We start from the raw sequence: 144,179 nt of genomic DNA on the forward strand, positions 1-144,179 counted from the left end.
TTAAGTTCTCCATTTGCAGATGTGGGGACCTGGAAATGGCAACCCCAAGATATGTCTCTTTGGCATGATTATTTGAGGCTGGTTTCTTTGCAGACACGAAAGCAACTGAAAAGTAGAACTTGCTTGCCCTTTGTTAGGAGACATTTACATTGTAAAGGAACTCTCCATCTGTGAAGATATCTTCCTCTCTGTACCAGGAAGGGGAGATGACCTTCTCTCTAGAAACCGTTAATCAATGCCAAAGGCAAGGACTTAAATCTGCATTTTATTGTGCTTGTCTGGTAACCTCCTGTAACTGACTTCCCTCCCCCTCCCAAGCTTGGCATTTCTTTAAGGATTAAGCATCTTTCCTTAGGCTAGGAACTGATCGCTGTGCTCACTCACCTATGACCACCCAGCTCGAGACAATAGACTTGCCTCCTGCTACGCCCTCCAAGATAGCAGACCCACTACCTGCTGTGTCCATCAAGCACTGTGCTGACAGGGCAATCTTGTGACTATTGTGGGAGGGACATTTCAATCATATGTGAAATATCCTGTTTGGGGGTATATAACCACTCTGTGCACCCCACTTCTTAGGTGCCCTTTCTTCCTTCAGGGAGAAAGGCCACGGGCCATGGTCCTCATAAAGCTTTGCTTAATTTTCTCTTGCTATTCTGTCTCACGTGAATTTAAGTCGTTCTCCAGCCAGACAAACCCATATTAGATAGAGGAAAAGTCTTCCTCCCCTACACAGATGACAATGAGACATTGCTTTGTCTCAAGTCACAGAATTGTTTTGAGGATCCAAGGAGATAGTGTAAATAAACATGTTTTAGAAATTGTTAGGTAATAATAGGTCTAAAATATTTTATAACAAAACCATGTTATAAGGTGTCAGTGTCGCAATCCAATGTACACATCAGGATAGATGCAGAGACGGCTGATGGCCACTCTGAGTTTATTATAACCAGCGTTTCAATATATACATAGCTTACATCTGTTAAACATACACAGGTGTTCTGGATGAAGTAATTAGCGAATGCCAAGAATTCTTAGTGATTTCTCAAGGAGCCCTCCCTCAGCCTCTGTTTTGATATTATCATGTTATTGCTGTGCTCCTATATTTTTATCTCAGAGCAGGCAAGGCCTCCTAGGCAATGGCTCCTCCTGCTCCCGATATCGATATCGTGTCTCCATCTGTGCCCCCAGGTGACCGATGCCTGGCTTAGGTTGCCTCCCCCTGGAGGTCTTACCCATCATTGGCTAACCAGCCTTCTCACCTCCGGGTCACAGTTTGTTGGCAAGCCTTTTCCAGTGATTATTAACCCTTCCTGCTTCAGGGGCGGCTACATAAGGCATTGTTATACGGCATGCTTCCACAAAGTTAGTAAAGGTATATTGAGTAGTATTTGCATGGGAGCCTGTCTGGAAATATTGGTGCTATAGAGGTGTGTTGAACATTACTATATGTTAGACAAAAGCACAAGTTTGAAATCAATCCAGCCTGGGTTAAAACCCACAATCTGACCTTTGCTAGCAGAAATACTTTGGGGAAGGGACTAATCCTACTGATCTTATTTTTTTCTCATCTGTAAAATGGAATAATAATGCTTAGTTTATGGAGTTATGAGATATAGATAAAATGAGTATGCTAAGTGATTATCACACAGCATCCAAGACATAGTAAATCCCTGTTAATGATATCTTGTATAATGAATCAGTTACGTGGTACACAGACGACAAGCTGGACTAAGCATACAAACCAAAATTGGAGTTTTTGTACAACTGCTTTAGACTCCTCTTCACTGAATCATTTTTCTGAAATTTTGGGGTGCATAGCAGATGACTCAGTGGAAGATGATAAAATGATGCGCAGAAGCACTTGGGTCTCTGTTGAATTGACTTGCTCAGTGGTTCTCCAATTTTCATGTGCATAAAAATTACCTGAGACGCCTGTTATAAATTCTCAGATTTTAGTCCCAGAGACTTTGCTTTGGGGCTCTGTTACATGTCCTGGGGATTAGTGCCTAAAAGCCCCTTATGTGGTTCTGATGTGAGTGATGCTCCTTTGAGAACTATTGCTTTAGCATATGCCATGTTGAGGGCGATGATGCTAGTTACACATGATTGCAACTTGCCATTGTGTATGTGTTCCAGCATCATCTACAATTTCTACTTTTTCTCCTAAAAGGTTTTCCCTTTGTTATGCTGTTAAGACAAAAAGGAAAATATTTTAGATCCAAATGATATAACATAGTTAAAATAGCTGCATTACAAAAACAAATTCAAAATATCATAATATAATACATAAAATTAAGAAGACTTGGAGTTCAAAAAGACTTTTAAAGAAATAAGTTTAGGGAAATATATATTTGCTTTCATAAATATTTCTGTGCATTTTGAATTGCTCTATTTTGTGATGTTGATTTATTTTCCAATTGTATTTCTGACAGTTTTTAGAGGGTGGTCATGAAAACAGAAAAGAATTAGTTTTGCATGCTTTCCGTAGATAACATAAAATCCCTGAGGATATTTCTAGTATTTGTTTTATTTGCTCAATCTTCAAGTTGTTTGCATAATATATTCTGAGACTTTAGAGATTTGCCAACAATCCTACTAATTTCATTGATTCGTGTGTGGTTCATGTTGTCTCAGTTTGAATACTTGTCTTAATCAAATATTTTTTTCCATATAGTAATAGGCTTACCAAATAAAAAAGTAAGTTATTTATTTAAATATGTCTATACAAACACAACAACCTGACACTCAGACTTTGCTGGAAGACTTTAGAATTAAGCTAAAGAATTTGTTGAACAATTGAGATTAATACTGTTCATCATTGACTTTATTATTGCAATAATAATAATAAAAAGTGATAATTTTGATAGTTAACATTGGCTAAACACTTATTATGTGCCATTTAAATTTCCTGACAATTTGTGAAATGGATACTATTATCACTCTGTTTTATGGATGAGGAAACTGGCGTTCAGAGTGGCACACTGAAGGTCTCACAGCTTCTAAGTGGTAGCACTGGGGTTTGAAATAGTTTGTTTGATTCTAGCATTTGAAAATGTAAGTAATACACTAATAATTTGCTTCAAGAAACAAAAGTTCTAAATTTTTTTAAAAAGAATAGTTTCACAAAGTTTCAATGATAGAATAAGGCATTTTCCTTTCCGTTTGAAAGGAACTGGAAATAAAAACATGCACTTAGTTTCCTTTAAAAGTCTAAATTAATTTTCTTAGTAAGTACAAAAGTATATTCCAAATAACTTCATTTGCACATTGACTGTTACTAGGGCAGAAATTGACCGAAGTTATGAACAGACACAGGTAAAGAAGAGGAGATTCTTTAAAGCAACATCTGCAGGAAGACGGCTTCCACCGAGAGCAGAGAGAAAGGCCGCTCGCTGCACCGAAAAATGTGGCTTTCTTAGTCTATGTGTCTTCCTCAGAGGTCACACACCACAGAAGGATGCCTTTGTTTAGAGTGAAAATCCTTTCAGGTCATTAGAAGAACAAATCCCGGGTTTTCTTCTGGGATTTTTTCTCCTGTGAATACTTCTGACTATATGTGGAACATATATAGGCGGGGTCTGCTGGCTTGCCACAATTAGGGGCAAGTCTTAAAGGAACATAGGAATGCTTGTAAGGTAAGTGTACATTCACTCTGGGGATATACATATTCATGCCCATATACACATCCATCACAACTGTAAGCTTGGGAACAAGTAAGGGTCTGTCACAGCACATGCCTGTGTGAATACATTGAGTAGGACAGAATCAGTCTTCATCCCATACTAAGAAAAGCCACTTCTCAGGGCCTAACTGGAATCCTATTCCCATGCACCTAAAATTACCTAAACATTTAGCACGATGAATGTGAAATTCAGACAATGACCCGTTATTTAGAAATGATTTGAGTTTTCTTAAACTATGAACAAAATTAAGAAAATCACTTTTGTTAGTTTAAAGAGAAAATTTGAGGGGCTGGCCCAGTGCTGTAGTGGTTAAGTTTGAGCATTCTGCTTCCGGGGCCCAGGCTTCGCCGGTTCAGATCCTGGGCGTGGACTCACACGTTCCTTATCAAGCCATGCTGTGGCAGGCATCCCACATATAAAGTAGAGGAAGATGGGCACAGATGTTAGTTCAAGGCCAGTCTTCCTCAGCAAAAAGAGGAGGATTGGTGGAGGATGTTAGCTCAGGGCTAATCTTCCTCAAAAAAAAAAAAACTAAAAGAAAATTAGAGAACACACGAAAAACTCATTATTAAAATTAAAGTATATTGTTTTCCTGAGGAATCAGTGTTGTGTTTAAATTTGAGGGAAAGAGCTCAGGCAGAACAGAAAATCTAACTTTTTGTTTTCATATTGAGGCTAGCTTCATACATGTATTTTCTGAAAACATGAATGAAGGAAGAAAGGTATGTTGGCAGGAAGGAATGAGAAAGGAAAGAAGAAAGAGAGAGAGACAGAAAAGAAGGGAGCAAGGAAAGATAAGGATCAGAAGGTAGAGCCTGAATAGAAAAAAGGATAGTCAGAACAGAGTTTATATAAGAGTTGTGGAGCCAAAATAACCACTAACCATTCCGTAGAAAAGAGAGAGGAGGTGAATGTTACTTGAGCCAAACTGAGGATTATAACCTGGGAAGGCCTCTTCCAGAAAGGAAGAAAGCGTTCTGCAGAAGCATGGTTTTCAGTAGTCCTACACCTTTTTAGAACAAAGAAGATACATTAAACACACCCAGGATACATACTCATCAAAGTTTCAAAGAGATATTCAGATGTAAATTAGTAGGTCAAGGAGACTCTCTTGTTAGGAAAGGGAACTTATTTTAGGGGTACTAATATGGATAATATGGGCATTACTGGTAAGCTGTTACTGGCTTTGTAGGAGGGGACGTATGCATTCTTATTTTAATGGTTAAAGCTGATGTACAATGTATGTTTGATAGGCCGTAAATCAGGCTTTCCTTTTTTTTGGTGAGAAGGATTGTCGCTGAGCTAACAGCTGTGACAGTCTTCCTCTGTTTTGTATGTGGGATGCTGCCACAGCATAGCTTGATGAGTGGTGTGTAGGTCCACACCCAGGATCTGTGAACCCTGGGCCACTGAAGTGGAGGATGCAAACTTAACCACTATACCCCCAGGCCTGCCCAAGCAGGCATTTTTTAGTTTAAGCTGAATCAGTTTTGAATCACAATGGTTACCCCGTGTACCCCAATATGTGAAAATCTCTTGTCAGAGTAAATGACATGACTAAGATACTGGTCTTGATGACATAAAAATAACAGCATATTGTGCATAAGAAATGATTAGGAACTTGCTTCCATAAAGGTGATGTTGAAGTATAAGACATCAAAAACGAAACATTTTGGAGTAACAATTACATCCTAGGTATTCCCATGGAAGTATAGAGGTAAATGTTACTGTTTTTTTTAATAAAAAGAAATAGTATAAAATAATGAGTGAGTTGTCCCTTAACACTAAGATTTACCAAAAATGACAATGAAACTAAGATTAAGTAAGAAAACAGCCAAGGAGCCAAAGTTTGTCAGTCTACTAAAGAGACTAGGTGACCTCATTCTTCTTGTATTTAAAAAAAGTATTTATTGGGGAAAATGAGGGAATTATTGAAATAATTATATTAAACTTATTTTGAAAAAGCCAATCAATATTTTTTCTATTTTTAAATTGAAGTATAATTGACATACAACATAGTGATTCGATATTTTTATACATTATGAAACGATCATCACAATATGCCTAGTTACCATCTGTCACCACACAAAGACATTACAATATGATTGCCTATATTCCCTATGCTATACGTTACATTACCTTCCTGTGATTGGCTTATTTTATGATTGGAAGTTTGTACCTTTCAATCCCCTTCTCCTGTTTCACCCATCCTCCCATCCTCCTCCTCTCCAGTCAATCACTACTTTTTGAGCTGCATTTATATGCCACTGTATTAGTCTTTTAAAACTTGTTCAATTCAATTAAATCAGATTTTTACATAGCCTTAAGTCCCCTCCTCATTGATTCCTCCATTAAAATGTTTTCCCTGTGTAACAATAAAATATCATTTGTGAGAAAACTTGGACCATCAATTTTTCATTTCTATTCTTCAGTAACCTTGACCTTTTAAGTATCACCTACCCAACAGAGCCAAATATACAGTGTAAAAAGCTTGTGTTGCTTCTTGACACACTTCCTAATTTTCTGTTTTTTAATAGCATTAATGTCAGAGTAGGAAAACCTTTAATTTAAAATAAAATTTATGAAACATGTGAATAATGTCTTTCTCAGGTGAATATATTAAGTTGTCATCTTTCAACAAAAAGTTGACAAAGCACATTACTCATTATAATAAGTGCAATCTCTCTTTTTTTTCGATTGGTAAAATTGACATTACAGTTTTAAAATAAATGCCTCAAAATTAAAAATAAAAGTCACAGTTTTTATTTAATTTATATTAGAAAGTAAAAATTCTCAAAAAGCTCTCTGAAATTTTGTAGTCAAAATACATGTGATTACTATCTTTTAAGCTATTTTAAGAGAACTGATAATTCAAGTAGTATTCCTGATTGGTGGTACTATTATTTAATGAAGTAATATTATTAAAAATTATGCAAATATGAATATGTGAATGCCAGTTCCCATCCTTAAGTAATAGAAATTGGGGTAAAACGAGAAAACCTATTTGTTTGCTTTATATAGTGAAAGAATTTTTATTTTAAGGTGTAAATATGGAATTTCCATTGATATTTCAAAACAAAAGAAAACATATAAGATTGTGTAATGAGGGAAATCTAAGGATAATTTTTTGCTCATCTTTTTCTATATAGACACAGAATAATGAGTAAAAATGATGATTTCTGTCTTAGTATGAACTGAATAGGGAGAATTCACTATTAATACAAGGTAGTAAGAAGACAGAAGATCAGTTCATTCATTATTCATTCTCTCACGCAATAAATATTTACTGAGCGCCTATTATATGAAACTTTCAGGCTCTTTGGAATGAGAGAGACCCAGGAGAGAAGCAATTTTTATTTTCCACTGGCTTTCTGGTGAGAATTGGGATGTTTTCAATTGAGATTAAGCCAAATATAAAGATACAGCTAAGTAAAGAGGAAGAGCTTTAAAAAAAAACAACTTCGATATAGAAATGAAAAGATACATAGATATATTTAGTATGATACCAAAACACTAAAAAGTAAGATAAAATAGTCCTTGATAAGTAGATATATATATAAACACACATCTACAATACAACAGCAACTAGATATTACATTTACATAAATTATTGAATATCTATCTACACTGATCTAAACTAGAATAACCTTTTTTGGAAAATCAATTAGGTTTCGAGAAACATAAAAATTTGCCCTTTGCAACTCCAGCAAATGCAAATCGCTTAATTGCTTTGTACTTTATTCATTATGAATATGAATGTAAGTGGATAAACCAACTGAACTATTATAACACCAAAATAAAATTATAATAAAACTTTATTTATCAAAGTAGTTCCTAGATAATTTTCTAGGGATTTTTTGGGGAAGATATTTTAATCGGCCATGAAATTGAGCTATGTCCAAATTGCAATGGAATTTGAATATCTTAATGATATTTTTCTATCAAGATATAATTTTAAATATTATCATATCAGTTTTCAAGAATGTATTAAACATCTGGAAAAATTCAAATAGCAGTATCTTTGGATTTGAGTGATTAATAATGTAAATTTTTTGGAATGTGTTATGGCTATTTCTTTCCAGCCATAACTAACAAGCAAGGAAAATTGCTGATTATATTTTTGACCATGGTGATTGATATTGATCATGAACATAATTGAACGAATTAGCCTGTGAGGGTCAGAATTTCCAACAGCAAACAAATATGCTCTATGGCTTCTTGACATCTCCAATCTGTACAAGAAATCAAAACTAGAAGCCAAAGCTTATTGCTGAGGCAATTAAAGGAGGAGCGAAATTGTGTTCAGAAATGTGCTCAAAGCAGATTTTGATGATAAATGGCAACATTCCTATGAACAGAGGGCTCTCTGATTATCTGTGTTGACTTTGCCAGTCACAAGGATAACTGGAAAATTACAACCACGTTTGGAAGAAATAATAAGTGTCGAGAGGGGTCAGCCTGGTGGCATAGTGCCTAAGTTCATGCACTCCGCTTAGATGTCCTGGGGTTTGCAGGCCCGGAACCTGGGCACAGACCTAGCACTTCTCGTCAAGCTGTGCTGTGGTGGCATACCACATAAAATAGAGGAAGATTGGCAAGATGTCAGCTCAGGGCCAATCTTCCTCACACACACAAAAGTGTTAGGGAACACTCTTCTAGAACCTCAACATCTTAAATGACACCAATAGCAGCAATGAAAGTAACTGTAAGCCTGCATAAATAAGAAGCCCACTATTCCAATTGATGGATTGATTGATTGATTTTCTTCTTCTATTTTTTTAGTGACTGCAGGTGCAGAGGTTTGAATGACCCATATTACTCAGTTAATTGTAATTATCATCATCGATCCTTGCAAGATCCTTTTCTATTTGTTTATTTCTACTTATCCCCACACCCCAGTACAGTTTTCTCTTTATTTATTCCTACTCCTTCTAAGTAATCTGTTTTGTTTAATGTGTACCTTTTTGTTTGAATGTATCCTTTCCAAATGTGTATTGCTGTTTTGGGTGTGTGTATTGTAAATTTATGTCAGTAGCATTGGTTATATATTTTATTCCTTTTTCTTACCTTTTTTATGGTAAAGACTATGTTTATAAGATTCCTCCATTTTTCTGTATTTAATCTATGTGTTCCAGTAGCTGCATAATACTCTATAGTGCACAGATCCATTCCGTTTTACTACCCACCCTCCCATTGAATGACATCAAAATTCCTTCCAAATCTCACTTCACAAATAACACCAGGGAACATCCTTGTGTATATTTCCTTACGGAATTGTATATGTATTTCTCTTATAGTTGCTGGTTCATATGGTCTATATCTGCTTAATTTGCATAAATAATATCAGACAGTTTTCCAGAGTAGCCACATCAATCTATATTCTACCAGGGACTGTGAGCATAAAGGAATCATCATGAATCACTGATGGGATGAGATTGCTAGTGAACTGTAGGTTTTCAATTCTGTAAATTTGCTCCTCGTAAACTATGCCATCCTCTTGTTGATTTTTAGGAGTTCTTTGTATATTCTAAATATTTGTCCCTTGGTTGATGTTAGATACTGCAAATATCTTCTTTCATTCTAACATTTCAGTAGTAATTTTTTCCATGATATTCTTATTTGAAAAAATATCCCTAGTTTTTATATAATCAAATTGTATCAACTTTTAGATTTATGGCTTATCTTTTAAAGGATTTTTAAAAGAAATCCTTCCCTGCCTTAGATCACAAAGTTATTGTCCTCTATTTTTTTCCATTTAGCTTAAAATTTTATCTTTCATATTTAAATAATTTATCCAGTTTTACCTTTGTAGTTTTAAACAGGGCTAAAATTATGTTTCGTTATATAGAGTGAGTAACTTCTCCAAAGTTAATCCACTAGATAATCTGTCCTTTCCCCACTGATTTATGGGTCCAACTTTATCATATGGGAAGATACCATTTGGATACAGATAGTTCATTCAGTATGTCTCTTCTTGCACCAGAATAGCACTATTTTTATTTCTGTAGTTTTGCAATGTATCTTAATATCTGATAGGGAAAATTTCATATTTTTAATTACTCTTTATTAAGGTTGATCTAGCTATTTGTGGGCCTTTATTGTTCCATATTAATGTTAGAATAAGATTATTCACTTTATCGAAAGTTGGATATTTCAATATGGATTTCAATGACTCTGCAAATATAATTTTGATTTCTAATTGAACTGGCTGACACACACGATAGAGTCCTGCCTTCATAGATCAAAAATCAAATAAAATTCTAGAATTTTTATAATTGATATAAATAGCAAATTTCTAAAGCAAAATATAATAAGATAACGCAAGATGTTAACCCTAATGATAAACCTAAACATATAAGTAAATTCCACCATGTAAAAAAATCATTTTTTATTTTCATATCGGAAAAGAGTCAAAAGATTGACCATACTGAGGACAGTTGAATGTGTTTTGAAATGGATGGGCGCTCTCAGGTATGTTACTGGGATAATGAATTGAGTCAAAAATTTCAGGAGAATATTTTGTTAACATCAAAAACATTTAAAGTGTTCATAATATTTCATCTAGAATTTGTACTTGTGGGAATTTATAAAGATCAAAGAAATAGATATGCCAAATATATGTACTAGGATGCTCACCACAGAGAAGGCTGGCAGTAATCTAAAGGTCATCAATAAAGAATTGAGTAAATATAGTATCATACAGATCACATAATGATTACACAATTAATGTAACTCTGAATTTATCTGGGCATTAATTGCAATACTCTTTATTTTTGTCCTGATGAATATTTAATTGAGCTCTCTTAATATCATATACTATGCACTAGTTAACTAATGCCACAGATATGAATATTTTATATAAAATGGTGTCTGACTAAGTTACTGGTTCATAAAAAGCAGGTTATAAAAGACCATATGTAATATGATTGTTTCTGCAAATTTATATATTTACAAATAAGTAATATCTTGAGTTACTAATTATTAGAAAGTTAATAGAAGTTATATATGGAAAGAATTTTTCCTTTTACTCATTTTAGTTTTGAATTTTAGTTTAAGAATGCATATTTTTAGGGGCTGGCCCCGTGGTGGAGTGGTTAATTTCGCCCGCTCCGCTGCAGGTGGCCCAGTGTTTCGTTGGTTCAAGTCCTGGGTGCGGACATGGCACTGCTCGTCAAGGCACACTGAGGCAGTGCCCCACATGCCACGACTAGAAGGACCCACAACGAACAATATACAAAGAAGAATATACTACTGGGGGGCTTTGGGGAAAAAAGGGAAAAAAATAAAATCTTTAAAAAAAAAGGAATGCCTATTTTTAGAAGCACAGATGCAATAAAGCAATTTTATTCTGCAAACAGGACCTGGATTTATTCAAAAGAAAGATTTTTGAAGGAATTCACAGACTATTCTTTTAAAAAATTGTGCTCCCTCTATATTTACTGTATAAAAGAGAGTTCTCAAACAGTTTATGTTCTCAAGACTGTTTTGAATATAAGAAAATTTGTCTGGAAATCTGCAATATATATTATGTTTGCTCTGTAAGTCACATATGGTAAATTCCAAAGAATTGGAGATGTCTCATATTATTGAAGAACAAAATTAACGTGCTAAAAAAATTTAATGCATTGGAAGTTGGCAAGAGTGCCATCACAGATCCATGTAATTACTTATAGCAATTGGGCATTTAAATTTAATTCAGAGTTTCCTAGTGATTAGGACTGAAAAGATATCATTAAATATTTTCAGTCTCTGGAACCCTATCTTCTGTATTTATCACATGAATCTTATAAAATGGGTAATGGGTAACAAAATAAACTCTGTCTTCATAGATTTTACTTTTGATGAAACAAATATTCATCATATGAACTTTTCTCACAACAGTAAATTGAATTTAGTGAAGGTTTTGACTTACAAATGAGACAGCTTTTCTACAGGGAGCTAAGATAATATATTCCAGTTATACTACTTTCTGACGATCTACCTTAACGTGAGAATAAAGCATAGGGAATCCAAATAAATTGATAGTTAACATGTCCCTTAAATTATTTTCCTTAAATATCAGATATCTCAAGTGGGTTTTTGGTTAACATGGAATCAAAATCATTGAATTCTCTGACAAGTGTTTGAGGTGTCAGTGTTCTATAGTTTTGATTTTTACTCATTATAAGAGTTCTATGGAAATTATTTCTTTTAAAAGATCCTGTTATTTTTAGCGTAGTTGCTGGTAAGCTTTTCTCTCTTAGCTACAAGATTTAGAGAGATGGAATATTGAATAATGGGACGAATTGACTGTGGTATTAGAATGGATTACATCCCTGGCTCTGCCATTTACCAGCTAAAGGATCCTTAGTTTTCCCATCTATCATATAAGTATAAAGATACTCTTGCAAGTTTGCTATAAGGATTAGATGAGGTGATGGAAGTGACAGGGAAGGAGAAGTTGCACCACTTATGGGAACTGTTGCTATTATTATCATCCCTATTTTATGATGCTAAAATCATGTCATCATTGTATAGATTTGCATTCATTTTTATTTTCTTAGCAAAGAAATGTGATCACCACGATGAGGACCACTAGTTGCCTACCCAATATTCATTTGCTCCTTACTTATTAATAGAAAACTTTTATTGTGTTTGGAACACCAATGGACTCAAGCTTAAAACCAAATTTCCTAGCTTCTTTGCAGTTGGGGATAGTCTTGTGACTCCTGATTCTGGCTAATTTTAGGGATGTGGAAGATACTAGTTTAGACTTCTAGAAAAGTTTTTAGATAGATTGTAGATGAACATAATCTCTAATTGATACAAAATTTGGTTCACCATAGTGTAGTTTCATAACCATCAAAAACACTAATGTGCGGAATGCAATTGGGATAGGCCTGGGAGACAGGCTCTACCAACTGCAGAGGAGAAGCGTATTCTCTCCTAATATGCAGCAATAAGATATTTGGTCAAATTGTTCTGCTTGGAATGAAGACCATGGGATAACTAAGGTTATAAAGATAGGGAAAACAGAAGAGAAAATTCAGAATACTGGGTCTTTCTTGCTGTTTTCTGATTCTTGCAAGAAATAATAGAGCTGGAAATGGAAGGAAATAATTCTATCCTAAGAGTTACTCTCTACTTGTGACCTGCAATCAAAATTGACTGAGAGTTCCACAATTTGTAGTTTCCAGGGTTAAACAGACTATAAATTGTAATGGTCATTATGGTGATTTTGAAGCTGCAACCTTAGCAGGAAGTAATAATCAAGCAGACATGCTTTTCCCAAGTAATTCTCTTTAAGTGTTAGCCACTAAAGAAGAGCAGGAGCCCGCACAAAAGGTCTATTATTTCAAATTGCTTTAAGGCAGCAGTAAGCAAAGCCAAATTTCTTTAAGACCCTTAAGTTAAGGGCCAGGGGATGAACAGCATACAGAGGCCAATCAGCCTTAAAGATTATATCTAGACAAGATCTTTTTACTGTGGTTACATATAACTTACCAGAAACATACAGTTCTTTCTTGTAGAAGATTATACGTCCCCACTCTGGTGAACTCAGGCTTTTTCCAACGAAACATATGTGGGCAGAAGTGATATATGTCATTATAAGGCAGAGTCAGTATATGGTTCATAAAATCTCCATTGCCTCTACTTCAGGAGCTACAAGGCTCTAGAGAGAGCCTGTGGTTGTCAACCAATAGACTTGTGATTGCAAATATGTAAGTCTTTGTTATTATCAAATCCAAAATTTTGGTGTCCTTTATTAGCACAGCATATTCTAACCTGATTATACATACAGCCTTATTCTCCTGGGAAGCCAACAGAATATTCAGAAGACGGTAATTAACTTGTTGCCTCAATTATTATACATGAGTCTTCATTATGGAAACAAATTTGTACCATCCAAAAAGAAAGATACCATAAAAGGAGATATGAAAGTCTGGCAGTGGGGAAGAACTGATAAAACGCTCAAGAAGGTGGAATTATTCCCATAACTTTTGAAGAATGGTATAGCTACTGAGAAAATGAGCTAGATTCCACTAAGGAGTTGACAGTGTTTCTGAGGTTAATGTTATGTGTCAACTTCGCTAGGCTATAGTGCCAAACACCAGTCTAGATGCTGCTCTGAAGTTATTTTTCAGGTGATTACTATTTAACTCAGAGACTTTGAATAAAGTAGATTATCCTCCATAATGTGAGTGGGCCTCATCCAATCAGTTGAAAGCCTTAAGAGAAAAGATGTCCCTCTAAAAGGAGGGAGTTCTGCTTCCAGACTGCCTTTGGACTCAAGACCGTGCATCAAATCTTGTTGAATTTCCAGCCTGCCATCCTGACAGCTCTGTTTCTCTGGAGAACGCTGACAAAAAGCATTAAAAGAGCTCTTGACCCCCCATCTCTAGGTCTTAAAGTGTCAAGGCATATTTATTTTATATATCCTAGTCTAATGTAATTCAAGTCTAATTAGAGGAGTGTGATTTAGAATGGAATATATAAATACCCTTACTGTACCATAATATCTGGAATATAGTTACTGCCACAAACTAGACAGGATCCAGATTGTACAAACTAATGATCTTTGGTTACCACTACTATCACTGGAAATATATGGTAAATGGGAAAAGATCATTTTTAATGGGTTATAAGTGAGCATGATAATGTAATTTTTTAAAATAGACTTTAGCATTTTTTAGAGCAGTTTTAGGTTCCCAGCAAAAGTGAACAGAAGCTACAGAGATTTCCTGTATACCCCTGTCTCGGCATGTGAGTATCTTCCCCCATTATCAATATCTCTCACCAGAGTGCTACATATGTTACAATTAATGAAGCTACATAGACACATCATGATCATCCAAGAGTCCATAGTTTACCTTAGGTTCACTCTTGGTACTGTACATTCTATGGGTTTAAACAAATGTGTATTGACATGTATCTACCATTATAGTATCATACAGAGTAGTTTCACTGGCCTAAAAATTCTCTGTGCTCTGCCTATTTACTATCCCTCTTCCTTAACCCTTGGCAACAACTGATCTTTTTATTGTCTCCATAGTTTTGCCTTTTCCAGGTTGAGAAAGCTGTCAGACCACTATGAAGCGTGACCATGACTGAAGAAGAGAGGGAGAGAATGTTGGATGGAAGCATCATAGATGGCCTTGCAGTATATGGAAGGTTTGGCAAGACCAAGGTTGAGTCCTTATACTAAAGTCAGCCAACAAAGAGGCTCATGTTTCCCAGGAATGGTCTGTCATAGTGCCGTTGGCTGAAGTATGGCCTCAGCGCAAACACAGAGTTGAATTTGGAACAGCAGCAGCTGCAGTTATTGGTCAATCATCTTACCTATAGCAGGAGATCTGGGAGGAAAAATCAAAGTAGATGTAAGTCATAAAATATTCTACTTGGTGGGTTAAAATCAGATGAAGAGATTTATTTCATTCTTTTCTTTGAATGATTTTACTTTTTCTATTTTATTTCTTTTTACTAAACCGTGTACTAAGTCAACAATTGCCAACCCTTCAAAGCTCCACTTTTACCCTTTTTTATTTTTTTCTTTTCAAATTTTCTTTTCTTTCCTTTTCTGATTTTCCTCTTTCTTAAAGACAAGTTTTCCTGAGAATGGAATGGTAGACAGAGTTTTTCGATAGTAGTCACTTAGTCCTGGTCAGACAGCCCTTGAGCTCTCGGCAGAGGCAGGTGTTTGCTAGTCCCTGTGGGAAACAGACACTAACAGTGACATAAGCAACTGAATTCACCTCTGCACAAGTCAGTTGTTTCTTGACCATTTCACCGCACCAATGCATTCTCCTCCACCCCATCTTCACATAACAGTAAATCTTGAGCAGTAAACGTTAATCCTCACCACAAATATACAACTTGACCTTTTTTTATATACATTGGATTTTTCTTCTTTACTGGAAGGCTATGAATAATCTTAAGCCTACTTATATTTTTAACGTGAGATGATTTGAAGGTGTATCAATCACAAAATCTGTATAAAGAAACATTATTGATATGTTCTTTGTTTTTCTTCTCTCTGTTATCTGTAGACTTTTCCATTAAATTGGATTTTATAGGATACAATTCCCATGACCTCTAAGCTATAAAGTTTAAGTCTGATTAAAATTCAGTCAAAGAGGCTTGCTTTTACTATCTTGGACAATAAAAGATAAAATTCTATAGTTTAATAGACAAGCCATTTACTCCTGATAGAGGTATTAACAGTAGAAACCCTCATATATATTATGTGTAGGCTGGTTTATGTTAATAAAAAACATAACTTGAAGTCTGTTGAACCAGTTGTTTTGAAATTTGCTAGTGTTATGGACTGAATATTTGCGTCCCCCCAAAATCCATATGTTGAAACTCGAACCCCCAATATGATGATACTTGGAGTTAGAGCCTTTGAGAGGTAATTAGGATTAGATGAAATCATGAGGGTGAGGCCCTAATGATGGGATTAATGCCCTTATAAAAAGATGGGAGTCTATGTGCACGCACCAAGGAAAAAGCATGTGAGGACACAACCAAGAAGAGGGCCCTGACCAACAGCTTGACCATGCTAGCCTTCCAGCCTTCAGAACCATGAGAAATAAATGTTTGTAGTCGTACCCATCCAGTTTATGATCATTTGTTACAGCAGCCCAAACTGACTGAGATGACTAAATGTTAAATTCAAATCTATCACATCTTTAATACAACTTTAAAAGTAAACAAACAATATAGAATTTAATTTGATCTTTAACCATTCCTCCCCTGCCTGGCCATGTTTGCCCAGTAAAGCAAATTACAATTCTTCGAGGCAAATGATAATCATTTTATATCTTCTAGATCTAATCAGATCTTCTTGGGAAGCTTCTGGTCTCACTCAGGACACACTTTGAAGCAAAAGTCAGAATTTTATTGCATTCAACAGCTTTTGTGTGTATTTGAGAAGAAAAATTACTTTGCATACCATATCACATAACCTCACCCTCCATCGAAATATCGCAATCTTTTCCTAAATTCCATTTTTCTTCCAGATGCCTCACCTCCCTTGTCTTCCATTACCCGACCTCTTAATTCTTCTCAACTATCCCAAACAATTCATCCCTATACTTGCCACCAAGCTAAGCAAAATCTCTTCAGTGAAGCGAACCTACCCCTTAGATGAAGCAATTCAGGATCTGCTTATTAAAACTAACAAAAACTCCCAGAAGTAAGATTGCCAGATTTCCCAAATAAAAGCACAAGATGTTTAGCTAAACCTTAATTTCAGATAAATAGAAAATAATTGCAATATTGGGGACATACTTATGCTTACCTGAGCCTCCGTATTTTATCTGGCAACCCTACCCTGAGGTCCACACCTACATCCCAACACCAAATTGCTAAGGAAAGTTAAGTGTCTTGAATTGGAATCCTAACTCTTCTATGTGTAAACTGTATGATAAACTGAATCTCAATAGTCTCATCTGTAAAATGGGGATTAGGATAAGATTTACTCCTAAGATTGTTCTGAGTAGTAAATGAGATAATGCAAGTAAAATGCTTTGCGTGGTATTTGATATATGATAAAAACTCAATATGCTTTAGCTATTATTATAGAAGGTAAGGGTAACATTAGACAGTTTGCTCATTTAATCTCACATTTTGAAAGTGGCCCAAATGAGCTATTTTTTATTTTTATTTTTGTCAAAGTGTTCTCTTTTAAACTAGGTTTGAGGAATGTCATTATTTGCTCAAATGATTAAAGGAGTTACTAGGAGTCCACTGACATTTCTTTAGATTCTGTTAAGCATACTGATAATTTTTCTCACTGTGTGGTCTCTTGGGACCACAGCAGGGCCATAACTATGAAGTAGGGGGCAACAGTATTGGCTGGACAGGTCCCAATAGCAATAATATATTTATATAATGATGATAATGAATAATTAGCATGAAAGATGATAAATTAAACAATGTCCCGTGGAGTTATACGTTTATTTAAGTGATTTTTAAATATTAAGCCAATGGGTTAATGTCAAAACTAAAATACACAGGGTTTCAACATTTGAAAGAATTGTCTCCTGAGCATTTGCTTGATATTTTTCTCATAGAAACAGTTGTATAGAACCATTATATTAATGATAATTGTGGCTAAACTTTATGAAACACTTTTTATGTGCCAATTGACTTACATGGATTGTTTGTTTTATTTAGTCTTAACAATAGATCTATGAGGAAGGAAATTACGATTATCTTCCCCATTTACGAGATGAGGAAACTAAGACTCTGAGAGGTTAAGTAGCTCAAAGAAGAAAATCTAAATGGAAAACTATTGAGCCCAGCCATGAACCCATGCATTTCTAGCTTTTATCTCTTTCACCAAGTTTCCTCTATATTTATCTGGAGTAAGATTTTAGACCATCCCACAAAATCTTATTTAGCCTATAATAGATGTAGATTAAAATAATCCATAACCAATCTATAAATGAAAATTTGGGAGAGTTTATTCTGAGCTAAAATGTGAGGACCATGGCCTGGGAGAGTCCTTCCACAAAGGAATGGAGCACTCCAAAGAAGCGGGGGTATACAGAGTGGTTATATACCTTCAAAGAGGATGTTTCACATATGATTGAAACATCCCTCTTACAATAGTCACAAGATTGCCCTGTTGGCACAGCGTTTGACGGACACAGCAGGTAGTGGGTCTGCTATTTCTATCTTGGTAGGCACAGCAGGAAGCAAGTCTATTATCTTGAGCTGGGTGGTCACAGGTGAGCACAGCAATCAGTTCCTATCCTAAGGAAAGAGGTTTAATCCTTAAGGAAATGCCAACGTTGGGAGGGGGAGGGAAGTTGCACCTTTATCTAAGGGCCTTTGTTCTTGCCATAGGAAATGTCTAAAGCAGATATACAATGCATGCTCAACAGCCACAGTCAGGCCCTTTTGGAAAAACAAAGTCAGGCCAAATTAGGTTTACACCAAATGGCTTCCTCATATACTCCAATATATCCTATTGCTTGCCATTTCTATTTGTCATAGACAAAGGGGAACCTTAAATGACTTAACTTCATTCATCTTATTTTTTCAGAGAACTAACTTTTGAAGGGCTGGCAACTGTACCTTAATCTCTAGGGCCTTAGGCAATGGCTCATGTGGGAGGAGCAGATGGAATAGTTTCTAGCTCATTCTTTAATTTGCACAAGGGAAGAACTAGTGCTGTCATTGAATCACTTTCCAACAGTTCAGCATTGGGTACCGAAGTCAAGGTGCTGTTATATACCTGGCACTGGAGTGGGATTTGCCAACATAATTAAAATCATTGGAATATAGTCTTTGTTCAGAGTACCTTTGACATTCAGAGAAGTGAGGATTTCTCTTTGCTTGTTTTTTTGTGTGTTTTGCCTGTTTGTGTTTAGTAACAATAACTGACATCATACTGTTGAATGATGAATATTTATAAACATAAAAGAAGATATTTCTTTTCTACTGTAATGCCCAAGAATTATGAAAATGAATAGTCATTATTTAAAGTATCTTTGATTTATGAACTGTAGCACAGAACCTGTTTATTTTGTATTTAAGAAGAATAAGGAGGAAGAAAATGAATGTCTAGCCATTGGATTTCCGTTCACCTCATACATCTGGGTTGAGTAAACATCACCTGGTGTATTTTGGAGGGAGATGGCATGTCAGATGTATTAAATTTACAGTTTTCTCTGTGTTCAGCTGTAGTTGCCCTAAACCATTTTCCCCTGCAACAGAGAACACATGTCCTTTCCTTTTCTACATGGCAGAGCAAAAGCAGTGAGAATTTTGGGGGTTTTGAATGGACTGTTATTAACAGTATTACTATATATCTTTAGTTACACTATACTGTGAATAAATTTTCCATTCAGTCTACAAAGAGATATATTAAATTTAACCATTTATCAAGTAGATAAAGACCAAAATACAGCATTATTTTGATGCATATAAGCATATAAAATGAATTTCTATAAAATTAAACAATATCATTAAATTAAAAATCATGTATTTGTATAAAATACTTGTAAATATATCTTTTTACATAAGGAAATATTTGTATATAGATTTTCTCATGGCAAAAATATTTCTTGCTTATCTACAAAACAACATGCAAATTCCTTTCTCTTTTTTCAATCAGTCTAGCGAATAATGATCTTTCTTATGTCTTTATCATAGAACTATTTTAAAATTGTGAAAAATACTAAAAGCATGCTGCTCTACATGAAGAAAAATAAAACTATTAGTTAATATATAAATTAGAATTTGAGGCTATAAATCACTCCTTTCTCTTTGTCCGTTAAGTAAGATACCCTAAAGTCCTTTGAGGATCCTTTTCAATATAATTTAAAGTGGGAGTTATAGCTCTGAATCTTCTGAATGTCTCTTTCAGTATTTAAAATATATTCATTTCATTAAATTTAGTAGTAAGTACCAAATATTTTACTAATATAATTAGATATGTTGGTATTATGAGTTGAATTTTTGCGCTCCTTACCGCCACCAAAAAAATAAAATCTGTTAAGATCCTAACCCCGTGTCTCCCAGTATGCCCCCTTATCTGGAAGTAGAATGGTTGCAGACGTTGTTAGTTAAGATGAGGTCGTACTGGAGTAGGGTGGGTCCCAACTCCAGTATGACTGGTGTCCCTATAAGAAGCTACCTGAAGACAGAGACAAAGGAGCACACCGGGCTTCAAGGAAAGCAGAGAGTGGAGGTGAGCAGCTGCAAGCCAGGGAGCCGCAAAGACGTCGGCGCAGCCCCAGAAGCCGGGAAGAGGCAAAGGATTCATCTGCAGGTTTTACAGGGAGCTTGGCTCTGCCAGCATCTGGATTTTGGACTTCTGGCCTCCAGAATTGGGACACAATACATAAACTGTGTTACGTCACCCTGTTCTGGCACTTCGTTATGGCTAGATTCAAATATCAATTCTGGAGTTTAAATAAAAATAATTAGCTTCCCAGCCCTTAAAAATAACATTTAATAATTTGTAGGGAATAATTAATGACTAAATAGCTATCACATTGCCTATAATTTCCTTGAATAAAAGGAATAGGGCGTAATGGACAGAGTGCTCAGGTGAGAATCAGGAAACCAAGGCTATGGAATTAACTCTCTGCTACCTGTGGAAAGGCATTTTATTCTCTCTGGGTTTCAGTTTCTCCATCCTCCAAATAAGGACAATATCTCTCTGCATACCTTAAGTAAGTCGATTTGAGTATTAAATAGGCTGTATGTGCCAAATTGTTTGAACATTAAAAGCAGGTGCTAGCGTAAGGAAATATTTTCATATACGCTCCTATCCTGCACAAGCATTTCAGTTTTCAGGCATTGTGCTATTTGATTATTCTTGCTTCAGGGGCAGAATTTGTCAAACATCAGTCAAAACAAATTCAGCATTATTTCTGACCATCTGTACTCCTTTAATTGTGAGTCCTGATAATTATTTATATTTCTTTAACTTTCTACTGCTAAGATTTTCCTTTCTAAAAAATGTTAAAACATCTCAAATCTTGCTATATCCAGCTCAGAATTCGCCTCTTAATTCTGAGCCTCTAATTGTGCATGTCTCACAGATTTCTCAGCAAAACACATCCAAATTGGAATTTATAATTTTTTCTCTCAAGTTTACTCTATCCCTCTCATCTCATAGAATGCCTCAAATATCAGATTCTTAGAAACCTGGCTTTCAATCTTGAATTCTCTCTTTTCTTGTTAATTGCCTCTATTTGTTTCCCCAGCGGCTCACCCTATATATGTCCTTAATATTGCTCCAATCTATCTGCTTATCTTATTCCTACTGTCATAATTTTAATTTGCGCTCATCTTATCTTGGCAATTTTCTCCCACAACATTGGATAACATTTCTAATCCATCCTCCACATTGCCACCAGAGCTCTTTTAAAGAGACAATTTGATTAAGTTGATGCTTCTCATTCTTTTGGCTTTATGTCTGGCTTCAGGCGCAGTTACAATGGGCAGTTGTGTGCTCCCTCTACCTGCCCATTGGCGCTAACAGTGCCTCTCTACTTGTGTTCTCTGTAAGTTATTTATTTCCTGCTCTGAAGTTTTTCTAATGGCACTTTTGGGGATGCCTGCTAGGCACTTATATGTGTACAATCCCCAAAATTAAGAATATTAATGCAAGTTGGGACATCCCCAGTCAATGGGCGAGAAAGTGGATAAATGGCTGCTGATGAAGATGAATAAATTCACCTTTAAATATATGCACACACATGCACACACACAATAATCCCTCAACCCAGCCAAGAGGAGAAGTCCATTCAGTTTTCAAATGATGACTCATCTTGCATAAGGCTCCGTGGTGCTGGAGCCATGTTCCTCATGGTGACCCTTTGATGAGATATTCTCCATTGTTATTCTATCTACATACATCATTCAGTGCATGCTTTGTCTTTGGAGATGACCCAACATCTCCACTTTTCTCTCTCTTCCAAAGCCTGAGGTATGGCTGTGAATAGGGTGATTTTTTTTCTTTATATTAGAGGAAATACTTTCCATCAATCATTATTCTCCTATTTTCCTATTTTCATTGGATTTTCTTTTATCTCAAAAATCTGTTCTCCTCAATTGGTCTCAGTAAATTTTGTTTAGAAACCAAAGCCTGGAAGACCCATCACAGATCTTTCACAAGGCAAGCAGAGCAAAGCCTATAAGAAATTGAAATAGCAAAAATCTAGGAAGGAATTCTAAAAGAATACCTCAAAAATGATCTTGCCACAAAAATATTCCCTTAGAAAGGACACTTCTTTATCAAATTACTTACTATTTGAAAAATTCAACGTAGAAATGCAAAGTATGGTCTGGAAGGCAGATATCATTAGGAAGATGAATGACTATAATCTTTTCTCTCTCCACCTTAAATCATTGGAAAGCAAGAGCAATGCATCAGTTTAGAAGTATAAGCCAAAAATGACCTCTGAAATTTACTTCTTTGCATAGGAGAATTACATACAAAGGCAAGTTACTAAGTAAGTTTAGAATAATAAGGTAAACTTAGAATACCTTGAAGTGAATTTTAGCATTTGCTTTGGCATTTAACTTATTTCCTTAATTCAAATCCAACAACCTATTCAGCACATTAAACTAATTGGTTTCCCCCAATATACCTATATAATTCTTCTATATAGTTTCTCATTAACTTTTAAAATAGAAACTTGATTTGTAGGTTAAGTGAATTAAATTCTGATTTTAATATCATCATATGTTTATTTTATGGTACACACTGTCTAAAAATAGCATATCATTCTATATATCTAGAAACATTTTTCTCTCTAATCGAAAGTGCTTATAAGAGTGGCACTGGAGTATATAAAATCCTATGCAATGATTGTTCCATTCTTCATTGAAATAGAACCTTTCTCAATGCCAATCTTCTTTGGTCTTAAAGATATAACTTTTTAATGCTCTTTTCTTTTCAATCCATTATCTTTTAAAGATTGCTCACAATTCATGCAATAAAAGGCATCAGGCTTACTGCCTTCTTTAGGTTTAATATTTCAGATCCATTCAATTTTCCTCAAAAGACAATTACCCATATTTTAATGATATGTTTACTGTTTCATGTAAATCATTGTGAAAACTTCCACACATTTTAAGTTTTGAGTATATGCAAATTATACTAAAGGTTTACCCCCACTACTTTCTCATTTAACATTTATTGAATATCCTGTTATTTGTAAGGTACTAAGATATATTATGTTGGAGAAAGAAAGATAAATCAGACATTAAACCATTGAAATGGTGAGGATAAAATAATATAGATGTTTAGAGGTCTGCCGTGGGTGCATCAGAGAAGTCTAGTTTTGAATTCGATCATTTGGAGGGGAGAAAAAGAGAACCTTCTATAAGGAACCTATTGAGGCAAGGCCAAAAAGATGGAAAGCGGCATGTATGAAACAGCAAGTTTTGAACAAGCGGAGGCTTTGAAAAGAGGGGTAGTGGAATATGACATTTACAAAGAATATAAGGTTTAGATCATGAAATTACCCAAAGCCAGTTTGAGGATTTAGGGCTTTTATTTAGAAAGAAGAGGGGATTTATTGAAAGCTTTTGAGCAAAATGGTGACATAATCGGAATTAATAGGATTAATCTGTCAGTTACCCATAAGATGAATTGAGATCAGGAGACTCTGTGAAGCGAATAAACTAGCCATTCATCCAACATTCATTTCATATCAACTATTTACAAAGTATTGCTAAGCACTACAGAGTTAAGATAACAGAATAAAAATCCTTGCTTCAAAACTTGCAAACCACTAGACAGACAAGTTAACCGCTGAAAATAAAACCGTATGGGATAAATAAAAATTAGGAATATTAAACCTTTGCTTTGGTGCTCTAGTGATTAATGAAATCAGAAGTGTAGTTTTGTGATGAAGAGAGCATGGATCCAGGAGTCAGACAGTCTGGATGGGAAATTGGCCCCACTGTCTCCTAACTCTGTGACTTTATGCCACTTAATCTTTCTGTGACTAAGTATTTCATCTATTAAATGGGAAAATAGTAGTTAAAACCTATTTCATAGGTTAGATGTGAGAATTAATGAGATAAATATGTACAACATTTAGTAAACATCTGGCATATTTTAAACACTTGAGAAATGTTGGCAGAAATGAAATCAGAGTTAACTCTTATGGTAACACCTAGGGGCTGGGAATGCTGAGAAATGGCATTTAACAGAATTTTTTGAGGGTAGAATTTAGCTTTAGTTACACTTCATGAAGATATTTGATTTGTGACTAAGATGAATCAACTTAAGACACAGAGACAAAGGAGAGAATGAGCACACAGGCAAGGCTCTATCGAGGCCCACTTAATTCTGTAAGAAATAAGACTCTGTTGTGTTTGTTAAAAATATGGAACACCATGATATCGCTTAAATTTTAAAAGAAATCCTATGTGATGGATAATTTAGATAAATGATGGACAAGGAGCCAGTAAGTTCGATGAATCTGAAACTGAAATGGCAGGGATGATGGAAGGATGAAATAGGGCAGGTGAGGTCGGTTGGAAAATGGAGCTTAGACAGAAGAGATCTTCTAGAGCTAGAATCTTCCGAATATGATAAGCGATTAATTGTGGAAATTGAGACAAAGAAAGTGGAGTAAGGAATAACTCCAAAGTTTCCAGCCAATGGATATGGATGAGCAGAAAAGCAACAGATGGAGCGAGTACGTGAGGAAGAGTATATTGAGAAAGAAAGATGAGCATTTCAGGGGTGAACATAAATAGAACAAAGTTCTGCCAGAACATAAATGTGGATTGCCTAATGGAAGATGGGAATCAAATATATATACATTTTGTTAGTGACCCGCACAAAGCCAATAGCTTAGGCCAAGCTATTTGCTGATATTTTTAAGGTAAACCCCATAGATGAAAGGGAACTCCCATCCTCAAAATTAATGATTTAAATATTTCTGTTAAAAATGTGTTAAACTTTTTTTCTTGCTTTTGTTTTATAAGGCGTAACTTAATTTAGTTCATTGGAACTGCATTTCCTTTCATGTTTGAAGAGTTTAGAAGTATGATGTAGAAGAAATACACTGGAAGAAATACTATAAAAAGATAATTTATAGTTATCTAAAATTCAAACCTACACACTGTCTAATATTTTGGTTTATAGCCTTCCAGACTTTTTCCTTTACAAATAAACATAGTTTTAGAAAATACATTTTCGCATCCTTGGTATTTTCAATAATCTTCAAATCATCCTAGGGTGGATTCTTTGCCTCTAGTCACTGCTGAAATAAACTTTCCCATTCCCTATTTACCTTGGATTTACTTGTTTTAGAGACGATATTTTGAAACATCACTCGTATAAGGTATGATAATAAAGCTTGTTTCCCAGTTGGTTCTGGAAACCATCTTGTGATCTTAAGAGGAGGTAGTCCCTGGACAAAGATAGCTTGTGAAAAAAGGAAAAAAAGAACCAGGAAAATCATAGATGAAAAGAACAACAACCCTGAAGCTATGCTGTCTTTAGACTGCCCTACTTTTAGACTCCCTGTTAATAATTTCCTTATTGTTTATACCATTTTGAATTGGAGTCTCTATTACTTGCAGCCAAATAATCCTACATATGTATACAAATAGAAATCAGTAGGTTTAACATGTCTTTCCAGATATTCTACTACATTTGTCTATTTATGAAAAAGATTGCCTGACTCTTTATTAGCCTAATCTGGCCTATGTAAAGTGTTCTCTATAATTCCCATATTAGTATAACCCACAGTTTCTCAACCTCAGTACAATTGATATTTGGGGCTAAATAATTCTTTGTTCGGGGGAATTATAAGACATTTAGCAGCATATGTCAGTAGCACCCCGCTCGACACACACAGACTACTCTAGACTTGACAACAAGGAAAAATGACTCTATCTACTGTCAAATGTCCCCGGGGTGGAGGGAGGGCAAAATCACCCCAGTTGAAAAGCCATTGGCCTAACCATACTTTAGTTCTAATATTGAAAAAATTGTAAATTCAATTCAATATCATTTATTGAGCTCCTACTACGTGCAAACCTGAGTCTAGAGGCTAGTGTTACAGAGATATAAGTAAATAAGACATGGTCCTTCTCCTCAAGGATCTATCTATCTAGACATGCAATTATTCATTGTATCTTTATCATTATTGGCTTCAGGCTTCAACCAAATACATAGAAAGCTGGAAAGAGTGATGCTCCCACCCTAACAATAAGAAAAAAACTGAATAATGTACAAAATTATATTTTTTCTTGAATCCAATAGAGAGTTGACTCCAAAAGAATACTAGCCTTAAATATAAGGAAAGATGAGGCACAAACACTAGTTCACTTACAGCAAGGGGGATAGGCAAGGTCTACAGACAAGCAGGTAAGAAGAACTCCACTACAAGTTTAACATATTTCTAAAGTCTGAGTAGAGGATAGTGTACAAATATATAACACTGAGAGCAGCCTATACTTACAACCTCCCTGGGTATGCATGAGAAATACTGGGTTCAGAGTGGGAGAGCAGAGAAATCTTTCCTTAGTAGTTCAGGTTTGGAGAAGGGAAGCTGCCATAGGTGCAAGGAAAGCACAAAGATCCCCAGTCCATTCTTCTATAAAGGACAAAAGCCTGAAGCCACTAGGGGAAGGGCGCAGACAATCAGAAATCTCCTATCACTGGAGGAAAGCAGAATAACTGATAAACCCCACACCTGAGCACCAGGGACACAGATCCTTCCTGAAAATGAGGTTGAAGCAGGAAAAGAGATAACCCTCCCTGTCTCCCACCACCATGCCAGTGAAGGAAAGTAACATGAAATAAGCATCTACTGGGGAAGGGTAAAGATCTTTGAGAGAACTTCTCTGAGATGGAGGAGCACAGTGGAGGCCTAAAGCTGAGGGTAGAGCTGAAATTCTGAGGAAAACCCCCTGACAAACCAACCAAAAGCCTAAACATAAGATAATACCAGAGGGATTTGAAGCTGGTGCACTAAAAGTGTCTATAGCAAAAATGATACCCATTGTGCGTAATTCCTGACAATATTGACTCATCTTCCCCACTAAAGGCCTAGCAGAATAAAAAGCATGGCCATTTCCAGTCACAAATACTCTTTCCCTTAGTCTCTCTTGCTCTACACACTGTCTGACATGTAATTAAAAATTTTGAGACACAAAAAAGTAAGGAAATAAAAAACCAAACAAACAAGAAATAAGCATTCAACAGAAGATTCAGAGATGACTTAGATGTTGAAATGATAAGTTGAGGAATTAGAAAAGAAAAAATAGGGGCTGGACCAGTGGTGCACAGTGGTTAAGTTCACATGTTCCACTTCTGCAGCCCAGGGTTCTCTAGTTTGGATGCCAGTTGCAGACCTATGCACTGCATATCAAGCCATGCTGTGGCAGGTGTCCCACATATAAAGTAGAGGAAGATGGGCACAGGTGTTAGCTCAGGGCCAGTCTCCCTCAGCAGAAAGAGAAGGATTGGCAGCAGATGTTAGCTCAAGGCTAATCTTCCTCAAAACAAAAGAAAAAGTAATAATCCCTCTCTGATTATTATGTTACTAGGAAAGGTGGATAACTTTCATGAAGAGACAGGAGATTTCATCAGTGAGAAGAAAACAATAAGAATGAATCAAATGCTAGAGTTAAAGTAAAAACACAATAAGAGAGATGAAGTATGATGTGGATGAACTCACCGTTAGACTCAACACAGCCAAGAAAAGAACTAATGAAACTATCATAGGTCAATAATAGTTGTACATATTGAAACACAAAAAGAAGAGAAAAAAAAACCAAAGCAGAATGTCATGAGATACACACTAAGACGAAATGTGAATATATGCCTAATTAGAGTCGCAAAAGAATAGAGAAAAGAGGACAAAAGAAATATTTGAAAATATAATGGCTAAGGATTTCCAAAAACGTCAAAAGTTATTAAACAAAGGATTCAAACTCAGAGAACTTTAAACAGAATGAAAACCAAACCCAAACCCAAACAAACAGAAAACAACAATCAGAAAAACCCATACACGGACACACTATACTCAAACTGATAGGGTGGTGGTGAGATTTAACTGAATACATCTAGTCCAGTGCAGAGACGAAGAGAGAAATCTTGACCATTAGATGAAAAATAGACATATTTGCTACAGAGGAACAAAGAAATTATAACACATCTCTTGTCAAAAACTATGCAAGACATAGGGTTTTTCTTGTTTGTTTGTTTTAATGAAGTTAAACATACACTTACCACATGGCACAGGTAAGGTGACAGAATTTTGGCCCTATGACCTTTGTCCCCTGATGTTACATCTCTGAATGTTACCTTACATGGCATAAGGGACTTAGAGATGTAATCAGATGTAATTAAGGTTATATATCAACTAACTATAAAATAGGGAGATTATTTTGGATTATCCAGGTGGCACAATGTAATCATATGAGTTCGTAAAAGCAGAGCTTTCTCCTGGATGAGGGCAGAAGAGCTGAAGTTAGAGATATTCAAAGCATGAGAAGGACTCAATGTACCTTTGCTGGTTTGAAAATGGGGATGGGAGGGCACATGAAAAACATGAGAACAAACTGAATTCTCCCAACGTTCTGAATGCACTTGGAAGCACATTCTTTCAGAGTCTATATGCAATGCAGTTCTGCCGACACATTGATTTCAACCTTATGAGACCCTAGGTAGAGAAATCAGTGGAGAGACTCTGTGACTGGAATTCTACCTATGAAAACTCCGAGATAACAAATAAGTGTTGTCTAAAGCTACTAAATTCACGGTGGTTTGCTATAGCAGCAATAGAAAACCAATATACTAGACATTTACCCAAGAGAAATAAAAACATCCTCACATAAAAACTTGTAGACAAATGTTTATTCCAGCTTGATTTAAAACTAACAAAACCTGAAAATGACCTAAACGTCCTTCAGCTAATAAATGGATAAACAAGTGTTTCTCTTATGTACCAATGACACTTAAAATTTGATATCTATTTCAACATTAGAAATCTCTCAGTCTAATATGATTTGGTTTTGGCTTATAGAAGACAATGCCATGAGCTATAATAGAAAGTATTATTAAAATATAAGATTATCTCATCTTATCCACTATTTCTATATAGTCTCTCACCCTCTCACAGAAAAGAATGAATTTGTTGGGGTTTTATTTCCACTTAATAAATTCATGGAAATTTCTATCTCATAGCCTATATTCTGCTATATGATTGCAAATTGATTATCAGATGATTGATTTCAGTATCTTCTCTGGGTTTTAGTTGATTGGCCTATGGTTACCAATGCTATTTCTCTCCTCTTTTTTTTTTTTAAGTTACTTGAACTATATTATCTGAACCATACTTCAGAGAGTTATTTTTTTAAATGTTTTCAAAAGAACAATATTACTTCTCAAAAATAACATCTGCCAGAAAAACACTTGACAAAATCCAATATCCTTTCATGATAAAAATGTTCAAAAAATTAGGAATAGAGGTAAACTTCCTCAACACAATAAAGGACACTTACGAAAAGTCCACAGTTAACATCATACTCAATGGTGAAAGACTCAAAAATTCCCCTTAAAATCAAGAACAAGACAAAGATGCTGATTTCCCACCACTGCTACTCAACATTTTACTGAACGTTCTAGCCAGAGCAATTAGGCAAGAAAAAGAAATAAAAGTCATCCCCATTGGAAAGGAAAAAGTAAAATTATCTCTATTTGCAGATGACATCAGCCTATATATAGAAAATTCCAAAGAATGTACACACAAACTCTGGAGCAAATAAACAAATTCAGCAAAGGTGCAGGTTATAAGATCAACACACATCATACAAACACAAAAGGAAATTCCTTTTCAGAAATCTGAAAAAAAATTCCGTTTTTAATAGCGTGCAAAAGAGTAACACACTTAGGAATAAATTTAACCACAGATGTGAAAGAGTTTGTACACTGAAATTTATAACTTGTTGGCAAAAGAAATTAAAGAAGACATAAATAAATGGAAATATATCCTGTGTTCATAGAGTGTAAGACTTAATGTTGTTAAGATGTCAATACTGTCCAGAGTGATGTACAGAGTCAATGTAATCTCTATAATGATTTCAACAGTCTTTTTTGTAGAAATGGAAAATCCAATCATCAAATTCATATGCAGTTGCAAGGGGCCCTGAATAGCAAAAACAATCTTGAAACAGAAGAACAAAGTTGGAAGACTTAAACTTCCAGTTTTCAAAACTTACTACAAAACTACAGTAATCAAAGCAATGTGGTCCTGGCATAAGGTTAGACATACAGAACAATGTAATAGAACTGACAGTCCAGAAATCCCTACCTCTATGGTCAATTAATTTTCAATAAAGATGCCAAGACCATTCAATGGAGAAAGAATAATCTCTTTCAATAAGTAGTTCTTGGAAAAACGGATTTCCACACGCAAAAGAAAGAAGTTGGACCCCTGCCTCACACCATATACATACAAAGATTAACCCAAAATGGATCAATAACATAAATATATGAGCCAAAACCATAAGACTCTTAGAAGAAAGCATAGGGGTAAATCTCTATGACTTTGGATTTGGCAATGGATTCTTGGACGTGACATCAAAAGTACAAACAACAAAAGAAAAAGTGGATGATTCGATTTCATCAAAGTTAAAAACTTTTGTTCACTAAAAGACATTATTAAAAAAATAAAATGACTACCTATAGAATGGAAGAAAATATTTGGAAACATATATATAATAAGAGTTTAGGATCCAGAATATATAAGGAACTCTAATAACTCAACAACAAAGGAACTGTACAAAGAACTTCAATAGCCATTTCTCTAAAGATGCAAATGGCCATCAAGTGCTTGAAAAGATGTTTAACATTATTAGAGAAATGCAAGTCAAAATCACAATGAGATACAACTTAATGCCAAGTGGGATGGCTATAATTAAAATACACACACACACACACACAAAATGTTGGCAAGGATGTGGAGAAATTGAAACCCTTGTACATTGCTGGTGGGAATGTAAAATGGTTCAGCCACTAGAGAAAACAGTTTGATGATTCCTCAAAAAGTTAAACATAGAAATACTGTATGGTCCTTCAATTCTACACCTATGCATATACTCCAAAGCATGAAAAACAGGTACTCAAATATGTACGTGTTCACACAGTTCATAGCAGCTCTATTCAGAATAGCCAAAAGGTGAAAACAACCCAAATGTCCACCAATTGATGAATGGATAACCAAATTGTAGTATTTACATACAATGGAATATTATTCAGCTATAAAAAGAAATGAAGTACTGATATATGAAACAATACGGATGAAACTCCAAAACATTATGACAAGTGAAAGAAGCCAGACACAAAAGGTCAACATATTGTACGATTCCATTTATACAAAGTATCCAGAATAGAGATAGTCATAGAGATGGAATGCAGATTAGTGATTTTCAGGGCCTGGGTGAGGGGCAATAGGGAGAAACGGCTTGACAGGTAAGGGACTCACTTTGGAATGACTGAAATGTTTGGAACTAAATAGAGCTGTTTGTTGCACAACATTGTGAATGTACTAAATCTACTGAATTGTTCTCTTTAAAATGGTTTACCTTATGTGAATTTCACCTTAATAAGTTATTTAAAAAATAGCAACTGTTAACTGCAGATGCTTATTTTCTCAAGATACTTATCATTGGGCACAACTGACTTGCATATGTGGAGATTTTTTTTTTTAAAGATTGGCACCTGAGCTAACATCTGTTGCCAATGTTTTTTTTTTCTTTTTCTTCTTCTCCCCAAAGTCCCCCGTACGTAGTTGTACATTCTAGTTGTAAGTCCTTCTGATTGTGCTATGTAGGACGCCACCTCAGTGTGGCCTGATGAGTGGCGCTAGATCTGCGCCGGGGATCAGGGCAGGCGAAACCCTGGGCCACTGAAGCAGAGCACGTGAACTTAACCACTTGACCATGGGGCGGCCCCATGGAGATTTTAAAATTATGCAGGTTAAGTATTCATACAGGTTCAGAAACTGAAGCAATGGCTGAGTGCTGCCTGCCCATGTTACCCTGTGGACAGTCCATAAGTTTGGTTTCCTTTCTTCCTTTTTTGGGCATGGCGGGTGGTGAGAGCAGGAGGGGCCTGGTAGTATGCTTAAACAAAGTCTAGCCAGGGAAAAGATGATGTCTGAGGTCTTGTCTCTGGTATCTGCAAAATAGATAATCATTTAATCAATAGAGTTGATTACATAATGTTTTCCTCTTACACAGTTTTTATAACCGCAGTTTCCTTCTTTAAATTGCTTGATTTTTCCCTTGAATGATAAATCATATTTCTTTGAACTCTTTTTTACTGGCTTAGAATGCTACGTCATTCCCCTAATATTTTCTTCTTTGTAATGTTTGATACTCAATCAACTCTTCCTCACTGGTAAGATTATAATCAAGAAGATTGTTCCCGGTTTATTTATTTATTTAAACATTATAAATGTCATAGCATACTGAGAGGACCTTAAACATAATGCCACGCTAATGACTGGCTTTCTGCTCAACCAATATTTGAGTGATTCAAATATCTTAATCTGAATCTGACATAAAGTCGCTCTGATAAGCTGACTGAATAAAACCCTATCTACTGTCTCCACTACGTTTGGAAGTGTCAGTTACAGTTCCCACCATATCAGTGTTTCTTATTGATTCTTCCCTATTAACTCTATTACTCTTTATTAGATTCCCTTTGATTACTCATCTTAGATGTCTGTGTATTTTCAAGACATACAACTGAGTAACACCACACCACGTGTCTCTCTTCCATGCTTATCTCTTCTAAAAATTCTATGCTGGTTTAAGCCTTATTTTCTTGTCATAAGGGCTATTCCATTAGGCTCTGGTTATGATTTAGTCATAAGTGAAGTGTAAAGTTAATATTTAAGGCTTCTGTTGACATACATACTGAAAATCAATCATGAATCCTTCTGCAGGGAGACATGGATAGGAAAGGCATTTAAGCCAAGGAAAAGGGGAGAAACTAAGCTTTAAGAATACTCTCTGTTATTTGAATTGCTAGGGAAACGATTCCTGTTCCATGTCTGTGATTTCAAATGTCTTCTTTGAGCAGATTGTAGATTTTAGATGTATTTTGTCAGAGACTTACTGACATTCATAATGCCCATCCCCCACCTCACTCCCAACTCTGCTTCTCTCCTGACCTATTGCTTTTGGCATTTCATTTTCTTCTGGAGATTGTTATGTATGATTTTATTGCCACTTCATGTTGAGCATATTGACAGAGGTGGTAAGATTTCCTCGACTTTGTGGTTATGCACATGTTTAACCTGTGTGCACCCACCAAGTATTTATTCTACAGAATGTGCATTGTTTGATTTACTAAGAAAATGACAAGCCGATGTTTGCAAAGGCTGTCTATTCCCCCTACATTCATTCACTACATAACCACTATTGACACTTTTAAAATGTCAGAGTATTTTCTTTTTCTTCTAACATAATTTTAAGAGATATTGTGTTCAAGAAAATCCGTCCTGTTAATATTCCAAGTGCTCTGAGTCTGCTATGTAATATTTCTCTGTGCTGGACAGTTTTGCCTTATCTACTGCAGTGACAATGATGGTCAAGTGCATTGCTTATTGTTTTGTTTTTTTTTTCTTTTTACTTTGGTCAAAACATTCATAATTATTTTTACAAATTTAAAATATTTTTAGATAATGTTGACATTGTTTTCTTTATTTTGAAGAAACACTACTTAGGTGAGGAAGAAAGTTTTAAATAGAATTTTAACTTATGAAACATATGGAACTTGACACATAAAACCATATATGTGTTATATACACATGCTATATATATGTGTGTGTATATGTACATATACGTTTATACATATCCTAAATAGAATACAATCTCTTTCCTAAACATATATTACTATAATGAATATGACGTATAATATGCTCAATAAGATTTATACAGTGAATAAGACTACCCAAATCAATCCAAACGCTTGATAATGAAGAATCTCATTATTCCAAAAGTGTTTGAATGAATGAGCTATCCAATAATACACAGCACTTCCTCATTTTTCTATTATTAAAGTTTTCATTTGCTTATCCCTTTTCACTCAGATTTCTACAAGCATTTGACAGCAAATGATGAATTGCCAAATTTTTCTTATAAGGTCCTTATCAATTTTATCTATTTTAAAGAAAAACTAAAGCATTCTAGCATAGTCGTACATATCAGGGAAGACATCTTGACAGGATTTCAGATAGAGGTGTTTGTGTCTTACTCTCCCAAGGGTAGCCAGGGTTTTAAAATGTAACTGTGAGAAGTTAATTGTAGTCTTCAATTAGGAAACAAAAAGAACCATAGTTGGCACTTTAGGTCCCTCCCAGCCCCCAAACACAAACACACATACAAATTTTTGGTCTTTCCCTTTTCTTTTTTTTTTTGCATTGATTGATTTACCTCTTCTTTAAATAGACTAGCCAGTAAGGAAGTGGGAAGTACAAGAGATATATAAAAGTCACTTTTGAAAATAGTTAAAAAGAAGGCTGTTTTCCTGGTGAGAAGAAAATTTACCATCTTCTAAGTGTGTCTTTTACTTTCTTAAGGTGGGTATTTAGCTGTGGAGGATTAGAATTTGCCACCCCAAAATGTGTCTCTTTGAAGTGATTACTTTTTAAGAACAAAAGACTCAGGAAGAAATTTTGACCCTCCCCCAACTGCCTAAAATAACTTTAGATAGAAGGCCTGTTCCAGGAAGGAGCTCTCACAGTAGATAACTAGAGTATAATATGAACCAGGTGTGATAGACAGGGAGGAACTTAGCAAGGGCCATTTAATCAAAGTCCTCTCCATCTCTTATTGCCTTTACAGGGCATGATCAACATTTGTTTACTAAACATTTGCATTTCTGTCTCCATGTGAATTGGCTTCCTTCCCTTTGAAGTCCCAAACCACTACTCTCAACATCCTCCTTTGTCTCTGGCAACAGACCATATTTAAGGTGTTGCTTCAACCATTTTGGCAAGTTACTCAGTTTTCCTGGACTTTTTTCCCACATATATATGTTATAAAACTTTGTTGATTTTCCCGTGTTATTCTGTCTCATGTCAATTTAATTCTTAGACCGCGAGAGGAACCTAGAGGGCAGAGGAATAATTCTGCCTCCTCTACAGTGTCCAGAATCAGAAAGATCTAAGCTTAGACTCTTGCTCTTAGCTGGGTTACTATCTGTGTAAATTTTGCTAAGTCATTTAACTTCTGTAGGATTTGGGATTATTACTGAGAACTAAAACTGGGATATTGTTCATAAAATGTTTAATACTTTGGCATGATATGCACTCAATAAATATTGCTATTATTAATATGCAATGGTAGAATGTGTTAATACTTAGACTAGGAAGAGAATAATGAGACTAATTGTTAATTAAGTAAATAGATTTGGAACTTTATTATTTTTTCCAATTTTTTAAAATTTTGGTAAAAATACACATAACCTGAGATTTACTATTTTAAGTACTTTTAAGTGCACAGTTCGGTGGTATTAAGTACATTCAAATTGTTGTGCAACTATCATCACCATCTATCTCCAGAACTCTTTATCTTGCAAAACTGAAACTCTGTACCCATTAAACAGTAACACCCCATGACTCCCTTTCTCCGACACTGGCAACTACCACTTTAACCACTGTTTTACCTTCTTTCTTTCTTTTTCTTTAAATCTCCTCTTTTCCCCCACACCCCAGCCTCTGGTAAACACCATTCTACTCTCTGTTACTATGAACTTGGCTTTTTTCTTTTTTTAGGTTCCACATATAGCTGATGTAATACAATATTGGTCTTTCTACACCTGGCTTATTTCACCCAGCACAATGTCCTCCGGATCTAACTGTTTTATCACAAATCGCAGGATTTACTCCAATTTAAAGGCTGGGTAATAGTCCATTGTAAATATATACCACATTTTCTTTTTCCACTCATCCATTGATGGACACTTAGGTTGCTTCCATATCTTGGCTATTGTGAATAATGCTGCAGTGAATATGAGGGTGCAGATAGCTCGACAACATAGTGACTTTATTTCCTTTGGATATATGTCCAGAGGTGGGATTGCTGGATCACGTGGCAGTTCTGTTTTTAATTTTTTGAGGAAGCCCCATACTGTTTTCCATAACAACTGTACCAATTTACATTCTCACCAAGAGTGTACAAAGATTCTCTTTTCTCCACATCCTCACCAATAATTATCTTTTGATTTTTTGATAATAGCTATTGTAGCAGGTGTGAGGCAATATCTCACTGTGATTTTGGTATGCATTTCCCTGAAGATTAGTGATGTTGAGTATCTTTTCATAAACTTATTGGCCATTTGTATGTCTTCTTTGGAAAATATCTGTTCAGTTCTGTTGCCCATTTTTTAATCAGATTATATTTTTTTTGCTATTGAGTTTTATGAGTTCTTTATATTTTGGATATTAACCCCTTATCAGATATATGATTTGCAAATACTTTCCCCCATTCTGTAAGCTGCCTTTTAAATTTTTGATTGTTTCTTTTGCTGTACAGAAACCTTGCAGTTTGATGTCCCACTTTTTATTTTTGCTCTTGTTTGTGCTTTTGGTGTTATATCCAAAAAATCGTTGCCAACACCAGTGTCAGGGTGCTTTTCCCCTATATTTTCTTCTAAGATTTTTACAGTTTCAGACCTTATGTTTAAGTCTTTAATCCAATTTGAGTTGATTTCTTTATATGGTAAAAACAAGAGTCCAATTTCACTCGGTTTTTTTTTTTTTTTTTGAGGAAAATTAGCCCTGAGCTAACATCTGCCACCAATCTTCCTCTTTTTGCTGAGGAAGATTGGCCCTAAGCTAACTTCTGTGCCCATCTTCCTTGCCTTATATGTGGGACGCCTGCCACAGCATGGCTTGATAAGCAATGTGTAGGTCTGTGCCCAGGATCTGAAGTGACAAACCATGGGCTGCCAAAGTGGAGTGCACAAACAACTGCTAAGCCACCGAGCTGGCCCTCAATTTCACTCTTTTGCCTGTAGATATCCGGTTTTCCCAGCACAATTTATTGAGGAGACTATCATTTCCCCGATGTTTATTCTTGGTGCTTTTATTGAATGTTAGTTAACTATATATGTTTTGTGTATTTTTGGACTTTCTGTTTCATTGGTTTATGTGTCTGCTTTTATGCCAATACCGTACTCTTTTGATTACTATAGCTTTGCAGTATAGTTTGAAATCAGGAAATGCAATGCGTCCAGCTTTACTATTCTTGCTCAAGATTACTTTAGCTGTTATGGTTCTTTTGTGGTTCCGTACAAATTTTAGGATTGTTTTTCTGTTTCTGTGGAAAAAAACCACTGAAATTTTGATAGACATTGCATTGAATCTTCATTGGGAAACATGGGCATTTTAACAATATTAATTTTTCCAATCCATAAACATGGGATATATTTCCATTTATTTGTGTCTTCTTCAATTTCTTTCATCAATGTTCTATGCTTTCAGTGTACAGATTTTTCACCTTCTTGGTTAAATTTATTCCTATGTATGTTATTCTTTTTGATACTCTTGTAAATGGGATGTGTTCTTAATTTCTTTTTTGGATAGTCCTTTGTTAGTGTATAGAAATACAAGTGATTTTTCTATTTTGATTTTGTATCTTACTACTTTATTGAATTCATTTTTTAGTTTTAACAGTTTTTTTGTTGGAGTCGTTCAGGTTGCCTATATTATATATGAGATCATGTCATCTGCAAACAGAGACAGTTTATTTCTTCCTTTCTGATTTGGATGCCTTTTATTTCTTTTTCTTGCCTGAATGCTCTGGCCTAGGACTTCCAATACTATGTTGAATGTAACAAGAGTGACGACACTCTCTTGTTCCTGCCTTTAAAGGAAAAGCTTTTAGCTTTTCACCATTAAGTATGATGTTAGCTATGGGCTTGTCATATATGGCGTATTTATGTTGAGGCATACTACAAGAAATCAAAATTATCGACCAATATCCCTGATGAAGATAGATGCAAAAATCCTCAACAAAATACAGCACCTTAAAAGGATCATACACCATGATCAAGTGAGATTTATCACTGGGATGCAAGGATTTATCCCACGTATGAAAATCAATAAATGTGATACATCACATTAACAGAATGAAGGATAACAATCATGTGATCATATCAATAGATGCAGAAAAAGCATTTGTCAAAATTTGACATCCTTTAATGATAAAAACTCTCAACAAATCGGGTAAAGAAGGAACCTACCTCAGCATAATAATAGGAGTTTCAAACAACCACTGAATAATCACAAAAAGCATTAGAGAAAGGAAAAAAGTAGGGAGATTCCTATGAAGAAATATAATTTGATACGTGCAATAAAGTCCACTACATTAGGAACTTTTTTAAAGAGCATAAACTTTAACTCTTAATTTCCAGCACTTAGTACACAATATTGGCAAAGAAAGATACTTATTAAATGTTTGTTAAATGAATTCACCTGAGGTGAATTCAGGACCTTACATATATTCTAAAGTATTTTATAAAATACTGGGAATAAAGGAGCTCTTGTTGTTATCTTTAGTTGTATCTTACACCCAATTTGAGATGTGGTAAAAAAATGAAACAGGGACAGTTTAAGCAAAAGAAATTTAATGACAAAGAGAAGGAGGAAGGAGGGAAGTTTTCTGGAAGGCATAGCAAAATACAAGCCAAGTGGCTATAGAATTATTAAGAGCCTTCCTAAGAGAAAAACAGATGAGAGGAAATTGAGCCAAAATGTTTTGTGATTCAAAAGAGATATGCTAAGTTTACAGAGGAACATCAGAAATGACTAAACACGTATAAAATTTTTTTAACAAAAGAACTCGGACAAAGTCAACGTTCCCATGATTAAAGCTCTATAAATTCAAATGAGGCCTTATCACACAGATGTTTTAACCAGCTGATGGACATCTGAAGTAAGTATAAAATCAATTCAATTGAGCACAGTGATTCTTCACTAGGTACAAGGGTTTATGCTAGCATCTGGGGAGATATATATATATATTTATATATTGTCTTTCTAATTCTTAAAGAGTTAAAAATCTAGCAGAAAAGAGAGATACATAATTGAAATAAACTGGAAATGCTGTTTCATGAGTGCTGTACTACTGGATTTGAATATTTTCAAAAAGAGGATTTTGAAAGTCAATTTACTTTCCAATAATAAGAAAGCTGATTGGGTTAGATCCAGAGTCTCCTGAAGTAGATACTCCTATTTTGTTTTCAGAAAACAAGATGATTGGAAAAAAACCCATCTGACGAAATGTATATAACACAATGAGTCAATGTTTTAGCCTTCGTGTGTATAATGATCAATTTCCTTTGCAAAGCATCCATTAGAGCATCCTATTTTTCACTGGATAGGTATGTGAAGAGTGCCGGAGATGAGAGCACCTCACTCAGCATCCAAGATACAAAGAATCATTTTCTGAAGGGCTAGTAGTCTTCTATGCAGAATGAAATGAACTTTTCTTTTAAAACATGGAGATATAATAATTGTCTTAAAGCCCTTCTCAGAATAATCTCATTATGGCCAATATCTCTTCAGATTGAATGACATGGGAACAAAGTTGGGAAGACAACTTTATGCACAAGAATTATTTGAAATTCTTGACTTTAAGGGTTGTGAATAAGCTTCCTTGATTTTATCTTAGATTCAAGCCACCATAAAAGAAATTCTAAGAAGTAAATCACAGCACAAATAAACAAAAGCCCACACTTTCTGGCACCTCTCCATTTAATTTTCTCCCACAAATGTGATTAATTTAAAGTATCATCAAGTGCAACTTAACTTTTAGAACTGTGTAACAGTTTTCATATAGTTATAGTCACTAGTAGGGAACAATTATTCAATCTTGCTTTGGGATAGGAAAATAAGAAATAAGCTCATTTCATAGGTGTTTAGTCTTTATTTGTTTTATGTTTTTCTGTATAAGTAAATAAAGTGAAAAGTCATCTTTCCTCCTTCAATTGGGTAGTGAATTTGATAATTGGATTATGCAAATAAAATAAATATATTTTTTTTAGAAAGAGGGAGAACTCATAAATTGAACCAAAAAAGAGTCCTGTTGGAGGTGTATATTCTACTACCCCTCAGGCAAATGCATAGCTAATCCACACACCCTTCCTTATGTGAGATCAGTGGCATAAATTCTCACGTTTTGCAGTCTAGTGCACACGGCCTAAGAAAGCTTCTGCATTCTGCTGCCTTGTTCAAGTTACTAAGACCCACCAGAACCAACTTCTCTAAGGCCTGTGTCAACAAAGTGTTAGACTGTTATATGGTTTGGTCCATTCTTTTTTTTTTTTTTTTTTAAAGATTTTATTTTTTCCTTTTTCTCCCCAAAGCCCCCCCGGTACATAGTTGTGTATTCTTCGTTGTGGTTCTTCTAGTTGTGGCATGTGGGACGCTGCCTCAGCGTGGTCTGATGAGCAGTGCCATGTCCGCGCCCAGGATTCGAACCAAGGAAACACTGGGCCGCCTGCAGCGGAGCGCGCGAACTTAACCACTCGGCCACGGGGCCAGCCCCGGTTTGGTCCATTCTTAAGGAAGGACAGCACATTCTCTGGATGGACAGCAAGGCAACATGTGCTGTGTCTCCATTTTCTGCAGTGGGCAGTATCATCATTACAACTTTTTGTTTCTTAATTTCAAATGCCTGAGTGGTTTTCTTTTTCGGTGATATGAGTTTCTCTGTCATCTGAAGAAGGATCAGAGACACTCCCATTTGAAGGAATGTAATAAACAGATGAAATTCACAGGTGCTTAGGCTCTTCTACATCCCTTTTTTGCAATGTGTTACAATTTTCCCTTTGACAATTGAATGTTTCCAAGCATGAGGACTTTTGAGCTTGTCTAGTAAGAATTTGGACTGGCTGAAAATTTTTCTTTAGCACCTGTGTGTTTTGGATCAATGTAGACATTGACCACAGAGAGATTAACTTAAATCTGTCCACATCATTTTTGGGCCAAAAAGTTGAAACTAATCTAGTGTTTCTGGTAAAACTATTTCCCTCAAATAAGCCATTTCTTGAAAACATGAAGAGAAATATGTTATGTTTTGGAACAACACCAATCATACTTTTCTAATAAAACATAAGACAAATTTTTGTGATTGAAATGTTGAAAAGCACCACTTTTATTCCTCCCAAATGCATATAAGTGAATAATGCGCTTTAAAAAATTTTGTGGTGAAGTGGGTAAAGTTTAAAACAAATGAGGATATATTTGCAATATGTGCTATGACAAAGGGCCTTTCTCTTTTTCAGGTTCTCTGAATCCTCATACAAAATTTATTTCTTGGACATTACGTTTATTCAGATTTATGTATTTATTATTTCTTAGTTTAAAAATCAAATAAAAAGTTCCTTTCATGACTGCCTCAAGTTAATGTTATTAAAAAAATTGAATATAACCCATGCATAAATATGAAATGTGATTAGAAAAGCATGTGAACGGCAACTGAAAGTAATATTTTTGGCTTATGTCAGAAATTTTCAACTTATAAATTAGAAGAAACTGTAACACAATAAATAATTTCTATTCCCTACAAACCACTATTTGGTATAGGCCAAATATCTTAGTAGCATGTTCAAGCTATTAAGATGAAAATCTTTAGGACTTAACTACCATTATTGGGATATTTGGGACCTGCCTATTATGTGGTGTCATAGGAAAAGCACCAAGTGCTAGACTCAGCTCTGTCTCACGTTGTTGTCATGATCTAACGTGAATCAGTTAATAATTTCGCCACGTCATAGCATGTCAGGGAGCACATGAACCTTGCAGTCACACAGATATATATTCAAATATGGATTTGCCACGTAATACCCAGCTAAACTTGGACGTGAGAATTAACCTCTCTTAGCCTCATGTTCCTTTTCTGTAATTGGAGTTGATAATAACTACTTTATAGGGTCATTGAATGAAATTCTTATTATACTAGTTGGCCCATAAAATTAACATAATAAAAATTTCTTTTTATCTTGTCCACAGTACAACTTATTTATAAAATGACTAATTTTTACTTGATGATTATTAAATCTCTTCTAGCTCTCAGTTTTGTAATTTTACCACTTATCAGTCAATAATTATCTGGCAAACTCCTGCTAAGTTTCCTAGCCTAGAGAGTATGTTTGAGGCAGTGCCAAAGATTCATGAAAACGAAAAAATAAATCAATTGAATTCAGCATGCATATCCTACTGCCATACTGGTGTTTTCAGGAGTATATCAATCTTTCTATTTGCGCACACATTAGATAGATAGATAGATAGATGATATATAGAAAGATAGCTAATAGATACTTGTATATCTATATCTATACACACATAGAGATATACATCTGAAGCATAGGACAAGATTATAATTTCATAGTTAACAATCTTACATGAGAAAGATATCAATGATGTATGTATAAACAAAATACTGTATTCCTGATTGTCTAAAATATTATGTGAAATTTCTGCCAAATATTTAAAACCAAGGTGGTGAAATGAATGTTCTCTGCTGAGGACCTCACAGTGCCCAGAATGATCAGGAGAGAAGGATGCAGCTTTTCTTTCTAAGTCTCCAGAGAACTTTAAGGAAGAGCAGAGAAGTGGTGGCTCTCTGGCTGGCTGTGTTTACATCACAGTAATTCTCAAGTGCTTTGTTATTAATCATGTTGAAAGTATGCTTACATCCTTTATTGGTTAGTTTATTATTTGATTCTAACTTTTCAGCCTTGAGGAAGAATCCATGTTATTGTTACTTCTAGTTAACAAATGAAGAAATTCAGTTCAAGGATGTTCAGTGACATGTTTAGGATTACAGTACAAACTAGAGGCAGAGTCCTGTGTGGAGTCTTGTGCCAAATTTATGAAATTAACTATCAGTCTTTGAGTTTAGGGACTGTAAATCGTATATCTGTCTCTACACTTAAAAAGCTGTGTGTCAACCTACAGTCCACCAGCATCATTCTAGTGACAAAACATAGAAATATGAGTGGATGGTCAAGGAGAATTAAGGGTAGGTAGCATTGCTTCCTCCCTCAGAAGTTCTACAAAACTACTGAATCACGGTCTTCCTGGAACCATTAAGTCCTCAGTTTAGGCTTGTATTTTGTTTTGTTCTTGATTATTGTTCATGGGACGTGGAGTTTTTCACCATTTTTTCCTATCAAAATGTCAAATTTGAATGTATTTTACAATTAATAAATTAATGCTGTTAGGAATTATTTTTGACTTGAAAACCTTGAAGACTGCTTCTTTGACAATGCTTATCCACTCTTCTAAAAGATATTATACTCTTTTGTTTATTTAAGATTTGAAAAAACTCTTTAGGATCAGAGTTTCATACTAATTGTGAAAAATCTGGTTTGAGCTTGACCTACGACCAATGGATGGAGGATAGGACCATTACATAAACAGGAACAATGGAAACAGAGCGCTCCTGGGAAGAAGTCCAAACTCCGGCCATTATCAACACAAACATGCCAATCTTAACATTTACCAGAAAGTATAGGCGTACATTAGATGTTAGAAAAACAAATGGAACTATTCAATGTTGCAATCATTACATGGAAATCTTTGACCACAATTATTTTTCTTTTGTTAGTGGGATGGTTTCAAGTTCAGTTAATAAACAAAGCAGAATTTTCCACAGTATATATTACAGATATTTAAAAAGTATTCTGTAAATTTCTCCAAAAAATAACTCTTGTAAACTTGTTATTACTTTTACATAAATATTTTATCAACTTTATGTTTTAATTTTTTTTCCTCAAAGACATACAACAGTGTTCTATCTTCTTAAAAACACAAGTGGAAAGAATTCACTGAATCTGTCTTTTTAATTCAATACTTACTTGGCCATAAAGATAAGGGATTATCAAATATTTAAGAAATAAGAGAGAGAGATGTGCCATAACGCAGAAGTTTTAGAGATATTCTTAACATGCTCTGTAGTATAAGAACATAGTTTTTACAGCTAGCAACACATTGGGTTAATAGCAGGCTAATTGAAAGTCTGTGAAAACTGGTCTGCAAATACTTTTAGCAACATATGTAATATTTTTAATGTACTCCAGGGTATACTATTAAAATAAATTGCAACCAACTTTTTAATAAAGTAAATAAACTTATTCTGTGTTCAGTTTATGTCTAGCTGAAAGATTTGAATTTATTTACTATCAAATTTATTTAAAATAAATTTTTACAATGTAGAAAACCATTCTATTCCTATTTTCCTTACAGAGAGCCACACCTAATTGTAATCCATTTCTAGTTTCAACATCTGTCTTAATTTTCTCTATCTTATTAATGTTTTATTATTATATGTATGTTTATGTGTATATGTTTACGCACTTCTCTTTATAACAATTTATCAACTTTTGTTTGATAAAAATAACAAAAGAAACCATTTACTATATTCTTACCATGGATATATTGAATGCCTGTACAACTTATGAGGTAGATATTGTTTTTCCCATTTTCCGATGGAAACAGAAATTTAGGGAGATGAAGCACTTTGCCCATTGTCATATGTACTATAAAGTGTAAACTCCATCCAAATCAGATATTTTGCTCCTAATCTCAATAGTATACAATTGTTTTGTGCTGGTCTTAGGCTATGAATAATCAATGGTGTGGCTGGACTGGCCCTTGTGGTTCTTATTATAATAGCAAGATGCCCTCACCAACAACCATTGGGAAACTTCGAAAGAAAAGGTATATTACTCACAGGTCCTGGAAAGCAAGTGGTACACCTGGAGCCACATAGCAAGGCTGTGGCGAGAGACAGAGGGAACACGCAGGTCTGGGATTCTGCTTTTATTAGGGTCCGGTATGGGGGCCGAGAGATTCATAGGCTCGCTCCGTATTGGTAAATTTAAAATATAAGAGTGGGAATTTCAAGTGCAGGAACAGAAAAAAAATACGAGGCCCAAATGGTCAGTTTTCAAAAACAACGAAGATCTCTGAAACAAAGGAGCTGAGGGGATGGGGGAGCCCGGCACTTCGTCTAGTCCTGTGGCTGGCAACGTGTTTATTTGAGGTAGTCATTTTTGAAGTGGACACCTCAGCAGTCAAAGCTTAAGTGAGGCATTTGATTACAGTAAAGAAAAACTGACTGTCAGGATTTACACTACAACAATTCATAGTATTCCTGAGTACTTTTAAAAATAGGCTGTGTTTTTAGAACAGTTTTAGATTACAGAAAAAAATGATAAAATAGTCTGAGGCGTTCCAATATACTTATTAACATCTTACACTAGCATGGTACAATTGTCACACTTAATAAACTAATACTGACAGGTTATTGTTAACTAAATTCCGCACCTTATTCAAACGTCCTTAGTTTTTTCCTAGTATCCTTTTTCCTATTCCAGGGTTCCATCCAGAACACAACATTGCATTTAGTTGTAACGTCATGTCTCCAAGGCTCCTCATGGCTCTGTTTCACAGACCTTCTTTGTTTTTGATGACCTAGATAGTTTTGATGAGTAAAGTATTTTGTAGGATGTCCTCCTGTCAGAATTTATCTGATGTTTTCCTCATGATTAGAGTGGGGGATGGGCTTTCGGGAGGAAGGCTGCAGAGGCAGAGAGTTATTTTCATCACATCATATCAATGTTTCGTAATAGCAATGGGATTTATCACTGATATTAACGTTGATCATCCAGCTGTGGGAGACTTTGTTAGGTTTCTTAAGTATAAAGCTAGTCTTGCCCTACGCCTCTCTTCCATACTGTACTCTTTGGAAGGAAGTCACTAGGAGCAGACCATACTTAAGGAGTAGTGAGTTACTCTCCCCCTCTCTGAGGGCGGAGTATCTACAGAAATTATTTGGATTTCCTCTGTGAGGGAGATTTGTCTCTTCTCCCCATTTATTTATTAATTCGGTCATTTATATCAGTGTAAACTCATGGATATTTATTTTATACTTTGGGTTATAATTTATGTATTTTGTATAATTTATGCATTTTGTTGCTCTAAGTGTTGCAGTATTGGCCATCAGGAACTATTTCAGTTGGCTCCTGTGTCCTTTTGACTTAATGCTGTCAGTGTAGCCCTCAGTGTAGATTTTTATTTTTTAAGAATTTCCTTACTTTCTGGTATTATACAAAGCTCCAGTCTCATTTTCTATATTTCCTGCCCCAGTACTGGAATCTGCCATTTCTCTAAGAAGTTGTGGCTCGTTTTCTTGGAGAATGGTATTAGATCTGGATGCAAGGTGTACTCCTTGCCCTGGAAAGTGCTACTTCTAGGCCTATTCAGCTCACAGAGCAAGGAAATACAGCTGTGCACACTAGCTCATGTATATACACATATATATAAATTTTACAAATAGCTGCCTCTATTTATAATAAGCTAAACATGAGTTCATACTGATGTCTCCAACACTAGTTCATTATTACATGGATTATTCTAGACGTCTTCACTTGCTTGTCCGTAATCTCCACTTTAGTGGTGAAAAACTTATTTCCCACTATCCAGCATGCACCTAGTCAATTGTTCAATTCCAGTGTACATGTATAGTAGTTTTAGAATTATTAACCCATGCCCTCATGTGAAGAACTCTATCAGCTGGAGTACAGTACTTATACACAGTTTCTTTAGCCTTCTGTCTTGCAGATTACACTTACTTCCAAAGTTTCCCCTCTTCCCCTTCAGTAAGACTGTCTTATACATTGGTAGTCCAGTTAGACTGTTTTATCACACTCTGTGTCCCATTCTGGGAGCCACCATCTTACACTTCTTTTTTAAATTTGCAAGCATTATGGTGCACTCTTTGCACTGTAAAGTTATATGGATTTTCACAAATGCATAGTATTATGTATTCAACATTGCAGCGTCATACAGAATAGAGTCAATGCCCTTAAAAAATCCCCTGTGCTTTATGCACTCTACCCTCTCTTCCATTGAAATCCTGAAAACCACTGATCTGTTCACTCTTTCTATATTTTTCTTTTTTCAGAATGTACAGTAATGGAATCACACAGTATGTAATATTTTCATACTGGCTTTTTTCACTTATTGATATGCACATATGATCTATCCATGTGTGATTACTTGACGTGGTAGTTCATTCTTTTTTATTGCTGAATAGTTCCACTGAGTGGATATACTGCTATTTGTTTATCCATTCACTATTAAAGGCCATCTTGATTGCTTTCAATTTTTTGTGATTATGAATAAATGTGCTATGAACATTTGTTTGCTGTGTTTTGTGTTGACACAGGTATTCAGATCATTTGGGTGAAAACCTAGGAGTATAATTGCTGGATTGTATGATAAGCCTCTATTTAGCTTTGCAAAAAACTGCCAACTGTCTCCCAAAGTGGTTGTACCATTTTGCGTTCTCAGCACAATAAATGGAGGGTTCATGGGGTTCTGCAATGGTTACGGTTAAGTTTTTCAGTGTTAGCTTTATGTTTGTTTAAAATATATCCAGTCTTAAAATATAAATCTGAATAGAAGGATGTAGTACATTTACATCTTTGCAGTTACTGTTTTGTTGTACTTTCTGCCATCATTTTGTGTGCTTTTTGCTTATCCAGATTTTTGTTTCTTTTTCTCTCATTTTGAAATATTCTGCAGTGATTGAAGTTTTTCTTTTCTTTCCTCTCTCTACTGTATATGCTATATTCTTTTAGTGGTTATCCTTGAAATTTTAAGATGTACACCTAATAAAGTTTAGTACTAATACATATATCTTTATCCACCTCTCTCTGTTTTCCTGTATTTGTTTTCTACCTACTAACTACTTTATTTTATTTTTAAGTTCTCATCATTAGAAATTACTTTTATTATTTCATACAGTTAATTTTCGTGTAGTTTTAGATATATGTTACTATTTGTTTTTTTGCCTTTTACATTTCATGTTTTCCTTTTTTGATCACTTTTATTCATTTCAGGAAATATGACATTTGGAAACTCCTTTAGTGAGGTTTGTTGATTTTAAATTTTCTTAGATTTTGTTATATCTGAAAAGGTCCTTATTTCAGCTTCATTCTAGAAGTAAACTTTCCTGGCTATACAGTTCCCAGTTGGCAGGCATTTTCACTCAGCACATTGAAGTTATTATTCCAATCCATTCTGATTGCTTTCACTTTTAATGTATTTTTGTTTTTGGAAAATTCTAGTCTAAATTTATAAGTAGACAATCTTTCTTTGCTATGAATGCGTTTAAGTTCTCTGTGCCTTTGATTTCCTGCAGTTAGACTACACTGTGTCTAGATGTAGACAATTTTTAATTTTTCCTACTTGTGAATCATTAGCCTTCCTGAATCTGAAGATTTGTGCTTTTCACACTTTCTGAAAATTATCATTTATTATTTTTTAATAACATAAAGATAAGGAGAAAGAATTTTGAAAGATTTTTAAAATCCTAATTTCCGGATTCTCTCTTTACCAATGTCTACTTTGCTCTTTAAATATTCTTTAAAATTTATAATGTAAATAATTATAATTTTTATATTTTTACTTGTGGTACTTGACTCTTTTCCAAAACACATTTGCCATTTTCATAGTTTCCGTTTTGTTACTCATCTTTGTTCACCTTTTAAAACATATTTTTAAACACATTGGGAGAAGAGAGTGTTAAAGTCATTGGTATACAATTTCATTTTGCTACTGAATATTCTTATCATTATTATTTAATATTTTTTTTGCATATCTGGATAATTTCAAACCGTCTAACTTATTACATTCTATTCCCACTGTATTACAAGTGATAAAAAACTAAACCAAACTAGTTTAAGGCAAATAAATTTGAGAATTTGGAAATTAACTTAGAACAACAGCAGTGAATGCAATGGTGGAACTAAATCTCAGGGATAACAGGATTCTGGAACATTTGTACAGCAGTCAGTGAAGCCAAGGGTTGAGGTACTGTGATCAACTAGTCATAGATCATACGCTCTTGTCCTATAAATGGAAAATATTATCAGAAAAAGGAGGCTAGGATGGCACAGACTCAGCCACTGGATAATGTTTATCAGCAGCCCTATTTGTGAGTAATTCACCATCCCTTAGCATTCTATTTTTCTTGTTTTTGAAGCCTTGCTTTCTGAAATAGTTGTGCCAGAAACCTGGAGCCATCCTTATATCATCATACATATTCTCTCTCTTCTACCTCTAGTCACTCAATAAGCCCTGTCAATTTCATCTGCTAACACTCCCTTCCTGTACATTATCTCTATCTATATTTACTTCCAAAATATATTCTCTGTTTTATTAAAAGAAGTTCTCTAAAAACTTCTGCCTTCAATCTAATCTTCACAGTATAAACAGAATGAACTTTCTAAATTGTGTTGTTCTTAGAAAGAATCCTTGTGCTGGCTGTCCAAGCTAAACTCTACGTCCAGGATTAATGATCCCTATCAATATGGCTCCCAACTTCTCAAATGTCACCTCTAATTACCTTTCCCCATCACCATCACCACATGATCTTCACTATGCAACTTTATTGCAACTTTATCTTTTTGTACATGCCATGTTCTTTTTAATAGCTTAGTATACCCTTGTTTTTTAACACTTTGCCCTCTTCCCTCATCACCTTTCTCACCTCATCACCTACATTACTGTCCTATTTTTTGCATGACTCAATGTCCTAGTTTTTGGACATAAAGAGATAGAAATATCCAGTCTTAAAATATATGTTCCTTGTGATGACTTCAGCATCACTCTTGTTCAAAGAAATAATAGTTGAGGGGCTGTCTTGGTGGCACAGTGGTTAAGTGCACATGTTCTACTTCAATGGCCCAGGTTCACCAGTTCAGTTCCCAGGTGCGGACATGGCATTGCTTGGCAAACCGTGCTGTGGCAGGCATTCCACATATAAAGTAGAGGAAGATGGGCACAGATGTCAGATCAGGGCCAGTCTTCCTCAGCAAAAAGAGGAGGATTGGCAGCAGATGTTGGCTCAGGGCTAATTTTCCACCAAAAAAAAAAAAAGAAAGAAATAATAGCTGAGAACTTCCCTATCTTGGAGAAAGAACTAGATTTACAAACACATGAAATTAATAGAACACCTAATTACATCAATGCTAAAAGTCCTTCTTCAAGGCATATAATGGTAAAACTGGTAATAGCCAATGAGAAAGAAAAAATATTAAGGGCAGCAAGGCAAAAGAAAATAATCTACATAGGAAACCCTATCAGGCTTTCAGCGGATTCCTTGGCAGAATACCCACAGGCTAGAGAAAATGGAATGATATATTCAAAATACTGAAAGACAAAACCTTTCAATCAAGAATACTCTACCCAGTGAAACTTTTCTTCAGATACAATGGAGAAACAAAAGCTTTCCCAAATAAACAAAAGCTGAGGGAGTTCATTGCCACTAGACCTCCCCTACAAGAAATAATTAAAGACACCTTCACACTAGAAACAAAAAGGCAAAGATCTGCAATGCTTTCAGCAAGGAGATAAATCGACAGATAGAATCAGAAAACTGCAGCTCTCCATCAGAATAGAGAAGGAAATACATAGTTACAATTTAAAACATAAGGAGAAAGCATCAAAAGTAATTATAAACACTTCAACTTAGTCACAAACTCACAACATTAAAAACAGAATAATTTGTAACAGTAATAACTCAGAAAGGGAAGAGGAAATGGGTGAAACTTGCTTAGGTTAATGGAGATAAGAAACTAGGAGAAAACGGACTATTTCATCTATGAGAACTTTTACACAAACCTCATGGTAACCACTAAAAAAATGAGACCAGAGCCATAGTTCACATAAAGAGAAAAAAACTGAGAAAACCTCCTCAGAAAACCACCAAAATGAAATGGCAGTCAGAAATGCAAAGGAAGAGAAACAATGGAAACATAGGACAACAAGAAAACAAATGACAAAATGGCAATATTAAGCCCTCGTATATCAATAATCACTCTAAATGTAAATGGATTGAATGTTCCAATCAAAAGACACAGAGTAGCTGGAGGAATTAAAAAATAAGACCCAGCAATATGCTGCCTACAGAAAACACATGTCAGATCTAAAGACAAGCATAGGTTCAGAGTTAAGGGATGGAAGATGATACTCCAAGCTAATGGCCAACAAAAGAAAGCAGGTGTTGCCATACTTATATAAAACAAAGACGACTTCAAGTTAGAAAAGACAATGAGAGACAAAGAGGGGCAGTATATAATGATAAAAGGGCATTCCAACAAGAGGACATAACATTTATTAATGTATATGCACCTAACCTACAGGGGCACCAAAGTACATAAAGCAATTATTAACAGACCTAAAGGGGAAATTAACAGCAGCACAGTAATAGTAGGGGACATCAACAGCCCACTTACGTCAATGGACAGATCATACAGACAAAAAGTGAACCAAAACATAGTACATTTAAATGAAACACTGATTAGATGGACTTAACAGATGCATTTAGAGCATTCATATCCAAAAGCAGCAGGATACACATTCTTCTCAAGTGCATATGGCTCAACCTCAAAGATAGACCATATGTTGGGAAACAAGGTAAGCCCCAATAAATTTAAGAAGATTGAAATCATATCATGCATCTTTTCTGACCACAATGCTATGAAACTAGAAATCAACCACAAGAAAAAAAACGGGAAAGTAAGAAATATATGGAGACTAAACAATGTCCTACTGAACAATCATTGGATCAATGAAGAAATAAAAGGGGAAATTAAAAAATACCTGGGAAAAATGAAAATACAACATACCAACTCTTATGGCATGCAGCAAAAATGGTCATAAGAGGGAAATTCATAGCAATACAGACCCACCTCAAAAACAAGAAAAATCTCAAATGAGTAATCTTAAACTACACGTAATAGAACTAGAAAAAGAAGAACAAACAAAACCAAAAGTTAGCAGAAGGATGGAAATAGTAAAAATCATAGCATAAGTAAATGAAATAGAGACTAAAAAAAAACAGTAGAAAGGATTAATGACTCTAAGAGCTGCTTCTTTGAGAAGATAAACAAAATTGACAAACTCTTAACCAGAACAAGTAACAAAAAAGAGAAAAGGCTCAAATAAATAATATTTGAAATGAAAGAGGAAAAATTACAACAGATACTACAGAAATGCAAAGGATTCTAAGAGAATACTATGAAAAACTCCATGCCAACACACTGGATAACCTAGAAGAAATGAATAAATCCTTAGACTCATACAACCTCCCAAAACTGAATCAAGAAGAAAGAAAGAATCTGAATAGACCAATCACAAGCAAAGAGATCAAAACAGTAACAAAAAACTTCCCAAAAAGTAAAAGTCCAGGACCAGATGGCTTCTCTAGAGAATTCTACCAAACATTCAAAGAAGATTTAATACCTATCCTTCTCAAATTATTCCAAAAATTTGAAGAAGATGGAACACTTCCTAATGCATTCTATGAAAGTAGCATTACCTTGATACCAAAAGCAGACAAGGACAACACAAAGAAGGAAAATTACAGGGCAATATCACTGATGGACGTAGATGCAACATCCTCAGCAAAATACTGGCAAACCGAACACAGCAATATATTAAAAGGATCACATACCATGATCAAGTGGGATTTCTTCCAGGAATGCAGGCATGGTTCAACACCTGCTAATCAATCAATGTGATATACTGCATTAAGAAAATGAGGAATAAGAACCACATAATCATCTTAATAGATACATATAAAACATTTGACAAGATTCAACATCAATTTATGATAAAAACAGTCAATAAAATTGGTGTAGAAGGAAAGTACCTCAACACAATAAAGGCCATATATGACAAACCCACAGCCAACATCATACTTTATGGGGAAAAATGAAAGCCATCCCTCTGAAAACAGGAACAAGACAAGGGTTCCCACTTTCACCACTCTTACTCAACATAGTACTGGAGGTTTTGGCCAGAGCCATTTGGCAAGAAGAAGAAATCGTATCCAAATTAGAAAGGAAGAAGTGAAACTCTCACTGTTTGCAGACAACTAGGGGCTGGCCTGGTGGTGCAGCAGTAAAGTTCACACATTCTGCTTTGGCAGCCCGGGGTTTGCCAGTTTGGATCCTGGGTGCAGATCTATGTGTATCAAGCCGTGCCATGGCAGATGTCCCACATATAAAGTAGAGGAAGATGGGCATGGATGTTAGCTCAAGGCCCGTCTTCATCAAAAAAAAAAAAAAAAAAATCAACAACTACAGCAAAATTGCAGGGTACAAAATCAATTTACAAAATCAGTTGCATTTCTATACACTAACAACAAACTAACAGAAAGAGAACTTACAATCACAACAAAAAGAATATAATATCTAGGAATAAATTTACCCAGAGGTGAAAGACCTATACATTGAAAACTACAAGAAATTATTGAAAGAAATTGAAGAAGACATAAAGAAAAGGAAAAAGATTCCATGCTCTTGGGTTGGAAGAATAAACATAGTTAAAACGTCCATACTATCTAAAGCAATCTACAGATTCAGTACAATCCCAAACAGAATCCCAATGACATTCTTCACGGAAATAGAACAAAGAATCCTGAAATTTATATAGAACAACAAAGAACCCTGAATGGCCAAAGCAATCCTGAGAAAAAAGGACAAAGCGGGAGGCATCACAATCCCTGACTTCAAAATATACTGCAAAGCTATAGTAATCAAAACACCATAGCACTGGCACAAAAACAAACTCAGAGATCAGTGTAACAGAATTGAAAGCCTGGAAACAAAGCCACACATCTATGGACAATTAATCTTTGACAGAGGAGCCAAGAACATACAATGGAGAAATGAAAGTCTTTTCAATAAGTGGTGTTGGGCAAACTGGACAGCTACATGCAAAAGAATGAAAGTAGACCATTATCTTGCACCATCACAAAAATTAACTCAAAATGTATTAAAGACTTGAATGTAAGACCTGAAACCATGAAAATCCTAGAAGAACATATAGGCAGTACACTATTTGACATTAGTCTTAGCAGCATCTTTTAGAATATCATGTCTACCCTGGTAAGGGAAACAAAAGAAAAAGTTAACAAATGAGACTACATCAGACCAAAAAGCTTCTACAAAGCAAAAGATACCATGAACAAAACAAAGAGACAACACAGCAACTGGGAGAAAAGATTTGCCATTCATTTATGTGACAAGAGGTTGATTTCCAAAATATATAAAGAATTCGTACAACACAACAACAAAAAAACCAAACAAGCTGATCAGAAAATGGACAGACAATATGAATGAGCAGTTTTCCAAAGAAGATATACAGATGGCCAATAGACAAATGAAACAATGTTCAACATCACTAATTATTAGGGAAAGGCAATTCAAAACTACGAGGAGACATCACCTTATATGGGTCAGGATAGCTACAATTACCAAGATAAAAACCAACAAATGTTGGAGAGGATGTGGAGAAAAGGGAACCCTCATGCGCTGTTGGTGGGAATGCAAACTGGTGCAGTAACTATGGAAAACAGTATGGAGATTTCTCAGAAAATTAAAAATAGAAATATCATATGATCCAGCTATCCCACTACTGGGTTTTTCCAAAGAACTTGAAATCAACGATCCAAAGAGATTTATGCATCCCTATGCTCATTGCAGCATTATTCACAATAGTCAAGACGTGGAAACAACACAAGTGCCCTTCTACAGATGGATGGATAAAGAAGATATATATATATACACGCACACTAAGGAATGCTACTCAGCCATAAAAAAGACAAAATTGTCCCATTTGCAGCAACATGGTTGGACCTTGAGGGTATGATGTTAAGCAAAATAAGCCAGACAGAGAAAGACAAACACCACATGATTTCACTCATATGTGGAGGATAACAAACACACAGATAAAGAGAACAGATTAATGGTTACCAGAGGGGAAGGGGATTTGGGGGTGGGCAAAAGTAGTAAAGGGGCACATATGTACCGTGATGGACAAAAATTAGACTTCTGATGGTGAGCACAATGAAGTCTATTCAGAAATTGATAAATAATAGTGTACATCTGAAACTACACAATGTTATAAACCATTATGATCTCAAGAAAATTATTGGAAAATATACATATATTTCTTTTTTTTTTTTTTTAAAGATTTGATTCTTTTCCTTTTTCTCCCCAAAGCCCCCGGGTACATAGTTGTATATTCCTCGTTGTGGGTCCTTCTAGTTGTGGCATGTGGGACGCCGCCTCAGTGTGGCCTGATGAGCAGTGCCATGTCCGCGCCCAGGATTCAAACCAACGAAACACTGGGCCGCCTGCAGAGGAGTGCAGGAACTTAACCACTCGGCCACAGGGCTAGCCCCTATACACATATTTCTTAACAGAAGGGCACATTTATATTTTTGTGATTACTGTTTTGTTTTTCTTTCCACTATCTTTTTCTGTTTTTTTGTTGTTGAGCAATTTTGCCCCATCCTCATATTTACTTCTGTTATGACTTCATTCACATTCCATGCACCTCCACGTTCATTCATATTGGATTCATTATTCCTTGGTGACATGGCTGATAGGTGAATTGAAAAAAATTCTCAGTCTCTGTCAAAGTTGAGACTTAGAAGTATGAAGTCTTGAAGGATTATATTTCAGCAGCAACAGACTTCTTTTATTTCCTATTTGCCATTGCACAAATTTATGAAAATTGATGTAAATGCTAGATGTATGGCTTATAACCAGTTATGTTAAATCTTGCCACAACTACATAGGTATACCTGTTCTCTCTGCCCCTACAATGCAGGAATCTTAAAATATTTCCCTGGCATTTGGCAGAGAGAAAGTAATTTCCTCTAGAGAGTTATCTAAGTCTCCTTTTATTATTTTGAAGCCCTTCATTTCTCATGCTGTCAAAATTTCTTCAGAAAAGCAGATGCTGCTTTAAAAACTATCTTACTGAATTTCTCTGGTTTCCTTATTTAGTTATATTATTTTCCTTAAATGTGAATTGTGCAGTAAGAATTTCATATGTCTTGGTCTTCCAGCACATGCTTCTACAGTAGCTTAAATTTATAATACTATGACAATTGGAATTAGTTATATATGTAAGATGTCCAACTTCCCTGTTAGATTTTATGTTCTTTAAGAACCAAAGACTGTAGTTATTGTTTCCACTCCTTCATTCCCAGAAACCAGGACAATGCTTGGCACATTATTCATGCTCTCTCTCTATTTCTTGAATGGATGAATTAATGAATAAAAAGGTGAGGCATGAAGAAGAAAAAAAATTGCCAGTAGCAGAACAAAAGATTAAATTATAATGATTCGTTTTGTTCCCAATAGCCAACACAAACCTACTAACATTAAGAGTTTAGCAAAAAGCTACATATAATAAATATGTAAGCATTAATAGCATTTTATACTTTAGCATTAGCTAACTTGAAGAGATAATTATCTGAACTAAAAGAAAATTTTCATATATGTTTGAGTGATCTCTGAAGTCTTTGAATATTAAAAATGTAATAAATTTTAGTGCATGTAACATAATAGTGCCTCTGTATTTTTTATGGGCAGACCATTACTATTCTGGCTTACCTGAATTTTTACTCTGGGTTAAAATGCTAAAATGCAATGGAATATAAATATTTTACACTTAAAAATACAAAATGTCTTCCTGTCACTATAAGGAATTTAATTTTGTTTGAAAAAAATGCTTGCTTGTGAGGGAAGATAAATAATCTGTCGAACGGTGGAGGGAAAAGTCTATTTACTGTTAAACATAAGCATTTACAATAAGAATCTATATCAAGATAATGATATGTAAGTACCACTTATATAAGGTGTGTCTCTCAATTCAGCTTTAGAATCAAATTATCCTTCATGAATAATTTAAACCTACATTCCTGGAATAGTGATGTAAAATCATTATATTGTTAAAGTATTAATAACAAGGTTAAAGTTGCACTGTTTAGCTTTCAATAGGTTTGCTATTAGGTAGTTTGAAATGTTGAAATTGCTTTGAAAATATCAAATAAACAAGCTTTTTTCTATTGGGCTATTTTTATTTCAAAATGTTTCTTAATCATATGCATTGTAAGTAACTAATATTGTGTTTAATCAATGGAATATCATTATCAAAATAGAAAATTCAAGGTACGATGATTTTTAAATTTACAATATTGTAAAACAGAATAAAATAGTTTCTTCAAAGTGGTTACTTTGAAACCTAAGGTGGTTCAGAATTACTTTACCATATTTATCTTGAATAAGTGGCAATTTTCTTATCCAAAACATTTCAATTTTGAAATAACTCTTTGAATGATATATAAATTAGATGGTGTGTTCTTCATGAAGCATTGTTTCACTGTAAATATGTTCTAATGAATATATGAAAGAATAAACAGTGTTTGCTTACACTTTGGGGATAGTGTATATAATAAAGAAAGAACACAATGCAAACACGTGGTGCCCCTCTCTTGAAATATTTATCATTGGTTTAAGAAGAAATTTGATTAGTAGCCTCTAAATGCAGATTTCTTGCATAAATTCCAATACACAAGCAACAGATGAGGGTCTGTTTTCTTTGTGACCAGGACTATTAGAATAGTGGAAGAAAATTACTGCTCCTACACTTTTGTGAGAAAGTTGTATATACTATTTTTCTTATGGATGATAGATTTCAAGATAATAACATTAGTATTAACTTTGAGAGAAAGTATTGAGTGCAACTTTAGAACTCTAAGTTCTTTAATATGATTTTATCCATATGTAAAATTATAAATAATTTAATATCAGTAAGATAATCGTGTCACATCACTATCTCAAGGAATATGCGGTATACGACAGCCTTATCAATGAAGACATAAAAATTGGCTGAGATGGAGCTCTGGTTCTGAAAACAAGAAATATCCACTATTCATGAGGAATCAGCTGTATCCACCAAGTTACTCACTTTTGAAAACATATATTCCACTCAGGAGGAAGTTAACAGTGGTCGCTATTCGCAGAACCCTCAGATGGCGTTGTAAAATGAAGGAAGGGATAATTAAATAGTGGGTCAAATCGTGTGTCCCTGTGAGAAGACAATCTATAGAGCATCAGTCTTCTCCCATCCATCATCCACCACCAACACGACAATATTTGAATAAATTCTTGGAGATTTTCCATTGAATAGAGCAAAAGAGGACTTTTGAATGTATAATCTCCATATGCACTCACACACACACACACACAAATAGTAATTTTCGTACGCTAATTCCATGGTTTGATTTAAAGTTTCATCCATTCATTTGTTTTTATATTCAACAAATATTAATTGAGCCCTTATGGGTACCAGGCTCCATGCTAGGTGCTGAGTTCATGGAAGTCAAACGCTAATAAGCACATCCACAGTCAGTTTGCTGCTATGAAGCTTATAGTTTCACAAGGAATTCAGATATTAAACTGAGAATTACCTAACCAATAGATTAATTATGTTATTTTTTGGAAAAGTAACAAGTTTCATCTATAGTAATTACATAAACAATTAGTTATGTAACAATTGTTGCAGATGCTATAAGAAAATGAACATTGAATGGACACATTCTTTTTTCATCATTGAAAAGCTTGGTCTCTAACATGTAATTTCGGAAATGGAAACTGCTCATTATTTCTATGCTTTTCATTGGTATTATGAACTTTTAATACTTTTCTAAAGAGATGCGTAGTTGAAGTAGAATTAAAAATGAATATCACAATAATGTGAACATACAGTATATTAAAGAAATTAGGTTGGGAACACTTTAGGTTTAAGGATGATTGTAGATGTGCATGCTGTAGTTTGACTTTGCATGAAAAGAAATTGTTTCAGAAACAGTATAGAGATCTTTAGATAATATCTTTCAAAAGAGCAGATGAAAACTGTTGATAAAGTGTTGGAAAAAGTGGAGTCTAGCTCCACATTTAATTTAACTTAAAACGTGGACATTTGTTTAAACCAAATTTTGACTTCTTTCACATTCCTCACGTGATCAGGGTTATTGGATCCTAGGTGTCTGATAACGCTGAACGACTTTATACAAACTAATTTTTGATTTGTTCACTAAAAGAAAACTCTTGTTCCCCCAGATAGTAGATGAATTGGGGATGGAACTTTCAAAATGAAACCGCATTTTGTTTTTGATTCAGACTTCAGTTTCCATTAAGAACAATCTGATCTTCTATACTTTTAATATGCTGAGGACTGCTGCAAACCCTGACCCGCTCAGTCAGAAGGAAATGAATTTGATTCCCAGCTCTATGAATTGTCAAGGTTCAAAAGCACAAGAATAAGTAGTTTGGAAATATCAAGATGTTGTGAGAGAACATATTTGCATTGCTCTTAAGCAGAAGTACATTCAAGTGGAAATACAACTAAGGCAGGCCAAGGGTTTTGCAACTTCCCATGCCGTTTGAGACCTGGATACCTAAGGAATATATGGAGACATCAGGAACTCAATCACAGGATTACTAAAAAATAAACTCTTAATTCTATTATGCTAAGAAGGTAAATGAATCATAGGATATTCGTGCATTAGTTAAATTTATATTTAATAAATGACCTATTGTGACTCATGTATGTGGCTAAATAGTATCATGTCAAAATTCTCTATTACTAATGTTAGATCCTATGCAGGTATTTTTGAAATTTTGAGGGACCAAATGTATTAGTTTAATAATAACAGTAATAATTATATGTAAGTTATAACTGTACTTACTGTTCATATGATTCAATATTATTGGATAGTGAGGTGAATGTTTATATATATATACTAGCATCAGTTTTATATAAAAGCAAATAAATAGATTAAGTAATAAATAAAATACTGAGGAATTAGAAAAATAAATAATTATTTCATGACATAAAAACAAATCCATAAATAGGTCTGGCATGGTAGCTCCACAAAATTATCAGGAGCAAATCTCCTTTCATCTTTGTGTTCTGCCTGAAGTGTGTGGCTTTCATCCTGGGTGTTGCCTTATTGTTCAGATGCCTGTTGAGCTCCATGCTGATACATACCCATCCATTTTCTGGACAAGAGAGGGAGAAAAGCGGAGGAGCAGAAACTCAGCCTCCACGTTGAGTCTTATCTCTGTAGAATACTTCCCAGGAGTTCCACACAATAATTCTCTTATGACTTTTTGAGCAGAAATGTTAAGCAGATATTGGTCACATGGCCACAAATTGTTGCAAGGCATTTAATGAAATGTAGTTTTATTCAACTGTGTACATAGTCTAAGATACTCTTGTAAAGGAAAAGAAGAGTTTTAAATGTGGGCAACTAGCAGTCTTTGTCATAGTACTATAACGTATAATCTCTTCTTTTCTCCCTGCCTTCCTTCCTCTCTCCCTCACTCTTTTCTCAACAAGTGAAAAAACGGAGATGAAAAAATCCAAGCGACTGGCTCATGGTTTTATGACTATCCTCATTGCAAGTTCTGTGTATTTTTAACTGTCATTTCATTTAAAACAAAGCATAAGGATATTTGAGGTTAAAAATAAACACTGCATTTCCTTATTCCATTTGAGTTGATTTTAGTATGTGGTGTAAGATATGTGTCCAATTACATTATTTGCTTGTGGATATCCAGTATTCTCAACACTATGTATTGATAAGACCATCCTTTCCCTACTGGATATACTGGCACTTTTGTCAAAGATTAGTTTACTGTACATGTATAGGTTTATTTCTTTGCTTTCTACTCTGTTCCATTGGTCTATGTGTCTGTTTTTGTGCCAATACTATACTGTTTTGATTACTGTAGCTTCATAATATAATTTAAAATCGGAAAGTGTGATGTCTCCTGCTTTGCTCTTCTAACTCAAGATTGCTTTAGCTATTATGGGTCTTTTGGTTTCTGTACAAATTTTACAATTTTTTTTCCTATTTCTGTGAAAAATTCCATTAGAATTTTGATAGGTACTGCATTGAATCCATAGATCACTTTGGATGGTATGGACATTTTAACAATATTAATTCCACCAATCCATGAACATGAAATATCTTTCCATATGTGTGTGTCTTCTTCAATTGTTTTTAACAATGTTTTAAAGTTTTCAATGCACAGATTTTTTTCACTTCATTGCCTAAATTTATCCCTAAGTTTGCTACTTTTTCGATGCTATTATAAACAGGATTGTTTCCTTTCTTTCTTCTTTGGATAGTTCATTGTTGGTGTATAGAAACACAATTGATTTTTGTATGTTGATTTTGTATCCTGCAACTATATTGAATTTATTAGTTTTAATAGTTTTTTTGGTGGGACCTTCATGGTTTTCTATAGATAAGATCATGTCTTCCACAAACAGACAGAATTTAAATTCTTCCTTTCTGATTTAAATGCCTTTTATCTCTTTTTCTTGCCTGATTTCTCTAGCTAGGATTTCTAGTAGTATATTGAATCGAAGTTGTCAGAGTAGTACCCTTGTCTTGTTCCTGCTCTTAGAAGAAAAGTTTTCAGCTTTTCACCATTGAGTATGATGTTAGCAGAGGGCTTGTCACATAAGACCTTAATGTGTTGAGGTACATTCCTTCTATACTTAATTTGTTGAGTTTTTGTCATGAAAGGATATTGAATTTTGTTAAATACATTTTTTGCAACTATTGAGATGGTTATGATTTTCATCCTTCAGTTGTTAATGTGGTGTGTCACATTTACTGATTTGCGTATGTTGAACCATCCTTGCATCCTAGGGATAAACCACTTGATCATGGTGTATGATCTTTTTTTAGTGTGCTGTTGAATTCAGTTTTCTCATATTTTTGTTGAGGATTTTTGTATCTACGTTCATCAGGGATATTGGCCTATAATTTTCTTTTCTTGTGATGTCCTTGTCTGGTTTTGGTATCAGAGTAAAATGAGTTTGTAAGTGTTCCTTCTTCTTCTAGTTTTTGGAAGAGTCTGAGAAGGATTGGTACTAATTCTTCTTTGAATTTTTGGTAGAATTCACCAGTGAACTAGTCTGGTCTTGGACTTTTGTTTGTTGGGAGGTTTTTGATTACTGATTCAATTGCCTTACTAATAATCAATCTCTTCAGATTTTCTATTTCTTCCTGATTCAGTCTTTGTAGGTTGTATGTTTCTAGGAATTTATTCATTTCTTCTAGGTTATCCAATTTGTTGGCATCTAATTGTTCATAGTAGTCTCTTATGATCCTTAATATTTGTGTGGTATTAGTTGTAACATCTCTTTCATTTCTGAAATTTGTGAGTCTTTTCTCTTTTTTCTCAATCTAGATAAAGTTTTGACTATATTGTTTATCTTTTTAAAAAAACCAGCTCTCAATTTCATTGATCTTTTCTATTGTTTTTCCAATCTCTATTTCTATTATTTCTGCTCTGATCTTTGCTATTCTTTCCTCTGTTAAGTTTGGGCTTAGTTTGTCATTTATGTTGTTTGTTGAGGTGTAAAGTTAGTGGTTTATTTGAGATTTTTTTTTCTTTTTGTAGGTATTTATTGCTATAAACTGCTATCTTGGAACTATTTTTGCTGCAATCCATAAGTTTTGGTATGCTGTGTTTACATTTTTGTTTGCTTCAGGATATTTTTTATTTTCCTTTTGATTTCTTCTTTGACCCATTGTTTGTCCAGGAGTGTGTTAATTACCACATATTGTGAATTTTCCAGTTTTCCTCCTGTTGTTGATTACTAGTTTCACACCATTGTGGTCAGAAAAAATAGTTAACATGATTTCAATCTTGTTAAATTTGATAAGATTTGTTTTGTGGCCTAACATATAATCTATCCTAGAGAAAGTTCCCTGTGCCCTTGAGACAATGGGTATTAATTATCCACATATCTTTCTCTTTGTGTAAGCATTCTGAAACCTACCTCTAGAAAATTAGCTGACATTCATTCCTCAGCAGTAAGTAATAGACATATTTGGTATAATTTACAATATCATATAATTTCAATTGTGTCAATATGGAGAGAAAGAACCCTGAGATGTAAAAATTTCATAATTGATAAGCTAGGTTTGTATTATAGGTTAAAAATAATTACACAATTACTTCACTGGACAATAGGTACACAGCCTTAATCTTATCAGACTGTACAGTTAGTTGAGCAGGCCACAGGAGCACCCCCACTTCTGACACCGCCTGTGGAGTACAGAGGTCCCCAAGACCACACTCACTTTTGACATCAACTGCATGTTTGAGAGTTCCCAAGACCATCCTTGGTTAGGATAATTTGCTAGAAGGACTCATAGAACTCACTGAAAGCTATTATAATCATGGTCACAGTTTATTACAGTGAAAGAATACAGATTAAAATTAGCCAAGGTAAAAGGGGCATGGAACAGAGTCCACAAAAATTCTGCTTCCAGTTGTCCTCTTCCAGTGGAATCACGGACAGTGCTAACTTTCCAAGAATGAAGTGTGACAATATACATTGTGTATTTGCGACTAGAGACACTTACCCAAGCCTTAGTGTCCAGAGTTTTATTGGGGCTCAATCATATAGATATGGTTGACTGCCACATGGCTGATCTTTAATCTCTAGTCCCTCTAAAGATGGATTAGATACCACATCAACCAAAGCCTCGCCATAAGTGACATGTTTAGACTATCCAGTATGGCCCAACGCTCCCAGGAAAAGAAAGATTCTCTTACCATGCAAGACCTGTAGGGCCTAAAGCTGAGTGCAAGGCCAGACCTCTCTTTGGGAAGGGTTAAATTCTTTACCACACACAAAAACTTTATTTGGAAAAGAAAATAAAAATAATTCTTGCTTCTTTCTCATAGGTTCAAATACTCTTATTATTATTTTGTTGTTGTTGTTGTTGTTTTTTGTAAGGAAGATTAGCCCTGAGCTAACATCTGTCGCCAATCTGCCTCTTTTTTCTTGAGGAAGATTCTTGCTGAGCTAACATCTATGCCAGTCTTCCTCTATTTTATGTGGGAGGCCACCACATCATGGCTTGACAAGTGGTGCTAAGTCTGTGCCCTGGATCTGCACCCACGAACCCCAGGCCGCTGAAGAGGAGCTCATGAACTTAACCACTACGCCTCTGGGCCAGCACCTACTTATTACTTTTGAGGCATAAAACAGTCTCAAATTTCTTTTTCCTGATGTTCTATTTTGAAAAAAAACAAAAGACCAAGACAATGGGATAGAGCTTTATCTGACTTTTCTCTTTGCGTAGAAAAAGAAAAAATGGGATTTATACTAACGTCAATCTTGTACTTAGAAAGAAAATCAAACATTCTTAAAATATCCTAAATAAAAGCTTAGAGTGATGCACAGTTCAACTTCTGAGGTTGAAATTTCAGCTTTAGATTTACAGTGTGTGGAATGAAACAGACTGTAAAAAGCATGTACTATATACAGCAAATAAGAAAAATGTTATGAAGTTCAGACTCATATTGAGTAACTATAGTTCTGTTGGTTACAAATGTGACAGAAAAGAGAATATACTGCCAGCTAGATTTTAGTTTTTCAACTCCATAGTTCTCCATCTTGCAAACTGAGAAATATATTTTGCTATTTTTGATTTAACCATAGTTGATGGAACTAAGGAACAGCACCTTTCCCCCACAGTGAAAGTAATGATTTGTTTAATGTAGTTTTCCTCTGGTTGACCGAGTGGATTTGAGGAATGAATGGTAAGTTGTATAATGCATTCTTTAAAAAATATGTTTCCTGACACTAAAAAGAAACAGAAGAAATAATATTTGCAAGTGCTTCAGAAATGGATAAAACAGCCAAGAAATAATTTGCAACATTTTCTTCTTGATTAACAAATAGGATATATATATATATTTCTCAAAACATGTTCAAACTCAGCTGCAATTTTTCAGCAGCAGAAATGACTTAGAAACCGTTAATCTGTTGAGGAATTACTATGTTTAAGTAATAGAAGAAAAGGGTGTATAGATTATAAGAGAGCATACAAACACTTTGAATCTTTATAAACCAAAAAAGCTAAGTGGAAAGAAAAGGATCTATCAAATGATTCCTTGATACATAACACCAGATATGAAATGTGCTGTTTATTTTTTTTATTAAATTTCTGCATGACACAAAAAAATCAGGATAAATGTTTGGTATAATATTTTAGATGTTTGGTAATTTAAATGTAATTCTAGGTAGCCATATTCACTCTTTTAATTTGATTTATTTTAAGAAAGTGCACCATATTTGTGGCAAAAAGAAGAAAATATATATAAGAGAAAAAATCAGCATCCAGGGATAAGTGGTGTTAACCATTTAGTCTTTTATACGTTTATATTCATGTGCATGTACAATGGAATGTAATTTTAATTTTGTTTGGCAAAACATTTTTACCACTATTATGTATTATGACGATTTTATATATTACTAGACACATTTCTGTATTGAGTTTTAATGTCCTTATATTAGCACTATCTCTTTAACCAATCTCCCATTTAAAATGTATCATAAAGTTAGTTGCTATTATGAGCAACCCTTCAATAAGTATATTTATATTATTATCTTTGTTCACTTTCTTTTGAGTAGATTGTTTATCTATTATTCCCAATAGTTTATTAGTTTATATATTTATATATTGTTCTTTTATATTTGCACCAACTCTTTATGTATTAAAGATTTTCATACTATTTCATGCCTTTTACCAATCTATCTTTTCTAAATTTTGCTTAGCTTATAATGTTGTTTTTGATGGTTTTCATTATACTAAAATTTTGTATTTTCAATTAGATAAATTTACCAATATCTTGTTTACAGTGCTATGTTTGTTCTTATGATTAGAAAGAACATAATTCTATGGTTCCACTGAAAAATTTTTATCTAACTATTGTGCATAGAACACTTCATTGAAGAAATCAATTTTGAGAGTTATTTCCTTTTCTTTTAAGATGAGAGTTAGTTGAAGGAGGAATGGAGGGTAATGTACTAGCTACCGTGTTCTTTTCTTTCCTCTTCACAGTGACAGGAGCTTCGAGTTACTCCCTCACTGGGAAGGCTGTCTGTGCACCCTTCTTCCACTCCTGATAACAGCTTTTCTGTCCTTGAGTTTCTTTCTTATGTTCCCTGATTCTCTCCCCACTATATTCTTCTTTTCCTATCCTCCAAATAATTCTCTTTGTCATGTTTTTTATTCCAAAAATTCCAACCCAGTTTTGGATAACTATAATCTGTAATATTTCTCACAGGAGAAACCTCACTTCTTTATTTCAACCTTAAATACACCCTCAACTTTCCTAGAAATGGGTGTTGATATTTCCTTCTATTCAATTGCATGAGTGAAAGTGAAGGAATGCACTTCTATTCTAAATGAGACTCTCCACTCATTGAAAGGGGGGTCAGTTAGAGCTTTTCTGAGATTATGTTTTCAGAAAGCATATCTCTCAAAAAAAATTGAAAAAAATAATTTCCCTTTTGGGTTTGGCCAAATCCTAAGAAAGGATGTGAACCAGGAGCATTTGTCTCTCTCTCGTTTGATTATTTTGGGGTTAGATCACAAAACAAAGAGCCAATTAGATATTATTTCTAAAAAAATCATTACAAAATTTTATATGACAGTGGTAAAATATTAATATAGCATAAGGACTTCCAATAAAATTCAAATGTCGCTGACCTCATCTTCCACGCAGTTGGGCAGTCAGTAGCACCCGTATGAAATCATTTAGCTTTTTGGTTCTCTTCCTTACCTTCCTGATACCAAACCAAAGGGCTGGACGCTCTTCTGATTCTTCTGCTTTACACAAACGTTTGTTGACCCTCCACTTGTCAACTGGAGATGTCACATTACTTTCACCTCCTGCACTGATGCCTTTTGCTACTTCTAAACTATAGGGCTATTATTTTATGTTCAGCTATTAAGTGTCTTTGTAACTTTAGACTTTTATTTCTTGTTCCCTTAAATTTTGACAGTAAGTCACTATTCCCTCACAGTGTAAATTGAAGTTATTACCACTCCTTCCTTTCTCTGTTCCTTTCTCTAAACTATCCATTGGCTTTTACAGTTTCAAATTGGATACATTTCATATTTTGTACTTTGTCTATAGGTTGATTCTAATTGTTTAAAATATCTTACTAAAATGTAAAATGCAATATCCAATAGTACACTAAGGTTACATTTTTTCCTTCATTATCAGCACAATATCACAAAGTTTGTGACACTGAAAAAACATTTTTTTAGAATAAAAGTTAGATACATTATTTTTCCTTGAATTGGATACATATATTGCTCAAAATCATGCTACATTTTAGTTTGCATTTTTATTTATTTGCACCTTTATTTTGTATCTTTTTAAATACAAGCATTGCATTTTTTTCTTATACTATTTTTTCTTAGATATGTTAAATCCCGTTCTTTAAATGAATGGGATATATCTCTTACAATAACTTTTATAACCGGGTTTTATTGGAATATAGGACAGTATTTTTTGTCCCCTTTGTAGCTAAGTGCTCTTATTATTTATAATAATCTCCTTCTTCCAAATCCCACTAGTAGACTCTCATATATTTTCCAGGAAAGGAATGATATAATCTTATAAAAAATGATAATTTTTATCCCCTTTCCTTTTAGTTTGTGTCTTAATGCTTTTTCTTGTCTTTTAACACTTCCCAAAATAAGATGAAGTTTCCTGAGTGTGGAGAACGTATTATATGCTTGTTCATCTTGATATCCTCAGCAAGGAAATAATTATTCTGCAAATATTATTGGATGAATTAATGTATGTATTTAAACAAAAGTGTTGGGTATGGATTCCTTATATTCTTCCTGATATTATTAGAATTTCTTTCCACGTTTTACCTATTTGGACTTCAGAATAGTCGTGGATCATTTACTTCTTACCTTCCATTTCCTCTCTTTTTTGAATTAGAAAGTCCGCATTTATTATTGGTGCTCTTCTCAGGTCTTTGAATTTACTAACTCATATAATTTTCACAACCGCTCTGTGAGGAAGGTTTTATTGTCATTTCTATTTTTCAGATGAGTAAGCTAAGCATAAGCAACTTTGTCAAAGATCACACATCTATAAGAGGTAGGTATAATGTCTGAAATCTGGCAATCAGGCTACAGAATCTATGTACTTGATCATTACACCACACTGGTTCACATTCACCTTTCTAACTCAAATATAATTGAAATTTCGGTCTTTTCTTTGATCTCAGATTCATTCAGAGAAGTGTTTTGTTTGATTGTACTAATAGCCATTAGATTATTTCAGTGTGACATTAAAGAGAGCATCTTTAATAAGGTATAATTTATGTGTTATAAAATTCACTCATTTTATGTGTAAAGTTTAAGTTTTAGTAAACTTATACAGTTGTGCTATATCCATTGCAATCCAGTTTTAGGGCATTTCTTTTACCCAAACAATGTCCCCCATGCTCATTTTCATTCCATCCTGCCCTACCCCCGATTCCAGGCAACTATTGATCTTCTGTCTGTACAGTTTTGCCCATTCAACAAATTTCATATACATGTAATCATACAGTTTGCAGTCTTTCAGGTTTGGCTACTTTCACTTAGCATGACATTTTTGAGATTCATCCATGTTATTACATTTAATAACGCTGGCAGAGATTCAGTTCAGTAAGACAGCATGAGGAGCTCCACTGTCCCACTCCTACTTGAAGCTGGTGAAAAAAAAAAAAATATATATATATATAATTGACTGTGGTGAGGGTTACATCTGTGAATATATTAAAAATCATTGACTTGTATACTTTAAATGGATGAATTGTATGTATGTGAATTATATCTCAATGAAGCTGTTTAAAAAAATAACACTTGGTTTCTTTTTATTATGGACATGTATTATATTGTACAGATATCCTACATTTTGTTTATCCATTTACCAGTGGATGGACATTTGCTTGTTTTCACTTTTAGACTATTATGAATAATGCTTCTATGACAATTAACTCAAGTCTTTGGGTGGATATAAATGTTCATTTCTCTCGGGTAAATACCTAAAGGTCGGATTTCTGGGACATACAATAGGTGTACGTTTAACCTTTCAAGAGACCATCAAACTGTTTTCTAGAGTACCTTTATTCATCAGCAATGCATGAGGCTTCCACTTTCTCCGTATCCTCACCAAAACTTGGCATAATCACTCATTTTTAATTTTAGCCAGTCTAGTGGATGTGTAATAGTATATCACTGTTGTTTTAATCTGCGTTTCCCAAATTTAATGATATTGAGCAACTTTTCATATGCATATTAGGCATTTGTATATCATCTTTGTTTATTCAAACATTCTGTCCTTTTCAAAAATTAGGTTAATTTTTTTCTTATTATTGAGTTTTAAGAGTTCTTTCTATAGTCTGGACACAAGATATTTATCAGATAAATGTTTTGCATCTTTTCCTTATTTGTAGTTTATCTTCATTTTCTTAATGGTATTGTTATAAGGTGAAGTTTTTAATTGTGATTATTCAGAAGGACTTTGGAGGTAAGAAGGTGAATACATGGGCTAAAAATCAATATTAACATGAAAATCTATGATTTAAAAGATAATATGAATATATTAAGCAAGCAGATAATTTGATGCATTATACTTATAAAGGTAAGAGACTGGTGTGAAAATCTCTGAATCTGCTAATTGTTAGTATTTATGAGAGCATAGACATTGACATTTTCCTGCACAGATAATTGCTTAACAGTTCTTCAACTGCTAAGGGGATGTACATAGTATGGACAGAATTTGAAAAGTTCTTAAAATTAAGACGACTTCATCAACTTTGATTCTCTGGAAACATCTCCATCACGTTAGATGATTGAGATGGAAAGAATATCAGACAATATCTTAATTTTAAAATACTGAAATGTCAATCCCCTACTTATTAAGCATCAGTCCCTAACCCATCATCTTTCTCGAATGAATATTACAAATTTGAAGTAGATGACTGGATGGTGGTCATTCAAAGGAATACAAAATCTGAAGTACTTAATACATCTATTGAAACACTTGAATGAGATAGGCATGAAAATAAAATCAGTTACATAAGTGTTGCTATTTTTCATATTTTCTAAAACTATTATTCAGTGGGTTTTCTTCTTTAAATGCCAACTCTGTACATGGTTTTGTATATGATTAGTTCTGGTGTTACTCAGTTGCAACTGCTTTTCAAGAGTCGTAAACAGCTATCAGAAGATTGAAAAAGCAAATGAGGCAATAATTCTTCAAGAAGGGTGAAAAAAGGGACTAATTGATGCAATTATCCTTAGCAAGTAGGATTTCATCTACAATACGGAAACAATATTACATTCTCTAAGTGGGCAAAGTGCCACGACTTTGGAATCATATACATAAAACTCTTTCATAATATTGATTTTCCGTAAGCCAGTGCTGTGAGATAGAAAGGTCACTAATTATATACTAATGCTTAATTATTTGAATAAGAATATACCATCAATACTGAGAATTTGTATAATTACATCAACATTGATTTTTAAAAATCGATTTCTTACAGAACTAGGTGATGAAGTAAAGTTGGAAGTCATCCTCCATTCACAATGTCATAAACACTGAGAACACAATATAAACTGGATGTATATATTAAACTGCCCTTCTTACTGGTTTATTCTCCAAAGAACAGAGCTTTTCTAAGACAAAGGGAAAGTAGTTACTGACCACATTCACTTACTGTGTGATGAAGCTCTTACATTAGGTCATCGCTTTTGGTTCTCATGAGAAGCTTATGCTGGAATTAATTACAATTTTTCTAATATCTATTATATAGTATTCTTCAAACAAAAAATTATCTACTGTGCCTATGCTGTGTAATGCTCATATCTAACATAGTCAACTATTGTGGAATGGTTATCTCTGTAACTTAGTACCATTTGTCTAGGTTTAGAGACTATTTTGCATTTGACAGATCTGTAAGTAATAGCATTTATCTTATTCCATCAATGATATTTTTGTGCTCTAGATTTTAAAATTATTTATTTCAAAGTTAATTACATAACTCTGGTATTTTTGTGTGTGTGTGTGAAAGGCTGTTAGCTATTTACATAGAGAGTCAGTCAATGTAGACAAAATACATTTAATTTCATTTTTTTAACTCAAGTCTTTGACAGAAATGCTGAAAATCCAGGTGTTAGTGGTCAGCACCTTTCATAGAGCAATAGCTCCTTGATTGTTGGTGGTCATCTCTTGAAATAACTTTTTAAATGAATTTTTTTGACACAAAATACAAAGAATGTGAATACAGTATAGACAAGACTGATTTGATCTTTAATAAGTCAGGCAGGAATAGAGTATGACATGTTCTTGTTTCTTACTAAATTCCACTTTGGTGATATCATCAAATGTAATCTTGATAGTCCCTTCATGGTTTCTTCGGATGGAAAATGATCCTTGAAAAATGGTGAATTGGTATTACTGTGTACTCTTTATTGCTTAATATGTTCTGGAAAAATATTTTTGATTCATCCTGGGTCACTAGTATCATTTAAATATATCTTCTTTATACACAAATAAAAACTAATCTTTCTTACCTGGGTTGATTTCAGTAGCAATATTTAATCTCTAGGCTGTAATGGCTTTAAGATATTGAATGCTGACTGTGCCCTTTAAAAATGCATTTCCCGCTCCTTTCTTTGTTCATGTTTCAAAAAATAAATCTCAAATTCCAGAAATAATGAAATACGCATATAAAAACAGGTGTTTCATGCCTTGCCTTGTCCTTGTGAGATATTACAAAGCTAATGCATTTGATTTTTCCTCTAGAGCACAGTAGTATGGGAATAATTAAATAGAATGCCTGTCATCTGTTTCCATCCCTGAATATAAAATCAGAAGTGGAGTCTTGGCAAATAGTCCAAATAGCAGAATTAACCTTTATAACACAGGTAATTTCCTCAGTGTGTTCTATTGACATTGTACATAAAATATAATGAGGTACTAAAATTTTAATCATCCTTTGATCACATCTAGTGATGAAACATACATTGGGCACTCATTTTTAATATTTTTAAAAATTTTAATTCTCTCTGGTTTAGGACTTTTTGCTAATTTAGACTAGTTTACACTTAGTTTAGAATATTTACACTTCAATTTCTTGACTTTCTTGAATATAGTGCTTTCATCTCAGGTTTAATGTACCACATTGCTGTATATGCTTTTGGGAATGACAGAGGGATTGAAGGTGAGGGTGGCAAGGAAGAAATCTGAACAATAGATCACTTCCCCTGGCTTTGGGGCATTATTTTATTGGACGCTGATCTTTGTAGCTCCAATGTTACTATAAATAACAGTACCAATGAATGCTGATATGTATTTATGAAAATGATGGTCTGTAATAAAACATTTGAGAAAATAAAAAACAAAGTAGAACACTGAGCTTTCATATGTTAATGTTGCAAATCTTAAGAAGAGAATTTTCTTTGCAATGAGTTTTGAAGAGATTTATTTAAGACTTTTTCTTAAACTTCTTTTGAGACAGATCTTCCATTGAAATCACTTGGGAAAACCCAGTTTAATAGAATTGCCATGCATGATGCTATCTTGAAATTTGCCTTCAAGAGCAGCAGTGAGATCAGAGAAGTAAAGGAATCAAAAGTTGCAGTCGCCAATTTCCTTCTTTAATAAGGTAATATAATTTTTGTGTCCATAAAGAAAGCCTTGAGGTTTTTTTAAAGCATCTGGAGCTGTGAGTTACTGAGACTAATTATTATTTTGTTATCTTTACCACATGTGCCAACACAATGTTGGGAATTTAACACTGAGAGCTGCTTAACCGTGGATCTATTTTCAATGATCTGCTTTCTTGAAGGAAACCCCACCCAGGGTTCAGGGTACTGGGTTGTAAGAATTCAGTTAGTGCTTGCTTTGATCTTGCTATCTTCACACTCGTTAATGTCTCTTCCTCTTAAGGATTGATCACTTTCCGAAGTCTGAGCTTGTAGAATCTTTAAACCTGTCCGTAACAGAGGGCAATAAAAGACTGTTGTTTCAAGCGGACAGACACTCTTCATTCCGTTCCAACTGACCTTCTCCTCTGACTGTCACTTACTGTTGGGGATTTTTTGAGAGCTCTATTGCTGACAGTTCTTTAGGCCACTTAAACTATGTTTTTAAGAAGAGCAGGATTAAAAGTATGTCTGCAAATTTAGTCAAATAACCTATCATTTTCCTAGATAACTGATAATGTTGGATTGATGTGTGGACTAGAAGCAACAGCAATCTATCCTCCAATTTGTATACGTCACTCTGTTAAGGTCTGTCCTTGGTTGTTTACATCACTGATGACTTTTCCGTCAGTAGTGCACCAGTACCGTTCAGACATAGAGTGGGCAAATAACGTTTTGAAGCCAGCTCTAGGAAAAGATTATTTTACTAAACTAATTCATGGAAGTTAGGAGGTGAATTTAAATTCTTGAGCTGTATTTCAAAGTACTATTTTCCAAAAAGGGAGAAAATTTACATTCACCCATCCCACTCGACAAAATTATTAATCATATTTTTTTGGAGCCGTGAGGTCTGTAATTTATGATGGGACTTATTAAATTTCACAAATACTTATAATATGGCAAGGGAAGTCTAGCCAACCCAAATTTCAAATTGCTCATTTAAAGGGATTGCAAAAAGAAAGAAAGGAAAAAAGAAAGAAAACAGATTTTCCTAACTATACCCAGAAACCCTACCGGGTAAATAGGTAGGACAGAAACCCAATTGCCTTATTAAGCACACAGATATAATTATGTGGACTTTCATTATTTAAAAATAAAATATTGCTTTGGGCTAGAAATTGTTCAGAGTTATGGAAAAAATTTCTTCAATTTTAAGGGCGTTCAGAGTTATGGAAAAAATTTCTTCAATTTTAAGGGCCATAATCCATACATTAATTTTAAAACATATTTTTCTTCTCAAAGCATAATGTCTACCTTAATCCATACTTTGGGATGGACTAAACATCTTCCATGTCTAGGAAAATGTTCCTGCTCTACATGTAGTAGTAACCACAGAAGGAACCTAGCCAGTCCCCCAGAGGAGCTTAAACCTTAGTGATCCCTCGCTGGCATTGCAAAGTACAGGTTAATAGGATCCTTAGCCTTCCTCTAGTCACACGCTTGAATAATAGCAAAAAATGATATTTCTATCCGGGTCTGTCTGACTCCAACGGCAATTATATAACACACATTTTAAAATCACAAAGTGGAGATTTTCTGAGAGTAAAAGTAATATCTGTTTGAAAGGGCATGGTTAAGTAAGGCAGAGGAGGACAGATGATCCTGGGTCCCCCTCTATGAATACACCATAACGTATCTAGCCTGTGCCAATTTTAGCACAGTGGCAGTGTATCCGCAGAGAGAGGGTAACAGCACCTGATATTGCCCACAGGTGCCATTTGCCCTCCCTAAGCCATTGCCTCTTTGTTTTATTTTGTTTTGTCTTTGAATCGTGACATTCAAAAGTTGCTGCAGAGGAAGGATTTCTGAAAGAGGCAAAGTTACCAAACAACAAGAAGCCAGAGTGATAGTCCATGCTATAAATCGCAAAGAATTTTGATTCTCACTTTCTCCAACATTCGCCTTCAGTTCCAGATGTCATAGTTGTGATTTAAAGGAACACTATGTGGCAATGCCAGGTATCCCTGGAAAAACCTATTTTTCAATAGCTTCATGCATGGCATTTGTTAGCTGATGAATTTGCCGTGGTCCAAGGGCTGCCTCTCAGCATTAGAGGCTCAGAATCTTCATTTCTCAGTACATGGGAATCAAATCTACTTCTAAGAGGCAAACTCTTATTATCTGAGTTTATGAAAATGTTTTATAAAATTAATAATGAAATGTATATCTTTTATAGATTTGGGAATAGTTCTATCTCCATGTTAGTTCATTTTCTTTCCATGAAGAAATAAGAGGAAATCAAAGAGTAATCAAATAATTTATTAACTTACAATGAGAAATGACTTTCAAATCACAGGCATACTCTTGGTCTGCATAACAGATGACAAATAGATTCTTTCTTCTAGGAAAGCTATGGAGAACTAAGTGATAATCAGGAGATTTTGAGAATGATATTAGAAAAATGAGAGAAAATTATGTTAAAAACTAAAAAATGCTAAAATAGCCTGATTCATCCATCTTATTCTAAGAATTGCCTAGACAATGGTAGTGAAAAATCTTCCACATTTACAATCCCCTGTTTCTTCACAAGAAATCTGATCTTAATTATTGGGCCAGAATATTTGAGGTTTGTTACACAAGCAACCTCTCCATAGAAAACTGGGAGAACATCCCAACGACATTGCCTTCTGTGACTGGTTTTCCATGATTCATCAATGTATCATGATTGATTCCCTACCTGGCATATGATTAAGCTCTCTTTGATTTGCATTTCCCTGATGATTAGTGATGTTGAGCATCCTCTCACATACCTGTTGGCTGTTTGTATGTCTTCTTTGGAAAAATATCTATTCAGATCCTTTGCCCATTTTTCAATCAGGTTATTTTTTTTTCTGTTGAATTCTGTTGGATTAGATGTTTTGGATATTAACCCATTATTAGATATACAATTTGCAAATATTTTCTCCCATTTCTTACATTGCTGTATCCCTTTGTTGATTGTTTGTGTTTTTTTTTTTGCTGCACAGAAGCAATCTTGATATAGTCCCACTTGTTTATTTTTGCTCTCACTTCACAACTGTTAAGATGGCTATTATCAAAAAGTCAGAAGAGAACAGGTGTTGGTGAGGATGTGAAGAAAAGGAAACCCTTGTATATTGTTGGTTGGAATGTAAATTGGTACAACCATTATGGAAAACAGTGTGGAGCTTCCTCAAAAAATTAAAAATAGAACTACCATTTGACCCAGCAATCCCACTTCTGGACATATATCCAAATGAAATAAAATCACTATCTCAAAGAGATAGCTGCACCCTCATCGCAGCATTATTCACAGTACTCAAGATATGGAAATAACCTGTGTCCATCCATGGCTGAATGGATAAAGAAAATTTGGTGTATACATATATATGTATATATGTATGTTTGTGTGTGTATGCAATGGATTATTATTCAGTCTTAAAGAAGAAGGTAATTCTGCCATTTGCAACAACACGGATGAACCTTGAAGACATAATACTAAGTTAAACGTCAGACACAGACAGACAAATATTGCATTGTCTCACTTACATGTGGAATCTAAAAAGATCAAAGTCGAACTCACAGTAACAGAGAGTAGAATGGGGTGGGGCATGGGGGAAAATGGGGCGATGTTTGTTGAAGGGTACAAACTTCCAGTTATAAGATGAATAAGTTCTAAGGACCTAATGTACAGCATGGTGACTATCGTTAATTATTGTGTATTTTATACTTGAAATTCACTAACAGAGTAGATCTCAAGTGTTCTTACCACAAAACAAAGAGTAACCACTTGAGGCGATGGATATGTTATTAATTTGATTGTGGTAATAATTTTATAATTAATATGTATATCAAAACATCACATTGCACACCTTAAATATATGTAATTTTTATTTGTCAATTAAACCTCGATAAAACTGGAAAAAAAATTAAATGAGACCGGGACTAGCTAATGCAGGGCCCCAAAGAGTCCTCATTCCTAGATGTTTTTTTCCATTTAGTTAGGTTGCAGTCAGGCTTTTTTTAACAGGTCTGAGATTCAATTTGCCTCTTTAAAACATGAGATTCTTAGTATACTTTTAAGTAACAGATCCCTTCAATTCTGTGAATTTAGAATTAAGGACTTAAAAATTCACACACACGTATGCACACGCATATTTGCTTTATTTTAAAATGTACTTTTGGTTTTTGGATATTCTGAAGACCATGTATTACTATAGCCTTGATATTATTTGGTACAGTATTGAATACATAGTAGATGTTAAAAAATATTTATTTATTCATTAACTTCACAAATATTTATTAATTATCTACTATGTTCCAGGCACTGTACCAAATGCTAGGAACATAAAGGAAAAACATACATGGACTGTGATCTCATGAAGCTTTCTGTCTAGTAAGCTTATTAGAATTTGCTGTGAATATCATCTAACGCATTTTTATGTGAATTTTTTTTGTTGTTTTTGAGGAAGATTAGCCCTAAGCTAATATCTGCTGCCAATCCTCCTCTTTTTGCTGAGGAAGACTGGGCCTGAGCTAACATCCGTGCCCATCTTCCTCTACTTTATATGTGGGATGCCTGCCACAGCATGGCTTGCCACGTGGTGCCATGTGCACACCCGGGATCCAAACTGTAAACCCTGGGCCACCGCCTAAGTGGAACGTGCGCACTTAACCGCTGCAGCACCGGGCAGGTCCCTATGTGATTTTTTTCATTCATGACTGAATAAAAACTGAGTCAAACACTCTTTCCACTGTAACAGGGAAAACATTGGAACTACCGGTTTCAACTGAAGCTGTATTGTAACTGCTGAGCTAATCTGTGTGTATTGTACATTGTGCTTTAAGTTCACAGGCTGCACGCACTGCTTCCACTTTGTATTCTGCTCATAAAGGTAGCAGTAATTTCTAAAGTCCATTTGGTGCTTTCTAATGTGAAGGTTCTTTCTGGACACTCTGGAAATTTTCCTAACAGTACACCTTCAAATATCTATTCATTTGAGGTATAGTTCCAATATGTTTATATGCCTTTTGATCAGGACTAAAGACACAAGCCTATACTAAAGATGATATCAGTCTTGCATCCTGAGTATTTGAGCCTTATCATATGAAGTACATTTAGCATTTAATTTAAATTCAAGTATTACTTGCAAGATCCTAAACTATGTGGAGCAAATCAAGTGAAGAATACAGTTGAAGTAGAAATCCTTATAGGAAATCCTATTTAAGAAAAATTAAAAGGCGTGGAAGACAATTAACTGAGGAGAGCAACCAGTTACTTAATATTCCCGGGATATATTAAAACACGGTGAAAATAGACTGTGTTTGTGTGTTTTCATACTTTGTTCAAGTTGATTAATTCTTTATAGAGGTTTACATAATTCTCACTGCTTTTTATTAAAGCAAGAAAAAAATAGATTTCAATTTACTTTTCCTTGCAGTCCACTCATTGCCTTTTTATTTGACAATATAATTGAACGCAGAGTTTAATGAATTAACAACTTCAAAAACAAAACAAAACAACAGAAATGCTTACTGATAATCTGATAGTCCTTTAAAACTCTGATAGATAATTATATTGCAATTCACAATTTTATCTTTAAGAAAATACTGTCTTGCATTAACTGAAAATAAGTAAATGGTGGCAGCTGGCAAGGAAGATGAAGTCAATAATAATCACAAAGTATTTTAACAAATAATATAAAATAAATTTTTAAATTAATTACCTAATTAAAGTTATACATAAAATATGTGTGAAAATCTGTTACATTCCATAATTTTGTTTTCAGGTCTTGTCAGTTAAGGAAGGCACATTTTATTACTGATAACGTTCTAAATTGGCACTTTTCTTTATCAGATCTTTTTAATTCTGTATCCTAGCCAATATGTTATGAGTCACTGGAGCTCTTTGCTTATCAATATGTATTCTTTGGTTATTCTATTTCAACTGTATTTGCTAATCTCCATGGTACTGACCATTGGGAATTCAAATAAACTATCCCCTTAGCAGATGACAAGTGATCTATTAGAGTAAAGCTATTGGGAGCTGAAATGGACAGATGTGATTAAAGTGTGAGGCAAAATATTTCCTGTTTAGAATTTGACAGCTAAAAAGAACTGGCAAAGCAACAGTAACGGAGCTCGTGGGGTAAATTCAAACAGAGACAGGGAAAAAAATATATATAGGAGTAGAAACCCAGGGTATTAAACTTCCAGTCTCAATTTTCAGATTGGGAAGCTAGAAAATATTAAACTGTTCATTATAATATCAACTTGATTTGGATGATGCTCACACATTGAATGCATAAAACAAAACACCAAAGCACAATAACATTAAATGTAAATACAAGAACATAATAGATGTATTTGAATTATTTGTATGATTAATGTCACTAATTTAGTGCTCTTTGTATAACTAGAGATAGCTTTGATGAGAAGTGTCTTCTTCCATAGTTAGTCCACATCGTGAGATAGATCTTGGATGTGTATTGTGCTTACTTACATGAATATCATTAAAGACAGCTGAGCTTGGTTAAATAAGAGGAATTTCTTAGGATGTACATTTGGAAACAAAGACTTCTGAAATTAAAAATATAATTTAGATTATATTTCTCTAATTCTCTTTGAGAATTGGAAGGGATAGTCAAAATATATAGTGGAAAATAGTTTAATTTTCTTGTAGTATTTTTTTTAAAGATTGAAATCCATAAATTCCACAAGCTTTACCAGCAAATCAGCTTAATTTCTTAATGCAGGAGTATGTCATCGTGCATAGATACCCTAATACTTACTTATATTTTGTTAATTCACTACTTGATTAGTGATCATATTAACCAATGAAACTGGGAATTTGAAAAGTATAAAAGCTGTAAGATTTTTGCCTTAGAGCGTGAAACATTTTCATAAAATTCCCCAGCATTTCACAATGTAGTCAGTCATTGAAGATATCAGTCCATTTCTCATAATATAGAGGATTTCTGTTTTTTATATCTTTAAACTTAAATTTACATTAATATCCATATAAAAATAATGATAGTATGGGCCCCCTGTATGGCCACTGTATGGAGAGGTTTCAAAAGATTCTATTTCAGGAGTATGCATATGTCTAGAAAAGCCTCTGATATGGTTTATCTCTTCTAGAAAGGGTCACTAGAGAATGCTTCAGATAAAGAGTGATAAATACCCAGGCATCTAATTATGCGGGAAACAATGCCAAATTAGCACAATTCTACTAGCTAGGATAATTGTTATCCCCCTTGCCTGATTAAAATTTGACATTTTACAGATTGCTGTATTTCTTAATCTATTCAATTGTTCAAGCAACTCTTCTGAACATTTTATAACTTTCTTTTCTTAGTGTTTGTTGTCTATTTTATGATAAGGAAAAAAAATGCTGTTAACTACTTCAAACCACAAATTAGTAGTTAGAAAATGTACTATTTTAAATTTAACATAATATAAAAGATTATATAAATTTAGAAGCGTTTTCTTTCTTGGTCAGACTGGAATTAATTGAATAAGGTCTTCCTGGCATATTGATTTTTGCTTCTTTAAATCATGATGCTACATAACTTTGCAGTGTAGTCTATTTTTGAATGAGTTCATTGTTTTTTAATTAAAACAAAATTTACAGTTGTAGTTGGAATTTCATTAAATAATGATACAGAAAAATAAACTCGTACTGCAAGAAAGGGAGGCTAAAACAAATTTGATTTGATGATCAGTTTGTTACTATTTGGCATTAAACTGGTTCTGCCATTTTAATTTCACAGTACGTAAAATATTTCAATAATAATTGTTTACCCTCTTTGAAAGCTATTAACCGACTTTTTGTTAAAAATGAAAAAATCCTGTACCTTTAATTACACAAATATGTCATTTTTAAATCCTTATTCAGGGAGTACACTGTCCTTGCTGATGATAGACAATTGAAGAATGATTTCTTTATTTAACAGGAGTATCCCTTTGAAGATACTTTACTTTCTTTTTTTTGCCTTTTCACAGCTTATCACACCAAAGAAAAAATTCCTCAGTCAGTAAACAATCCTTTTTATTTGTTTTTGTTCACCCAAGACATTTTACCTTCCTGATTGAATTTCAATTGCTCCTAAATCTACTACATATTGTTAGAGAAACATATATAAAAAGGCTTTGAAACATCTATAATGTTATATACGGGTGTGTAATTATTACCAGAATATTCTTGGTAAATCAAGGCCTGCAGAGTTCTGATGAAGTGTTTCCTTTATCTTCCTGTCTAATTTGTTCATTATCTCACCCCTTCCCTCAACTTACTTCCTCCTGCCTTCTAGTTTCTCTTTTATTCTTTTTTTTTCTTTTTTCTTTTTGAGGAAGATTAGCCCTGAGCTAACTATTGCCAGTCCTCCTCTTTTTGCTGAGGAAGACTGACCCTGAGCTAACATCCGTGCCCATCTTCCTCTACTCTATATGTGAGACTCCTGCCACAGCATGGCTTGATAAGCGGTGCCGTGTCCGCACCCGGGATCCCAACCCGCAAACCCCAGGCCGCCGAGATGTGGAACGTGAGAACTTAACCACTGCTCTTTCATTCTTTAGCTTCGCTTTTCCCCTCAATCCCCCTAGTTATTCTGCACATCGTGGTGCTAGGTCTAAATACCATAAGTATTTGATGTAGCTTTTTAAAAATGTTTTTATGAAAGATGTAGGCATTTCATGCCAAAATGTTTTGTATATATACGTGCACACATACCCAGGCATCTAATTATGTAGGAAACAATGCAAAATTAGTACATATAAAATTAGTGTATATATACCTGTGTGTTTGCATATATATAGAGAGAGAGAGAGTGAGAGAAAGAGCGAGACAGAGAGAGAGAGAATGAACATTACTTTTTCTATTTTGGTGTTCTCATTTCTTCTCCCACAATTTTTTGTTGATCCCATTTTTGAGATTCAATGCATTAAAGTATTTAAACTTTTTTGAAGCATAATCAGAAACTCAAATCCCAAGTGCTTTCCTTATTTTATAATTCTTCATTTTACTATGTGCCAAGAAATTTATTGATCAAAACTTATAATGAGTATTTAAATAATCACTAAATACATAGAATTGGATAATTTTTCTTGTAGCGTTCGTCTTCAAAGAAGGATAGTGCATGATGATAACAAGAAACATTCTAGAACAGGGAAGGTGATGTAGAGGGTTAATCCTACATCACCTGGAGCTCCTAGGTAAGAGGAAGAGGAAGCCTGCTTTCCAGGTGGCTGACCAGTGATAGATTTTGTTTAAGATAATGAGATAAAGGATCATTCTGTAGAAACTGCAAGAGACTATCACAGTCAAGTGATGTTGGGAAAATGCTGCAGTGTTTATCTATTTTCTCACAGCTTTATAAAGCTCTAGAATATCAAGGTAATTTTCTACTAAAATAAATAAAATATTTTTCTTAATATTTGATATTTCTTTGAATTCTACAGATAATGTACTCAGATCTTCTTTTTTTCCTGTACTTTTGTTGGCGTAGTCAAAACCTTAGCCTTGCTAGAAAAACTGAAGAGATAACCTGAGCAATTCTGTAAGCATTTTTTAAGACATCACAGATTGAATTATATTTTGGAAGTTCCTATCTCTAGCATTTTTCCTAAGCTTATGATTCTACTCTGCTGTAGGTATTAACTAACCACTTGCTAGGATTTTATCTCAAATAAAGGCAAATGGATTCAGAGTTCTGTATCCAGGTTTAGTAACATGTTTTTATTCTAGATGTCTTTGATTCCATTCCAGTTATTAATTTTGTACTTAATAATTAGACATACATATGGCCTCCAGATAAATAACTGTGCTGTACGAAGATGGTTGAAAATACCCTTGAAGTATTTTTATTAGGTATCGATAACCCAGGCTAACAGTCACATTCAGCATCACTTATCAATTGTTAACAAAGGTTTGTTTAAACATCATGCTTTAGCTCATGATTTGTATAATTGATGTTTGAGGAGGCTCAACTGTTCTTAATACAACTGATTCTCTACACTGATAAACCACACTTTTGCAGACTATATTTCTTAGCATAAAATTAGCATAAAAGATAAGATAAAAGCATGGAATTAGCATAAAAGATAATTTAGATAATAAGCACAAACAAATATAGAAAAAGAAGAGCGGTCTATCATTTGACCTAATGTAACTTTCTGCAACTGGTTGTAAGATTAGTTATATCACTTTGCGACAAATTTTAGTTTTATGCAGTCCGTTAGAGTCATTTTCATTGTTTTTAAATTTCATACTTTGCACATTTGAGTACTTTTAATAATTTCACAAGATATAGGGCAAACCGGAAATGCGGCTACAAAGGCACTCACAGGTGTACACATAACAAGGGAACCAGGCAGGTGCCAACTTTGATAGTAAACATATTCTTTTAGGGATTGTACTAGCTGTTCCTCAGTTTTAAGGAGCTTTCCAAGGGGACACATAGCCAGATAAACCCATGGTGTGTTTTCTGGATAGTTTATCTGTGCAGGCTGTTCGATAACACTGCATAATGCTGATCTCCTGCCTCAGGTTCTTTTTATTTTCCTTAGCTGGACGTTCTTCAGCAACAATCCAATAACTTAATACATGATTTGGCACTGATTAAAGTAAACCACAATTCTCTACGCTATCGACTTGTTTTACAATATTATGCTTTTAGAGTTCAGTTATGAATTATTATAATTTCTCCTATAACTAGGTTTTCTGACAAGCTAATATGTAGTATATATTTATAAATAATTTTGACAGGTAATATGTCATATATATATATAACTTTACAGTAACTGCTGCACTTATCTGTAGTAGAAAAACAAATTTAATATGTTGATAGCATAAAATGTTTTACATGTATATGATAATTATTTGCATCATATTTGTGAAAAAATTGGGAAACACAGCTTAATGACATCTCTCAAAAATTGTTTGCATCCCTTCTCTGAGCTTAAGAGATTTGATCTCTATCACATATTTTATACAGGGAAAAAAACCCATTTTATTTCCTCAATAACATTAGTGGTACAAAATCAAACTTATAACGGGAAAATTATTTTTGTTCATACAAATTGTGACAGTCTTATGTAACTGGAAAACAGCAAGAGCCACAACTGTATGGGCTGAAATATTAACTTAGAGTCAAAAGTATGAAATGTGCTGCTGTGTGAAGCACTATGAAATAAATTAAAATGCTTCTTGATCAATGAAAATATGTCTACATGCATATCAAAACAAAAAGTAAGTACACTACAATTCAGAATAACACCATTCCTTTCATAGAGTTAGAACATCCTGTTTGAATAGACAAGATATGAGCCTGTGGCAGGCTGACTAAATTCTAAAAGGTCGTTGCATCATGATACTTTTGAAGTCATTTCAGTTTCGTTCAGTGAAATATTTACTCAATTATTTATGCATATATGTATTCGACTCTGCCTTCTTTCTAAAAAGAAGTAAAAATCTTCAATATAACATACACCAAAACGTAAATACTGATTAATCAACAATTTCCCTATAAGACCCTTTGTTCTGCAGACACAGTTACGTTAAGAGGAAAACAGACTATATTTGCTGCAATTTTGCCTGCAGCAGCAATGCAATTACATAAACTTTGGTTCAGTGAAGCAAAATTTAGGAACTGGAAAAAGTTTCCTTGGAATTTATTTAAAATGTCAAATTATTTATTTTAGTAAAACTTTCTCTCACTAGACAAAAGTATAGTGCATTTTCTAGGTAAAAAGAAAAGTGGAGCTGCATGTGTGTGTGAGTGCACGCTGGTGTATGTGTGTGTGTTTAATTTTAACATCTGTGTAGCATGTAAACTGTCTGTTGGATGGGGCTTTCTTTTGCTCATCATTATTGTATACATATCACTTAGAAAAGTGCCTGACATATAGATGATACTCAATACATATTTTTTGAATGAATGAATGGGTTTGAATAAATTGATCTATTGAATTTTGATCTTAGGTGAAATAAGAAATATGATAACAGTGTGATTCCATTTTTGTGGCTGTCACTTCCTTTTTTCCCCTCTCATCATACTGTAAGATTTTCTTTTTATCTAGAAACTTACACATTTCCCTAGGATGTATCTAAGGGTGTGCCTTTTTTATTTTTAATTTTGTGTGTCACTCAGTGGACCCTTTCCAAATTTCTTACACACAGGGAATTTTTCAACTAATGTTTGCTTTGCAAAGCAATTTCTGTGTTTTCTCTCTATTCTCTACTTTTAGATAAATAGAAATTGGATGAACATTAAACTTCTGGATTTATCATCTTCGTATTGTAACATTTTGTTCTTGTAATATTCACTGACAAGGCTTTAGAAATGTGACCAAAGAATCAAAGGTTTAAGATATACAGAATCCATTAGTCTGACATTTAAACGTTTTATTTAGCCAAATAAATGCAAATACTAACTGAAGCAATTAAAAAAACAAGCCACAATGTTAGTGAAGTTTATAGATTTCTGTTAGTATGGAAGTATTACTTAAGGTACTTAACATATTACTTAAATCTAAAGATACGAACTTAATAACTGTCACATTTTAAGTTTTAGGTTTCTGGCCATAATGACCAAAAATAACGTTGTGTGTCTCCCCAGAGTTTCAGGTTGAGTCCTGACCAAGGCCTCTTTCATCATTGTAAATTGTCAACCGGCTGAAAGGGAACTCCCACAACTTGCTCAGGAAGTAAGAGATACTCCTGTGGGAAGGTAAAATTGACCTCTGGAATATTTAGTACTAATTACCAAAATGATTTATAACCTACAGTTATAAAATAAGTCAGTCCTGGGATTTAATGTCCAGCATGGCGACCACAGTTAATAATAGTGCACTGCACATTTGAAAGTCTCTGAGAGAGTCAATCTTAAAACTTATCACAAGGAAACGAAGTTTGTAACTATGTGTGGATGTTAACAAGATTTTTTGTGGTGATCTTTCTCAATATAAACATATATCAAAGCATTATGCTATACACTTGAAACTAATATAATGTTGCATGTCAATTATATCTCTATAAAAAAAGACAAAAGAAAAATGATGAATAAGTAAATAAAACAATATTTCTATTTTTTGTGTTAGCTTTAAAAACAATTGTTTCATACTTTGCGTTTTTACATGCTTGTAATGTTTATGAGATTTGGCTCATTAGTGTATAAATTAGAGTTGTGATTCTGTTTTGAAATGTATAATATATAATTGATTTAGATCTATTTTGAATTAAATTTTACTAATATTATTAATAAGGTAGATACACTTTTGTAAAAAAACCATTAAGAATCACTATATTAAGTTTACTTGTTAGAATTACAAGAAATAATTATCTTTATAAGATTTTGTATATTAATCAGGAAATTGAAGTGCCGAAAGATGAAATAAAATCTCTTATATTTTAGATGAAGCTTAAAATTGAAAAACATAACTTAATAAATGAAATTATAAAATACTCCTTCAAAGTTATTAGATATTCTATATAAAATAAATGTTATAAGTTACACAGAAATAATCGAGATTTTGGGATTGGTAATTTTACTAATCAAATATTGTTTTTAAAAACCATGGTTCCTTGTTACCATTCTTTCCTGTAGACAGAAGCCAACTTTAAGAATGCCAAAAAAGAACACCTCATAAGGGTAACGCTCATCTTTTTTGTTTTTTTATGGTGCATTCTGTAAGAATCCCTTGTCTTGGTGTTTTGGTTTTCTATTTTAGTCTTTAGTGATACCTGTTTAGGTATTCTGCCCTTTAGTTATTGTTTATGTTATCAATCACATTCTTTAGCGTGTATGTTAAGGCAGTCTGTTGTCATTTTACTAAAAAATATTCTTGAATACTTTAGTTAGTATGACTTGTAACTAAACTTTTCTTCCATTTCCGTTAATTCATTTTCCTCCTTGTTCAGTCCTTGCTGGCTAGAACCTTATCAGCTGGCTCACACCTCTATCCCCAGAGCCCAATCGTGACTGCCCAGCACAGAGTACGGTAGTTAATAAACATTTGTTAAATGAATGAATATTTGTTTATTCCAAATATTTTCCATATGAAACATTCTGCAAATTTTTGAAAATGCTAATTGTCTATATGTATTTATAAATTAATGTCTGAATTGATTAATAGTTGTAACTCTAGACCGTTTCCTCAGTTCTGTTTGAAGATTTCTTCTTTCCTTGGCAACAAATACAGATTCTTAGGAAAAAAGCTCTTTCTGCAGTGAGTGGGCAGCAGAAAGGGTAAATGTGTTGCCCGTGAATTTTATCTTAGTTGTACAGGGAACTACTCTCTGAGTCGAGTGGTTCCTGCCCACTGTGGAACCAAAAGTCTCCAGGAGTGTTGCTCTTCTTACTTTGTGCCCTAATTTCCACACTGAGAGACATCTCTGGTAGCTACCAATTATATTTAGGGAAGTATTCTGGGGTGTTATGAGATTTACAGATATAAAAGTAAGTGAATACCTGACATGTTGGATGATAGAACTGCATAGAGCTATTATAGTGTTATAATGGACTGAAACTGATATGATAATTTTGAGATTAAATTTAGAATTTTTCTTTCATTTCAAATATTCAACCGAACAAGTGGGAGACGACACAAAAAAAGTTGAAGTGAAAAAACTCTGTGCTGTGCTCCTATCAACATCTCTTGTCAAGCAAATAAAAAAACAATATTATTCAGATTAAGGGATACAATAGCTTAGTTATAGGTCTACACCTGGAATGTGTGTACATTTTGGTATAACATGCTTCCTAGGTAATTTTGGAAAGCTAAATGACAGAACATAATAACCAGATGAACTGAGTGTTCTTTTGTGTCTATTATAAGAGGAATGCGATGAGTGAGATTACCAGATGTCTACTCTGGAACATCATTTATTCATTATGAGTTAAGATCGTCATTATTAAATATTTGAACACTTGTAATATGTAAGAAGCTGACATTCTGTCTTAGCATAGAGGGCAAAAATATGATCGATAAAATAGAGTTTTCAGACTTTTACTCAATACAATAATCATCTTAACAGGAATAAATTCTCTAACAATGGACCCTGGAGCTCTGTCAATGATTGTCCTCATTGAACAGTTAGTTAATTTTAAATAGCTCTGTATATCTAAATTTGTTTCATCATGATCATTTATAAGTTCATTCATTTCAAAAGCATTTCCAGAAATGCAAACCTTGAATTCAAAATTCCTTTTACCATATTCTCTATCTCAGTGGATTCAGGTTTTGAAAGTGTCACAAAGCTGAAGAAAGGCATGGCTTGTTCCCTTTGGTCAAAATAGCTCAGGTATGCATGTGCCTCAAGTGTACTTCTGCCTATATGTTAGTTTAACATCTGAGATTTAGACTCCCCCATTCTGCCTCTATATTCTCCCCTTTCCTCTCAATACTTATTTTAGTTCCCAGTTTCTTTGCTTGGTTCTCTGTTCCCTTTTGCATTCATGACCAATGAAGCAATTTAAACGTAATTTCACCTTACTCCCAACTAATTGTCCAGTTTTCCATTGTACCAGATCCTTTCTGTCCACATCTAACTCTTTGCTTATTGATCACTCACTTCCCACTTAATACGTTATCACTCTTCTCTGCCCACATTAGTTAAATGATTCAATCAATTTGTTTACAAAACCAACTCTGTGGCAGGACACAACTTTCACAACTTGCTGAAATGAGTATGATTCATTTGTTCAGATGTTACTAGGAATCAATGAATTGCTCAGTTCTTAAAACATCCCATTCATTAATTTACAAGTACTTATTGAGAAGACTACCATCCATAGTTTTATATATTGAAGGTATAGTAGTATATGAGATGTAGAAATTCTATTCTAATCATGGGGATGATGCTGAAAATCACTTTGTTGATTGTGTCTTTTGATGAACAAAGGTTTTTTAAGTGTGATGTTGTCCTATTTGTCTATTTTTGCTTTTGTTGCCTGTGCTTTGGTGTCATATACAAGACATCATTGTTTGGATAATAAACCAATGACACAAAGCTTATCTTCTATGTTGTTTTCTAGCAATTTTATAGTTTGGGTTTAAGGGACATTTTCAAGAGCAGAACAAAGGAGGTCTGTGTGTGGAGCAGAGCGAATGAGAGGAGAGTTGTGTGAGATAAAATCAGGAGTTGGACAACATCAGGCTCTGTAGAGCTAACATCTGTGCCAAACTTCCTCTATTATTTTCTTATGTGGGATGCCACCACAGTGTGGCTTGACAGAGCAGTGTTAGGTCCATGCCACAGGTCCAATCCTGTGAACCCCAGGCCGCCAAAACAGAGTGCATGAACTTCACCCCCATGCCACTAGGCTGGCCCCTAACTTTTAATCTTTTAAAATTAACACAAATAAATCAGAAATAGTATAATGTATCAATAATTAAATGAAAGAGGTGGACATAGTTAAACACAATGGAAAGGCTATTAAAAATATGGACAGGAAAGGTCAATCTCAAAAGGATCAGGAAATTTAAATTAAAAGAATACCAATGAACCAATTAACTTTTGCCTCTAAAATTAGCAAATGATTCCTAAAATCGTAACAGCACTGGCAAAGTAAGAAGAGACCAGCTCATTCATGTATTGTTGGCAGCAGTATAAACTGACACAAACTTTCTTAAAAGCAACTTGTCCAAAAGTTTTAAAATGTACATTCATTTGTCCTATTTCGAATGACCACCAGGGTAAGTCTACTAACCATATGTTACCATAAAAAATTATTACAATTTTATTGACTATATTCCCTATGCTGTACATCACATTCCCCTAACTTATTTATTTTATAACTGAGAGTTTGTACCTCTTGATTCCTTTCATCCATTTCACTTACCCCTCAACCCCGGACCCGTCTGGCAACCACCAATCTGTTCTCTGTACCTATGAGTTTGGTTTTGTTTTCTTTTGCTTTTTAGATTCCACATATAAGTGAAATCATACAGTGTCTGTCTTTCTCTCTCTGACATTTCATTTAGCATACCATCTATGTCCATTCATGTTGTCCCAAATGACAAGATTTCATTCTGTTTTTATGGCTGAGTAATTTTCCATTGTGTATATATATACACACACACATATATATATATATATATATACACTACATCGTCTTTATTCATTTATCTATTGATGGACACTTAGATTGCTATCATGTCTTGGCTATTGTAAATAATGCTGCAATGCACATAGGGGTGCATACTGTATATCTCTTCAAATTAGTGTTTGTTTTCTTAGGATAAGTACTCAGACTGGAATTGCTGGATCATATAGTAGTTCTATTTTTAATTTTTTGAGGAAGCTCCATACTGTTTTCCATAGTGGTTGCACCAATTTACATTCCCAAGAAAAGTGTATGAGAGTTCCCCTTTCTCCACCTCCTCACCAACACTTGTTATTTATTGTCTTTTTGATTATAGCCATTCTGACAAGTGTGGGGTGGTATCTCACTGTGGTTTTGATTTGCATTTCCCTGATGACTAGTGATATTGAGCATCTTGCCATGTGCCTGTTGGCCAAGTGTATGTCTTCTTTGGAAAAATGTCTATTCTTGTCCTCTGTCCATTTTTTAATCAGGTTGTTTAATTTTTTGATACTAAGTTGCATAAGTTCATTGTATATTTTTTATATTAACCCTTTATCAGATATATAATTTGAAAATATCTTCTCTTGTTCAGTAGGTTGCATTTTCATTTTGTTGATGGTTTCTTTCACCGTGCAAAAGCTTTTTAGCTACATGTAATCTTATTTACTTTTTGCTTTTGTTACCCTCACTTGAGGAGACTGGTCTAAAAAAAATATTGCAAAGATTGATGTTAAAGAGCTGATTGTGTTTCCTTCTAAGAGTTTTATGGTTTCAGGTCTTACACTCAAGTCTTTAATCCATTTTGAGCTAATTTTTGAATATGGTGTCAGATAGTGATCCAGTTTCATTCTTTTGCATGGAGCTGTCCAGTTCTTTCAACACCATTTACTGAAGAGACTGCCTTTTCCCCATTGTATATTCTTGTCTCCTTTGTTGTAGATTAATTGACCACATATGTGTAAGTTCATTTCTGGGCTTGCTATTCTATTCCATTGATCTACGTGTCTGTTTTCATGCCAGTATCATACAGTTTTGATTACTATAGCTTTGTAGTATAGTTTGAAACCAGGAAGAGTGATACCTACAGCTCTGTTCTTCTTTCTCAGGGTTGCTTTGGCTATTCAGGATCTTTTGTGGTTCCATACAAATTATAGGATTCTTTACTCTAGTTCTGTGAAAAGTGCCATTGGTGTTTTGATAGGGATTGCATTGAATCTGTAAATTATTTTGGATAGTATAGACATTTTAACAATATTAATTCTTCCAATCCATGAGCATGGTATATCTTTCTATTTATTTGTGGTATTTTCAATTTCTGTTATCAGTGTCATAGTTTTCAGAGTACAGGTCTTTCAATTCCTTGATTAAATTCATTCCTAGATATTTTATTCTTTTTGTTACAATTGTGAATGGGATTGATTTTTTAAATTTCTGTTTCTAATAGCTTATTATTAGTGTATAGAAACACAACTGATTTCTGTATATTAGTTTTGTATCCTGCAACTTAATGAATTTATTTATTAATTCTAGTAGTTTTTGGTGGAGTATTTAGGATTTTCTATATATAGTATTATGTCATATGCAAATAGTGACAGTTTTACTTCTTCTTTTCTAATTTGGCTATCTTTTATTTCTTTTTCTTGCCTACTTGCTGTGGCTATGACTTCCAATACAATGTTGAATAAAAGTGGTGGGAATATCCCTGTGTTGTTTCTGATCTTAGAGGAAAAGCTTTCAGCTTTGCACAGTTGAGTATGATGTTAGTTGTGGGTTTGTCATATACAGCCTTTGTTATGTTGGGGTACATTCCTTCTATACTCACTTTATTGAGAGTTTTTAAATAGATGGTGAATTTTGTCAAATGATTCTTCTGCATCTATTGAGATAATCATGTGATTTTCATGCTTTGTTTTATTAATGTGGTGTATCATGTTGATTGATTTGTTGATATTGAACCATCCTTGCATCCTTAGAATAAATCCCACTTGATCATGGTATGTGAACATTTTAATGTATTCTTGAATTTGGTTTGCTAATATTCTGTTGAGGATTTTTTTCATCTATGTTCATCAGGAATATTGGGCTGTATTTTTCTTTTTTTCTGGTATCCTTCTCTGTTTTTTGTGTCAGGGTAACACTAGCCTCATGAAATGAGTTTGGAAGCAATCTTCTCTTTGATTTGTTGGAATAAGTTGACAAGAATAGGTATTATCTTCTTTAAATGTTTGGTAAAATTCACCTGTGAAGCTGTCTGGTCCTGGAGTTTTTAAATTATTGATTCAATTTCATTACTTGTAATTGGTCTATTCAGATTTTCTATTTTTTCATGATTCAGTCTTGGAAGGTTGCATGTTTCTAGGAATTTATTCATTTCTTCTAGATTTTCCAATTTGTTAGCATATAATTGTTCACAGTAGTCTCTTAAGATCCTTTTGTATTTCTGTGGTGTCAGTTGTGACTTCTCTTTTATTTCTGGTTATACTTATTTGGACCTTCTTGTTTTTTTCTTGATGAATCTGGCTAAAAGTTTATCAATTTTGTTTATCTTTTCAAAGAAAAAGCTTTTAGTTTCATTGATCTTTTCTATGGTTTTTTTAGTCTATTTCATTTATTTACACTCTGATCTTTATAATTTCCTTCCTTCTGCTAACTTTAGACTTTATTTTTCTTCTTTTTCTAGTTCCATTACATGTAAAAGATTGTTTATTAGAGATTTTTCTTTTTTCTTGAGGTAGGCCTGTATCACTGTGAACTTCCCTCTTATATTTGCTTTCCATTTATAAATGTGTTCCACAGATTTTGGAAAGTTGTATTTCCATTTTCATTTGTCTTAAAGTATTTTTTGATTTCCTCACTGACCCATTAGTTGTTTAGTAGCACGTTGTTTAGTCTCCACATGTTTGTGATTTTTCCCATTTTCCTCTTGTAACTGATTTCTAGTTTCATACCATTGTGGTTGGAAAAGATGCTTGATATGATTTCAAACTTTTTAAATTTATTGGGACTTGTTTTGTGGCCTAAAATGTGATATATCCTAGAGAATGTTCCATATGTACTTGAAGGCAATGTGTATTCTGAAGTTTTGGGATGGAATGTTCTATATATATCTATTTAGTTCATTTGGTCTAATGTATCATTTAAGACCAATTTTTCCTTATAGATTTTCTGTCTGAATCATCTATCCATTGATATAAATAGAGTATGAAAGCCCCCCAATATTATTGTATTCCTGTCTATTTATCTCTTTATGTTAATATTTGCTTTATATATTTAGGTACTCCTATGTCAGGAGCATAAATATTTAGGAATGGTATATCCACTTCTTGGATTGGCCTTTTTATCATTATGCAATGCCCTTCTTTGTCTTTTGTTACAGTTTTTGTTTTAAAGTCCTTTTTGTCTGATATAGGTATTGCTACCTCAGTTTTATTTCTGTTTCCATTTGCATGGAATATCTTTTTCCATCCCTTCGCTTTCAGTCTGTGTGTGTCTTTAGAACTGAAGAGAGTCTCTTGTAGGCAGCATATAGATGGGTCTTGTTTTTTATTTATTCAGCCACCCTATGTCTTTTGATTGGAGCATTTATTGCATTTACATTTAAAGTAATTATTGATAGGTGTGTACTTATTGCCATTTTGTTAGTTGTATTCTGGTTATTTTTGTTGTTCTTCTCTGTTTCTTTTTTTCTCTCTTGGTCTCTTCCCTTATGGTTTAATGTTTTTCTTTGGTGTTATGATTGGGTTCCTTTCTCTTTATTTTTTGTGTCTATTGTAGGTTTTCATTTATGGTTACAATGAGGTTCATATATATCAACTGATATATCTAGCTTTCTATTAAGATGATAGTTGGTTAAATTCAAATGCATTCTAAAAGCATTATATTTTTATTCCCCCTCATGTTTTATGTTTTTGATATCATATTTCACATATTTTTATTTTATGTATGCCTTAATTATTCATTGTAGTTATAGTTTATTTTTACTACTTTTGTCTTATAATCTTCATACTAGCTTTAAAAGTGACTGATCCATTGCTTTTACTAAATACTTGCCTTTACCAGTGAGATTTTTTTCTTTCATTTATTTTCTTATTTCTAGTTATGGCTTTTCTTTTCTACTTAAAGAAGATCCTTTAACATTTAGCTGATTTAGTGATGAATTCCTTTAGTTTTTGATTATCTGGGTAACTCTTTATCTCTCCAATCTGAATGATAACCTTGTCAGGTAGAGTATTCATAGTTATAAGTTTTTTCCTTTTAGTATTTCAAATATATGATGCCAATCCCTTCTGGCCTGAAAAGTGTCTGCTGAGAAATCAGCTGATAGTCTTATGGGGGTTCTCTTGTATGTGACTTATTTTTCTCTTGCTGCCTTTACAGTTCTCTCTTTATCTTTAACTTTTGCCATTTTAATCTTAATTTATCTTAGTGTGGTCCTCTTTGGGTTCATCTTGTTTGGGAATCTTAGTGCTTTCTGGACCTGGATGTCTGTTTCCTTCCCCAGGTTAGGAAAGTTTTCTGCCCCCCTCTCTCTCTTTTCCTTCTGGGACTCATACAATGTTAATGTTAATATGCTTGATGTTATCCCAGAGATCCCTTAAACTATCCTCATTTTTGTAAATACTTTTTTCTTGTTGCTGTTCTGATTGGGTGATTTCCACTATTCTGTCTTCTAGCTCACTTGTCTGTTCTGCATCCTCTAATCTGCTGTTGATTCCCTCTAGTGTAATTTTCAGTTCAGTTATTGTATTCTTCAGCTCTGATTGGTTATTTCTTATATTTCCTAACCCTTTGTTGAAGTTCTCACCATGCTCCTCCATTCTTCCAAGTTCAGTGAGCAACTTCATAACCCTTACTTTGAACTCTTTAGCAGGTAAAACTTATCTCCATTTCATTAGGGTTTTTTTCTTGGGTTTTATCTTGTTCTTTCACTTGGACCATGTTCTTTTGTCTCTTCATTTTGTTTGACTTTCTGTGTTTGCTTCTATGAATTAGCCAAAACTGCTACCTCTCGCAGTCTTGAAGGAGTGGCCGTGGGTAAGAGTGTCCCCTGTGTAAACTGCCTGTGCCAGGCGACTTTGTCAGGCTGGCTAGAGCTGGAGTAGGTAAAGGCTGAGGGAGTCCCAGAGTGCACAGTGCTTGGGGGCACCCTGATGGGATAGCTGGAGTGGATGATGGCCAGGGTTCTTGGGGTGTGCCATGATGGTGCTGTCATGGGACAACTGGAGCTAGGGAAAGAGAAAATGTGGGGGTTCAGATCCTGCTGTACCTGCGCTGCCTTGGAGGGGACAGCTGGAGCTGGTGTGGGCAAATGGCCCAGGGCTGTGCTAGGGCAGCTTTCACAGTCTGGGAGAGCATCTGGACTGTGCTCTTGCCTGCAATATCAAAGTGAAGGGAAAAAGCCAAAAATGGTGGTCACCTGGGCTTCTAATCCCGAATAGAGTTCCAGCAGTTCCCTACACATTTGGCAGACACTCTAAGGTTAGAAAATGGATTTTCTTCTCATATTGTGTAGGTTCCCTTTAAGCCACTGTCTTTTCACTGTACCTGTGCCTGGGCCCCTCCATGATATCCCACCCTGCTGTAGGTCACCTCATTGGGGGTAGGAGTCCTGTCAATACTGTGTCTCCATCTCTGGTACTCGTCTCTGTGTGGTCCCTCTATCATTTGTTTTGCAGCAGCTGTTCAATTAGCCCTCAGCTCTTCTTCAGAAGGAATTGGTTTACATGTAGGTGTAGCTTCAGTGTGTCCATGGGAGGAGGTGTGTTTGGGGTCTTCCTACTCCACCATTTTGGACCTTGTCTGATTTTGCTTTTAGAAACTGATCTGAAGAAGTTTCCAAGTATATTTTATGCAATGTGATATCCAAAAAGTTATTCTAACTATTATTATGAAATCATAAATAATGGATTTGCCATGTTCTGACGACATGTCAAAGTACTTACAACATTAAGTGAAAATTCCTCAGCGACACGTGTCATCCATATAAAAGTATTCATAAGGAAGGAAAATCAAAATTAATTTCCTATAGAGACTAAAATCAGAAGTGGGACTTCTTGGGGCATAGCCATAAAATTTCATTATAAATTTTTCTGTTCTCTATTTTTTAAAATTATTGGAATATATTTAACTATTCCTATGAAACTGATAAGAAGTTAATGCTCCAAAATGTTAACTGTGGATATCTGATGGTAGATTATAAATAAAATTTTTATTTCTACCTTGTATTTTCTGCGTTTACCAATGTTTATGTGCTGCTTTTAAAATTAAGAAAATAAAGTTTATTTTTGCTTTTAAATGAAAACATGAAACATTATACTTGTTTCATTTAAGTTTGTTTAGTTTTTGTGTAAACACATAGTACGTATATTAACAAATACTGACAGTGCCATGTGAATGGCGACAATTCAGCCAGTGTTGAGGGGAGATGACCTAGGAGGATGATCACAATGGGTTGGAGATAAGGTTTGTAGGAGAATTGTAGTGATGTATTTTTAAAAAAATGAGTTTTAGGGACTTTTAAATTTGTGTTTTAGTCCTTTTACAGTTGCTTTATTTAAATATTTCTTTCACTGTTCCCTGGCTTCATTCTTCCAAAGTTTACCAACATATAAAATTTTTTTTGAGGAACTGTATAAAGGAATTGCAGAAAATAGTTTAACATAAATTCACTAGGATTGTTTTGAATGCTTCTTTTCATTTTAGGAATGTTTGATTACAAAATTATCTGAAATTTTATTGTAATGTTTTTCCTGTTGCTGCTTTTGTCGTTTTTCTTTTAATAAAGCAGCCATCAAAATTCTTCCCAAAAGACTATAAAAATTGCAAATTCCATGTGAATTAATAATTCGTGCCTTGCTTATATGTTATTTTTGGCAAAGTTTATTGGGAAATTAAGAGTCCAAAGTTATTGTTGATTCAATGTTTAGGTGCTGTGGTAGTTAACTATATTTAAGTGAATTTATAAAACAGTAGAATTACTTTTTAGTATTATGTGTTTATTTGATGTCCTTTATGCATTCCTTTGTTATGGTACATTTATGGAACAGAAAGAATAATTCAAATATTATTAATTTTTAGAAAAGATGTTTATTGCTTTCTTTTATTTTTTAAATTTTTGCTTGCTTTTACGGTAGACATTTATGACTATGATAAATTTTATGCTTCAGTTTTTATAGAAAGCCAATAATACAAATTCTGATTTTGACTCTGTTCTCCTGGGGTCATGTGATCCGCTTTATCATTGGATGCTTTATGGGACAATAGTCAGGAACAGATTTTGTGAAAATGGAGACTACCTCTATAATCTTCACTTTGCATATGGCTCAAGGGTGTGTGATTACGTGTGTGTGGTGGGGATGTGAGTTTTGCTGCTATGGTAAGTGTGATTTAGTTATACAGTTTTCTTAAGGGTTCAAACAAGCAGATGAGGTTTATTATATTACTTTATCTTACTATAAGAATAAATAGAAAACATCTTAGGTATTGAGCTAAAATAATAGTTTAAACAATATAGGGTTTTGACTTACGTAATGGAAAAAAATTATTCTTTCCAAGAAATAAAATTGTTTCATTTGCTATCATTAGTGAATTCCTTTTTCGTAAATGCTAGGTAATTGGAAATATATTTTAAGCTCTTTTGTACACTAAAATGTCAACTCATTAGAATAAACGTGGAAATATCTTCACAGCTAACAAAGGGTTCATGTGCAAATGATATTGAACTTGTGGGAAACCAAAATATTCTTTTATAAGATAGAATCTAATTCATTGTTGAAGTAATCTTTGAAGATGCTAATCTGATATTAAAATCTAAATCAGTAGCTGAGAAGTTTTAGGGAGACTGTTGGAGGTGAAATAGTGCCTAATACCACATTTTTGTAGCAAATATCATGCTCCTAAGACTGGTTCTCTAGTTGTCTCAAATTAAGAAAATTAGAGTGCACAAATGAGACCTAACTAAAATGATTGAAGCTATGAAATGACTTCCACAAGATAAAGAAAAATGGTGGCACTCTTTAATTTGAAAATAGGAAGAAGAAAAGTTAAAAATTACAAAGACACAATATGGATATTTTAACAAATTTCATAATATTAATTACATTTATGGCAGGAAGCTTAAGAAGAGATTTTTCTTTTCTTTTCCTTTTTTTTATCAGTAATATTTTGGAAAGAGTGCTCTATAGTTGCTGTTCATTCTTTCTAAACTCTTGTTTGCTCTTTAAAACACAATCATTGAGCTTCTGATTCTCTCTCCTGAACTAAATCCTCAAGAAGGTTAAAAATGACCTTCTTTTTTTTCTATCAACTCCAGTGTTTTCACTTTGAGTAGTATCAGACCTAAACAGTTGATGCATTTGCCTCATTTCCAAATTCAGAAAGGCCAGAGACAAAGCCAGTGGGAAATTATTTAGTGCTCTGTCCCTCTCATCCTTACGTAATTACTCACATCTGCACCCATGATTATCTGCTTTCCTCCCGTCTCAGTGCAATTATCTCTTCCTGTCAAAGTACAATTTCTCTTACCTCTGAATTCTCTTGTCAGATTCAGAAATTCTCTTGGTCAATCACAATTTCTTATTAATCTTTATATTCTTACTGCAGAATGCCTGGACCATAGTGAATAAATGTGGAACTGAGTTTCTTTGATCTTAATTAATATGAGCACAATTCAATAGAATCGATACAGTGATTACCAAACTAATGGAACTCATTTGAGTAAGACATGGCATGACATAAGCTGAATATATAAAAAGGTACCTAAACAATTCAAAAATTAAAAGCTATGTGTCAAGACGTGATATAGTTACTATAGCATCATCAACATGCATGACATTGTTCTAAACTTTCTAAAGAGTAGGAAAAGAAATATAAAGATCTCATATATGTAAAGATAAAATTATAAGAATTAAATGTAAAGTTTTCTATACAAACTTTCTATAAAGCTATACTGGTTGCACATAATACTCTATGTCCTGCTAATCTTCAATGGTCTTCTTTTGGGAAATGAAACCAGTCCTTCACATTAGAGCATGATTTGCTCCTAATCTGTAAATCATCTGTATCCTTTCATGAAAATTGTCACTAAATCCACAAAGCAAATTGGCCAAATTTCCCCTGAGACTATGCCACATTTCTAGGAGTGGGACTAAAAACCCCCAGTGACTTTTGAATTTCTCTTGACCCTAGTATCAGATTTCTCAGTAATATTATTTTCACCCATAAATGTGTTACTCTATACTCTGGAAAACAAAATTAATGTTGAAATAGAAGTGCATCTAATTTTCCAAAATGTCCTTGAGTCCAATCCAAGCTGGGCACACCATACTTTGCTTCACTTACCTTGAGAAGCTGTTTTTTGAGGCATAGGCAAAACTTTTACCCTGACACTTTGGCTGGGTCTAAAACTGAGCACTATTTGCTTTGCTAGTGATTTTTATCAAGTCAAGAAGTCCTCAATTTCATTATTAAATGAGAAAGGAAAGGAATATGGTTTTTCGTTTATTTTTTATTCTTTTTTGTTTTCAAGAAAAGGAAAACAAGATTGAGAAATTCTAGGTCACTGAATTTGTTTTATATGTTTTTAGTGTTCTCTAAGATAATCAGGGCACATCACGAGTACTCAGCATTATTATGACACCATTTGTGACAAGTATACAGTATCCCGAATGAGTTTACCAGAATTTAATGAAAAAGATTCCCAAAGCATCATGGTAATATGGGCAAAATTTCATACTGCTTGTAATTTACCTGACTGGTGCACCCAATTACTTCTACTTTTTCTTTAAACCACTCAAGGCCTCTAGATGCAAGATGCCCTTGGTCACAATGAGGGCTTTGTTAGAAGCATATGGCTGAAAAAAAGAAAAAAATATTACAATGGCTGCAAGAATAAACTCAGAGATCTTATATTAGTTATGTCACTTTATATGTCAATGACTGTATATTTAACTTTTTTTGTTTCATTGTTCCATGTCCTTTAACAAAGTACCTGGTACAAAATAGGAATTCTAAAATATATTATTTCCCTTAGGTACTTTCTCTTAGTCAAGATTCTTTAGAAAAGAGAACCTGAAGCATGAGTTAAGTACTGATTATTTATTTGGAAGATCTGATCCCAGTATAGTCAGAGTAAGGGAAAAAATAAATAAAACAAGAAAGGAGGAAAAGCAATTAAGTTGATGGGAGGCCAAACTGACCATTTGTTCTCTTTATTTTTAAGTGTATAAAGCAATAATTTCCTCTTTATCACGACATGTATGTTTTTAAAGAAAATGATGAAATGTTAAACCTGAAAATATAAGATCTCCGTGTTTTTCATTGACTAGATGCTTCTAGTACTCTTAAGTAGAGAAGGTATTCCTAAATGACCATCAGATTGCAGAAATAGAAGATGATTGAAGGAAAGAGGCATAATGTTTGTACTTAGCACTAATGGTTCAGACCAGCTGTGCCTTTTAATTGATTTGAGCCTTGGAAAAACAAAAGCTGCAATATCTATCTCACATGATTCTTATGAGGCTCAAATGATCATCTGGAATTGTTATGAAAATAGATATCATCCAAGTATAATACTGTAATGTTTTACTAAGAAGAAAAAATAATTAATATTTTTCAAAGGCTTATAATCTACCAATGCTTTTACGTATACTATTTCATTTAATCTCTTCAGGAATCTTACAAGATAATTACCAACCTAAAAATCATCTCACTGGGATGAACTGCACTTATACATTTCCTAGAGATTTTGTCACAGAAAGTAAAATTTTTCACCAGCAATCGTGGGTCCATTTATTCCAATTTCCAAACTTTAGTGGCACATGTTACATTCACCTAGTACCTATTGTTCTATTTCTTACTGATCTGAAGTACCTTTTACAAAACTAAATTAAATAAATTTTTAGTCTTCCCATACTTTTCATCGTTATACTTAGAACCATTTGTTTCATTAGCTGAGAGCCTAATATGATTTTGGCAGACAAATCTATATTCAAGCCCAGCTAAGTGGATTTTCCAAGAAGTAGGTACTAGAGCCTTTGTAGCAACTATTATTTTGCTGTTCCTTAATAAGTACATTTGAAATGGTTGTTCCTCAGTTGACAAGATCATTTACCTAGCAACCCTTTCAATCCTGCAGTCCATAATTAACTTGCACCTTCTGGGATGACAAAGTCAGGAAAAAGCGGGCGGTTTGAGAAGTACTGATTGGTGATAATAGTAGTAAACAAAAAAGTTACTTCAAATTTTTTTTCTCTTCAGCATCAAGCTTAGCTTAAAGGAGATATATTTATATATGTATATATATATAAATAAAATCAAGTGTGAGTAAGTGTGCTTGATTGTGTTTGTATGTGTGTGTGCTGTTCTCTTTTATGGTATAGTTAAGAAGGTGGTATTGCCATTTGTTTTTCAAACCTTAAAAATCCATTGCCGAAAGTTTTCATCAGTTTCACTTGTTTATGATATATTATCTAATGAATTTAGAAAAAAAATATTTTCAACCAGAGAGAAGAAATATTTCATGTATGGTTTCATTTATGCTAAGCTTAGCAACATAATCTTGGAAATAACTCCTAAGAAGTTAGTTCTGTGTTCTGTTCATGAGGAGAGCTTTCAAAATGGAAAAGGAATCACTTTCATGCTTAAAGAACTATATAAATGATTGAACCTATAAGAATGAACGTAAGGGGTACACTTCTAAGGGCATGTTTGTTTACATGCACTCTCTCAAAGTCTTTTTGATAAGAGTCATCACATTAGCATTCCCATTTACAAGAGGTTAGGAATGTGGCAAAGCATGCAGATAGAGTTCGAAAGGACCAATCCCTCTGGGCTAGGGAGTGTCTACTGTGGGATGAAGCTGCAAGACTAGGCTGAGTCAAACATCAAAGGCCCAGTGAGCAGTCTCATCCCAGCCCACACTGAGTTCAAAGGGAAAAGAATCCAGTAATTAGAATAAGGTGCTCGGAGTAATACTTATTTGTTTTCAATATAATCAATGTTCAAATTTAAATAAAGCCTAAGAGTGTTAGCTCAATGCAATGCACTGGAAAACAAAGCAGACCTTTAAAAGCAACCTTGTAAACTGGCCGCAGGAATGAGTCAGAAAGAAAGCGCTGGCCTTAATTGATGGACTGCAGTCCTAGACTTTCCCAGATACTCCAGACACAGAGAAACTTTGGGCACTTAAGACACATAGTTAGAAGTTAAATGAGTAGAAAACTGACCTCAGTTACTCCTTTTGGCAAAAGTATATGACTTTTCACATCTTAGATGAATAGTGGTATTTGTATGAGGATGCTAGATAGCGTGCAGAAACCAAAAGAGATCAGTGACTGTCTGGATGCAACCACCCCGTGTAGATGGAAAACTATTCCTAAACTCTCCTGAATGGTAGAATAAGGTCATTGTCCAGTGAAACCAGGAAAAGGATCAGCCAGCCTTTGAGTCATCTCATAATAATTTCTTATAACTGGGATGAGGCATGGCTAGGAAAAAAACTGACAACCTGCCTACTATGGCTTATAAAGATTTACCACTTGACTTGAAGATTTTCATGAAAGACTTCAATGAATTTTCAGAATATTTGGACAGAGAGAAGAACAAAACAGACTGAAGTTGGTTCTCTTTTCCACCCAGACTTCAGTGTCAGTTAACAATAAACCTTACCAGGGAACTTAGGAAATAAGAAGTGGCATTCTCAAAAACTTTTTAAAGTACGTATTATAAAAAGGACATTGTAGCTACTATAAACACATTTACAGTATAACTGGAGAAATAGTATAACAAAGGACAAAATGTAATCAATATTCTATAAATAGTAAGTGCAAAGTTACATATTGTACACAGTAAACTGAAAATCAACACCATTTCAGTATCATTTTGCCTATTGGATTCCAAATTTTGATATGTATGAGAATCAATTAGGGATGTTTTTAAAATGCAGAGATTCCAGAGAGTCATCTCACAGAGATTATGATTTATTAGGTTTATGTTGAAATCCATAAATCTATATTTATGTTAAGTTCTTCTGATGACTAGCCAAGTTTTGGAATCACAGCTATAGTCCAGAGGGCTATTTTAGCTTAAATGAAATTAGTCAAGATAAACTTTAAATAGAAATATAATTGAAAGCTATTAGAGTTTGTTATAGTTACCAGGTTCAATATTAGTAAGTATCTGTGTTTCTGTTCAACAGAGAATCTGTTTTCAGTTTTGACCTGAAACAAGAGATAAGAGATGCTTTCTGAAGGAACACCCCAAAAGAACGCTCTCCTCAGCACACTTCTTACACATACAAGTTCACAAAAGTGCATTCACATACCACTACTGCACCAACTCAATGTGGCAGAAAATACAGAATACAGATGCAAGGTGGCCAGGAGAGACAGAAACATAGACACACACAGAGACACAGGCACACACACACAGGGAGAGGGGGAAGCGTGTGGAGGGGAGGAGAAGGAGGGGGAGAGAGAGAGAGACCATTCTCAGAATAACAAGCCATCCATGCCACTCAAATTTTGAAAGTAAGCAAGACTCCAGTTACATTAATTGATACAGGCTGTGCTTAAAGTGAAAGTTAAACAATCCAGTAAAAGAGATAGGAAACATTGTGCCAGTAGAATGAAGGCCAAATCAGGGTAGACCAGACGGTTGTTGTGTGTGTATAAATGATTTACAGCATTAGAAAAAAAGTCCAGATTAGACCAGAACTCATATTTTTCCCTTGATCATACTGATTACAGGTGATCCTCATTTCCTTATAAACCTGAGTCATAGTTCTCTCCTTGAATATTTAGGAATGATAATGCTTACTGTATTTATTTGCTGTGAAAATTGAATGCAATAATACCTAAGGAGCCATCAAAAAGCATCAACAAGAAAAAAAGAAAACTAGCATAGTGTATTTATCATGGAGTATAGAGACTAAAATTTATAAAGAAATATTCTCCAGAGGATCAAAGCCAATTATAAATTTCCAATTATTTTTAGATAATATACCTCAAAGAGTAAGTCATATGACTTCAAAGGGTTGCTAATAAATTTGCAGATTTGTGGCTATTTGCTTGTTGAAAATGAAAATCATGTGACTGACATCTTTAGCCATTGTTCAGATCAAATAATTTATTGTATCTCACATATTTTAGAAAAATCTCCAATTGGCAACGAGAATTTGGATTTTGATAATACATCTGCATGTATTTTCTCTTTTTTGAGGAGTGTCAATGGTGAAAATTTCTTATCAAGAATACACAAAGCTCTTTCTGACTTAGAAATAGATGCACTGATAGCTTGAAATAGAAAAAGAAGATAAAATGGTAGGCAGAATACAAGACTTTTCACTACACTATTGGAAACAATGGGATCCTTGAAGAGCACTAAAGCGTCTTTAAAAACAGCATGACAGACTTCAGTACCAAGTATCAAATTACCACTATCTTCTGTAGCAGAATGTTTGGAAGATAGATGCTCATCCACGTCGAACAGGTTAAACTTGCTTGAAGATTTTTATCTAAAAATTCAAGCTACTTTTCAGGTTAAATTTTTCAAAGTAAAACATAGCAAAAAGTAAAGTTCCCTCTTCTCATAGCCTGCCCATATTTGAGAAAGCCCATTTCTCAAAGAGAGTCAGAACTAATCTTTTTTATGTATCTTTCTGAACGTTTATGTAATTATGTAAGTAAATACATACATTTTTCATCTAAGAAGTGTCATTTTGGTAAAACTTGCTTTTTTTCACTTAGTGTATGCCAAATGCTTTCCATATCACAAGGTATACTTTCACCTTCAGGACTTTTTATGTTGTATGCATGCCTATAATATATTTAACCAGACCCTTATTGCATTTAGGTTGCTTTTAATCTTTTGCTGCCATAATGAAATACAATGAAACATTCTCATGCACACGTTTTCACATGCACATGCACATAATCTTAACATTTGGGTGAATTCCTAGGCATGGAATGCTGGTTTTTAAAAGTATGTGCATATTTAGTTTTGATAGAAGTTGCAAGTCACCCTCTAAAGAAGTAGGACCAATTCCTAAACCCATTAATAGTGTGCGAAAGTGCCCGTTTCCCCATAGGATGGCCAAAGTACTTTCATCCTCTGGAACCATGGAGGGACTTGAGCTTGTTTCAAGGATTCCCAGCCACAAAGTGGGTGACATTGGAAGGAAGAACTGGTTCATAAAAGCAACTCTTAGAATGAATACTAGTTGGAACGAAGCCAAATAGTTATAGAGCACTAGAAAAACTTCTGATAAACAAGAGATGGTAAATGGCAATTGTTTGTGTAGTGACCATCACTAAAAATTTAAGACATGCAAAATGTCACTGATTTTTTTCTTTATAGCAATCTCTCTATGATACAAGTGTTTTATGGTTTTATTTTAGAGAATACAAACTATTATGGTGAATTTACAATGTACATATAAACTTCTCATTCAACTCTCTTTCCCTCCATAATCTTTAAATCCTTTACATGTGAGTTCTGCTTCTACTTTTTTATTTTTTGGCAGATCAACAACAACAACAACAAAATGAGGGCATATTTATTGTGAGAAAACTCTGAAAATTTCTTCAGCTAGCATCATGTTTTGTGTGTCCCCAATACAAACAAAAGGATGCATTCTTGGTTTTAATTGATTCCCTGGCAACTCCTGTCAAGTCCAGAAGGTTGATGTGTGTGTATATGTGTGTGTGTGTGTGAGAGAGAGAGAGATAGAGAGAGAAAGTATTTAAGGATTTAGAGTATTTCCAAAACCCTGCATAAGATATGGCTGGGAAGCCCTATGAATTGAAATTCTACATATGTATAAAATATGAATGGTTGCATAATATACTATAAAAACTATTATAATGACTCAATTTTAGGTATATAAAATTGAAATCTAATGGTTTATAAAAATACATTTTGTCATATTACAAAGATTATCTTAATTTTGATAAATTAATCCTCACCATTTGTATTATTTTTAAAAAGTGAACTTCTCCCTAAAATGTTATTGAATATATAATTAGTAAATTTAATTACATACACATATTCCTAAAACTTGTAATGATAGCTATCCTTTAAAACAGTAAGTTTTGTATAATGTTCTCAGGAAAAAGATACTAAAAGGTGATTCTGAGTCATTGAAATCTAAATAACCCTATTTTTATAAATCAGACTCTAAATCTTTTCTACCCTGAGAAAGGCTTGCCACTTTATTAATGGCCTAATACCTGAGAATGATGTACAAAATTATTTTGGAAATTTCCCCTTTCTAGCTGCCTGATGGGCTGTTAAGACCGTTTTTCTGCAATTGATGTTATATTCAGTACTTGAAGAAGTCGTTGAAATGTTAGTTTCTAGTTATATATTACTATGGTAGTGCTTTCATTTTATCTGCACTTTTATTGGATATATTAAATGTCTGCGGTAGTTCTGGTTCAGTTACTGAAAAATGATCAAGTTTCTCATAACATTTTTTATGATCTTCAAAATCCTACAAATGATAATTCTTGCTTGTCCTTTGATATAGCTGAAACAGTTAAATGGAATAACTGTAACAAGAAGAAATGTTTATAATGAGTTCCTTTCAAAAGCCTTATTTTTCTTTTACTGATGTCAGATAATAGAAATAAAATGTAAAATTAAAGGTTCAAAGTTTTAGATTTTAAGAACTCAGATCCATCATATTGAAAAGACCATTAATAATCCCCATAATTACACAGTATAAATACCCAGGAAAGATAAAGCATGTAACTTTAAGACATGACCCTATAAAAGTTAATAACTGGATGGCGAAGGTCACTGCACTGAGGAAGGAAGCCATCAAAATGGAGCACATATTCTCTTAAAAATATCAGACGTAATCATTTGGTGAATAATCCTCAAAATGTCACTGTTTTGTGATGTGTAGAAGTGGCTCTAATTTAAATTCTGGGCTGCTTACAGGTAATTAGCCTTTACTACTAAATAATTTCTTAAAAACGCTACATGATCGTTAAAACCATTTCTCATTGCCTACCTACAGATGAGATTCTAATTTTCTTTAGATAAACTTTTATGGCTTCATGTAGGTAATTAATTTTCCTTTCATTACTGAGAGTTTCTTGGTTCAGGGATTTCAAAACATATTATTATAGTGAAAACAGCTTCATAATTAAACCAAAATAACCTATAGTAAGCAAAATCAACAAGGTATTATTTAGTGGGGCCAACCAGGGTTGGATTTTCAAGTTAATCAATCCAGCAGGGAGGGTTCAGTTCATAGTATTCACATGTGCACAAGTCAGGGTTCTTCTACAACAATACGACGAACAAAGGAATTTATAAAATATAAATGTAAGGTGATTTCCAGTGCATGGACAAAAGATCTTTTCGACACTAGGCTTCACGTTGTGTATGTCTAAATAAGTTGTTGCATGGGAGGGCAAGTTCTTGGAATTTTATTCTTGAGTTATTAGTCTTGAGTTAATGACGGACAGAAATTCACTCACATGATATTGATTGTAAAAAACAAAATAATTGTCTTGACCTAGATTATCTTCCAGTTATGACTGATGTTTTTCAAGAGCAATTCTCAAGAATGTTATTTACAGTGAATAGCTATTAGCAGAACTCCTCTCCGCCTTCATGTCAGTGAAGTTGTTTATTAAATCCATTTTCCAAAGGTGACTAATCATCAGAAAGGCCTGGTGAGATACACCAATTACGGCTCTACCCAGTAATCACATTCTCAAGGGGTGGGGATAGAAATCTCTATTTTTTTAAAGAAATGGCAGTAACTGATGCTGGTCAAGATCGGTAAATACTGCATTTAGAAAACCTAACTTTTCTAGGCTTTTTTCCCAGACATCTACAGTTTATGATGCAATTTTATTAACTTTCCTTTTTAGGATTGTTTTGATGCTGGAATTTATAAAATTGTGTGTAATACTATTTTTTTATAAAATATTTTAACAAGTATTATGAAAGCAAATATAGTATTCTTACATCTGTTATGTTTTGCTCCAAACTTGGCTTTTTTTCTATTAATCTGGCAGTGATCCATTATACTGATGTATCACTTTAACTAAAACATATACCAATATAACTTAATTTCTACGTTTCCCCATAATCTTACTTGCCACTCTCTTCTGTTCATATATACATGTATATATCCTTTACTCCTCGCCTCTCCCATGGCTTTGCTTGCATCATTGCGCATTATTTTAATCTCCCTCTCTCTCTCTCTTTCTCCTGGTTAATTCATTTGTCGTCTTCGTACTTCAGTATGTCTCACATTTGTTGCCTCTATCCTTCAGTAACATTCATTCACAGATATATTACACATTTTCTATGTGTTAGGCACCTATTAGGCATAGGACACAAAGATGAGTAAGATTCCATAATTTCTGCCAACAAGGAATTTCTAGTTTAGATAATCCTAATGGCTTTATCTCTTTGAGTATTTTTTTTCCTTATCTGTCATAAATTATCCAGAATAGTATTTCCCAATATTTTCACTTCAAAGTACAAAGGCATAAATAAACAAGGATGCTTTGGCATTAGAAATTGGCTCTGGCAGCAGCCCAGGTTCAGTTCTCAGGAGCAGAACCACACCACTATGTCAGTAGCCATGCTGTGGCAGTGGCTCACATAGAAGAACCACAAGGACTTACCACTAGAATGTAGAACTATGTACTGGGACTTTGGGGAGGAAAAAGAAAAAACAAGGAAGATTGGGAACAGAAGTTAGTTCAGGGCAAATCTTGCCTAGCAAAAAAAATATTCATATACATATTTGAAACAAAAAAAGAAAAAGGGCTCTGGGGGATTTTCATGTGCCTGTTGGCCATCTGCATGTCTTTTTTGGAAAAATGTCTAGTCAGGTTCTCTGCCTATTTTTAAATCATATATTTTTTTTAATATTAAGTTATATGAGTTCTTTATTTACTTTGGATATTAACCCCTTATTGGATATATGATTTGCAATTAACTTCTCCCTTCAGTAGGTTGTCTTTTCATTCTGTTGGTGGTTTCCTTTGCTGTGCAAAAGCTTTTTAGTTTTTGTAGTCCCATTTGTTCATTTTTGCTTTTGGTGTCCTTGCCTATGAAATCAGATGAAATCAATGTCAAGGAGCTTACCACCTTTATTTTCTTCTAGGAGTTTTATGGTTTCAGGTCTTACACTTAAGTCTTTAGCCGATTCTGAGTTAAGTTTTGTATATGGTATAAGATAGTGGTCCACAGCATTCTTTTGCATGCAGCTGTCCAGTTTTCCCAACACCATTTATTGAAGAGACTGTCTTTTCCCCATTGTATAGTCTTGTCTCCTTTATCGTAGACTAATTGACCATATATGCATATGACATCACCAATCATCAGAGAAGCACAAATCAAAATCACAGTAAGATATTACCTCACACCTGCCAGAATGGCTATTATCAAAAAGACAAGAAATAACAAGCATTGGTGAGGATGTAGAGAAAAGCAAACCTTTATATTTACCAGTGTAAATTGTTATAGCTGCTATGGAAAACACTATGGAATTTACCCCCAAAATTAAAAATTGAGCTACCATATGATTCAGCAATTCCAGTTCCTGGTACTTACCTGAAGAAAACAAAAACACTAATTTGAAAAGATATATGCACCCCTATGTTCATTGCAGCATTATTTGCAATAGCCAAGATATGGAAGCAACCCAAGCATCCATTGATAAACGAACAGGTAAAGAAAATGTGTTGTGTGTATATATATATATGTATACATCTTGCAATTCATGACAACATGGATGGATCTAGATGGTATTAAGCTAAGTGAAATAAGTCAAAGAAAGAAAGACAAATACCATATGATTTCCATTTACATGTGGAATCTAAAAGCAAAACAAATGAACAAACAAAACAAAACAAAACTAGATCCATAGATACAGAGATCAGACTAGATGTTCCCAGAGGGGAAGGGCATTGGAGGGTAGTTGAAATGGGTGAAGGGGATCAAGTGATACAAACTCCCACTTATAAAATAAATGTCATGGGGATCTAATGTACAGCGTGGGGAATGCAGTCAATAATGTTGCATTAACATTGCAGAGTAACAGATGGTAACATGACTTACTGTGATGATCATTTTGTAATGTATATAAATGTCAGATCACTATGTTGTACACATGAAACTAATATAATGTAGTATGTCAGTTGTACTTCAAATGAAAAAAAAGGAAAATGGGCTCTGGGGCTTTTCTACTACTGGCTCTGTGCACCCCAAGACCTCAAGTAGTCAATAATGTCAGTCTTCTTGTAACATATTCACATCACACTAGTGTGCAATGGCCCACCTGCTGTGATATGCTCATGAAAAGCTTATCCTGTTACATTCGGAACATTTTTTTTCTTAATATTTTCCATTTTGGGGGAAATTGTCTCAATTTCATTATTTTACTATTTATTTTAAAAGAGGTTTCCAAGCATAATCTAAACATTTTCTTACTGAGTAATAATAATAATTATTATATCCTTTTGTTATAGCTCTTTTTTGACAGCCTGTCATATTTTTTTATTTTTCCATAATCCTTTTTAGCACCTTCCTTGTTCTCTTTCACTATTTTATTATTTATTATGCCTTATTTGCTATTGGTGGATAAACCAGATAATCAAAACAATAAGAATTGCAGTTTATGTAAGATGTAATAAAATCCTGAATAAAAGCACGAAAAATAAAGTATTTGGCTTTGATGCCAAGATACTTTAACATTCTCTCTAAGACTGCCAAGATATTTTAAATGCAATTATACTTTCAGAGCTGCATGCTGGACTGATTGAGGCTTTGATAGAAGCCTGACTTTTAGGGTATATCTCACTTATTTTCTCAATCTTTAGCAAAAATTGCTGTAGAGCAATTTATGAACATACATTATAACCCCACAGCCCAGAAGGGAAAGGTTCTTAGGGGATTACCATGTCTCCAGAGAAGAAAAGAGGAAAATACAATGTGCAAATCATTTTAGCAATACTTCCATATTATTAGGCCACTTTCTCTGGTCTTCGTGATGAAAGTCATTGTGAAATTTAGCAAAGGTTCTTTTTCACATGGTTCAGCCAAGCAGAGAGGTCTCAACTGTATTGTTAATCAGAATGAGTGGAAATAACCAGTGTTAAAGAAATTATCCATTGGAGGCAAATGGACTCTGAGAATATAATGGTTCCATCTGGTAAATTACCTCTTCCCCATCTTCAAATACTACTCTAAAAGGTGTATTTCTTTCAAACATTTTATTTCCAGAGAATATTTATTCACTTCTCCAATATCAGATTATGTACAAGGCAATAGAAGATACCCACTAAGAGCTGGGATTAGTGGGACCCAAAAGAGTCTCTTTCCTCCCATCGCCATGACTTCACTTTATCAAAAGCATAGGCACATGCTGAGGAAATAGCAACAAATCTCTGCTTCTCATTTCAACAAACTGATCTTTTGCTGAGTGACTATTACTTCATTCACTCAGGATTCTCTCTCTCTTAGATGCTATTTACCCTCAAATATTTATGAACTAACAGTTGTTTTCACACTGATTTCCAGGTCAAGAGGGTATAGTGAGTTTATGTTCCAATAATTCCTTTTTCTCGAAACACATAGCAATAATAAACAAAATGTAAAAGATAAAATTAAAAAACCACAGCCAGCCTCAAATAACAGGAAAGAATCTTTGTAGACCATGGACAGCACAAAAATCAAAAGCAACACCCGCAGCTATAGCTGTGACTGAAACTGCAGGTGAGTTCTTTGCCAGTAAACAGCAGTTACTGAACATTCATCTTCCAAGGTAAATGGGGGGGGGGGCAGTTGGCATTAAAAGGTTGTTGAGTCAGACTATTTAAATCAAAGGGCTGTAGTGCTCCCTTCCACTCAAAAAAGAAGGAAAGAAAATAACAAACCATTGAACAAAATCCACTGCTGCAGTATTTGTTGAGACTATAGCTTCCAAAAAACTAGACACAGGAAAACAGTAGGGCAAGACACATCCTCTTATACAGGAACTGAATTAAACCGCCAGCAGGCTCTGCACCTGGATCATTCACAGGCTCAATGCTGCTGCAACCATATCATAGCCTTTGTAAGACTTGTTTTGTTTAGTGCCAAAATGTTCAAGTGAAAGCAAGCAAAAAATGCTAGATAAGGAGAAGAGACTACTGAGGGAGAGAAAGGAAGAAGAAACAATAGTAAGACTATCTTCCTCAATAAAATGAGCCTGAAAACCTAGATTCCAAAACATATCAATATATCTAGTCATAAGTAACATAGCCAGCAAAATCAATAATCAAAACATGGATGCACTCCAGATGATGGTAATTCTATTAAGTTATCTGACACAAATGCTCAAATGATGAATGAGACACAACTTCTAAGACAAAATAAACAGGACATTTTGAAATCAGGCAAATGTAAAATTAAAGCAAGTGACTATTTTGTAAAAGAAGAAAATTAGAATTTGGAAGTAAACTAGAAGCTAATGTTGAGGAATTCATTCAGAATCTCCTGTTGAGAGACAAAAAATATATTTTAAAAATTAAGGAGAGGGGCCGGCTCCGTGGCCAAGTGGTTAAGTTCGCGCGCTTCACTGCAGTGGCCCAGGGTTCGGATCCTGGGCACGGACATGGCACCACTCGTCAGGCCACGCATGTTGAGGTGGAGTCCCACATCCCACAACTAGAAGGAACTGCAACTAAGATATACAACTGTGTACAGGGGGGTTTGGGAAATAAAGCAGGAAAAACAAAAAAGATTGGCAACAGTTGTTAGCCCAGGTGCCACTCTTTAAAAAAAAAAAATTAAGGACAGATTAAGAGAAATGGGGGACAGATTAAGAAGTTCTACCATGTGTCTAACAGCATTATCAGAATAAGATAATGAAGAGGATGGGAGAAACACAGTATTTCAGGAGACAATTGAAAAGAATGTTCCATAATTAAAGAATGTGGTGTCCTTAGAATGAAAGTGTACTTGGAATTTTGCTCAGGATACATTTTAAATCTAGAAACACAGGGACTGATGAATATCAGGCAAAATAAACTAAATAGTTTTCAGAGAGAAAAAAAAGTAACTACAGTTAGTGACATTCGTGCCATCAACACCAATGGATGTTGAAGACAACTAAAATAACTGCCAATATACTTTTATACCTATGCACCCTTTCATCTAAGGGAGAGGGAAAAATACAAACATTTTAAAACAGGAAATACAAAGAGCTTACCACACACAGACCCACCCTAAATCAACAATAACAACACAACAACAACAAAGCTATTATAATGTACACTTAAACTACAATTTTTAAAAGCAATATAATTGTACAAAACAAACAGCAGGCACAAGTAAAATACTTTGATAATCACCTGATGGAAGAAAAGTACTGATGTGTTTGCATATGCATTTTAAGAAAAGGACTAAGTAAAAACTCTTAACAAAATGATGGTGGTCAGAAAATGGTCAAAATATGCTACAGGCTCTTGTAGAGAGGAACATAGAAAAATTTTAACTTTGTACAAAAATATTTAGGTAAATACTAATAGCTAATATTAAATATTTTAGGAAATATTATTCAATTTAAGCATAAATAGTTGAAATATTATGTACAGCTCCTACTAAGCAGAAGAAATAATAAGGAATAAAGAAAGTTTAATATAACAGAAGGCAGAAGATAGGGGCAAAAGTAACAAAATTGATGACAAACAGAAAATTCAAAGTCAAATAATAGAAATAAACAAAAATACTATGTATAACAAGTGCTATTTCAGGAGAATGTTTCTTCCCTGTATGTTATGATCCTTTAGTGTAAATGTAGCTCAGTTATTATTAATACACATCTTCTTTCTTTCTTTGTACTCATTCAACCTGTTTACTCATTCCTCCTTACTTACTCACAAAGAATAAGTTGGACATGCTTGCCTGGATTTTTCCCCTTTTGATTTTTTTGAGAGCTGTCCTAGCTATTAAGATTAAGCTACCCCAAGCCAATACTGTCATTTCTAGGTGGATATCTTCCCTAATTATAGGATTCAATGTTGGGAAACCCATCTTGGTTCTCATATCTAAACTGTGTTCTCAATACCAGATTTTATCAGTTGTAAAGGTTGTATCTCAAGTTTTTTGTTTCTCAGTTCTTCCATACCTCTGGTGGGACATGGTATGATATTTATCAGGACCCTTCAAAGTCTTCCAAAAATAGGCACAAATTAAATCCACCAAATTATTGGAAAGATTGCAATATTATACTTAAAAAAATTGTAGACATATGCTGCTTAAAAGGGACAAAACTGGAAGAAAACCACAATGCAATATCAACAATGAAAGGAATGAAACAGGCATTCCCTATAAATGCTAGTATCTATTGAGATTGCCCCTAAGCCTGTTCTCATGAACCCTAAGAGACAGCTTCTTTTTTATTCTGTAATCTAGATGAGGAAAATGAGGTGTAAACTACTTAAACAATTTGCTGAGTCATCCACCAAATAAGGGATTGAGCTGGGCTATGAATTCAAGAATTTTTACCAGATAATAACCAAGAGAACTGTAGCAATATCAATATTAGGCAAGCAAGAATTTAAAATAAAATGATTACTAGAGAGAAAATGAAAAGGTGTATTTTAATAAAATGAATGCTCATGCAGGAAGATCTGTCATCATAAATTTGTATATATAATATAATACTGCCTTGAAAAATATAAAGAAAAACTGACAGCAAAGAGAAAAATTAATTAAATATGCAAAAACTTCAAGAAAATTGACCAGCTTTCATGTGAGTCTGTGTACATGTGTGTGTGCAATATACATTATTTTGAGTACTATTGGGAATGTTTTAAAAAATTGACCATGTTTCTATATAATCATATAAATAGATCTCAAGTAGTAGCTATCACCTACACCATAATTTCTCACCATGGTTCAATTAAATGAACTATAATAAGGAAGTAAAAAAAAAAAACCCAAACATGTTTAAAAACTTAAAGATATACTTGTAAATTATTGATAGAGCTGTGGAAATCCTAAGAGATAAATTAAGTCTTAAACTCAAGAAATCTGGAAAAGAATAACAAAATAAACCTTATTCAAGGAGAAGAAAAAAAGAATTAAGATCAGAAAACTATAAAATAAATAAAAACAGAAATTGATTTTAGAAAAACTTTAAAAAAAGACAAACTTTACTAAAATCGATTAAAAAATAAAGCAATGAGACATTGTTTCAATTTTAAGAACAAAAGGAAAACAGGCAATAACCAAAGGAAGAAGATACACTTAAAAGCCCATGACCAACTTCAAGCTACTAAACCTGAAAAGAGTTGAAATAGTTGTTTATTCTGTAATGATATAAATTGCCAAATTTGACTCAAGAATAAATGGAAAATGTGATTAAATCATGAAATATTCATAAATTGAATTAGAATTCCAAGTTCTCTGAACAGGTAAAGTGATTTTACAGATATTTATTAAACTTTCAAGGAACAGGTAATCCCTATAATTCTTCAAAAACTAGAAAAAAGATAAAAACCTAGACAAACTCGTTTAATGCCACTCGTATAATCTTGATACTCAAATAGAGCAGACTATTTAATAAATGTTATCGGGCAATTATTTCTCCATTTGGAACAAGAGAAAATTAGATTCCTACCTCAGGACATATACAATGATTAATTCCAAATGGATTAATAACTGGAAACCAAATAAGAAATGGAGCCAGCCCTGATGGCATAGGGGTTAAAGTTCAGCATTCTGCTTCAGTGGCCCTGGTTTTGTTCCCAGATGTGGAACCACACCAGTCATCTGCCAGAAGCCCTGTTGTGGTGGCTACTCACATAGAAGAACTAGAAGGGCTTACAACTAGAATATGCAACTATGTACTGGGGCTTCGAGGAGGGGAAAAAAAAAGGAGGAAGACTGGTAAGGGATGTTAGCTTGGGACAAATCTTTCCCAGCAAAACGAAACAAAAAAAAATAAAAATATAGCATTATAATTTTCAGAAGAAAATATAAGATATTATTTTTTAAACTTAAGATAGTGAAATACTTCTTCAAACAGGCACTCTCATGCACTCACATCAAAAAGGAAGATTGGTAAATTCCACTAACTTAATATTTTAAACATTCTGCCTAACAAATGACACTATAACAAGGCAAAATTATAAAAAATGTGAGAATTTATTTGTAACACTCAAAACTGATAAAATGTAGTGTCCAGAAGGTATTGAGAAGTTCTAAATATTAAAAAGAAAAAGACAAATCACACAAGAGAATAATAAGGAAAGAGTAGAAATAACTCACAGAAGAGGAAACAATCTCATTAGACACCACATCATACCCATAGTATGGATAAAAATGAAAACCTCTATATGAGTGGTTTAGAATATATGAAAAATAGGAAACACCATTTCAACAAGTCAGGAGATCAATTTTTTTGGTATTTAAGGTGCTCACAGCCCATGGATCAGAAATTCCACTTCTAGATATGTATCCAGAAGATACTCCTGCATGTGTACAAAGGCAGACCTGTACAATAATGTACGTAGCTGGGGGGGGGGGGAGGTATTTTGTAATAGCGATAAACTGGAACAATAAATTCTTCATACAATGGAATTATATAAAGCAGATAAATAAAATATCAACATGGATATAATGTAAAATTTTTTTCCATCAAAAAATGTGGAATTGTGTATACTGTAGGCAGTCTGCTGGACTACATTATCATTTGCAATTACTCCCTTCCCTGAAAGAGGATTATCCAGCCCACACACTGGCTTTGGGTTTGCCACATGATGTGCTTTGGCCAATGAAATGCGAGTGCATGTGGCTTATGCCACTAACAGATGCTCTAAGGAGTCTTGTATATTTCCGCTGATTTTCTTGCTCTTCTCTCTCTGCCTCCAAAATGGCATTTCCCTGATCAGTACTGTTCGTTCAGCTTGGGTTCTGGACGGAACAGGCTGTGGAGCAGAACTGCAGCTGACCTGCTGCTGGCTACATCAAATCAAATACGAGAAGGAGGTAAACCTCTTGTCTTTTATGCCACTGAGATATGGTTTCTTTCTTTCACTCTTTATTCCCTCATCCTCCCCCAACTTCTCCTCTTTTCGTTCCTTCCCCGCTTATCTCCCCTCTTTCCTTCTCTTCCTCCTCTTCACTTTCCTCTCCCTCTTTTGTTAATGCAACAGCTGTATAGAGACAATTTATATAATGTAAAACATTTGGAAAATAATACAGTATGATATTTTAGATATATAAATGTGTAATTTTAAAAACGTTTGGAAATGCTGAATGTATGGGAATAGAGACGTTGTTGCAGATGGGGAGAGGCACCCAGCAGGTCGCAATGTCTCAGTTTTATCTTTAGTGTTTTATTAAAAATAAATAATCCAGATATATCAAAGATTTGATGAAATAGTAAGATAGACACATAGTTGTTCTTTATTCTCTATTCTTGTCTTGCATGTTTAAAATATTTTGCAATACATACATGTTTTTTGTCAGTTTTATATTTATTCTTATATTGAGTTCATAATGGTTTATGACATTGTGAAATTTCAGTTGTACGTTATTACTTGCCTGTCACCATATAGATGCTCCCTTCACCCGCCGTGCTCTTCTCCCAGCCCCCTTCCGCTGTTAACCACTGAACTGTGTTTGTTTATTTTCCATATATGAGTGAAATCATCTGGTGTTTGTCTTTCTCTGTCTGGGTTATTTCGCTTAACATAATACCCTCCACGTCCATCCATGTTGTTGTGAATGGGATGATTTTGTCTTTTTTATGGTTGAGGAGTATTCCATTGTGTATATATATATCCAATCATAAGCTGATGGGCGCTTGGGTTGCTTCTAGCACTATACACATATATTTTGAATAGAAAGTACTACCTCTCTCTTATTGAAATTCAGAGACAGACAATAGATGGAGGGACATTTGGGAACTCCCTTCTGATCACACTTGAGGCAATTTATACAATAAACCAAGCAATGTTTCCAGAATTAGACAGAACTGAATTCAAACCCAGTTGCCACTATTTATCCACCTGATTCCTTTGAGCCTTAGTTTCCTCATATATTGGTCAGAGTTTGAGATTTGCTTCAAAGTTGGTCTAAATATTAAAACAGAATAATTTCTCTCCAATACGTGAGTAAATAATGATTTTAAGTGCTTGAAGAGATACTGGTTTTCGCTTCTATGTCTCGAATTCTTCTCTAATGTCAAGTCAGTTCTACTTTGGGGAACACGAGCAGCTTAGATGATGACTCAGCCTTAATATTAGGTCAAAGAGCTATAGAGAGGATTTATGAGAATTATTTCAGCTTTATAATAAAAGTCTGACTCACTGACTTAAAAATATTATTATACTAATATAATCTCTGATTTTTTCACAGAGGTTGGTAAGCTTTTTCCATAAAGGGCCAGATAGCAAACATTTTCAACTTTGCAGGCCATCCAGCCTCAGTTGCAGCAACTCAGCTCTGCCGTTGTAAAGCAAAAGCAGCCACAGACCAAATTACACGAATGCGCATGGCCGTGCTCCAGTAAAGCTGTAGCTGTGGACCCGGAAGTTTGCATTTCACATGATTTTCACTTGTCATGAAATGCTCCTTTTTGTTTCTTGTCTCTTCAACTATTTACAATGATAACAAACATCGTTAGCCTGCAGCCCATACAAACACAGACAGCGGGTTGTATTGGACACACAGGTCTTCGTTGGGTGATCTCTGTTCTTTCCGTTGACATCAAATGTAAAAGAAAAAAGAGAAGGCACTCATGCTGATATGTATGTAATATGGATGGCCTATAGTCCTGATGATATGTGTCTTCAGAGGAGCTCTGTACACACACAAATGATCTCATCTCTCTGCTCCTAGTCTTATAGTTTCAGTTTATAATATTTATTCTATTAAAGATGATTGGTACTACCTTGTTGCATTACTCTGGATAATTTTTTTGAAAATGACAATTTACCTCATGAAGGTCATATTTGAGGCTCCTTACTTTTAAATGTCAAAGTCTATTTTAAATCTAATTGAATAATTTAATTATTTTCAGATTGTCTGGTTTTACCCTGCTGAGCTTTAATGCTTCCCTTCCTGAACCACTGAGTTTTATGTCCTGATAATTACCTGCCTTATTTCATAATCCAAAGTAGCCTTGGTATAGACTGTAGTGGAGTAGAAAACTTTGAACAAAGTTTCATAACATTCTGCCCCACTATGTGATGATCTTTCTCAGCCGATTATTTCTGCATCCCTTTTTGTCTTTTTTTCTCCAAGTATTTGCTCTACGTCCATTCATAAGTTAGCGTTGTAGAAGAGGTTATCTAATCATATTTTTGTCTTTAGGTAGTAATTTTATTGCTTTTCCAATGTGAGAAATTTTTATGTTAAAAACTATAACATTATACCATGAAAATGTAGCTGAAAAAGTTTCTTTAAAGACTTTGAATTTGTACTTGTATTTCTTCTTTTTGTTGTTCATTATACATGAAGTAGTTGTATTTTGCATGGAAATTGATGTCTCTCTAAAACAATTTCGTTTTTAGTCATAATTTTCAGTCTGTCGTTTTCCTTATGTAGAACCTTTTCTTTTCCATAGTCCGTAAGAGTACATTTTTGTCATTGATTCTATTTTGCATTTATATTGCAGATTTAACGTTTTTATACTGGTCTGTGCAGTGATTCACCAGAAAACTATAAGCCTCAAATGGAACCATATTAAAAATTAAAAGATACTTAGCAGGTATTAAGAATCTATTAGTTTTGATTTTTAAGCATTTATTTTACTAATAATACTTATACAAAACAGAGTGTTCTGTTAACTTCATAGAAGTTAGAGAAAAGTGAAATATAAACCATAATTATATTGGCTTCATTTTTATATCAACATCTCTCACCCTCCTTTCTTTCCTGAACGTTTCAATCATCTCTAAAGAGAGAAACTAGAAGAAGATGCGATAAGTCAGCGTAAGTCACCTCCAGGATAATATAAATTTTCCAATGTTTCTAATAAAACTAGAGATATGGTTAGCAAAGTGTGGTCCACGGACATGTAGGAGTCAAGTCCTTTTCAAGAAATCTGCGAGGTCAAAACTATTTTCATCATCATACTAAAATGTTTGCCTGTTTTCTTTTGTTGACATTTGCACAGATGCTGAAAAAGCAATGACGGGTAAAACTACCGTCCTTTTAGCACGGATCACTGTGCTGGTAGTCTTTGTATTGTTCACTTTCACACACACAAAATCTAAAAATATGGCCAGTTTTGTTTGAGTGACCTTGAGAAAGCAATAAAAATATTAGTTTTATTACATCTTGACCCTTAATTCTATGTCTTTTTAATAGTCTTTGTGTCAAAATGAGAACCACGCATAAAGCCATGCAACGCGGTTTGGTACTTAAGTACACACTTATTTATGGTGGTTGCTGCTGCGCTGAGGCCGACTTAGACCAGCTCACAAGAGAAGACTGGACCCATCTTTTGCCTCCTTGAAATAATCCATGATAGGAGAACATATATCACAGAAGTAAACTCTACAAATCACAGCCACTATTATGGTTTTAATTAAAAAGACAACTCCAACAGTTAGTAAGGATAGAGCAACTGAAGCCCTTAGACTTTCCTGGTGAGAATATAACATAGTATAACCGCTTTGCAAAACAGTTTGGCAGTTTCTCATACAGATCTTATAAAGGACCTAGCAATTCCATTTCTAAGTTTTCACCCAAGAGGAGTGAAAACAAACTTTCACAGAAAGACTTGTTCTGGAAGGTTTATATCAACTTTGCTCATGATAGTTAAAAACTTGAAACGCTACATTTATCCATCATTTAGATTATACTTTGGATTTTTGGTAAGTATATATGACTTTATTTATATGAAGTTCAAAAATAGGCAAAACTAGAGCTGTGGATGCCTGTAGGTGAGAAGACAATCACCTTCGATCAGAGTGTCCTACTTTCACATCTTTCACTTCTGAATATTTACATAAGATTTCACTTAAAAGAAGCGTTTCACACGAATGTAATTGTGAAAACCATCACAATAACGTGCAATCAAGATATTGTGAACAGAGATGTGACATGAATAGAGCTCAGAGTCAAGGCCAGGGTAGTAGACTCTGTCATTAGTGGCAGAAATTACATTTTATCCCTTAATCTACAAAGACACTGCATTTCTCAAACATGCTGGTAATTGACCTATTGCTGTACATTAAAAATAAAATGTTAAACATCTCCCCAAAAAAGACAGTAGCAAATGATAACTGGTTTTATTCATTTGGATATGTAAGGATATAGTTAATACAATGGCTGATAACATAAAATGCAATTTAAAAAAAATACATAACCTATTACACCATCTTTTATTTCAGCATCATTTCAGTAACCATTTACTGAGCAACACACATTTGATTAGAATGGTAAAATCACAGCTCCAGCGTAGATTGGGTGGCAGTAGAATGTGCTTGATCTACTCAATATTTTTCATAGATATTCATGAAGCAAACGCATTACTAGATATAGCACTTTGGAAATGCTGTAATATGATTTAACGTTCTCTTTTATGTGATAAAATTCAAAATACTGTTTATTTTACAACTACATTGTCTATTTAGCTAAACTTGACATAGATTGTTACCACCATTGTATTTTTTTTATAAGGTTATTTTGCCCTGAATTTAGATGTAAATTTTTTCTGCAAATCCTTTTGCTTCTTACTTTAATGAAAGCCATGCATCATTGCATTAAATGAAGTAAGGCACTGGATAAAATGGAACATTGCTATTAACCTCTAACATTAGTGTGTAGGGAGGCAGAGACAAGTTTAATAACTTAGGGGTAAAATACTCGCAGTGTAATTACCTAAGCCTGCTTTATCCTGGCACATTAACATACGGAAACAAACTTGAGTCTATTTTCAAAGAGGAGTGAAATCATCATCAATAATCAATTGTATCCTTTTTATTGCTTTGAAGTGATAGGTCCTTTAAAATATAGTCATCGCCTGATGCTTGACTTTGTAAAATGATGCAGAGTTTCATTTTATTGCTATATAAAGCAGATTTAGATGTCTGCCCAACACTGCATGAAATTTAGAAAATGCAAACTTAAATTAAGCATTTGGCTTTTGAAAAAGTCTGCTTTGTGTTTATGTCCATCACGTGCTAAACATTACTTCTAGTTGTATCTTATATCTTTATATGGTACGTTTACAGGTTATGTGAAGGTCAGCAATAAAACTCTTATTCCCAGACTGCGTATAAAAGGTGATGCCAGAATCTAACTTTAATTGTTTAATATACTCGTGTTTTATATTAGCGTAAAAAGTACTTTGTGACAATACTAGTTTTGCTGTTAAGAAGATAAGAGAAATTTGTTTTCTCTTTCCTAAACTCATTTGACTGTTTATATCTCCTTTGTTCATACAGTTTTAAGTGTTTCTCTGTAAAGAGTTTAAAACATTTTTGAAGTATATGTGAATCCAAGTTAGGTAAAAATATCACCCATTACCACTAAGGTTTGATTTTAACAATGACAGCTGGATGTGAAACTTACAGGAATATTGGAAGCCTCCCAGGAAAATATTTGACAACTCCGAAATATATTTTTCTGTTTCAAAATGCAATTTAAAATGAGGAATATTTTCAAACATCATTTAGGACAGCGGAGGTTCTAACTGTAAATGAAATTAAGCAGTGGACTTAAGGAAGCTTATGACATAAATTTGAATTCACAAGCAAATTTTATTGAGCTCCTCCTGTGGAAGCACGGCCCTGAAGCTAGAGAGCTAAAAATATGTAGTTTTAAGTCATGAAAATGAAGATGTTGCCAGTTAACTACTGTATTCTTCTTAGGAGGAAAACAAAGCTTCATCAAGATACTCTCATTTGCATTTATAAACCCATTTCTGATTGTTTTACAGTTTTATTATTATTATTCATTATTTAATGGTATGTCAAATTAAAAAATTTCCGCAATTAGTTACAACATCAGGGAGCCATTCCAATAGTCTTTCAGTTTCCAACAACTTGCTGTGCTCTGCCCATTCATCGGGCCTGTCAAACAAGTTTAAGAAAGAAACACTTTGACGCAGGTATAGGACAGTATTAAAAACCATGTTTTCTTGATGGGAATAACAATGGACCTTAACCAAACTTATAATAAATTTAGAAAACTTACTCTAGGTATTCTCTTTTAGGAAGACAATGAGAGTTAATATAAAGTGAGGGAGGTTTCCCACGGCCAGAAATTTCTTTACAAGCCCATTCCAGAAATCTTATAAAGACCAAGCATATCTGAGGCCAAAGGAACCATAGTAAAACGAAACCTATCACAAAAACATTGCTGACCTCCATACCCATTAGCTTTGCTTGCCCATGAGGGTAACTGACTGTTATCAAGGCTGTTAGATTTAAGTGCAACGTGGACTGAAAAATGGATTTTAGCTGTGTTATATTATTATGGACCAAAGGTGAAGGCATGTTTCAAAACTGTGCTTGTCGCTTTGAAGCATGGATGCCACAGGGAAGAAGGTATACAAAAAATGAAAGCAAATTTCATTAGGTCAGGAATTCCTTTGATAAATCAAAAAAGGGGCTAAAGTCACGTTGTAAAATTGTGGAAGAGTCACAAAACCGGACCCCTTCCAAGTTCATGCTAGAAAGGCTAAAGCACATTTCATGTGGAACTTAGCAGTGATTTGAAAAAATTCCCAAATGGCAAATGTGTCAGGTGATTTCAACGGTGTTATTTAAACTCTGGGCTTGGAAAATGCTATCAAAGATGAGAACTAATAAGGCAAATGACCTTTTCTTGTTCCTTTTTTTTAAAAAACTATTTTTTATAATCCTGTTAAGCAAAGACCCATGTGGGCAGTCTTGCCAGGAACTGGAAGATTCGATGAGATTAGATGGAGTAAACCTTTCTAAATCAACAAGTGACTTCAAAATTAATTAAAAGCATGGAAATAGAATGGCTTATCAAAAACTGCAGTAAATTTTAATGAGCTGATGATAGAGCTGGTATTGTTAGTGTTTGTTCAATTAATTTAAAGAAGGAGAATGAGAACAAATGTACAGTCTCTGAGAAGAACAAACATTCTCAGAAGGAATTATTTATTAGATATGTAGCTTCATAAACAACTTTTCATAAATTTAGTTGACCTTTTGAAATCAAAAAAACATAACTGATACAAATTTTATTATTATTATTATCTTTATTATTAGAGTTGTCAATTTTAATGAGTATATTCTTGGCATTATCATATAATCAAAGCATGCAAGGATTTAGTCCAAGAAATTGCCTAGTCTGTTCTTAAAGGTACACAGTAGCGGTGGGTTTCTTTTCTTTTTGTTTATTATTATTTTTGCCCTCATTTTCATAGTAAAGTCTTCCATCGTTAAGGTTTGACTGTTTATTCTCCTTTATGAACACACTATCTCCCTAAGCCATCTGTAAATCTAAACAACAACTCAGTACCATCCTTCTTTAAGTACTTGGAATAGTGGTCATCTAAGAATTTCATACTTGTTTTTTGCTTGAAATGATTTTGTGTTCATCATAATTTACTAAAGACATAAGACAAGCATTCATTCCTATAAATAAATTAAATTTAATAAAATAGATTTTAACGCTCCATCTCAAGAATTTACCACTTTAAGGTAGTTTGCTTGGAAATATCAATTTAAAAGTAATAGGTACCTTTTTCAAACATTTTCTTCCATCTGTATTGAGATATTACTAGCTTAATTTCTACATAGTGGCATATTTCATTGCAATAAGTCTGCACGTAAAAAATTTTATGATAGCTTAGAAATAGCTAAATTGTCCTATGTTCACATTGCATGGCGACGAAATACAGAATAGTTACTCCTTGTATATAATATTGCACGAGTAATGTATATCTTCAACATTTAGAAAATGTAATGTTCTTTTCCCCATTACTCAGTGTAGTATTAACCCAATTAAAATTTAATTTGAGCATCATCATTGTTTCCACGCATAAGAGTGGCCCTGTGAGAGTCTCAGAAAAACTAAGTTAGCACCAAAAATAAAGTTAGAGTGCTTTATCTCTTCATTGGGGAAAGCTCAGGTTCTAGTCATGTACTCGATGGACTGGTGACATCTCCACTCTGAAACCTTCTAATCTCCTTGATATTTCTCCCGTATAATGCCAACGTGTCTGAAAATTGCCTCTTGATAGGCACACTATCCATCAGCTGCTCCTGCAATTTCTCTCTTTCAATTAATGGCAACTCCCTTCTTTCAGTTGCCTGAGTGAAAAACCTTGACATGATCCTTGGTAGCAGTCCATCAGCAAAACATATTAGTTCTGCCTTCAAAATACACCTGGAATTTGACTATTATTTTTCTACTCTAACTACCAGCATCCTGGTCCATCTTTTCAAGCCTGAGTTAGTGCAACAGCCTTATTAGTGTCTTCTGACTATACCCTCATCCTCTGCTCTCCCATCCCAAAACAGCAGAAGCTGTAGTGACTCTGACAAAGCACCCATGTGAGTCTTTCTTCTAAAAACCTTTAACGGCTTCCCTCTCTTTCAGGGTAAAAGCCAAAGTCCCTGCTTACCTTTGGTAAGGCAAGCCAAAGTCCTACTTACCTGTGTGTATTCATCTCTTGCCACAAGCCTCCTCATCTCCCACTTCATCTCCTTTAGCTCTTGTTTCTTAATCATTTTAGGCATACTCTTTTCTGCTTACTTTTTCTTTTTATGGAACATTCTTTCCCCAGATATCCCTCACTTATGTGAGATCACCATATCTAATTTAAACCTCTCTTGCTTCCATATCTTATTTCCCGCTGTAGTTTTTTCATTGTGAAACAATGCTATTTAACATATAGTTTACTTATTTATCTTGCTGATTACCTTCTCCTCTAGTGTGTAAGCTTTAAGGACTCAGAGAATTTTGTCTGATTTGTCACTGCTCTATCTCCAGAACCTGGAACTGTGCCTAACACATAGGAGGTGCTATATATCTGAACGGACAGATACATGAAGTCACATAAAACGTTCGTCTTGTGATTAGCTGGACGTATGTTGGGAGTGAAGGAAGGTAAAGAAAACTACTATGAAAGTACTGACTCTCTTCCCTTTAAAGGTGCATGAAAATACTTAAGAGATCTGCATTACATTTTAGGAAGTTCGACCTGTTTCAGGAAGGGCATGGCTAATAAGTATCTCCTGGCTAATCGGACATGTAAAAGGTTCATGTGAATTGTAGAATGAAGAGATTGGCAAAGAAAGCCTCAGGCGCAAACAGAAAGCTCTTAACTGCTGTTGATAGTCTGTGTAACTGCTAATGTTGGCCAGCCAACCTCAAAAGGGACTTGGGAAAATGCTATCAATACTCCCTTCACCTTCCCTACTAGTTGTCCAGGGGTCATGGGCGTACACCCCTAGTGCTACATGTGATGCATGAGATACTCTGCCAGTCCAGTGACTTAGTGAATCTCAGATGTGCACCTCATGGTGCATATATAATACAGAGTCTGTGTGTGGGGAGCCAGGGCACGTACAAGCAGACATGGAGCAGAGTGCTTGCTGTCTCCCGAATTTTTGCTGTTTCATAACACAGGGTGCAGGCAGATGGTCTGTATGCATCATGGCCAAAGTTCTAGCAGGGAGGGGACTACCAGAGCCAGCAGGCTGGACATAATACCAGAAGCCCACCATGACAGAAAAAAGCCCACCCCTACAGCATACATCCTCCAGGGCCATCCAAATTTGTCTCTTATTGGTTCCATGTCTTGGCCTTTGAGGGCTCATTAAATGTGAATATCTCCATCAACTCTGATTAACTCCAGATCAGAGTGGATTCCATAGTAGTGTCTGGGAGAAGCATAGTTGTGGAAGGATATTTAGGACAGTTGGTCAAATTCTTAATAGAAAAAGAGAATGATTCACTTCCTCTTCTTCTCATCCATCTACCAGTGTCAGGCATGTTCACACTCAGTCAGTTGAAGTTTGTTACATTCTCTTGAAGATGAGAAAACCTGTTTATCCATTTTCCATAATGTTGAGTTCCATAGGTATCCAGAAGTTGCCATGTTGTCACCATATGTGATCTCTGAGCAGGGGGAGACGATGGTGGCCAGAGGACACTCTGAGGCAAAGTCAGTATCTATGTTCATGTCTGCCCAGATAGCCTTGATATGAGCATCCACTTGGGTCAAAGCAGGCACCATATAAGCTGTCCATTCATCCTTAGATATTAGAAAAGGGACAGACAAAGAAGAGTACAGTATTATGAAAACGAGGCGAGAATTATGTTCCTTCTTATCACCTAACGTAAAGAGGTAAGTTAAAGAAGAAGGTTACCTTTGGAGAAATGCAATGCAATATTCATGCAAAGATTGCCTTTTCTTTCCTTTTCTTTTTCCACCTTCTATTTGAGGAGGAAACAACAACGGGCTGATTTTCCTTCCCAAAGTGAAAAGTGGAAGACATCAAAAGAATTACTTTTTAAAAGTCTAGCAGTGCCTGAATTACATCCCCACCCTTTACTAAGTCAGAGACTGGTGATCATAAAGAGTGGAGAAGGCTGGCCAGTGCAGAGCCTTCATTTTCCTCCTCTTCTTACTATTTGGTATGCCCAGGATAAGTGAATTTCCCATAGAAGAAGTGGACATCTAGGAAAATAGTGGAGCTTGATCTGTAATTGGTGCATTTTCATATTTGTACCCAAATAAGTTGAGACTTCTCATCCCACCGGTTGCAGAATTTAGGTTTTACAAGGAATTGATAGAACATCCAGAAGTTCAAAACCCCTCTGTTGTGTCCAATGGATCTTTATATTTATTTTGAAAAATGCTGGGTAGGAACGTGTCCAAATACGATATAGTTAGTAGCATAAAGTTACCCAAGGTTTTATTTGATGGCTAAATAGCATATTTTGCTGGTGTCGGCACCAAAAAATATACATGTTAAATAGCAAATCCATTAGGTTCTTATTGGTAATTCCATAGTCAATATAACTCTAATAACATTCAATTTGAACTAAAATGTCTCTCTTTAGAGTTTGTCAGTGAGTAATACATTTTTGATTTGCTAAATTGTGTCAGATTTTCATATTCAAAAGTGCAATCCATTTCAATAACATTTTCACTTTGAAAACAAAAGACTGACCTTCACAAAAGAACAATCCGCGTGGCCATAATTTACAAATGTATTAGGATCAATTTGGCCTGTATATGATAGTTGTCTTATCGTTTGCTTAGCATTTTTATCCTGTGTATTTCCAGAAAAATGAGAGAGACACATGCATTTATAAGCAAGTAAGCCAAGAACCAATTTTCTGGCCAAAAATAGTCTGATCTGCAGAAGGATGATTACAACTGGGGGCTAATGTCCTCTTTCTTGATTTGGCGAGCCATGTGATGTTTAGGAAAAGCCTCAAAGGCAGACCAAGTTTATCAGAGCTTTATAATTGTGCGTTATTTTTCATTATTTTTTAAAATTTATATTTCAACTTACTTTAAAGTCTTTATTTCAGATTATTCTTTGTAGAATAAATATTAGAAATCCACAAGAGAAAATAGTAAAAAGCATTTTTCATTCATAGCAACATAATAATAGCATGGATATGTTTGCTCATATTGATAGAAGCAAAATTTTGTTTTAAATTTTTAATGTGCAAAAATCTGTGATGCAGACAGATGACTAAATGTCATCAACCCTTTATTGATTTCTTGTTGTTTGTTTGTTGGTTTGTTTGTTTTTTTAAAGATTGGCACCTGAGCTAACAACTGTTGCCAATCTTCTTTTTCTGCTTTTCCTTCCAAAACCCCCCAGGATATAGTTGTATGCTTTAGTTGTTGGTCCTTCTAATTGTAGCATGTGGGACACTGCCTCAGCATGGCCTGATGAGTGGTGCCATGTCCCTATCCAGGATCCGAACCGGGGAAACCCTGGGCCGCTGCAGAGGAGCACAGGAACTTAACCACTGGGCCACAGGTCCGGCCCCCCTTTATTGATTTCTGACGGATTAACTGACTTTAAAACACTTATAATTAAATAATTTCACCCTATCATCATTCTTATTGGGCACTTATTTCTACTTTTCTTACTATGGTCTAATGAGCATCTATTTACATGTCTTTATTCATATGCCTAAGTTTTCTTTTGAAATATTCCTAGAAGTGAAAATTAGTCAAAGACCTTTTAATTTTTCAAGGCTTCTGATTTATAACAGCTAATTGCCTTTATGAAAAGTTGTAATTTATACTATCACCAATAGCATAAGTGATCATCAGGATCAAATATCCTGAAAGATGCTATTTTTAAGTCCTGAGAATTGGATAAGGACGAAATTGGATCTCATTACTATTATAATTTGCCGCTCTTTGTTTATTACTTAGGTTGAGCTCATATATATTGTATTCTTTTGCATTTCTTTTGTGAAATTATTTACTTCTTTGTATTTCTGTTAGATTATTGTATTTTTGTCATATTTAACATAGTTTTCCAAGTTTATCTTTAGCAATTATCTCATTGTTGGATTTTTAGTATACAGAAATACTTTATTTTTATTGGATCAAGTCCAAAAATAATTTTGTGATTAATTTCACTATTTTCGTTTGTTTGTTTTATTTATTTAAAAATCCTTCTTTTGACTGTATCCCCCTGACAAAAAGTAAAGGAAAAACTCATTCTTGTCTATGCTCTAAATACCCAGAGCTTGAAATTTCCTGCCCAGTGGCAGCTAGATTGCTTGCAGAGTCTGCACTGCAAAGCTTGAACTGTAGTTCAAGTCTGAGTCGTAAGGCTTAAGAATTTAGAAAACTGATGGTCTACGTCCCAGTCTGAGGGCAGGAAACCAATGTTCCAGCTCAAGCTGTCAGGCAGAAAGAGTGAATTTTCCTTTCCTCTGCCTTTTTATTCTATTCAGGCCCTCAAATGATTGGATGATGCTCACCCACATTGTGGAGGGCAATCTCCTCTCTGATTCAAATGATAATCTCCTCTGGAAACTCTCTCGTGGAAACACTCAGAAACAATGTTTAGCCAAATATCTGGGCGCCCTATAATCCAGACAAGTTGACATAAAATTAACTATCACACCACTGGATAACGTGCAAATAATTTATGCATTAAATATTTTAACTCATGTAGCTTACTGGAAATATAAACAGAAAGGTACAGAAAAGTATGATGCCACTAGCTACTATGCCACCAGGGCCATGATGGAAAGAGCTCAGGACATGAGATTTATCACACTGTAATTATCATCATCTGCATTAACAAAACTCTTATAAAACCCAAAGTACATGCCAATAACATCCTTTCAAAATTGCATTTTGTTCTTGTAATTTTCTTTCTTTTCTTTTTTCTTTTTTTGCTGAGGAAGATTTGCCCTGAACTAACATCTGTGCCAATCTTCTCCTATTTTGTATGTGGGTCACCACCATAACATGACCCCTATGAGTGGTGTAGGACCCTGCCTGGGAACCAAATCCCCAGCAGCTGAAGCAAAGCACACAGAACATAACCACTAGGCAACAGGGCCAGCCCTCCTGTAATTTTCTATATTCAAATATGTCTCCATTTTGTGAATATCCTCTTTATATGTTATATGTTAAATATTCTGTTATACATGTTAATCAAATAAAGTGTCATCGCATTATATAACCATCTAGATCACTTAAAAATTCTATGATGTAAGGAAATAGGAACTTTGACTTGACTTTCTCACTTTAGCTGACTGATTGTTAATACAAGTTTTTCTTTTCATATGTAAGCCAAATGTGACATGATTTAATTCAATTTTAGAATGTACAGCTCTCTTCCTAATCACACTACTGATGTTTTTAAGACTTTTAAAACTTTTTAATTCCTGAGGAATTAAAATATATTTAGAGGGGCCGGCCCAGTGGCACAGTGGTTAAGTTCGCACGTTCTGCTTCTCCGCGGCCCGGGGGTTCACCGGTTCGGATCCTGGGTGTGGACATGGCACTGCTTGGCATGCCATGCTGTGGTAGGTGTCCCACATATAAAGTAGAGGAAGATGGGCATGGATGTTAGCTCAGGGTCAGTCTTCCTCAGCAAAAAGCGGAGGACTGGCAGTAGTTAGCTCAGGGCTAATCTTTCTCAAAAGAAAAAAATAAAAATATATATATATATATTTAGAGAAATTAAAGTATATACTGTTTCATAAAGTACATATTCATAAAACATTCAGACTATCTTTTCAAAGGACATTGAAGCACAAAACTTAACCTCCCCATGACTTCCTACCAACAGCCTATGAGTATTATTCATTATTTTCAAATTGTTTTCTTTTATATTCCTAGAACGTCTTGTATGTATTACACTGAGAGGATTTATTAAATCTGGGACACTTATTATTCTGTTCTGGTCATTCTGGGCATTTGTGTTCACAGATTGCATGTCTGATCTAATTATTTTCCCATGTTAAAAAAAGCTAGTTGAATGTATTAGTTATTGTATCAATAATTCAGTACTACGAAATCAAATAAAACGTCACTTGCTAGAAAGAACTTTTCACTTTTTGAACTAATCACAGTTTATCAAGAACATGCAATCTTTGCATTTTTAATCATTTAAAAAATACCAGAAAGCCAGTCTAGGAGTTTTCTATCTATAGGGACTCAAAATAGTCCCCAGGTGAAACTGCTTTTTTTTTTTCTTTTTTACAAAGGATTTCCTAATGCTCAAGAAAGAATTTTCAAATGTTTCTGTACTTCAGGAATGTGGTATTTTATACAGAATCTCTTAAGGATGAGATATGTGTGAAGCAGTTGCTGGAAGCATCAACCTCATTAATTGTAACTATGCTGTCTGCCTCTACATGATCGCTGGTTACTGTGTAGACAGCTACTAGAAATGATGAAGGGAAGGAGCCAAGCTTCTAATAGTTCCGTAAGTAATTCAGAACACATTGCTCCACTGTACAGATGTTTAAAAGTGATGTCAAGTTTGCATCTGAGAAAGTAAATGATGTGTAGAATGGTTTGTTTGGAAAAATAGTTACAAGTTTTCATTCTCTGCCAGGGGGAAAAATACTGCAGTAAAATAATTCTCTGATTTTACTGCAGTGGTATAAACAAACCTATGTGTGGAGGTGTTCTCTAACTAATTTAGAGACTAAAGCATTGAACTGGTCCCAGATTGTCATATTAAATCACCAGGAAATGCAACCCAAGTTTACTATACTGTATGACATTAAAGAGTGGGAGAATATGCCACCTCAAAATATGCCACTTCGGCTTAAGGATTATTTTGAGCTAAAGGCACTTAAAAAACAGCAGATTCAAGAAGGGGATTCTAATCTCCCTTTTTCTTTCTGAAAACAGAACATAAAAACTCCCATGTGAGAGATGCTTCCCCTGTACCAGAAAATAAAAAACATTCTTCTTCTGGGAGTCAAAGCTAAGAGAATTATAATTCTTTACAAACAGTCTTTGCTAAAATAATTTTTGTCTTCCTTTAGCTTCCCCATATATTTTAGTTACTTTTCCACAATTGCCTCTCTTTGTTGGATCTAGTATAAAAGTATTCAGGTTCTGCCACTTCTTTGGGTCTTCATTTCCTTATGAAGGCTACTGTGTCACATAAAACTTCTATAAATTTTTGTATAAAAATTTTGTGCATAAACTGTGTTGTGTTAATCTGTTAGTCTGTCCTATGTCAGTTTAATTCTTAAGCACAGCTGGAAAAACTCGGAGAGGGTAAATGCAAAATTTTGCTTCCCCTGCATCATTAGTGAAAACAATATTTAGTGCATTTTGTACCAACTTTACTTAGGATTAAATAAACAGCATATCTAATCAGGTTCACCACTTTGCTGAAGACAAAAATGAGATTTATATATGTACTTAAGGAAGACAGAGGAGGCAAAAGATGCATGGAAGGACTAAGAGGAGAGAAATGCTAGGAGAGCAAAACAGTTGAGGCATCCTTTACCTTAACTAGAATAAATCTAGTGGATTTCTAAAAGGATAGACTATCTTAAAAGGAAGGATGTTGTGAAGTTCAGGAAAGTTTTGGCTATTTATACTAGGTCTGCTGTGTTGACTGCAGACAACATACTCAAATAGTCCAACACAACATTATTTTCTTTTTTCACATTCTGAGAGCGACTATAATAATGGATTTAAACTTTTATTTAAATAACCTATCATCCTCAACCTGTCCTTTTATTTTCTTGAGCTTTACCTTGTCTCTTGCTGTCGTCTATCCTGTCCAATCGTGATTGATTGAAAATCTGTTTTCATAAGCTTCAAGTAGGCTGCTTGGCCCCTTGCTGACATCTTAAATTCCTGGTTCGATTTACAGAGTTTAGAAAAGCAACTGTGAAGCTGGAATGATGCAGTAACCAACTCCGAAATGTGCTGCATAATCAAGTTCCTACACCACCTCTTTGCTCTAGCCAAGCCAGAATTCCAAAAAGTAAATTGTGTCTCCAGTGTATACGTTATTAGGTGTTCTGAAGTGCTGAGTCATGGATCACGGAGGTGATAAGGTCAGGCAAGAGGAGATATCGGTGCTTCGTGGCAAATGAACAACACATCACTTGGCTTCAGACTCTGAATCTGAATTAGTCATGGTGGAATTACAGATGCTTGCCATTGTATGTCTCTGTGTTTTAAAAATCAGAACTGGTTCTCAAATATTCTAGTGCATAAATGCTACACAAAGAAGATGGTTAACAATTATCTAGTGTTTATTTCTTTAGTATTATCTAGGTTTTTCTTACTGACTAACATATTCTGCTTTCCTTTATCATTACCAATATTTGGATTTCAAACAAATTCTTGTTGAGGATTATTAAAGTGTTACTCAAGAGGAAAAATAATATATGTGAAGAAAAGCTAAAATTTAAATAAAAAATTGTATAAATGATAGATGTTTTAAAAATTTTAATCATCAGTGGACTCCTTGTGCCATGCTAAGTGCTGAACAATGATATATGGAAAAGCTATTTTAAAATACTTGATTCTCCAACATTTGTAAGTCTTTTAAAGCCACACAATTAATTTTACATTAATAAATGGACAATTTTACAAAGTTTTTTGTCCTTTTTCTGTTTCCTTTTTGAAGTTTCTAATATAATGCCTAGCATAGAGTCATAATGGGAACTCTATTACAGAATATGGGAATTGCAGCAAAATGGCCAATGGGTTAGCCTAATTTGGGTCTACATCTCGTATGCAAAGAAGAAGCTGCTTAAGAAAATTTCGTAAGTTCAAATGAGATGACGTCTGGCAAGGAATCCAGGGTTCTAAAGAAGGTAAAGTGTAGTCTTGCTAAAGAGGGGCAACTCTGAAAGAGTTTAGTGGTCCTTTGTGATTAAGATATCCAAAATGGATGAAAGCCATAAGTATAGCTTTAAAGAAAGCAAATAGCAATAAGTAAACTGTGAATTATTAAAACCGTATTTGTGTTGTGTTAATGTAAGATACAACTGCATTGTGAAAAGGCACTGAGTGGACTCCATAACTGTAGACTGTTGAGGAAAGGAAGAGCCACATTACATTCACTTATAGGATTTCACGGTCCTTGTGTTCAGAAAGCCTGTTCTTGCTTTTCTGTGCATTCTCTGTGTGAACTACTAAGAAGTTGTCTTTCTATTTTCTGTAATCCCTTTCTGCCACAATTTGGTGGAAAATAGTAAATATTTATTAAAATTTATATTAAGCAAAGAATAATTGCTAGACATTTAGATTCTCCTCCAAAAATCATTACTCTGCCTTTCAATATTGGAAATCTGAAAGCAGTATGCATTTTTTTCAAATGTTTATCAGCATATACAATTCTGGTAATTTGTCCTCTTGCCTTTGTCTTCCATTATGAGAGGATAGTTGAACTCTTGGATTAAATATCAGGCTATACTGGGAAATGTTTAAAAACTGGCTTCCCTGTGGGGGGGAGGTAAGCTGTGTTTTGTAGCATTTTTTAATTTCTGTAATTAACATGATATAAATACTCCTTCTGTGGCTGATTTCAAACTGTCAACAGGATGACACTGAACACAGAATTGGGAAGAGAAGCATGCGGCTGGCTCTTATGAGCTGGTGAGAGCCAACTTCAGCACACCACTAACTTAAAGACCTTTTTAAAAGCAAATTCTATCTTGTACTTTCTAGGCCTCTCTCCTAAAAGTACTGATATGCAAATAAAGTGCACCCCATAGAATAATTAAAGAAAATTAATATCTTTTTATTAATTATTAATATGAAATAATCTTTTCTAAATATTTTCAAGATAATTTAATTATTTTCATGTTAGTAAAAGTACATAAAATGATGCTTGTATACAATCATAGAGTGAAAGAAATTGATTCTAAAGGAAAATATACAGGAGGCCAATAAAACTGAGAATGGGCTATGTCAAGGCTACAATATTTGTTGAACCCACATTATGTACCCAGCATTATAACAGGTACTTCTAGGTAGAAACAATATTTACTTGTTGCTTATATATCAGGAATTTCTCATAATTTATGTCATTTAATCATCTTAAAAATATTTTCATGGAAATGTCATTATCTTTCAGGTGAGGATACTGAGACATAGCAGGGTTCCTAATTTGCCCAAGATTATAAAATAATTACTTGTGATTTGAACCCAAATTTCAGTGGTGTCAAAAATCCATCCTTTTGTCATTGCACTTCAATGATTAGTTGCCCTCAATAAATATTTTTGAGCACCGTACAAAGCTCAGCACATTTAGAGATGGAAGAAAATACACTAAGCACTCTTCGTAAACTTAGAATACTGGAGGGAGGAGACACATTTGGACAGAAAATTGGACTTTACCTTGAAGGCCTGGGCTTCTCAAGCTTAAATAATATATTTGGGACCCAGTGATCCAGACAACACAGTTGGAGAAAACAAAGGTCTACAGACAGTGGGAAACATGGGATTTTAGGAAGGAAAAATAGTCTGTGTTCTGTGAAAATAATTGACTGCAATGTGAAGGCTCAATGAGATGAGTTAAGAGGGTGTTGCAGTGGTCCGAGAGAGAGCCTAAACAAAGGCAGAACTGTGCAGATAAAAATATGAGATGAGATCAAGAAATATTTGTGGGGTATAATTGACAGGATTTGCCTTCATTTCACATAAAGAAAGAGAGAGTTGAAGATGCTGTTGCTGCCTTCTTTACCAGGGCAGGACACACATTGGAAGCCGCTCTGAGTTTTGCTGCCTGACAGCTGTCTCCTTTCTCCAGAGAATTGCTATTGGCTGAGCTGCCCCATCTCAGGGGATAAAAAAGGCTGACTTCCTTGCTTTAAAAGCAATAAAACTGTGATTCAGTTTATGTTTCTGCATCAGGCCAAAGCTTTATCTGAGTCCACATTCTAGTCTTTCCCCTTTCTTGTCCTGCTTTATTTTCTCCCTTTCATTCTCCCAATAAATTAATTATATCTGAATTCTGTCCCAAACTCTGCTTCAAGGGAACATGACCTAAGGCAGGCATCAAGGATGTCTTAATTTTATAACTGAGGGAGGTGATGGTATTATTTGCACCTTGATGGCTATACTTTCTTCCCAACGTTTTGGTTCCAATCTGCTAGTCTCCAAGCTTTCCCTCAGGATGGGGTAGGGCTTTATAAGAGAGTTACCTAAAAGAAACCTTGCTAACAGCTTTGCAGTTGGCCTCCCCAAACTCTTTGTGTGTTTTTGTTTCTCAGGAAGATTAGCCCTGAGCTAACATCTGCTGCAAATCCTTCTTTTTTTGCTAAGGAAGACTGGCCCCGAGCTAGATCTGTGCCCATCTTCCTGTACTTTATATGTGGGATGCCTACCATAGCATGGCTTGCCAAGCAGTGTGTAGGTCCGCACCTGGGATCTGAACCCATGAACCCCGGGCCACTGAAGTAGAACGTGCGAACATATCTGCTGTGCCACTGGGCCAGCCCCATTGTGTTTTTACTAAAGATAATTAAGAACTTTATTATCCAGAAACATAAATATTTAATATATAAATAAATGAAATATTCTTGCATGTCTTTTCATTTTGATTCAGATTGAAACTACATTATAATCTGTTTCTCTTGTACCTAATGCAAGATTTTCCTTATTGTGAATTGACACAAGATAGATAGCCTTAGTTGGTTAGTTTTTTCTCTCTCTCCCTCTCCAAAAAATGATGAAGTAGATAACATAGATTATTTTGTTTTTCACACACAAGACACAAGACATAAGTATCTACAGATAGTGAATTTGTAAAGAGAATTTTCATTATACTTTTTAAAATTTTATGTAATTTGAAAATTTTATTTCATAAAGCCTCTTTTTTAGCAGTAAGAAAAAATATGTTAACAAATACATATGATTATGATTAGTGAAAAGTTAGTAAAAGTATATCTTTAGTTTTCCTGGCTACATTGGTGTGTTGAGAGCAGGAATTTTTATACACTTGAGGTTCGCCTTAGCTGCAACTTGCATGTGAATTTGTATTTATTATCTGCATGAAAGGTTCGTAAGCCCCTCTATGATTGCCTTTTATACAGAACATTAACTTCCTCAAAACATTAAACATTAATAGGACTTGACTATTTTGTTATGCTCTAAAAGGAAGAACCCATTTTTCTTTCTGAATTAAGGACTCAAACAATTGAATTAAAGATGATTCCTATTTCATTCAACCTCCATTTATCAGTTAGGAACTTTATGCTGTTTTAATGAAAATATCCAATGGAGTTGTATAGTTTAAAGAAAATTTACATATTACTCACCTAGCAAGCTGGATCTAATTTGGTCAAATATTTAGTTAACTAGTTCCAATAAATAAAATTATATTAATTTTATATTGCATTATTAACCCTAAAGGAATGTCTCTTGGAAAAAGACATTCTTGTAGATGAGATAACCCTGTTTTCTCCATTTCGGTTAATGGTATTCACTGAAATGTTCAAATCAGAAATGTGGGAATCATCTTAATTCTTCCCTCTTCCTTAACTTGATACATGGAAGATGGTACCCATTGCTGGTACTAATTACTCTGCCTCCAAAATCTGTCTTGAATCTATACACCCTCTCTTTATCTCTACTGCTAATACTCTAGCTTGAGCCACTGTAATTGCTCATATAAACTGTGAAAGCAGTTCCCTAAATAAGTAGCTTCCTCTCTTGCTTTCTCTAGTCCCACTTTTCCTACATCGCAGCTGAGGGACTATTTCTCTTAAACCTACATTGGGGAATTTTAGTTCCCTGCTTTGAAGTTTTCAATGGCTACTCCTACTACTTTGCATAACTTGGAATCCTTACTGAAGTGGGTTGAATTGTGCTCCCCAAAAGATATGTCCAAGTTCTAACTCCCTGTACCTGTGAATGGAACCTTATTTGGAAATAGGTTTTTTCACAGATGTAATTAAACTGAAGATCTCTAAATGAGATTGTTCTGGATGTAGGGTGGAGCCTAAATCCAATGACCGATGTCATAAGAAGAGATTTGGGACATAGGGAGACAGAGATGGGAGGGGCAACCGCAAGCCAAGAAACATCAAGGATCTCCAGCAGTCACCACTAGCTAGGAGAGAGGAACAGAGTGGATGTTTCCTCAGCACCTTTAGAGGAGCATGGCCCTGCAGGCCCCTTGATTTCAGACTTCTTTCCATCAGAACTGTCAGAGAATAAATTTCAGTTGTATTTGCCACCAAGTTTGTGGGAATTTGTAACAGCACCCCTAGGAAACTCATGCACCCCTATTGGCCTACAAACCTCAGTGAGGTCTGGTCCTTGCTATACCAGTGCAAACCTCATCTCAACCATTCCTCCCTTCATTGATTATGCTCCAGCAGCATTGGCTATTTCTGTTCCCACAATACACCATAGTCTTTGCTCCGGCTGTGCTCCCTGCCCAGAGTGCACTTTCCCCAGATCTTCCCATACAGCCTTTCTCATTCTTCAGGTCCCAGCTTAAATGTCATCTCCCTTATGAGAGAATGTGCATCTCCCAAGTGAGAATGCCCTTATCATACCAAATTTGCTTTTTTATTTTATCATCAACTATAATCACACCTAGTTTATTTTGCATTTTGCAATTTTTATTATTTGTTTTTTGATTATCTTTCCCATTAGTTTGCACAAGCCTTGAGAGTAGGAAATATGCGTTTTTAAACACCATCTCTAATGCCTAGCCGAGTGCCTACCATAAATACTCAATAAATGCATACTGAATGAGGGAATGAACGAAAGAATGAAGTTGCTCAGTAATTGAGAAAAAAATTTAATATGCTTTCCTGACAAATGTGTGTTGTTTATTTTCAGACACATTAACTACAAATAGAAATTCGCTTGAAACATTTTAAGTTGACCAAATGACTGTCATCATTGCCCTTCACCTGTAGTCTGTCCTAGTTCCTAGTAAATAACATAAACCTGGGAAAACTTGGACCCTACATAGCTATCCTTCAGAACTCATACTTCTACTGCAGTCAGAATATTTCCAGTGCCCACAGAGTTGTGCTGCAATGTCACATTTCAATAATAGGGGCTGCAATTTTGTGTATTGCATAATTCAGCCTGAAACAAATCTTGCTGGAAATCTTTAAGTTATGGAAAAAAAGATAACCTGGCTTTAGTGCAACCTAAACATTATTTAGAAAGTAAGAATAAACCTCTTAGAAGAATAATACTTTATCAGAAATGAAAAATAAACCCACTTCTTGACAATAGAGAATCTTACTTAGTTGTGCTAAACAAACTCAAGTCAGTAATTTAAAGATATTTGCCAAGGTCTAAGCAAATAAATTCTTTACTATATTAATATGTTAGTTACTGTGTGAATAGGAGTTTCGATAAATATGTAGTTAGGCAGTCACGAGAGTAAAACAAATGCCATGTTGAGGGACAGAGTGTTCAGTTCAAAAATCTATATTTCTTGACATTTCCTTTGGTGTATAAAACCTCTTGTCTGACAGAATTAAAATTATTTTTTAAAATTGAGTTAAATGAATAAAAACAATGGGTGTTTAAAGAGTAACAGAGTAAAAAGAAGCCAGTGAAACGTTCACTTTATGGGGCATGTAACTCATAGTGTATACATTTTGTATGTCAATGTTGAAGGGCCTATAGATTTATTTAATATTTTCCTCAGACTGACTCTGTACCATTTCTGTAGAATGATGATGATAGAAGCAAATAAATTTTTCTGCCCTTTCCCTATTTCCAGCTTATTCTCAGAACTAACTAACCCTTTAACTATTACTTGAGACTAAAAAATAATACAGAACACAGCGTATCACCAGCTCTCTAAATTTAAGTCCGTTGTCTGTATAATTTTTTGTTGTGTTGCAGTATCTTTGCACCATCCTCAAGGAAGTGTAAACTCAAATAGCAGTGTGCTTCGTGATCCTCTGACTACTTCCTGACCTAAGAACTGCTGGTATTTACATTGCCTGATGTCTGATGAAACATATGCTCCTTAAAAATTACATAGTGTGCTAGCCAGCCTCCAAGACAGCCTAATGATCGTCACGCCTTTGTGTGTTCCCTCCGACGCTGTGTCAGCATTGGTCTAAAGGACCAATAGAATATGGCAGAAGGAATGGTTTGTTACATCTGACATCATGGCTTGTCTCTCTCTCTCCTCTTTTTATCTCTTTGATCACTTGCTCTAGGAAGCTTCAGGTTGAAGCCAGCTGCCATGTTCTGGGGAGAGGTCCCTGTAGTAAGGAACTGAGGGCTCCTGCCAACAGGCAGGAAGGACCTGTGAGTGTGGAAATAGATCCTACAGCACCAGTTGGACCTTAGATGACTGAAGCCCTGGCCAACATCTGAACTTCAACTTCATGAGAGACTGTGAGCTAAAGCCATTTGGCTAAGCCACTTCCGACTTCAAATAAGGCACAAAAATTATGTCTGCTGTTTCAAGCCAATAAATATTGGGGTAATTTCATACGCAGTAATAGATAACAAATACAAATACTATGTACACAGACATTTATATCAGATTATGTTTGAAAAGAGAATAATTGTGATTTGGGACAGGAAGTAATTGCAAAGAGTTCATGAACTAATTATACAAATATTACTAAGGATTTAGAGGAAGCATGACCTAACCTCAATTAACTTGATCTAATTAATTTGCCAGTCAAAATTGAATTAAATAAAGTGGCTTTTATTATATTAAAGACTCTGTAATAATGTATGGGAAATTATCAAGGATGCTTTCATTAGGGCTTAAGAGTTATAAATAACTTCCTAATTATGGATCATAATTTATAACATGCCCAATTTTGAATTAACACAGATATTCTTAAAATGATATATGTATTAAGGGAGAGAGATAAAATATTCCTTAAGACATTAAATGAGTTTCATATTTCAGTTATTCTAAAACACTGTATATGGGACTTAATTTTCTCTCCTTTTGGTTGTCCAACAGCAATTTCAAATATTTTTCAAAATAAAAGTATTATATGTCTGTAAAAACTAAAGCTAACAAAAATATAAAAACTACTAGTATTTGGTATTTTTATTATATTTTAGATGCTAATATGCTTTTTTATTTAGCTTGGTGTAAGTAAAATCATGCCATGCCATGTAAATTAAGTAATAATTATGTTTCAATATAAAAGAAGTAAGAGTTTGGTGAGATGCTATCTTTGTTGCTAGCTTATATAGCAAAATAATACAGTTGGAATAAAATGTAATATTTGGGGAAATTCTAATGAATGACCATAGGTGCTATATAATTACTTATTTTAGTAAATGTTAATAACATAAAGGATCATTGCAGCATTTTGTAGTGGAAAAGGAATGCATGATGTCTCTCTCCGTATTCCTCATTCCATTCCAAAGTTGCACTGTTTAATCAAAACTAGGAAGGTTCTGGACACAGAAAAATAAATATAATCAGACAGTTAGTTAAAAAGAAGCTCTAGGGTATAAACTAGAGTTTATGAAATTTTTCCAGTCTGCAGTATTTTCTCTATCTATACACTACTGATCCCAAGTAACTGCAGGAAACTCTTTCAGTCAGAGGCCTGTCAGAAAAGAAATGGTATATTCTAACTGGGTTATTGAGAAGAGTTCAGAGAAGTGCTCTAGCCAAAGGTGTGAGAGAGGATATGAAAAGTCAAAGGAAGGGTGAGACATCCGGGACTAGGGACTATGGGGGAAATATCACCACCTCTGGGTATGAGGTAGTCAGCCCAGAGAGTAGTTAACTAATCCCCAAAGAATGGCTAAGTGTGGGAGAGCCCTCCCATGGGAGGAACACTCCCTCCTCCTGTCCACTCAGGAGGGGGAGAGCCAGGAAAACATGCCCGCCCCTTCCTTTGCCCTTTCTTCCCCCTCTCCTGCAAGTGTGTGCCCTAGGCTGAAAATGCAAGAGCAAGCCAGAAGTCTAGGGGCCCATCTGTGCGGTTCATGAAGATCCCATCTCCCAGGCACAGAGAAGTATGGAGAAGAATGAAGGTTAGATCTGGACCAGATAACTGGAAACAAGCAGGATATCTGCAATCACGAGTGAAACTTGTGATGGTCAGTAAGCTTTCTAGGGCAGGAAATGATTCTTCCTTCTGAGGACATTAATAATTAACAGCAATGTGTCAAGCAAGAGGGGCTTTGTAGTTTTTCTTCAGATACTGACAAAATCCAACTAAATAAATTCTGCATCCCTTATTAATCATAACCTTTGCCATGTCTTTTTTTTTAGAGTTTTCTATTATGCACACTATGTGCAATTAAACACAGCCCTTTACTGAATATGTCATTATTCTGTTCTTTGTTAGTAATTGTAGTGGATACCCTGTCATTAGGCAAAAAAGCAGGCTGCTAATGATCTAATTCTAACCGTCTCATTCTAATTACTCAGTACTCTGGTCGTGTCACTGATTAATTCTGTCACCCTGTTACCTATGTGATTAATAAAATTATACTGAATAAATGTACCAGATGTTATGAGTTGTCATGTTGAATATCCATGTGTTATTTTCAAAATATTTGAAACACTCCTAAATTTTGAAAGAAATGTAGATTTTTTAAATGTTAACTCTATTTAGTTCTCAACATTCCAAATACTTTAATTTCATTTTGTATTTATGTTAAATCCAAAAATAATGATATTTCAAATCGTTAGGAGTTTATTTTATTTTGTTACTACACTATTGGTTAGCTTAGTTTCTTTCTCTCCAAATAAGATGTCAGTTACTTGAAGGCACGATCTGTCTTTTGTTTATTTATTTATTTATTAACCTAAAACAGTGCCTGCCACAAAATAAACTTTTAATAAATATTTTAGCAAATGAATAAGTTACATTTTATTGTATTTCTCCTCTTTACCTGAGTTGAAATGTCCTGAACAATTCTAGCTGTCATGCTGTGATGAAGACATGATCTCTGATCAGCTACAGTGAAATTCAGGGCAGATAGAGATGGAAATAGAGCAAACTATAGAAAAATACTTACTGCTTATTAACTCTCTATTAAAAACAAAACAATCCCTTAATTATTTCTAAAATCCATGTTTCTGTACAATATTTGTCACATATATTAATGCCTATCCAATATACTATTTCATTAAACTGTGCTATTTTACCTTATTAACCGCATACGCATTCTTATATTGCTTTTCACAAGGGAAGTTAAGAAGTTAAAGAAATATCTGGAAAAGATGGATATTTCTGTTGCCAATTGTCTAGGGAAGAATTTCTCAGGCATAAAATTGAAAAAAATTTCAACCGTCATTTGAGAGAAAAATCCAACTACTCTTGGAATTATGATTTCTCAGGTACAGAATTTGAGGATTTGTTTAAACATATGTGAGAGTTTTTGGGAAGTAAAGATCTACAACAGGGCAAGTCAGAAGTTGGGAGAGCACAGGCACGGGATCCTAAAACAGTTAGCTAAAACTATGCCACTCTTTCTGCCTCGTGGAGGCCAAAATGAAATTAACGCCTGTTGAAATATTCATCCTTACCTCAGCTACCATAAGAGAGGACCCTCTGGACAAAATGTTAATTGCTTTCTTAGAAGACAACATGACTATAACAGTTAATAAAAGCAAGAAATCATCCAGGAAAATATAAATTTAGGGGAAATCATGGTGCTTTCAGTTTTATTCTCCTTACATTGATCTGGGAAGAGAGGATTTGATTGAATCAAGGAAAGCGCATTAACAAAAATCAATTAGTTGATTAGTTTAAATTTTTCTGATATTCTCGTGGAAGTCAAACCTGGAAAGAAAAAATTTGGGAAATATCTTCAGGGAGGAGCTCACACTGCAGAAATCTATAAACAGGGTTGTTTTAAAATTCTCTCTAGATTACCTGCTTTTCTTTCTCTACCTGACTAAACATAGATTGTTCTCAGGTTTTGTGTCCTCAGGTTTCTTGTTCTCTCTGTTGACTGTCGTGGAACCCTCTCTCATCTTTGAGACTTACTCAGATTCCATCTCTAGACCTAACATTTCCCTGATGGATTCTTTCCCATCGGCTTCATGATTAGGACATTTAGATTACAATCTGAATCTAC

This window comes from Equus quagga, chromosome 7 (genome assembly GCF_021613505.1).
Source record: "Equus quagga isolate Etosha38 chromosome 7, UCLA_HA_Equagga_1.0, whole genome shotgun sequence".
Lineage (NCBI taxonomy): Eukaryota > Metazoa > Chordata > Mammalia > Perissodactyla > Equidae > Equus > Equus quagga.